The following is a 144,179-nucleotide window of genomic DNA, read 5'->3' on the forward strand; positions in this document are numbered from 1 at the left end:
TTCATTTTCAACTATCTATTTGTTTCTCGTTAAAATACTGAGTAAGATATTGAAAAGGGGAGAAGTTCTGTTTTTATTGCATATATCGACTTTTCAGCCGGATTAGAACGGGTTTACGTGTATATCTTCCATCGGTAATATAAACCGAAAATCAGGAACATTTTAGTTAATTTTAATGAAAACACATTGATTTTTATCATTTGTATTGGAAGCAACATCTTCATACGTCTTTTCTAGCGTCTAAAAAATACGAAACGTCGCTCTATGACTCGAAGTTAAAATCCTCAAATTTGGTATAATAATGACTTTTTTCCCGTTTTTCATATAGTTTGATATTACGTAAATATATTAATTTTACCAATATTTCGATACTATTTCATGTAGTATCACGATATGTGATTTGGCCTTCAAATCTCAGATTTTCGCATAATATTACATTTTAAGCAAGTTTTCTTGCATTTTGTTTCGTACTAAAAATCATCGAATTCAGCAATATTTTGACGTTTATCATCCTTTTGTCCTTTATGTGATATAATCAAAATGTCATCGAATTAGGCAATATTTTGCTGTTTTTCCACGGTTTGGTGAATTTTCAGTTTATTGCTATTAATTCATTAAATATACGATAAAAATGATGCAAACACATAATTGATTAGACATTAATCTTAAACACCTCATTTTCAATCAACTATTTGTTTCTCGTTAAAATACTGAGTAAGATATTGGAAAGGGGAGAAGTTCTGTTTGTATTGCAGATATCGACGTTTCAGCCGGATTAGAGCGGTTTTACGTGCACATCTTTCATCGGTTATGTAAACGGAAAATCAGGAACATTTTAGTTAATTCTAATGAAAACACATTGATTTTTATCATTTGTATTTGAAACAACATTGTCATATGTCTTTTCTTGGATCTAAATAATACGAAACCTCGCTCTATGATTTTAAGTTAAAATCCTCAAATATGGTAATATAATGACTTTTTTCACGTTATTCATGTAGTGTGATTTTACGTATATATATTCGTTTTTACCAATATTTCGATACTACTTCATGTTTTCCCACGATATGTGATTTAGCTTTCAAATCTCAGAATTTCGCAAATTTTGCATCTCTAAGCAAGTTTTCTTGCATTTTGTTTTGTACTAAAAATCATCGAATTTAGCAATATTTTGACCTTTATCATCCCCTTTTTCTTTATGTGATTTAAACAAAATATCATCGAATTAGGCCGTTTTTCCACGTTTTTGTGAATTTTTCAGTTTATTGTTATTAATTCATTAAATATACGATATAAATTACGCAAACACATAATTGATCAGATAATAACCTTAAATACTTCATTTTCAATCATCTATTTGTTTCTCGTTAAAATACTGAGTTAGATGTTGAAAAGAGGAGAAGTTCTGTTTTTATTGCATATATCGACGTTTCAGCCGGATTAGAACGGGTTTACGTGTACATCTTCCATCGGTAATATAAACCGAAAATCAGGAACATTTTAGTTAATTTTAATGAAAACACATTGATTTTTATCATTTGTATTGGAAGCAACATCTTTATACGTTTTTTCTAGGGTCTAAAAAATACGAAAGGTCGCTCTATGATTCGAAGTTAAAATCCTCAAATTTGGTATAATAATGACTTTTTACACGTTTTTCATGTAGATTGATATTTCGTAAATATAATCATTTTTACCAATATTTCGATACTATTTCATGTAGTATCACGATATGTGCTTTGGCCTCCAAATCTCAGATTTTCGTATAATATTGCATTTTAAGCAAGTTTTCTTGCATTTTGTTTCGTACTAAAAACCATCGAATTTAGCAATATTTTGACGTTTATCATCCCCTTTTCCTTTATGTGATATAATCAAAATATCATCGAATTAGGCAATATTTTGCTGTTTTTCCACGTTTTTGTTAATTTTCAGTTTATTGCTATTAATTCATTAAATATACGATAAAAATGATGCAAACACATAATTGATTAGACATTAATCTTAAACACCTCATTTTCAGTCAACTATTTGTTTCTCGTTAAAATACTGAGTAAGATATTGGAAAGGGGAGAAGTTCTGTTTTTATTGCAGATATCGACGTTTCAGCCGGATTAGAGCGGTTTTACGTGTACATCTTCCATCGGTTACGTAAACGGAAAATCAGGAACATTTTAGTAAATTCTAATGAAAACACATTGATTTTTATCATTTGTATTTGAAACAACATTGTCATATGTCTTTTCATGGATCTAAATAATACGAAACCTCGCTCTACGATTTTAAGTTAAAATCCTCAAATATGGTGACTTTTTTCACGTTATTCATGTAGTGTGATTTTACATATATATATTCGTTTTTACCAATATTTCGATACTACTTCATGTTTTCCCACGATATGTGATTTAGCCTTCAAATCTCAGAATTTCGCAAAATTTGCATCTCTAAGCAAGTGTTCTTGCATTTTGTTTTGTACTAAAAATCATCGAATTTAGCAATATTTTGACCTTTATCATCCCCTTTTCCTTTATGTGATTTAAACAAAATATCATCGAATTAGGCCGTTTTTCCACGTATTTGTGAATTTTCAGTTTATTGTTATTAATTCATTAAATATACGATAAAAATTATGCAAACACATAATTGATCAGAAAATAACCTTAAATACTTCATTTTCAATCATCTATTTGTTTCTCGTTAAAATACTGAGTAAGATATTGAAAAGAGGAGAAGTTCTGTTTTTATCGCATATATCGACGTTTCAGCCGGATTAGAACGGTTTTACGTGTACATCTTCCATCGGTAATATAAACCGAAAATCAGGATCATTTTAGTTAATTTTAATGAAAACACATTGATTTTTATCATTTGTATTGGAAGCAACATCTTTATACGTTTTTTCTATCATCTAAAAAATACGAAACGTCGCTCTATGATTCGAAGTTAAAATCCTCAAATTTGGTATAATAATGACTTTTTTCACGTTTTTCATGTAGTTTGATATTACGTAAATATATTCATTTTTACCAATATTTCGATACTATTTCATGTAGTATCACGATATGTGCTTTGGCCTCCATATCTCAGATTTTCGTATAATATTGCATTTTAAGCAAGTTTTCTTGCATTTTGTTTCGTACTAAAAATCATCGAATTCAGCAACATTTTGACGTTTATCATCCCCTTTTCCTTTATGTGATATAAACAAAATATCAACGAATTAGGCAATATTTTGCTGTTTTTCCACGTTTTTGTGAATTTTCAGTTTATTGCTATTAATTCATTATATATACGATAAAAATGATGCGAACACATAATTGATTAGACATTAACCTTAAACACTTCATTTTCAATCAACTATTTGTTTCTCGTTAAAATACTGAGTAAGATATTGGAAAGGGGAGAAGTTCTGTTTTTATTGCATATATCGACGTTTCAGCCGGATTAGAGCGGTGTTACGTGCACATCTTCCATCGGTAATATAAACGGAAAATCAGGAACATTTTAGTTAATTCTAATGAAAACACATTGATTATTATCATTTGTATTTGAAACAAGATTGTCATATGTCTTTTCTTGGATCTAAATAATACGAAACCTCGCTCTATGATTTGAAGTTAAAATCCTCAAATATGGTAATATAGTGACTTTTTTCACGTTATTCATGTAGTGTGATTTTACGTATATATATTCGTTTTTCCAATATTTCGATACTACTTCATGTTTTCCCACGATATGTGATTTAGTCTTCAAATCTCAGAATTTCAAAAAATTTGCATCTCTAAGCAAGTCTTCTTGCATTTTGTTTTGTACTAAAAATCATCGAATTTAGCAATATTTTGACGTTTATCATCCCCTTTTCCTTTATGTGATATAAACAAAATAACATCGAATTCGGCAATATTTTCCTGTTTTTCCACGTTTTTGTGAATTTTCCGTTTATTGCTATTAATTCATTAAATATACGATAAAAATGATGCAAACACATAATTGATTATACATTAACCTTAAACACTTCATTTTCAATCAACTATTTGTTTCTCGTTAAAATACTGAGTATTATTGGAAAGTAAATATTGGAAAGGGGAGAAGTTCTGTTTTTATTGCATATATCGACGTTTCAGCCGGATTAGAGCGGTTTTACGTGAACATCTTCCATCGGTAATATAAACCGAAAATCAGGAACATTTTTGTTAATTTTAATGAAAACACATTGATTTTTATCATTTGTATTGGAAGAAACATCTTTATACGTCTTTTCTAGGGTCTAAAAAATACGAAACGTCGCTCTTTGATTCGTAGTTAAAATCCTCAAATTTGGTATAATAATGACTTTTTTCACGTTTTTCATGTAGTTTGATATTAAGTAAATATATTCATTTTTACCAATATTTCGATACTATTTCATGTAGTATCACGATATGTGCTTTGGCCTCCAAATCTCAGATTTTCGTATAATATTGCATTTTAAGCAAGATTTCTTGCATTTCGTTTCGTACTAAAAATCATCGAATTCAGCATTATTTTGACGTTTATCATCCCCTTTTCCTTTATGTGATATAAACAAAATATCATCGAATTAGGCAATATTTTGCTGTTTTTCCACGTTTTTGTGAATTTTAAGTTTATTGCTATTAATTCATTAAATATACGATAAAAATGATGCAAACACATAATTGATTAGACATTAATCTTAAACACCTCATTTTCAATCAACTATTTGTTTCTCGTTATAATGCTGATTAAGATATTGGCAAGGGGAGAAGTTCTGTTTTTATTGCAGATATCGACGTTTCAGCCGGATTAGAGCGGTTTTACGTGTACATCTTCCATCGGTTATGTAAACGGAAAATCAGGAACATTTTAGTTAATTCTAATGAAAACACATTGATTTTTATCATTTGTATTTGAAACAACATTGTCATATGTCTTTTCTTGGATCTAAATAATACGAAACCTCTCTCTATGATTTTAAGTTAAAATCCTCAAATATGGTAATATAGTGACTTTTTTCACGTTATTCATGTAGTGTGATTTTACGTATATATATTCGTTTTTACAAATATTTCGATACTACTTCATGTTTTCCCACGATGTTATTTAGCCTTCAAATCTCAGAATTTCGTAAAATTTGCATCTCTAAGCAAGTTTTCTTGCATTTTGTTTTGTACTAAAAATCATCGAATTTAGCAATATTTTGACCTTTTCCTTTATGTGATTTAAATAAAATATCATCGAATTAGGCCGTTTTTCCACGTTTTTGTGAATTTTCAGTTTATTGTTATTATTTCATTATATATACGATAAAAATTATGCAAACACATAATTGATCAGAAAATAACCTTAAATACTTCATTTTCAACTATCTATTTGTTTCTCGTTAAAATACTGAGTAAGATATTGAAAAGGGGAGAAGTTCTGTTTTTATTGCATATATCGACTTTTCAGCCGGATTAGAACGGGTTTACGTGTACATCTTCCATCGGTAATATAAACCGAAAATCAGGATCATTTTAGTTAATTTTAATGAAAACACATTGATTTTTATCATTTGTATTGGAAGCAACATCTTTATACGTTTTTTCTATCATCTAAAAAATACGAAACGTCGCTCTATGATTCGAAGTTAAAATCCTCAAATTTGGTATAATAATGACTTTTTTCACGTTTTTCATGTAGTTTGATATTACGTAAATATATTCATTTTTACCAATATTTCGATACTATTTCATGTAGTATCACGATATGTGCTTTGGCCTCCATATCTCAGATTTTCGTATAATATTGCATTTTAAGCAAGTTTTCTTGCATTTTGTTTCGTACTAAAAATCATCGAATTCAGCAACATTTTGACGTTTATCATCCCCTTTTCCTTTATGTGATATAAACAAAATATCATCGAATTAGGCAATATTTTGCTGTTTTTCCACGTTTTTGTGAATTTTCAGTTTATTGCTATTAATTCATTATATATACGATAAAAATGATGCGAACACATAATTGATTAGACATTAACCTTAAACACTTCATTTTCAATCAACTATTTGTTTCTCGTTAAAATACTGAGTAAGATATTGGAAAGGGGAGAAGTTCTGTTTTTATTGCATATATCGACGTTTCAGCCGGATTAGAGCGGTGTTACGTGCACATCTTCCATCGGTAATATAAACGGAAAATCAGGAACATTTTAGTTAATTCTAATGAAAACACATTGATTATTATCATTTGTATTTGAAACAAGATTGTCATATGTCTTTTCTTGGATCTAAATAATACGAAACCTCGCTCTATGATTTGAAGTTAAAATCCTCAAATATGGTAATATAGTGACTTTTTTCACGTTATTCATGTAGTGTGATTTTACGTATATATATTCGTTTTTCCAATATTTCGATACTACTTCATGTTTTCCCACGATATGTGATTTAGTCTTCAAATCTCAGAATTTCAAAAAATTTGCATCTCTAAGCAAGTCTTCTTGCATTTTGTTTTGTACTAAAAATCATCGAATTTAGCAATATTTTGACGTTTATCATCCCCTTTTCCTTTATGTGATATAAACAAAATAACATCGAATTCGGCAATATTTTCCTGTTTTTCCACGTTTTTGTGAATTTTCCGTTTATTGCTATTAATTCATTAAATATACGATAAAAATGATGCAAACACATAATTGATTATACATTAACCTTAAACACTTCATTTTCAATCAACTATTTGTTTCTCGTTAAAATACTGAGTATTATTGGAAAGTAAATATTGGAAAGGGGAGAAGTTCTGTTTTTATTGCATATATCGACGTTTCAGCCGGATTAGAGCGGTTTTACGTGTACATCTTCCATCGGTAATATAAACCGAAAATCAGGAACATTTTTGTTAATTTTAATGAAAACACATTGATTTTTATCATTTGTATTGGAAGAAACATCTTTATACGTCTTTTCTAGGGTCTAAAAAATACGAAACGTCGCTCTTTGATTCGTAGTTAAAATCCTCAAATTTGGTATAATAATGACTTTTTTCACGTTTTTCATGTAGTTTGATATTAAGTAAATATATTCATTTTTACCAATATTTCGATACTATTTCATGTAGTATCACGATATGTGCTTTGGCCTCCAAATCTCAGATTTTCGTATAATATTGCATTTTAAGCAAGATTTCTTGCATTTCGTTTCGTACTAAAAATCATCGAATTCAGCATTATTTTGACGTTTATCATCCCCTTTTCCTTTATGTGATATAAACAAAATATCATCGAATTAGGCAATATTTTGCTGTTTTTCCACGTTTTTGTGAATTTTAAGTTTATTGCTATTAATTCATTAAATATACGATAAAAATGATGCAAACACATAATTGATTAGACATTAATCTTAAACACCTCATTTTCAATCAACTATTTGTTTCTCGTTATAATGCTGATTAAGATATTGGCAAGGGGAGAAGTTCTGTTTTTATTGCAGATATCGACGTTTCAGCCGGATTAGAGCGGTTTTACGTGTACATCTTCCATCGGTTATGTAAACGGAAAATCAGGAACATTTTAGTTAATTCTAATGAAAACACATTGATTTTTATCATTTGTATTTGAAACAACATTGTCATATGTCTTTTCTTGGATCTAAATAATACGAAACCTCTCTCTATGATTTTAAGTTAAAATCCTCAAATATGGTAATATAGTGACTTTTTTCACGTTATTCATGTAGTGTGATTTTACGTATATATATTCGTTTTTACAAATATTTCGATACTACTTCATGTTTTCCCACGATGTTATTTAGCCTTCAAATCTCAGAATTTCGTAAAATTTGCATCTCTAAGCAAGTTTTCTTGCATTTTGTTTTGTACTAAAAATCATCGAATTTAGCAATATTTTGACCTTTTCCTTTATGTGATTTAAATAAAATATCATCGAATTAGGCCGTTTTTCCACGTTTTTGTGAATTTTCAGTTTATTGTTATTATTTCATTATATATACGATAAAAATTATGCAAACACATAATTGATCAGAAAATAACCTTAAATACTTCATTTTCAACTATCTATTTGTTTCTCGTTAAAATACTGAGTAAGATATTGAAAAGGGGAGAAGTTCTGTTTTTATTGCATATATCGACTTTTCAGCCGGATTAGAACGGGTTTACGTGTACATCTTCCATCGGTAATATAAACCGAAAATCAGGAACATTTTAGTTAATTTTAATGAAAACACATTGATTTTAATCATTTGTATTGGAAGCAACATCTTCATACGTCTTTTCTAGCGTCTAAAAAATACGAAACGTCGCTCTATGACTCGAAGTTAAAATCCTCAAATTTGGTATAATAATGACTTTTTTCCCGTTTTTCATATAGTTTGATATTACGTAAATATATTCATTTTACCAATATTTCGATACTATTTCATGTAGTATCACGATATGTGATTTGGCCTTCAAATCTCAGATTTTCGCATAATATTACATTTTAAGCAAGTTTTCTTGCATTTTGTTTCGTACTAAAAATCATCGAATTCAGCAATATTTTGACGTTTATCATCCTTTTTTCCTTTATGTGATATAATCAAAATGTCATCGAATTAGGCAATATTTTGCTGTTTTTCCACGGTTTGGTGAATTTTCAGTTTATTGCTATTAATTCATTAAATATACGATAAAAATGATGCAAACACATAATTGATTAGACATTAATCTTAAACACCTCATTTTCAATCAACTATTTGTTTCTCGTTAAAATACTGAGTAAGATATTGGAAAGGGGAGAAGTTCTGTTTGTATTGCAGATATCGACGTTTCAGCCGGATTAGAGCGGTTTTACGTGCACATCTTTCATCGGTTATGTAAACGGAAAATCAGGAACATTTTAGTTAATTCTAATGAAAACACATTGATTTTTATCATTTGTATTTGAAACAACATTGTCATATGTCTTTTCTTGGATCTAAATAATACCAAACCTCGCTCTATGATTTTAAGTTAAAATCCTCAAATATGGTAATATAATGACTTTTTTCACGTTATTCATGTAGTGTGATTTTACGTATATATATTCGTTTTTACCAATATTTCGATACTACTTCATGTTTTCCCACGATATGTGATTTAGCTTTCAAATCTCATAATTTCGCAAATTTTGCATCTCTAAGCAAGTTTTCTTGCATTTTGTTTTGTACTAAAAATCATCGAATTTAGCAATATTTTGACCTTTATCATCCCCTTTTCCTTTATGTGATTTAAACAAAATATCATCGAATTAGGCCGTTTTTCCACGTTTTTGTGAATTTTCAGTTTATTGTTATTAATTCATTAAATATACGATATAAATTACGCAAACACATAATTGATCAGATAATAACCTTAAATACTTCATTTTCAATCATCTATTTGTTTCTCGTTAAAATACTGAGTTAGATATTGAAAAGAGGAGAAGTTCTGTTTTTATTGCATATATCGTCGTTTCAGCCGGATTAGAACGGGTTTACGTGTACATCTTCCATCGGTAATATAAACTGAAAATCAGGAACATTTTAGTTAATTTTAATGAAAACACATTGATTTTTATCATTTGTATTGGAAGCAACATCTTCATACGTCTTTTCTAGGGTCTAAAAAATACGAAACGTCGCTCTATGATTCGAAGTTAAAATCCTCAAATTTGGTATAATAATGACTTTTTTCACGTTTTTCATGTAGTTTGATATTACGTAAATATATTCATTTTTACCAATATTTCAATACTATTTCATGTAGTATCACGATATGTGCTTTGGCCTCCAAATCTCAGATTTTCGTATAATATTGCATTTTAAGCAAGTTTTCTTGCATTTTGTTTCGTACTAAAAATCATCGAATTCAGCAATATTTTGACGTTTATCATCCCCTTTTCCTTTATGTGATATAAACAAAATATCATCGAATTAGGCAATATTTTGCCGTTTTTCCACGTTTTTGTGAATTTTCCCAACTTCGAGTCATAGAGCGACGTTTCGTATTTTTTAGACGCTACAAAAGACGTATGAAGATGTTGCTTCCAATACAAATGATAAAAACCAATGTGTTTTCATTAAAATTAACTAAAATGTTCCTGTTTTTCGGTTTATATTACCGATGGAAGATGTACACGTAAACCCGTTCTAATCCGGCTGAAACGTCGATATATGCAATAAAAACTGAACTTCTCCCCTTTTCAATATCTTACTCAGTATTTTAACGAGAAACAAATAGATAATTGAAAATGAAGTATTTAAGGTTATTTTCTGATCAATTATGTGTTTGCATAATTTTTATCGTATATTTAATGAAATAATAACAATAAACTGAAAATTCACAAAAACGTGGAAAAACGGCCTAATTCGATGATATTTTGTTTCAATCACATAAAGGAAAAGGTCAAAATATTGCTAAATTCGATGATTTTTAGTACTAAACAAAATGCAAGAAAACTTGCTTAGAGATGCAAAATTTGCGATATTCTGAGATTTTAAAATTAACTAAAATGTTCCTGATTTTCGGTTTATATTACCGATGGAAGATGTACACGTAAACCCGTTCTAATCCGGCTGAAACGTCGATATATGCAATAAAAACAGAACTTCTCCCCTTTTCAATATCTTACTCAGTATTTTAACGAGAAACAAATAGTTGATTGAAAATTAAGTATTTAAGGTTATTTTCCGTTCAATTATGTGTTTGCATAATTTTTATCGTATATTTAATGAAATATTAACAATAAACTGAAATTTCACATAAACGTGGAAAAACGGCCTAATTCGATTATATTTTGTTTAAATCATAAAAGAAAAAGGGGATGATAAAGGTCAAAATATTGCTAAATTCGATGATTTTTAGTACAAAACAAAATGCAAGAAAACTTGCTTAGAGATGCAAAATTTGCGAAATTCTGAGATTTGAAGACTAAATCACATATCGTGGGAAAACATGAAGTAGTATCGAAATATTGGTAAAAACGAATATATATACGTAAAATCACACTACATGAATAACGTGAAAAAAGTCACTATATTACCATATTTGAGGATTTTAACTTAAAATCATAGAGCGAGGTTTCGTATTATTTAGACCCAAGAAAATGACATATGACAATGTTGTTTCAAATACAAATGATAAAAATCAATGTGTTTTCCTTAGAATTAACTAAAATGTTCCTGATTTTCCGTTTACATAACCGATGGAAGATGTACACGTAAAACCGCTCTAATCCGGCTGAAACGTCGATATCTGCAATAAAAACAGAACTTCTCCCCTTTCTAATATTTTACTCAGTATTTAACGAGAAACAAATAGTTGATTGAAAATGAGGTGTTTAAGATTAATGTCTAATCAATTATGTGTTTGCATCATTTTGATCGTATATTTAATGAATTAATAGTAATAAACTGAAAATTCACAAAAACGTGGAAAAACATTAAAATATTGCCTAATTCGATGATATTTTGTTTATATCACATAAAGGAAAAGGGGATGATAAACGTCAAAATATTGCTGAATTCGATGATTTTTAGTACGAAACAAAATGCAAGAAAACTTGCTTAAAATGCAATATTATGCGAAAATCTGAGATTTGAAGGCCAAATCACATATCGTGATACTACATGAAATAGTATTGAAATATTGGTAAAATGAATATATTTACGTATTATCAAACTATATGAAAAACGGGAAAAAAACCATTATTATACCAAATTTGAGGATTTTAACTTCGAATCATAGAGCGACGTTTCGTATTTTTTAGACCCTAAAAAAGACGTATGACGATGTTGCTTCCAATACAAATGATAAAAATCAATGTGTTTTCATTAAAATTAACTAAAATGTTCCTGATTTTCGGTTTATATTACCGATGGAAGATGTACACGTAAACCCGTTCTTATCCGGCTGAAACGTCGATATATGCAATAAAAACAGAACTTCTCCCCTTTTCAATATCTTACTCAGTATTTTAATGAGAAACAAAGAGATGATTGAAAATGAAGTATTTAAGGTTATTTTCTGATCAATTATGTGTTTGCATAATTTTTTTCGTATATTTAATGAAATAATAACAATAAACTGAAAATTCACAAAAACGTGGAAAAACGCCCTAATTCGATGATATTTTGTTTAAATAACATAAAGGAAAAGGGGATGATAAAGGTCAAAATATTGCTAAATTCGATGATTTTTAGTACAAATCAAAATGCAAGAAAACTTGCTTAGAGATGCAAAATTTGCGAAATTCTGAGATATGAAGGCTAAATCACATATCGTGGGAAAACATGAAGTAGTATCGAAATATTGGTAAAAACGAATATATATACGTAAAATCACACTACATGAATAACGTGAAAAAAGTCACTATATTACCATATTTGAGGATTTTAACTTAAAATCATAGAGCGAAGTTTCGTATTATTTAGATCCAAGAAAAGACATATGACAATGTTGTTTCAAATACAAATGATAAAAATCAATGTGTTTTCATTAGAATTAACTAAAATGTTCCTGATTTTCCGTTTACATAACAGATGGAAGATGTACACGTAAAACCGCTCTAATCCGGCTGAAACATCGATATCTGCAATAAAAACAGAACTTCTCCCCTTTCCAATATCTTACTCAGTATTTTAACGAGAAACAAATAGTTGATTGAAAATGAGGTGTTTAAGATTAATGTCTAATCAATTATGTGTTTGCATCATTTTTATCGTATATTTAATGAATTAATAGCAATAAACTGAAAATTCACAAAAACGTGGAAAAACAGCAAAATATTGCCTAATTCGATGATATTTTGTATATATCACATATAGGAAAAGGGGATGATAAACGTCAAAATATTGCTCAATTCGATGATTTTTAGTACGAAACAAAATGCAAGAAAACTTGCTTAAAATGCAATATTACACGAAAATCTGAGATTTGGAGGCACTTGCACATATCGTGATACTACATGAAATAGTATCGAAATATTGGTAAAAATGAATATATTTACGTAATATCAAACTACATGAAAAACGTGAAAAAGTCATTATTATACCAAATTTGAGGATTTTAACTTCGAATCATAGAGCGACGTTTCGTATTTTTTAGATGATAGAAAAAACGTATAAAGAAGTTGCTTCCAATACAAATGATAAAAATCAATGTGTTTTCATTAAAATTAACTAAAATGTTCCTGATTTTCGGTTTATATTACCGATGGAAGATGTACACGTAAAACCGTTCTAATCCGGCTGAAACGTCGATATATGCAATAAAAACAGAACTTCTCCTCATTTCTATATCTTACTCAGTATTTTAACGAGAAACAAATAGATGATTGAAAATGAAGTATTTAAGGTTATTTTCTGATCACTTATGTGTTTGCATAATTTTTATCGTATATTTAATGAATTAATAACAATAAACTGAAAATTCACAAAAACGTTGAAAAACAGCCTAATTCGATGATATTTTGTTTAAATCACATAAAGGAAAAGGGGATGATAAAGGTCAAAATATTGCTAAATTTGATGATTTTTAGTACAAAACAAAATGCAAGAAGACTTGCTTAGAGATGCAAATTTTGCGAAATTCTGAGATTTGAAGACTAAATCACATATCGTGGGAAAACATGAAGTAGTATCGAAATATTGGAAAAACGAATATATATATGTAAAATTACACTACATGAATAACGTGAAAAAAGTCACTATATTACCATATATGAGGATTTTAACTTCAAATCATAGAGCGAGGTTTCGTATTATTTAGATCCAAGAAAAGACATATGACAATCTTGTTTCAAATACAAATGATAAAAATCAATGTGTTTTCATTAGAATTAAATAAAATGTTCCTGATTTTCCGTTTATATTACCGATGGAAGATGTGCACGTAAAACCGCTCCAATCCGGCTGAAACGTCGATATATGCAATAAAAACAGAACTTCTCCCCTTTCCAATATCTTACTCAGTATTTTAACGTGAAACAAATAGTTGATTGAAAATGAAGTGTTTAAGGTTAATGTCTAATCAATTATGTGTTTGCATCATTTTTATCGTATATATAATGAATTAATAGCAATAAACTGAAAATTCACAAAAACGTGGAAAAACAGCAAAATATTGCCTAATTCGATGATATTTTGTTTATATCACATAAAGGAAAAGGGGATGATAAACGTCAAAATATTGCTAAATTCGATTATTTTTAGTACGAAACAAAATGCAAGAAAACTTGCTTAAAATGCAATATTATACGAAAATCTGAGATTTGGAGGCCAAAGCACATATCGTGATACTACATGAAATAGTATCGAAATATTGGTAAAAATGGATATATTTACGTAATATCAAACTACATGAAAAACGTGAAAAAAGTCATTATTATACCAAGTTTGAGGATTTTAACTTCGAATCATAGAGCGACGTTTCGTATTTTTTAGATGCTAGAAAAAACGTATAAAGATGTTGCTTCCAATACAAATGATAAAAATCAATGTGTTTTCATTAAAATTAACTAAAATGTTCCTAATTTTCGGTTTATATTACCGATGGAAGATGTACATGTAAATCCGTTCTAATCCGGCTGAAACGTCGATATATGCAATAAAAACAGAACTTCTCCCCTTTTCAATATCTTACTCAGTATTTTAACGAGAAACAAATAGATGATTGAAAATGAAGTATTTAAGGTTATTTTCTGATCAATTATGTGTTTGCATAATTTTTATCGTATATTTAATGAATTAATAACAATAAACTGAAAATTCACAAAAACGTGGAAAAACGGCCTAATTCGATGATATTTTGTTTAAATCACATAAAAGAAAAGGGGATGATAAAGGTCAAAATATTGCTAAATACGATGATTTTTAGTACAAAACGAAATGCAAGAAAACTTGCTTAGAGATGCAAAATTTGCGAAATTCTGAGATTTGAAGGCTAAATCACATATCGTGGGAAAACATGAAGTAGTATCGAAATATTGGTAAAAACGAATATATGAATATATATACGTAAAATCACACTACATGAATAACGTGAAAATAGTCACTATATTACCATATTTGAGGATTTTAACTTCAAATCATAGAGCGAGGTTTCGTATTATTTAGATCCAAGAAAAGACATATGACAATGTTGTTTCAAATACAAATGATAAAAATCAATGTGTTTTCATTAGAATTAACTAAAATGTTCCTGATTTTCCGTTTACATAACCGATGGAAGATGTACACGTAAAACCGCTCTAATCCGGCTGAAACGTCCATATCTGCAATAAAAACAGAACTTCTCCCCTTTCCAATATCTTACTCAGTATTTTAACGAGAAACAAATAGTTGATTGAAAATGAGGTGTTTAAGATTAATGTCTAATCAATTATGTGTTTGCATCATTTTTATCGTATATTTAATGAATTAATAGCAATAAACTGAAAATTCACAAAAACGTGGAAAAACAGGAAAATATTGCCTAATTCGATGATATTTTGTATATATCACATAAAGGAAAAGGGGATGATAAACGTCAAAATATATCTCAATTCGATGATTTTTAGTACGAAAAAAATGCAAGAAAACTTGCTTAAAATGCAATATTACACGAAAATCTGAGATTTGGAGGCACTTGCACATATCGTGATACTACATGAAATAGTATGGAAATATTGGTAAAAATGAATATATTTACGTAATATCAAACTACATGAAAAACGTGAAAAAAGTCATTATTATACCAAATTTGAGGATTTTAACTTCGAATTATAGAGCGACGTTTCGTATTTTTTAGATGATAGAAAAAACGTATAAAGATGTTGCTTCCAATACAAATGATAAAAATCAATGTGTTTTCATTAAAATTAACTAAAATGTTCCTGATTTTCGGTTTATATTACCGATGGAAGACGTACACGTAAAACCGTTCTAATCCGGCTGAAACGTCGATATATGCAATAAAAACAGAACTTCTCCTCTTTTCTATATCTTACTCAGTATTTTAACGAGAAACAAATAGATGATTGAAAATGAAGTATTTAAGGTTATTTTCTGATCACTTATGTGTTTGCATAATTTTTATCGTATATTTAATGAATTAATAACAATAAACTGAAAATTCACAAAAACGTTGAAAAACAGCCTAATTCGATGATATTTTGTTTAAATCACATAAAGGAAAAGGGGATGATAAAGGTCAAAATATTGCTAAATTCGATGATTTTTAGTACAAAACAAAATGCAAGAAGACTTGCTTAGAGATGCAAATTTTGCGAAATTCTGAGATTTGAAGACTAAATCACATATCGTGGGAAAACATGAAGTAGTATCGAAATATTGGAAAAACGAATATATATACGTAAAATCACACTACATGAATAACGTGAAAAAAGTCACTATATTACCATATTTGAGGATTTTAACTTCAAATCATAGAGCGAGGTTTCGTATTATTTAGATTAAATAAAAGACATATGACAATCTTGTTTCAAATACAAATGATAAAAATCAATGTGTTTTCATTAGAATTAACTAAAATGTTCCTGATTTTCCGTTTATATTACCGATGGAAGATGTGCACGTAAAACCGCTCCAATCCGGCTGAAACGTCGATATATGCAATAAAAACAGAACTTCTCCCCTTTACAATATCTTACTCAGTATTTTAACGTGAAAGAAATACTTGATTGAAAATGAAGTGTTTAATTTTAATGTCTAATCAATTATGTGTTTGCATCATTTTTATCGTATATATAATGAATTAATAGCAATAAACTGAAAATTCACAAAAACGTGGAAAAACAGCAAAATATTGCCTAATTCGATGATATTTTGTTTATATCACTTAAAGGAAAAGGGGATGATAAACGTCAAAATATTGCTGAATTCGATTATTTTTAGTACGAAACAAAATGCAAGAAAACTTGCTTAAAATGCAATATTATACGAAAATCTGAGATTTGGAGGCCAAAGCACATATCGTGATACTACATGAAATAGTATCGAAATATTGATAAAAATGAATATATTTACGTAATATCAAACTACATGAAAAACGTGAAAAAAGTCATTATTATACCAAATTTGAGGACTTAACTTCGAATCATAGAGCGACGTTTCGTATTTTTTAGATGATAGAAAAAACGTATAAAGATGTTGCTTCCAATACAAATGATAAAAATCAATGTGTTTTCATTAAAATTAACTAAAATGTTCCTGATTTTCGGTTTATATTACCGATGGAAGACGTACACGTAAAACCGTTCTAATCCGGCTGAAACGTCGATATATGCAATAAAAACAGAACTTCTCCTCTTTTCTATATCTTACTCAGTATTTTAACGAGAAACAAATAGATGATTGAAAATGAAGTATTTAAGGTTATTTTCTGATCACTTATGTGTTTGCATAATTTTTATCGTATATTTAATGAATTAATAACAATAAACTGAAAATTCACAAAAACGTTGAAAAACAGCCAAATTCGATGATATTTTGTTTAAATCAAATAAAGGAAAAGGGGATGATAAAGATCAAAATATTGCTAAATTCGATGATTTTTAGTACAAAACAAAATACAAGAAGACTTGCTTAGAGATGCAAATTTTGCGAAATTCTGAGATTTGAAGACTAAATCACATATCGTGGGAAAACATGAAGTAGTATCGAAATATTGGAAAAACGAATATATATACGTAAAATCACACTACATGAATAACGTGAAAAAAGTCACTATATTACCATATTTGAGGATTTTAACTTCAAATCATAGAGCGAGGTTTCGTATTATTTAGATCCAAGAAAAGACATATGACAATCTTGTTTCAAATACAAATGATAAAAATCAATGTGTTTTCATTAGAATTAACTAAAATGTTCCTGATTTTCCGTTTATATTACCGATGGAAGATGTGCACGTAAAACCGCTCCAATCCGGCTGAAACGTCGATATATGCAATAAAAACAGAACTTCTCCCCTTTCCAATATCTTACTCAGTATTTTAACGTGAAACAAATAGTTGATTGAAAATGAAGTGTTTAAGGTTAATGTCTAATCAATTATGCGTTTGCATCATTTTTATCGTATATTTAATGAATTAATAGCAATAAACTGAAAATTCACAAAAACGTGGAAAAACAGCAAAATATTGCCTAATTCGATGATATTTTGATTATATCACATAAAGGAAAAGGGGATGATAAACGTCAAAATATTGCTGAATTCGATTATTTTTAGTACGAAACAAAATGCAAGAAAACTTGCTTAAAATGCAATATTATACGAAAATCTGAGATTTGGAGGCCAATGCACATATCGTGATACTACATGAAATAGTATCGAAATATTGGTAAAAATGAATATATTTACGTAATATCAAACTACATGAAAAACGTGAAAAAAGTCATTATTATACCAAGTTTGAGGATTTTAACTTCGAATCATAGAGCGACGTTTCGTATTTTTTAGATGCTAGAAAAAACGTATAAAGATGTTGCTTCCAATACAAATGATAAAAATCAATGTGTTTTCATTAAAATTAACTAAAATGTTCCTGATTTTCGGTTTATATTACCGATGGAAGATGTACACGTAAATCCGTTCTAATCCGGCTGAAACGTCGATATATGCAATAAAAACAGAACTTCACCCCTTTTCAATATCTTACTCAGTATTTTAACGAAAAATAAATAGTTGATTGAAAATGAAGTATTTAAGGTTATTTTCTGATCAATTATGTGTTTGCATAATTTTTATCGTATATTTAATGAAATAATAACAATAAACTGAAATTTCACAAAAACGTGGAAAAACGGCCTAATTCGATGATATTTTGTTTAAATCACATAAAGGAAAAGGGGATGATAAAGGTCAAAATATTGCTAAATTCGATGATTTTTAGTACAAAACAAAATGCAAGAAAACTTGCTTAGAGATGCAAAATTTGCGAAATTCTGAGATATGAAGGCTAAATCACATCGTGGGAAAACATGAAGTAGTATCGAAATATTGGTAAAAACGAATATATATACGTAAAATCACACTACATGAATAACGTGAAAAAAGTCACTATATTACCATATTTGAGGATTTTAACTACAAATCATAGAGCGAGGTTTCGTATTATTTAGATCCAAGAAAAGACATATGACAATGTTGTTTCAAATACAAATGATAAAAATCAATGTGTTTTCATTAGAATTAACTAAAATGTTCCTGATTTTCCGTTTAAGTAACCGATTTAAGATGTATACGTAAAACCGCTCTAATCCGGCTGAAACGTCGATATCTGCAAAAAAACAGAACTTCTCCCCTTTCCAATATCTTACTCAGTATTTTAACGAGAAACAAATAGTTGATTGAAAATGAAGTATTTAAGGTTAATTTCTGATCAATTATGTGTTTGCATAATTTTTATCGTATATTTAATGAATTAATAACAATAAACTGAAAATTCACAAAAACGTTGAAAAACGGCCTAATTCGATGATATTTTGTTTAAATGACAAAAAGGAAAAGAGGATGATAAAGGTCAAAATATTGCTAAATTCGATGATTTTTAGTACAAAACAAAATGCAAGAAGGCTTGTTTAGAAATGCAAATTTTTTGAAATTCTGAGATTTGAAGACTAAATCACATATCGTGGGAAAACATGAAGTAGTATCGAAATATTGGAAAAACGAATATATATACGTAAAATCACACTACATGAATAACGTGAAAAAAGTCACTATATTTCCATATTTGATTATTTTAACTTCAAATCATAGAGCGAGGTTTCGTATTATTTAGATCCAAGAAAAGACATATGACAATCTTGTTTCAAATACAAATGATAAAAATCAATGTGTTTTCATTAAAATTAACTAAAATGTTCCTGATTTTCCGTTTATATTACCGATGGAAGATGTGCACGTAAATCCGTTCTAATCCGGCTGAAACGTCGATATATGCAATAAAAACAGAACTTCTCCCCTTTTCAATATCTTACTCAGTATTTTAACGAGAAACAAATAGATGATTGAAAATGAAGTATTTAAGGTTATTTTCTGATCAATTATGTGTTTGCATAATTTTTATCGTATATTTAATGAATTATTAACAATAAACTGAAAATTCACAAAAATCTGGAAAAACGGCCTTATTCGATGATATTTTGTTTAAATCACATAAAGGAAAAGGGGATGATAAAGGTCAAAATATTGCTAAATTCGATGATTTTTAGTACAAAACAAAATGCAAGAAAACTTGCTTAGAGATGCAAAATTTGCGAAATTCTGAGATTTGAAGGCTAAATCACATATCGTGGGAAAACATGAAGTAGTATCGAAATATTGGTAAAAACGAATATATATACGTAAAATCACACTACATGAATAACGTGAAAAAAGTCACTATATTACCATATTTGAGGATTTTAACTTCAAATCATAGAGCGAGGTTTCGTATTATTTAGATCCAAGAAAAGACATATGACAATCTTGTTTCAAATACAAATGATAAAAATCAATGTGTTTTCATTAGAATTAACTAAAATGTTCCTGATTTTCCGTTTATATTACCGATGGAAGATGTACATGTAAAACCGCTCTAATCCGGCTGAAACGTCGATATATACAATAAAAACAGAACTTTTCCCCTTTCCAATAACTTACTCAGTATTTTAACGAGAAACAAATAGTTGATTGAAAATGAAGTGTTTAAGGTTAATATCTAATCAATTATGTGTTTGCATCATTCTTATCGTATATTTAAGGAATAAATAGCAATAACCTGAAAATTCACAAAAACGCGGAAAAATAGCAAAATATTGCCTAATTCGATGATATTTTGTTTATATCACATAAAGGAAAAGGGGATGATAAACGTCAAAATATTGCTGAATTCGATGATTTTTAGTACGAAACAAAATGCAAGAAAACTTACTTAAAATGCAATATTATACGAAAATCTGAGATTTGGAGGCCAAAGCACATATCTTGATACTTAATGAAATAGGATCGAAATATTGGTAAAAATTAATATATTTACGTAATATCAAACTACATGAAAAACGTGAAAAAAGTCATTAATATACCAAATTTGAGGATTTTAACTTCGAATCATAGAGCGACGTTTCGTATCTTTTAGATGATAGAAAAAACGTATAAAGATGTTGCTTCCAATACAAATGATAAAATCAATGTGTTTTCATTAAAATTAACTAAAATGTTCCTGATTTTCGGTTTATATTACCGATGGAAGATGTACACGTAAAACCGTTCTAATCCGGCTGAAACGTCGATGTATGCAATAAAAACAGAACTTCTCCTCTTTTCAGTATCTTACTCAGTATTTTAACGAGAAACATATAGATGATTGAAAATGAAGTATTTAAGGTTATTTTCTGATAATTATGTGTTTGCATAATTGTTATCGTATATTTAATGAACTAATAACAATAAACTGAAAATTCACAAAAACGTGGAAAAACGGCCTAATTCGATGATATTTTGTTTAAATCACATAAAGGAAAAGGGGATGATAAAGGTCAAAATATTGCTAAATTCGATGATTTTTAGTACAAAACAAACTGCATGAAAACTTGCTTAGAGATGCAAATTTCGCGAAATTCTGAGATTTGAAGGCTAAATCACATATCGTGGGAAAACATGAAGTAGTATCGAAATATTGGTAAAAACGAATATATATACGTAAAATCACACTACATGAATAACGTGAAAAAAGTCACTATATTACCATATTTGAGTTTTTTAAATTAAAATCATAGAGCGAGGTTTCGTATTATTTAGATATAAGAAAAGACATATGACAATGTTGTTTCAAATACAAATGATAAAAATCAATGTGTTTTCCTTAGAATTAACTAAAATGTTCCTGATTTTTCGTTTACATAACCGATGGAAGATGTACACGTAAAATCGCTCTAATCCGGCTGAAACGTCGATATCTGGAATAAAAACAGAACTTCTCCCCTTTCCAATATCTTACTCAGTATTTTAACGAGAAACAAATAGTTGATTGAAAATGAGGTGTTTAAGATTAATGTCTAATCAATTATGTGTTTGCATCATTTTTATCGTATATTTAATGAAATTATAGCAATAAACTGAAAATTCACAAAAACGTGGAAAAGCAGCAAAATATTGCCTAATTCGATGATATTTTGTTTATATCACATAAAGGAAAAGGGGATGATAAACGTCAAAATGTTGCTGAATTTGATGATTTTTAGTACGAAACAAAATGCAAGAAAACTTGCTTAAAATGCAATATTATACGAAAATCTGAGATTTGGAGGCCACAGCACATGTCGTGATACTACATGAAATGGTATCGAAATATCGGTAAAAATGAATATATTTACGTAATATCAAACTACATGAAAAACGTGAAAAAAGTCATTATTATACCAAATTTGAGGATTTTAACTTCGAATCATAGAGCGACGTTTCGTATTTTTTAGACCCTAGAAAAAACGTATAAAGATGTTGCTTCCAATACAAATGATAAAAATCAATGTGTTTTCATTAAAATTAACTAAAATGTTCCTGATTTTCGGTTTATATTACCGATGGAAGATGTACACGTAAATCCGTTCTAATCCGGCTGAAACGTCGATATATGCAATAAAAACAGAACTTCTCCCCTTTTCAATATCTTACTCAGTATTTTAACGAAAAATAAATAGTTGATTGAAAATGAAGTATTTAAGGTTATTTTCTGATCAATTATGTGTTTGCATAATTTTTATCGTATATTTAATGAAATAATAACAATATACTGAAATTTCACAAAAACGTGGAAAAACGGCCTAATTCGATGATATTTTGTTTAAATCACATAAAGGAAAAGGGGATGATAAAGGTCAAAATATTGCTAAATTCGATGATTTTTAGTACAAAACAAAATGCAAGAAAACTTGCTTAGAGATGCAAAATTTGCGAAATTCTGAGATATGAAGGCTAAATCACATCGTGGGAAAACATGAAGTAGTATCGAAATATTGGTAAAAACGAATATATATACGTAAAATCACACTACATGAATAACGTGAAAAAAGTCACTATATTACCATATTTGAGGATTTTAACTACAAATCATAGAGCGAGGTTTCGTATTATTTAGATCCAAGAAAAGACATATGACAATGTTGTTTCAAATACAAATGATAAAAATCAATGTGTTTTCATTAGAATTAACTAAAATGTTCCTGATTTTCCGTTTAAGTAACCGATTGAAGATGTATACGTAAAACCGCTCTAATCCGGCTGAAACGTCGATATCTGCAAAAAAACAGAACTTCTCCCCTTTCCAATATCTTACTCAGTATTTTAACGAGAAACAAATAGTTGATTGAAAGTGAAGTGTTTAAGGTTAATGTCTAATCAATTATGTGTTTTCATCATTTTTATCGTATATATAATGAATTAATAGCAATAAACTGAAAATTCACAAACACTTTTAAAAACAGCAAAATATTGCCTAATTCGATAATATTTTGTTTATATCACATAAAGGAAAAGGGAACGATAATTGTCAAAATATTGCTGAATTCGATGATTTTTAGTACGAAACAAAATGCAAGAAAACTTGCTTAAAATGCAATATTATGCGAAAATCTGAGATTTGGAGGCCAAAGCACATTTCGTGATACTACATGAAATAGTATCGAAATATTGGTGAAAAGTGAATATATTTACGTAATATCAAACTACATGAAAAACGTGAAAAAGTCATTATTATACCAAATTTGAGGATTTTAACTTCGAATCATAGAGCGACGTTTCGTATTTTTTAGACCCTAGAAAAAACGTATAAAGATGTTGCTTCCAATACGAATGATAAAAATCAATGTGTTTTCATTAAAATTAACTAAAATGTTTCTGATTTTCGGTTTATATTACCGATGGAAGATGTACACGTAAAACCGTTCTAATCCGGCTGAAACGTCGATATAGGCAATAAAACAGAACTTCTCCCCTTTTCAATATCTTACTCAGTATTTTAACAAGAAACAAATAGATGATTGAAAATGAAGTATTTAAGGTTATTTTCTGATCAATTATGTGTTTGCATAATTTTTATCGTATATTTAATGAAATAATAACAATAAACTGAAAATTCACAAAAACGTGGAAAAACGGCCTAATTCGATGATATTTTGTTTAAATCATATAAAGGAAAAGGAGATGATAAAGGTCAAAATATTGCTAAACTCGATGATTTTTAGTACAAAATAAAATGCAAGAAAACTTGCTTAGAGGTTCAAAATTTGCGAAATTCTGAGATTTGAAGGCTAAATCACATATCGTGGGAAAACATGAAGTAGTATCGAAATATTGGTAAAAACGAATATATATATACGTAAAATCACACTACATGAATAACGTGAAAAAAGTCACTATATTACCATATTTGAGGATTTTAACTTCAAATCATAGAGCGAGGTTTCGTATTATTTAGATCCAAGAAAAGACATATGACAATGTTGTTTCAAATACAAATGATAAAAATCAATGTGTTTTCATTAGAATTAACTAAAATGTTCCTGATTTTCCGTTTATATTACCGATGGAAGACGTACACAGAAAACCGCTCTAATCCGGCTGAAACGTCGATATATGCAATAAAAACAGAACTACTCCTCTTTTCAATATCTTACTCAGTATTTTGACGAGAAACAAATAGTTGATTGAAAGTGAAGTGTTTAAGGTTAATGTCTAATCAATTATGTGTTTTCATCATTTTTATCGTATATATAATGAATTAATAGCAATAAACTGAAAATTCACACTTTTAAAAACAGCAAAATATTGCCTAATTCGATAATATTTTGTTTATATCACATAAAGGAAAAGGGAATGATAATTGTCAAAATATTGCTGAATTCGATGATTTTTAGTACGAAACAAAATGAAGAAAACTTGCTTAAAATGCAATATTATGCGAAAATCTGAGATTTGGAGACCAAAGCACATTTCGTGATACTACATGAAATAGTATCGAAATATTGGTGAAAAATGAATATATTTACGTTATATCAAACTACATGAAAAACGTGAAAAAAGTCATTATTATACCAAATTTCAGGATTTTAACTTCGAATCATAGAGCGACGTTTCGTATTTTTTAGACCCTAGAAAAAACGTATAAAGATGTTGCTTCCAATACGAATGATAAAAATCAATGTTTTTTCATTAAAAATAACTAAAATGTTCCTGATTTTCGGTTTATATTACCGATGGAAGATGTACACGTAAAACCGTTCTAATCCGGCTGAAACGTCGATATATGCAATAAAAACAGAACTTCTCCCCTTTTCAATATCTTACTCAGTATTTTAACGAGAAACAAATAGATGATTGAAAATGAAGTAGTTAAGGTTATTTTCTGATCAATTATGTGTTTGCATAATTTTTATCGTATATTTAATTAAATAATAACAATAAACTGAAAATTCACAAAAACGTGGAAAAACGGCCTAATTCGATGATATTTTGTTTAAATCTTATAAAGGAAAAGGGGATGATAAAGGTCAAAATATTGCTAAATTCGATGTTTTTTAGTACAAAATAAAATGCAAGAAAACTTGCTTAGAGGTGCAAAATTTGCGAAATTCTGAGATTTGAAGGCTAAATCACATATCGTGGGAAAATATGAAGTAGTATCGAAATATTGGTAAAAACGAATATATATACGTAAAATCACACTACATGAATAACGTGAAAAAAGTCACTATATTACCATATTTGAGGATTTTAACTTCAAATCATAGAGCGAGGTTTCGTATTATTTAGATCCAAGAAAAGACTGTTGTTTCAAATAAAAACGATAAAAATCAATGTGTTTTCATTAGAATTAACTAAAATGTTCCTGATTTTCCGTTTATATTACCGATGGAAGATGTACACGTAAAACCGTTCTAATCCGGCTGAAATGTCGATATATGCAATAAAAACAGAACTTCTCCCCTTTTCAATATCTTACTCAGTATTTTAACGAGAAACAAATAGATGATTCAAAATGAAGTATTTAAGGTTATTTTCTGATCAATTATGTGTTTGCATATATTTTATCGTATATTTAATGAAATAATAACAATAAACTGAAAATTCACAAAAACGTGGAAAAACGGCCTAATTCGATGATATTTTGTTTAAATCATATAAAGGAAAAGGGGATGATAAAGGTTAAAATATTGCTAAATTCGATGATTTTTAGTACAAAACAAAATGCAAGAAAACTTGCTTAGAGATGCAAAATTGGCGAAATTCTGAGATTTGAAAGCTAAATCACATATCGTGGGAAAACATGAAGTAGTATCGAAATATTGGTAAAAACGAATATATATAAACGTAAAATCACACTACATGAATAACGTGAAAAAAGTCACTATATTACCATATTTGAGGATTTTAACTTCAAATCATAGAGCGAGGTTTCGTATTATTTAGATCAAAGAAAAGACATATGACAATGTTGTTTCAAATACAAATGATAAAAATCAATGTGTTTTCATTAGAATTAACTAAAATGTTCCTGATTTACCGTTTATATTACCGATGGAAGACGTACACGTAAAACCGCTCTAATCCGGCTGAAACGTCGATATATGCAATAAAAACAGAACTTCTCCTCTTTTGAATATCTTACTCAATATTTTGACGAGAAACAAATAATTGATTGAAAGTGAAGTGTTTAAGGTTAATGTCTAATCAATTATGTGTTTTCATCATTTTTATCGTATATATAATGAATTAATAGCAATAAACTGAAAATTCACAAACACGTGGAAAAACAGCAAAATATTGCCTAATTCGATGATATTTTGTTTATATCACATAAAGGAAAAGGGAACGATAATTGTCAAAATATTGCTGAATTCGATGATTTTTAGTACGAAACAAAATGCAAGAAAACTTGCTTAAAATGCAATATTATGCGAAAATCTGAGATTTGGAGGCCAAAGCACATTTCGTGATACTACATGAAATAGTATCGAAATATTGGTGAAAAATGAATATATTTACGTAATATCAAACTACATGAAAAACGTGAAAAAGTCATTATTATACCAAATTTGAGGATTTTAACTTCGAATCATAGAGCGACGTTTCGTATTTTTTAGACCCTAGAAAAAACGTATAAAGATGTTGCTTCCAATACGAATGATAAAAATCAATGTGTTTTCATTAAAATTAACTAAAATGTTTCTGATTTTCGGTTTATATTACCGATGGAAGATGTACACGTAAAACCGTTCTAATCCGGCTGGAACGTCGATATAGGCAATAAAACAGAACTTCTCCCCTTTTCAATATCTTACTCAGTATTTTAACAAGAAACAAATAGATGATTGAAAATGAAGTATTTAAGGTTATTTTCTGATCAATTATGTGTTTGCATAATTTTTATCGTATATTTAATGAAATAATAACAATAAACTGAAAATTCACAAAAACGTGGAAAAACGGCCTAATTCGATGATATTTTGTTTAAATCATATAAAGGAAAAGGAGATGATAAAGGTCAAAATATTGCTAAATTCGATGATTTTTAGTACAAAATAAAATGCAAGAAAACTTGCTTAGAGGTGCAAAATTTGCGAAATTCTGAGATTTGAAGGCTAAATCACATATCGTGGGAAAACATGAAGTAGTATCGAAATATTGGTAAAAACGAATATATATACGTAAAATCACACTACATGAATAACGTGAAAAAAGTCACTATATTACCATATTTGAGGATTTTAACTTCAAATCATAGAGCGAGGTTTCGTATTATTTAGATCCAAGAAAAGACATATGACAATGTTGTTTCAAATACAAATGATAAAAATCAATGTGTTTTCATTAGAATTAACTAAAATGTTCCTGATTTTCCGTTTATATTACCGATGGAAGACGTACACAGAAAACCGCTCTAATCCGGCTGAAACGTCGATATATGCAATAAAAACAGAACTACTCCTCTTTTCAATATCTTACTCAGTATTTTGACGAGAAACAAATAGTTGATTGAAAGTGAAGTGTTTAAGGTTAATGTCTAATCAATTATGTGTTTTCATCATTTTTATCGTATATATAATGAATTAATAGCAATAAACTGAAAATTCACACTTTTAAAAACAGCAAAATATTGCCTAATTCGATAATATTTTGTTTATATCACATAAAGGAAAAGGGAATGATAATTGTCAAAATATTGCTGAATTCGATGATTTTTAGTACGAAACAAAATGAAGAAAACTTGCTTAAAATGCAATATTATGCGAAAATCTGAGATTTGGAGACCAAAGCACATTTCGTGACACTACATGAAATAGTATCGAAATATTGGTGAAAAATGAATATATTTACGTTATATCAAACTACATGAAAAACGTGAAAAAAGTCATTATTATACCAAATTTGAGGATTTTAACTTCGAATCATAGAGCGACGTTTCGTATTTTTTAGACCCTAGAAAAAACGTATAAAGATGTTGCTTCCAATACGAATGATAAAAATCAATGTTTTTTCATTAAAAATAACTAAAATGTTCCTGATTTTCGGTTTATATTACCGATGGAAGATGTACACGTAAAACCGTTCTAATCCGGCTGAAACGTCGATATATGCAATAAAAACAGAACTTCTCCCCTTTTCAATATCTTACTCAGTATTTTAACGAGAAACAAATAGATGATTGAAAATGAAGTAGTTAAGGTTATTTTCTGATCAATTATGTGTTTGCATAATTTTTATCGTATATTTAATTAAATAATAACAATAAACTGAAAATTCACAAAAACGTGGAAAAACGGCCTAATTCGATGATATTTTGTTTAAATCTTATAAAGGAAAAGGGGATGATAAAGGTCAAAATATTGCTAAATTCGATGTTTTTTAGTACAAAATAAAATGCAAGAAAACTTGCTTAGAGGTGCAAAATTTGCGAAATTCTGAGATTTGAAGGCTAAATCACATATCGTGGGAAAATATGAAGTAGTATCGAAATATTGGTAAAAACGAATATATATACGTAAAATCACACTACATGAATAACGTGAAAAAAGTCACTATATTACCATATTTGAGGATTTTAACTTCAAATCATAGAGCGAGGTTTCGTATTATTTAGATCCAAGAAAAGACTGTTGTTTCAAATAAAAACGATAAAAATCAATGTGTTTTCATTAGAATTAACTAAAATGTTCCTGATTTTCCGTTTATATTACCGATGGAAGATGTACACGTAAAACCGTTCTAATCCGGCTGAAATGTCGATATATGCAATAAAAACAGAACTTCTCCCCTTTTCAATATCTTACTCAGTATTTTAACGAGAAACAAATAGATGATTCAAAATGAAGTATTTAAGGTTATTTTCTGATCAATTATGTGTTTGCATATATTTTATCGTATATTTAATGAAATAATAACAATAAACTGAAAATTCACAAAAACGTGGAAAAACGGCCTAATTCGATGATATTTTGTTTAAATCATATAAAGGAAAAGGGGATGATAAAGGTTAAAATATTGCTAAATTCGATGATTTTTAGTACAAAACAAAATGCAAGAAAACTTGCTTAGAGATGCAAAATTGGCGAAATTCTGAGATTTGAAAGCTAAATCACATATCGTGGGAAAACATGAAGTAGTATCGAAATATTGGTAAAAACGAATATATATAAACGTAAAATCACACTACATGAATAACGTGAAAAAAGTCACTATATTACCATATTTGAGGATTTTAACTTCAAATCATAGAGCGAGGTTTCGTATTATTTAGATCAAAGAAAAGACATATGACAATGTTGTTTCAAATACAAATGATAAAAATCAATGTGTTTTCATTAGAATTAACTAAAATGTTCCTGATTTACCGTTTATATTACCGATGGAAGACGTACACGTAAAACCGCTCTAATCCGGCTGAAACGTCGATATATGCAATAAAAACAGAACTTCTCCTCTTTTGAATATCTTACTCAATATTTTGACGAGAAACAAATAATTGATTGAAAGTGAAGTGTTTAAGGTTAATGTCTAATCAATTATGTGTTTTCATCATTTTTATCGTATATATAATGAATTAATAGCAATAAACTGAAAATTCACAAACACGTGGAAAAACAGCAAAATATTGCCTAATTCGATGATATTTTGTTTATATCACATAAAGGAAAAGGGAACGATAATTGTCAAAATATTGCTGAATTCGATGATTTTTAGTACGAAACAAAATGCAAGAAAACTTGCTTAAAATGCAATATTATGCGAAAATCTGAGATTTGGAGGCCAAAGCACATTTCGTGATACTACATGAAATAGTATCGAAATATTGGTGAAAAATGAATATATTTACGTAATATCAAACTACATGAAAAACGTGAAAAAGTCATTATTATACCAAATTTGAGGATTTTAACTTCGAATCATAGAGCGACGTTTCGTATTTTTTAGACCCTAGAAAAAACGTATAAAGATGTTGCTTCCAATACGAATGATAAAAATCAATGTGTTTTCATTAAAATTAACTAAAATGTTTCTGATTTTCGGTTTATATTACCGATGGAAGATGTACACGTAAAACCGTTCTAATCCGGCTGGAACGTCGATATAGGCAATAAAACAGAACTTCTCCCCTTTTCAATATCTTACTCAGTATTTTAACAAGAAACAAATAGATGATTGAAAATGAAGTATTTAAGGTTATTTTCTGATCAATTATGTGTTTGCATAATTTTTATCGTATATTTAATGAAATAATAACAATAAACTGAAAATTCACAAAAACGTGGAAAAACGGCCTAATTCGATGATATTTTGTTTAAATCATATAAAGGAAAAGGAGATGATAAAGGTCAAAATATTGCTAAATTCGATGATTTTTAGTACAAAATAAAATGCAAGAAAACTTGCTTAGAGGTGCAAAATTTGCGAAATTCTGAGATTTGAAGGCTAAATCACATATCGTGGGAAAACATGAAGTAGTATCGAAATATTGGTAAAAACGAATATATATACGTAAAATCACACTACATGAATAACGTGAAAAAAGTCACTATATTACCATATTTGAGGATTTTAACTTCAAATCATAGAGCGAGGTTTCGTATTATTTAGATCCAAGAAAAGACATATGACAATGTTGTTTCAAATACAAATGATAAAAATCAATGTGTTTTCATTAGAATTAACTAAAATGTTCCTGATTTTCCGTTTATATTACCGATGGAAGACGTACACAGAAAACCGCTCTAATCCGGCTGAAACGTCGATATATGCAATAAAAACAGAACTACTCCTCTTTTCAATATCTTACTCAGTATTTTGACGAGAAACAAATAGTTGATTGAAAGTGAAGTGTTTAAGGTTAATGTCTAATCAATTATGTGTTTTCATCATTTTTATCGTATATATAATGAATTAATAGCAATAAACTGAAAATTCACACTTTTAAAAACAGCAAAATATTGCCTAATTCGATAATATTTTGTTTATATCACATAAAGGAAAAGGGAATGATAATTGTCAAAATCTTGCTGAATTCGATGATTTTTAGTACGAAACAAAATGAAGAAAACTTGCTTAAAATGCAATATTATGCGAAAATCTGAGATTTGGAGACCAAAGCACATTTCGTGATACTACATGAAATAGTATCGAAATATTGGTGAAAAATGAATATATTTACGTTATATCAAACTACATGAAAAACGTGAAAAAAGTCATTATTATACCAAATTTGAGGATTTTAACTTCGAATCATAGAGCGACGTTTCGTATTTTTTAGACCCTAGAAAAAACGTATAAAGATGTTGCTTCCAATACGAATGATAAAAATCAATGTTTTTTCATTAAAAATAACTAAAATGTTCCTGATTTTCGGTTTATATTACCGATGGAAGATGTACACGTAAAACCGTTCTAATCCGGCTGAAACGTCGATATATGCAATAAAAACAGAACTTCTCCCCTTTTCAATATCTTACTCAGTATTTTAACGAGAAACAAATAGATGATTGAAAATGAAGTAGTTAAGGTTATTTTCTGATCAATTATGTGTTTGCATAATTTTTATCGTATATTTAATTAAATAATAACAATAAACTGAAAATTCACAAAAACGTGGAAAAACGGCCTAATTCGATGATATTTTGTTTAAATCTTATAAAGGAAAAGGGGATGATAAAGGTCAAAATATTGCTAAATTCGATGTTTTTTAGTACAAAATAAAATGCAAGAAAACTTGCTTAGAGGTGCAAAATTTGCGAAATTCTGAGATTTGAAGGCTAAATCACATATCGTGGGAAAACATGAAGTAGTATCGAAATATTGGTAAAAACGAATATATATACGTAAAATCACACTACATGAATAACGTGAAAAAAGTCACTATATTACCATATTTGAGGATTTTAACTTCAAATCATAGAGCGAGGTTTCGTATTATTTAGATCCAAGAAAAGACTGTTGTTTCAAATAAAAACGATAAAAATCAATGTGTTTTCATTAGAATTAACTAAAATGTTCCTGATTTTCCGTTTATATTACCGATGGAAGATATACACGTAAAACCGCTCTAATCCGGCTGAAACGTCGATATATGCAATAAAAATAGAACTTCTCCCCTTTCCAATATCTTACTCGGTATTTTAACGAGAAACAAATAGATGATTGAAAATGAAGTATTTAAGGTTAATTTCTAGCCAATTATGTGTTTGCATCATTTTTAGGCTCTTGAGAGTGATGCAGAGGCTCAAGAGAGGGAAGCAGAGGCTTAGGAGAGTGATACAAAGGCTCAAGTGAGGGATTCAGAGGCTCATGAGAGGGATGCAGGAGTTCAAGAGAAGGATGCAGAGACACAACAGAACTTCTCCCCTTTCCAATATCTTACTCAGTATTTTAACGAGAAACAAATATTTGATTGAAAATGAAGTGTTTGAGGTTAATGTCTAATCAATTATGTGTTTGCATCATTTATATCGTATATTTAATGAATTAATATCAATAAACTGAAAATTCACAAAAACGTGGAAAAACAGCAAAATATTGCCTAATTCGATGATATTTTGTTAATATCACATAAAGGAAAAGGGGATGATAAACGTCAAAATATTGCTGAATTCGATGATTTTTAGTACGAAACAAAATGCAAGAAAACTTGCTTAAAATGCAATATTAGACGAAAATCTGAGATTTGGAGGCCAAAGCACATATCGTGATACTACATGAAATAGTATCGAAATATTGGTAAAAATGAATATATTTACGTAATATCAAACTACATGAAAAACGTGAAAAAAATCATTATTATACCAAATTTGAGGATTTTAACTTCCAATCATAGAGCGACGTTTCGTATTTTTAAGACCCTAGAAAAGACGTATGAAGATGTTGCTTCCAATACAATTGATAAAAATCTCTTTGTGTTCAATAAAATAAATAATTCAATAAAATGTGTTTTCATTAAATTTAACTAAAATGTTCCTGATTTTCGGTTTATATTACCGATGGAAGATGTACACGTAAAACCGTTCTAATCCGGCTGAAACGTCGATATATGCAATAAAAACAGAACTTCTCCCCTTTTCAATATCTTACTAAGTATTTTAACGAGAAACAAATAGATGATTGAAAATGAAGTATTTAAGTATTTTCTGATCAATTATGTGATTGCATAATTTTTATCGTATATTTAATGAATTAATAACAATAAACTGAAAATTCACAAAAACGTGGAAAAACGGCCTAATTCGATGATATTTTGTTTAAATCACATAAAGGAAAAGGGGATGATAAAGGTCAAAATATTGCTAAATTCGATGATTTTTAGTACAAAATAAAATGCAAGAAAACTTGCTTAGAGGTGCAAAATTTGCGAAATTCTGAGACATGAAGGCTAAATCACATATCGTGGGAAAACATGAAGAAGTATCGAAATATTGGTAAAAAGGAATATATATACGTAAAATCACACTACATGAATAACGTGAAAAAAATCACTATATTACCATATTTGAGGATTTTAACTTCAAATCATAGAGCGAGGTTTCGAATTGTTTAGATCCAAGAAAAGACTGTTGTTTCAAATAAAAATGATAAAAATCAATGTGTTTTCATTAGAATTAACTAAAATGTTCCTGATTTTCCGTTTATATTACCGATGGAAGATGTACACGTAAAACCGTTCTAATCCGGCTGAAACGTCGATATATGCAATAAAAACAGAACTTCTCCCCTTTTCAATATCTTACTCAGTATTTTAACGAGAAACAAATAGATGATTCAAAATGAAGTATTTAAGGTTATTTTCTGATCAATTATGTGTTTGCATATATTTTATCGTATATTTTTTGAAATAATAACAATAAACTGAAAATTCACAAAAACGTGGAAAAACGGCCTAATTCGATGATATTTTGTTTAAATCATATAAAGGAAAAGGGGATGATAAAGGTCAAAATATTGCTAAATTCGATGATTTTTAGTACAAAATAAAATGCAAGAAAACTTGCTTAGAGGTGCAAAATTTGCGAAATTCTGAGATTTGACGGCTAAATCACATATCGTGGGAAAACATGAAGTAGTATCGAAATATTGGTAAAAACGAATATATATACGTAAAATCACACTACATGAATAACGTGAAAAAAGTCACTATATTACCATATTTGAGGATTTTAACTTCAAATCATAGAGCGAGGTTTCGTATTATTTAGATCCAAGAAAAGACTGTTGTTTCAAATAAAAACGATATAAATCAATGTGTTTTCATTAGAATTAACTAAAATGTTCCTGATTTTCCGTTTATATTACCGATGGAAGATGTACACGTAAAACCGCTCTAATCCGGCTGAAACGTCGATATATGCAATAAAAATAGAACTTCTCCCCTTTCCAATATCTTACTCGGTATTTTAACGAGAAACAAATAGATGATTGAAAATGAAGTATTTAAGGTTAATTTCCAGCCAATTATGTGTTTGCATCATTTTTAGGCTCTTGAGAGTGATGCAGAGGCTCAAGAGAGGGAAGCAGAGGCTTAGGAGAGTGATACATAGGCTCAAGTGAGGGATTCAGAGGCTCATGAGAGGGATGCAGGAGTTCAAGAGAAGGATGCAGAGACACAACAGAACTTCTCCCCTTTCCAATATCTTACTCAGTATTTTAACGAGAAACAAATATTTGATTGAAAATGAAGTGTTTGAGGTTAATGTCTAATCAATTATGTGTTTGCATCATTTTTATCGTATATTTAATGAATTAATATCAATAAACTGAAAATTCACCAAAACGTGGAAAAACAGCAAAATATTGCCTAATTCGATGATATTTTGTTAATATCACATAAAGGAAAAGGGGATGATAAACGTCAAAATATTGCTGAATTCGATGATTTTTAGTACGAAACAAAATGCAAGAAAACTTGCTTAAAATGCAATATTAGACGAAAATCTGAGATTTGGAGGCCAAAGCACATATCGTGATACTACATGAAATAGTATCGAAATATTGGTAAAAATGAATATATTTACGTAATATCAAACTACATGAAAAACGTGAAAAAAAATCATTATTATACCAAATTTGAGGATTTTAACTTCCAATCATAGAGCGACGTTTCGTATTTTTAAGACCCTAGAAAAGACGTATGAAGATGTTGCTTCCAATACAATTGATAAAAATCTGTTTGTGTTCAATAAAATAAATAATTCAATAAAATGTGTTTTCATTAAATTTAACTAAAATGTTCCTGATTTTCGGTTTATATTACCGATGGAAGATGTACACGTAAAACCGTTCTAATCCGGCTGAAACGTCGATATATGCAATAAAAACAGAACTTCTCCCCTTTTCAATATCTTACTAAGTATTTTAACGAGAAACAAATAGATGATTGAAAATGAAGTATTTAAGTATTTTCTGATCAATTATGTGATTGCATAATTTTTATCGTATATTTAATGAATTAATAACAATAAACTGAAAATTCACAAAAACGTGGAAAAACGGCCTAATTCGATGATATTTTGTTTAAATCACATAAAGGAAAAGGGGATGATAAAGGTCAAAATATTGCTAAATTCGATGATTTTTAGTACAAAATAAAATGCAGGAAAACTTGCTTAGAGGTGCAAAATTTGCGAAATTCTGAGACATGAAGGCTAAATCACATATCGTGGGAAAACATGAAGAAGTATCGAAATATTGGTAAAAACGAATATATATACGTAAAATCACACTACATGAATAACGTGAAAAAAATCACTATATTACTATATTTGAGGATTTTAACTTCAAATCATAGAGCGAGGTTTCGAATTGTTTAGATCCAAGAAAAGACTGTTGTTTCAAATAAAAATGATAAAAATCAATGTGTTTTCATTAGAATTAACTAAAATGTTCCTGATTTTCCGTTTATATTACCGATGGAAGATGTACACGTAAAACCGTTCTAATCCGGCTGAAACGTCGATATATGCAATAAAAACAGAACTTCTCCCCTTTTCAATATCTTACTCAGTATTTTAACGAGAAACAAATAGATGATTCAAAATGAAGCATTTAAGGTTATTTTCTGATCAATTATGTGTTTGCATATATTTTATCGTATATTTAATGAAATAATAACAATAAACTGAAAATTCACAAAAACGTGGAAAAACGGCCAAATTCGATGATATTTTGTTTAAATCATATAAAGGAAAAGGGGATGATAAAGGTTAAAATATTGCTAAATTCGATGATTTTTAGTACAAAACAAAATGCAAGAAAACTTGCTTAGAGATGCAAAATTGGCGAAATTATGAGATTTGAAAGATTAGTCACATATCGTGGGAAAACATGAAGTAGTATCGAAATATTGGTAAAAAACGAATATATATATATACGTAAAATCACACTACATGAATAACGTGAAAAAAGTCACTATATTACCATATTTGAGGATTTTAACTTCAAATCATAGAGCGAGGTTTCGTATTATTTAGATCCAAGAAAAGACATATGGCAATGTTGTTTCAAATACAAATGATAAAAATCAATGTGTTTTCATTAGAATTAACTAAAATGTTCCTGATTTTCCGTTTATATTACCGATGGAAGACGTACACGTAAAACCGCTCTAATCCGGCTGAAACGTCGATATATGCAATAAAAACAGAACTTCTCCTCTTTTGAATATCTTACTCAGTATTTTGACGAGAAACAAATAGTTGATTGAAAGTGAAGTGTTTCAGGTTAATGTCTAATCAATTATGTGTTTTCATCATTTTTATCGTATATATAATGAATTAATAGCAATAAACTGAAAATTCACAAACACGTGGAAAAACAGCAAAATGTTGCCTAATTCGATGATATTTTGTTTATATCACATAAAGGAAAAGGGAACGATAATTGTCAAAATATTGCTGAATTCGATGATTTTTAGTACGAAACAAAATGAAGAAAACTTGCTTAAAATGCAATATTATGCGAAAATCTGAGATTTGGAGACCAAAGCACATTTCGTGATACTACATGAAATAGTATCGAAATATTGGTGAAAAATGAATATATTTACGTAATATCAAACTACATGAAAAACGTGAAAAAAGTCATTATTATACCAAATTTGAGGATTTTAACTTCGAATCATAGAGCGACGTTTCGTATTTTTTAGACCCTAGAAAAAACGTATAAAGATGTTGCTTCCAATACGAATGATAAAAATCAATGTGTTTTCATTAAAAATAACTAAAATGTTCCTGATTTTCGGTTTATATTACCGATGGAAGATGTACACGTAAAACCGTTCTAATCCGGCTGAAACGTCGATATATGCAATAAAAACAGAACTTCTCCCCTTTTCAATATCTTACTCAGTATTTTAACGAGAAACAAATAGATGATTGAAAATGAAGTATTTAAGGTTATTTTCTGATCAATTATGTGTTTGCATAATTTTTATCGTATATTTAATGAAATAATAACAATAAACTGAAAATTCACAAAAACGTGGAAAAACGGCCTAATTCGATGATATTTTGTTTAAATCATATAAAGGAAAAGGGGATGATAAAGGTCAAAATATTGCTAAATTCGATGATTTTTAGTACAAAATAAAATGCAAGAAAACTTTCTTAGAGGTGCAAAATTTGCGAAATTCTGAGATTTGAAGGCTAAATCACATATCGTGGGAAAACATGAAGTAGTATCGAAATATTGGTAAAAACGAATATATATACGTAAAATCACACTACATGAATAACGTGAAAAAAGTCACTATATTACCATATTTGAGGATTTTAACTTTAAATCATAGAGCGAGGTTTCGTATTATTTAGATCCAAGAAAAGACTGTTGTTTCAAATAAAAACGATATAAATCAATGTGTTTTCATTAGAATGACCTAAAATGTTCCTGATTTTCCGTTTATATTACCGATGGAAGATGTACACGTAAAACCACTCTAATCCGGCTGAAACGTCGATATATGCAATAAAAATAGAACTTCTCCCCTTTCCAATATCTTACTCGGTATTTTAACGAGAAACAAATAGATGATTGAAAATGAAGTATTTAAGGTTAATTTCTAGCCAATTATGTGTTTGCATCATTTTTAGGCTCTTGAGAGTGATGCAGAGGCTCAAGAGAGGGAAGCAGAGGCTTAGGAGAGTGATACAAAGGTTCAAGTGAGGGATTCAGAGGCTCATGAGAGGGATGCAGGAGTTCAAGAGAAGGATGCAGAGACACAACAGAACTTCTCCCCTTTCCAATATCTTACTCAGTATTTTAACGAGAAACAAATATTTGATTGAAAATGAAGTGTTTGAGGTTAATGTCTAATCAATTATGTGTTTGCATCATTTTTATCGTATATTTAATGAATTAATATCAATAAACTGAAAATTCACAAAAACGTGGAAAACAGCAAAATATTGCCTAATTCGATGATATTTTGTTAATATCACATAAAGGAAAAGGGGATGATAAACGTCAAAATATTGTTGAATTCGATGATTTTTAGTACGAAACAAAATGCAAGAAAACTTGCTTAAAATGCAATATTATACGAAAATCTGAGATTTGGAGGCCAAAGCACATATCGTGATACTACATGAAATAGTATCGAAATATTGGTAAAAATGAATATATTTACGTAATATCAAACTACATGAAAAACGTGAAAAAAATCATTATTATACCAAATTTGAGGATTTTAACTTCCAATTATAGAGCGACGTTTCGTATTTTTAAGACCCTAGAAAAGACGTATGAAGATGTTGCTTCCAATACAATTGATAAAAATCTGTTTGTGTTCAATAAAATAAATAATTCAATAAAATGTGTTTTCATTAAATTTAACTAAAATGTTCCTGATTTTCGGTTTATATTACCGATGGAAGATGTACACGTAAAACCGTTCTAATCCGGCTGAAACGTCGATATATGCAATAAAAACAGAACTTCTCCCCTTTTCAATATCTTACTCAGTATTTTAACGAGAAACAAATAGATGATTGAAAATGAAGTATTTAAGTATTTTCTGATCAATTATGTGATTGCATAATTTTTATCGTATATTTAATGAATTAATAACAATAAACTGAAAATTCACAAAAACGTGGAAAAACAGCCTAATTCGATGATATTTTGTTTAAATCACATAAAGGAAAAGGGGATGATAAAAGTCAAAATATTGCTAAATTCGATGATTTTTAGTACAAAATAAAATGCAAGAAAACTTGCTTAGAGGTGCAAAATTTGCGAAATTCTGAGATTTGAAGGCTAAATCACATATCGTGGGAAAACATGAAGAAGTATCGAAATATTGGTAAAAACGAATATATATACGTAAAATCACACTACATGAATAACGTGAAAAAAATCACTATATTACTATATTTGAGGATTTTAACTTCAAATCATAGAGCGAGGTTTCGAATTGTTTAGATCCAAGAAAAGACTGTTGTTTCAAATAAAAATGATAAAAATCAATGTGTTTTCATTAGAATTAACTAAAATGTTCCTGATTTTCCGTTTATATTACCGATGGAAGATGTACACGTAAAACCGTTCTAATCCGGCTGAAACGTCGATATATGCAATAAAAACAGAACTTCTCCCCTTTTCAATATCTTACTCAGTATTTTAACGAGAAACAAATAGATGATTCAAAATGAAGCATTTAAGGTTATTTTCTGATCAATTATGTGTTTGCATATATTTTATCGTATATTTAATGAAATAATAACAATAAACTGAAAATTCACAAAAACGTGGAAAAACGGCCAAATTCGATGATATTTTGTTTAAATCATATAAAGGAAAAGGGGATGATAAAGGTTAAAATATTGCTAAATTCGATGATTTTTAGTACAAAACAAAATGCAAGAAAACTTGCTTAGAGATGCAAAATTGGCGAAATTATGAGATTTGAAAGATTAGTCACATATCGTGGGAAAACATGAAGTAGTATCGAAATATTGGTAAAAAACGAATATATATATATACGTAAAATCACACTACATGAATAACGTGAAAAAAGTCACTATATTACCATATTTGAGGATTTTAACTTCAAATCATAGAGCGAGGTTTCGTATTATTTAGATCCAAGAAAAGACATATGGCAATGTTGTTTCAAATACAAATGATAAAAATCAATGTGTTTTCATTAGAATTAACTAAAATGTTCCTGATTTTCCGTTTATATTACCGATGGAAGACGTACACGTAAAACCGCTCTAATCCGGCTGAAACGTCGATATATGCAATAAAAACAGAACTTCTCCTCTTTTGAATATCTTACTCAGTATTTTGACGAGAAACAAATAGTTGATTGAAAGTGAAGTGTTTCAGGTTAATGTCTAATCAATTATGTGTTTTCATCATTTTTATCGTATATATAATGAATTAATAGCAATAAACTGAAAATTCACAAACACGTGGAAAAACAGCAAAATGTTGCCTAATTCGATGATATTTTGTTTATATCACATAAAGGAAAAGGGAACGATAATTGTCAAAATATTGCTGAATTCGATGATTTTTAGTACGAAACAAAATGAAGAAAACTTGCTTAAAATGCAATATTATGCGAAAATCTGAGATTTGGAGACCAAAGCACATTTCGTGATACTACATGAAATAGTATCGAAATATTGGTGAAAAATGAATATATTTACGTAATATCAAACTACATGAAAAACGTGAAAAAAGTCATTATTATACCAAATTTGAGGATTTTAACTTCGAATCATAGAGCGACGTTTCGTATTTTTTAGACCCTAGAAAAAACGTATAAAGATGTTGCTTCCAATACGAATGATAAAAATCAATGTGTTTTCATTAAAAATAACTAAAATGTTCCTGATTTTCGGTTTATATTACCGATGGAAGATGTACACGTAAAACCGTTCTAATCCGGCTGAAACGTCGATATATGCAATAAAAACAGAACTTCTCCCCTTTTCAATATCTTACTCAGTATTTTAACGAGAAACAAATAGATGATTGAAAATGAAGTATTTAAGGTTATTTTCTGATCAATTATGTGTTTGCATAATTTTTATCGTATATTTAATGAAATAATAACAATAAACTGAAAATTCACAAAAACGTGGAAAAACGGCCTAATTCGATGATATTTTGTTTAAATCATATAAAGGAAAAGGGGATGATAAAGGTCAAAATATTGCTAAATTCGATGATTTTTAGTACAAAATAAAATGCAAGAAAACTTTCTTAGAGGTGCAAAATTTGCGAAATTCTGAGATTTGAAGGCTAAATCACATATCGTGGGAAAACATGAAGTAGTATCGAAATATTGGTAAAAACGAATATATATACGTAAAATCACACTACATGAATAACGTGAAAAAAGTCACTATATTACCATATTTGAGGATTTTAACTTTAAATCATAGAGCGAGGTTTCGTATTATTTAGATCCAAGAAAAGACTGTTGTTTCAAATAAAAACGATATAAATCAATGTGTTTTCATTAGAATGACCTAAAATGTTCCTGATTTTCCGTTTATATTACCGATGGAAGATGTACACGTAAAACCACTCTAATCCGGCTGAAACGTCGATATATGCAATAAAAATAGAACTTCTCCCCTTTCCAATATCTTACTCGGTATTTTAACGAGAAACAAATAGATGATTGAAAATGAAGTATTTAAGGTTAATTTCTAGCCAATTATGTGTTTGCATCATTTTTAGGCTCTTGAGAGTGATGCAGAGGCTCAAGAGAGGGAAGCAGAGGCTTAGGAGAGTGATACAAAGGTTCAAGTGAGGGATTCAGAGGCTCATGAGAGGGATGCAGGAGTTCAAGAGAAGGATGCAGAGACACAACAGAACTTCTCCCCTTTCCAATATCTTACTCAGTATTTTAACGAGAAACAAATATTTGATTGAAAATGAAGTGTTTGAGGTTAATGTCTAATCAATTATGTGTTTGCATCATTTTTATCGTATATTTAATGAATTAATATCAATAAACTGAAAATTCACAAAAACGTGGAAAACAGCAAAATATTGCCTAATTCGATGATATTTTGTTAATATCACATAAAGGAAAAGGGGATGATAAACGTCAAAATATTGTTGAATTCGATGATTTTTAGTACGAAACAAAATGCAAGAAAACTTGCTTAAAATGCAATATTATACGAAAATCTGAGATTTGGAGGCCAAAGCACATATCGTGATACTACATGAAATAGTATCGAAATATTGGTAAAAATGAATATATTTACGTAATATCAAACTACATGAAAAACGTGAAAAAAATCATTATTATACCAAATTTGAGGATTTTAACTTCCAATTATAGAGCGACGTTTCGTATTTTTAAGACCCTAGAAAAGACGTATGAAGATGTTGCTTCCAATACAATTGATAAAAATCTGTTTGTGTTCAATAAAATAAATAATTCAATAAAATGTGTTTTCATTAAATTTAACTAAAATGTTCCTGATTTTCGGTTTATATTACCGATGGAAGATGTACACGTAAAACCGTTCTAATCCGGCTGAAACGTCGATATATGCAATAAAAACAGAACTTCTCCCCTTTTCAATATCTTACTCAGTATTTTAACGAGAAACAAATAGATGATTGAAAATGAAGTATTTAAGTATTTTCTGATCAATTATGTGATTGCATAATTTTTATCGTATATTTAATGAATTAATAACAATAAACTGAAAATTCACAAAAACGTGGAAAAACAGCCTAATTCGATGATATTTTGTTTAAATCACATAAAGGAAAAGGGGATGATAAAAGTCAAAATATTGCTAAATTCGATGATTTTTAGTACAAAATAAAATGCAAGAAAACTTGCTTAGAGGTGCAAAATTTGCGAAATTCTGAGATTTGAAGGCTAAATCACATATCGTGGGAAAACATGAAGAAGTATCGAAATATTGGTAAAAACGAATATATATACGTAAAATCACACTACATGAATAACGTGAAAAAAATCACTATATTACCATATTTGAGGATTTTAACTTCAAATCATAGAGCGAGGTTTCGAATTGTTTAGATCCAAGAAAGGACTGTTGTTTCAAATAAAAATGATAAAAATCAATGTGTTTTCATTTGAGTTAACTAAAATGTTCCTGATTTTCCGTTTATATTACCGATGGAAGATGTACACGTAAAACCGTTCTAATCCGGCTGAAACGTCGATATATGCAATAAAAACAGAACTTCTCCCCTTTTCAATATCTTACTCAGTATTTTAACGAGAAATAAATAGATGATTCAAAATGAAGTATTTAAGGTTATTTTCTGATCAATTATGTGTTTGCATATATTTTATCGTATATTTAATGAAATAATAACAATATACTGAAAATTCACAAAAACGTGGAAAAACGGCCTAATTCGATGATATTTTGTTTAAATCATATAAAGGAAAAGGGGATGATAAAGGTTAAAATATTGCTAAATTCGATGATTTTTAGTACAAAACAAAATGCAAGAAAACTTGCTTAGAGATGCAAAATTGGCGAAATTCTGAGATATGAAAGCTAAATCACATATCGTGGGAAAACATGAAGTAGTATCGAAATATTGGTAAAAACGAATATATATATAAGTAAAATCACACTACATGAATAACGTGAAAAAAGTCACTATATTACCATATTTGAGGATTTTAACTTCAAATCATAGAGCGAGGTTTCGTATTATTTAGATCCAAGAAAAGACATATGACAATGTTGTTTCAAATACAAATGATAAAAATCAATGTGTTTTCATTAGAATTAACTAAAATGTTCCTGATTTTCCGTTTATATTACCGATGGAAGACGTACACAGAAAACCGCTCTAATCCGGCTGAAACGTCGATATATGCAATAAAAACAGAACTTCTCCTCTTTTCAATATCTTACTCAGTATTTTGACGAGAAACAAATAGTTGATTGAAAGTGAAGTGTTTAAGGGTAATGTCTAAACAATTATGTGTTTTCATCATTTTTATCGTATATATAATGAATTAATAGCAATAAACTGAAAATTAACAAACACGTGGAAAAACAGCCTAATTCGATGATATTTTGTTTAAATCACATAAAGGAAAAGGGGATGATAAAAGTCAAAATATTGCTAAATTCGATGATTTTTAGTACAAAATAAAATGCAAGAAAACTTGCTTAGATGTGCAAAATTTGCGAAATTCTGAGATTTGAAGGCTAAATCACATATCGTGGGAAAACATGAAGTAGTATCGAAATATTGGTAAAAACGAATATATATACGTAAAATCACACTACATGAATAACGTGAAAAAAGTCACTATATTACCATATTTGAGGATTTTAACTTCAAATCATAGAGCGAGGTTTCGTATTATTTAGATCCAAGAAAAGACTATTGTTTCAAATAAAAACGATAAAAATCAATGTGTTTTCATTAGAATTAACTAAAATGTTCCTGATTTTCCGTTTATATTACCGATGGAAGATGTACACGTAAAACCGCTCTAATCTGGCTGAAACGTCGATATATGCAATAAAAATAGAACTTCTCCCCTTTCCAATATCTTACTCAGTATTTTAACGAGAAACAAATAGATGAATGAAAATGAAGTATTTAAGGTTAATTTCTACCCAATTATGTGTTTGCATCGTTTTTATCGTATATTTAATGAATTAATAACAATAAACTGAAAATTCACAAACACGTGGAAAAACAGCAAAATATTGCCTAATTCTATGATATTTTGTTTATATCACATAAAGGAAAAGGGGATGATAATTGTCAAAATATTGCTGAGTTCGATGACTTTTAGTACGAAACAAAATGCAAGAAAACTTGCTTAAAATGCAATATTATGCGAAAATCTTAGATTTGGAGGCCAAAGCACATTTCGTGATACTACATGAAATAGTATCGAAATATTGGTAAAAATGAATATATTTACGTAATATCAAACTACATGAAAAACGTGAGAAAAGTCATTATTATACCAAATTTGAGGATTTTAACTTCGAATCATAGAGCGACGTTTCGTATTTTTTAGACCCTAGAAAAAACGTATAAAGATGTTGCTTCCAATACGAATGATAAAAATCAATGTGTTTTCATTAAAATTAACTAAAATGTTTCTGATTTTCGGTTTATATTACCGATGGAAGATGTACACGTAAAACCGTTCTAATCCGGCTGAAACGTCGATATATGCAATAAAAACAGAACTTCTCCCATTTTCAATATCTTACTCAGTATTTTAACGAGAAACAAATAGATGATTGAAAATGAAGTATTTAAGGTTATTTTCTGATCAATTATGTGTTTGCATAATTATTATCGTATATTTAATGAAATAATAACAATAAACTGAAAATTAACAAAAACGTGGAAAAACGGCCTAATTCGATGATATTTTGTTTAAATCATATAAAGGAAAAGGGGATGATAAAGGTCAAAATATTGCTAAATTCGATGATTTTTAGTACAAAATAAAATGCAAGAAAACTTGCTTAGAGGTGCAAAATTTGCGAAATTCTGAGATTTGAAGGCTAAATCACATATCGTGGGAAAACATGAAGTAGTTTCGAAATATTGGTAAAAACGAATATATATACGTAAAATCACACTACATGAATAACGTGAAAAAAGTCACTATATTACCATATTTGAGGATTTTAACGTCAAATCATAGAGCGAGGTTTCGTATTATTTTGATCCAAGAAAAGACTGTTGTTTCAAATAAAAACGATAAAAATCAATGTGTTTTCATTAGAATTAACTAAAATGTTCCTGATTTTCCGTTTATATTACCGATGGAAGATGTACACGTAAAACCGCTCTAATCCGGCTGAAACGTCGATATATGCAATAAAAATAGAACTTCTCCCCTTTCCAATATCTTACTCGGTATTTTAACGAGAAACAAATAGATGATTGAAAATGAAGTATTTAAGGTTAATTTCTAGCCAATTATGTGTTTGCATCATTTTTAGGCTCTTGAGAGTGATGCAGAGGCTCAAGAGAGGGAAGCAGAGGCTTAGGAGAGTGATACAAAGGCTCAAGTGAGGGATTCAGAGGCTCATGAGAGGGATGCAGGAGTTCAAGAGAAGGATGCAGAGACACAACAGGACTTCTCCCCTTTCCGATATCATACTCAGTATTTTAACGAGAAACAAATATTTGATTGAAAATGAAGTGTTTGAGGTTAATGTCTAATCAATTATGTGTTTGCATCATTTTTATCGTATATTTAATGAATTAATATCAATAAACTGAAAATTCACAAAAACGTGGAAAAACAGCAAAATATTGCCTAATTCGATGATATTTTGTTAATATCACATAAAGGAAAAGGGGATGATAAACGTCAAAATATTGCTGAATTCGATGATTTTTAGTACGAAACAAAATGCAAGAAAACTTGCTTAAAATGCAATATTATACGAAAATCTGAGATTTGGAGGCCAAAGCACATATCGTGATACTACATGAAATAGTATCGAAATATTGGTAAAAATGAATATATTTATGTAATATCAAACTACATGAAAAACGTGAAAAAAATCATTATTATACCAAATTTGAGGATTTATCTTCCAATCATAGAGCGACGTTTCGTATTTTTAAGACCCTAGAAAAGACGTATGAAGATGTTGCTTCCAATACAATTGATAAAAATCTGTTTGTGTTCAATAAAATAAATAATTCAATAAAATGTGTTTTCATTAAATTTAACTAAAATGTTCCTGATTTTCGGTTTATAATACCGATGGAAGATGTACACGTAAAACCGTTCTAATCCGGCTGAAACGTCGATATATGCAATAAAAACAGAACTTCTCCCCTTTTCAATATCTTACTCAGTATTTTAACGAGAAACAAATAGATGATTGAAAATGAAGTATTTAAGTATTTTCTGATCAATTATGTGATTGCATAATTTTTATCGTATATTTAATGAATTAATAACAATAAACTGAAAATTCACAAAAACGAGGAAAAACGGCCTAATTCGATGATATTTTGTTTAAATCATATAAAGGAAAAGGGGATGATAAAGGTCAAAATATTGCTAAATTCGATGATTTTTAGTACAAAACAAAATGCAAGAAAACTTGCTTAGAGATGCAAAATTGGCGAAATTCTGAGATTTGAAAGCTAAATCACATATCGTGGGAAAACATGAAGTAGTATCGAAATATTGGTAAAAACGAATATATATATAAGTAAAATCACACTACATGAATAACGTGAAAAAAGTCACTATATTACCATATTTGAGGATTTTAACTTCAAATCATAGAGCGAGGTTTCGTATTATTTAGATCCAAGAAAAGACATATGACAATGTTGTTTCAAATACAAATGATAAAAATCAATGTGTTTTCATTAGAATTAACTAAAATGTTCCTGATTTTCCGTTTATATTACCGATGGAAGACGTACACAGAAAACCGCTCTAATCCGGCTGAAACGTCGATATATGCAATAAAAACAGAACTTCTCCTCTTTTCAATATCTTACTCAGTATTTGGACGAGAAACAAATAGTTGATTGAAAGTGAAGTGTTTAAGGTTAATGTCTAATCAATTATGTGTTTTCATCATTTTTATCGTATATATAATCAATTAATAGCAATAAACTGAAAATTCACAAACACGTGAAAAAACAGCAAAATATTGCCTAATTCGATGATATTTTGTTTATATCACATAAAGGAAAAGGGAATGATAATTGTCAAAATATTGCTGAATTCGATGATTTTTAGTACGAAACAAAATGCAAGAAAACTTGCTTAAAATGCAATATTATGCGAAAATCTGAGATTTGGAGACCAAAGCACATTTCGTGATACTACATGAAATAGTATCGAAATATTGGTGAAAAATGAATATATTTACGTAATATCAAACTACATGAAAAACGTGAAAAAAGTCAATATTATGCCAAATTTGAGGATTTTAACTTCGAATCATAGAGCGACGTTTCGTATTTTTTAGACCCTAGAAAAAACGTATAAAGATGTTGCTTCCAATACGAATGATAAAAATCAATGTGTTTTCATTAAAATTAACTAAAATGTTTCTGATTTTCGGTTTATATTACCGATGGAAGATGTACACGTAAAACCGTTCTAATCCGGCTGAAACGTCGATATATGCAATAAAAACAGAACTTCTCTTCTTTTCAATATCTTACTCAGTATTTTAACGAGAAACAAATAGATGATTCAAAATGCAGTATTTAAGGTTATTTTCAGAACAATTATGTGTTTGCATATATTTTATCGTATATATAATGAATTAATAACAATAAACTGAAAATTCACAAAAACGTGGAAAAACGGCCTAATTCGATGATATTTTGTTTAAATCACATAAAAGAAAAGGGGATGATAAAGGTCAAAATATTGCTAACTTCGATGATTTTTAGTACAAAATAAAATGCAAGAAAACTTGCTTAGAGGTGCAAAATTTGCGAAATTCTGAGATTTGAAGGCTAAATCACATATCGTGGGAAAACATGAAGTAGTATCGAAATATTGGTAAAAACGAATATATATACGTAAAATCACACTACATGAATAACGTGAAAAAAGTCACTATATTACCATATTTGAGGATTTTAACTTCAAATCATAGAGCGAGGTTTCGTATTATTTAGATCCAAGAAAAGACATATGACAATGTTGTTTCAAATACAAATGATAAAAATCAATGTGTTTTCATTAGAATTAACTAAAATGTTCCTGATTTTCCGTTTATATTACCGATGGAAGACGTACACAGAAAACCGCTCTAATCCGGCTGAAACGTCGATATATGCAATAAAAACAGAACTTCTCCTCTTTTCAATATCTTACTCAGTATTTTGACGAGAAACAAATAGTTGATTGAAAGTGAAGTGTTTAAGGTTAATGTCTAATCAATTATGTGTTTTCATCATTTTTATCGTATATATAATCAATTAATAGCAATAAACTGAAAATTCACAAACACGTGAAGAAACAGCAAAATATTGCCTAATTCGATGATATTTTGTTTATATCACATAAAGGAAAAGGGAATGATAATTGTCAAAATATTGCTGAATTCGATGATTTTAAGTACGAAACAAAATGCAAGAAAACTTGCTTAAAATGCAATATTATGCGAAAATCTGAGATTTGGAGACCAAAGCACATTTCGTGATACTACATGAAATAGTATCGAAATATTGGTGAAAAATGAATATATTTACGTAATATCAAACTACATGAAAAACGTGAAAAAAGTCAATATTATGCCAAATTTGAGGATTTTAACTTCGAATCATAGAGCGACGTTTCGTATTTTTTAGACCCTAGAAAAAACGTATAAAGATGTTGCTTCCAATACGAATGATAAAAATCAATGTGTTTTCAATAAAATTAACTAAAATGTTTCTGATTTTCGGTTTATATTACCGATGGAAGATGTACACGTAAAACCGTTCTAATCCGGCTGAAACGTCGATATATGCAATAAAAACAGAACTTCTCTTCTTTTCAATATCTTACTCAGTATTTTAACGAGAAACAAATAGATGATTCAAAATGCAGTATTTAAGGTTATTTTCAGAACAATTATGTGTTTGCATATATTTTATCGTATATATAATGAATTAATAACAATAAACTGAAAATTCACAAAAACGTGGAAAAACGGCCTAATTCGATGATATTTTGTTTAAATCACATAAAAGAAAAGGGGATGATAAAGGTCAAAATATTGCTAACTTCGATGATTTTTAGTACAAAATAAAATGCAAGAAAACTTGCTTAGAGGTGCAAAATTTGCGAAATTCTGAGATTTGAAGGCTAAATCACATATCGTGGGAAAACATGAAGTAGTATCGAAATATTGGTAAAAACGAATATATATACGTAAAATCACACTACATGAATAACGTGAAAAAAGTCACTATATTACCATATTTGAGGATTTTAACTTCAAATCATAGAGCGAGGTTTCGTATTATTTAGATCCAAGAAAAGACATATGACAATGTTGTTTCAAATACAAATGATAAAAATCAATGTGTTTTCATTAGAATTAACTAAAATGTTCCTGATTTTCCGTTTATATTACCGATGGAAGACGTACACAGAAAACCGCTCTAATCCGGCTGAAACGTCGATATATGCAATAAAAACAGAACTTCTCCTCTTTTCAATATCTTACTCAGTATTTTGACGAGAAACAAATAGTTGATTGAAAGTGAAGTGTTTAAGGTTAATGTCTAATCAATTATGTGTTTTCATCATTTTTATCGTATATATAATGAATTAATAGCAATAAACTGAAAATTCACAAACACTTTTAAAAACAGCAAAATATTGCCTAATTCGATGATATTTTGTTTATATCACATAAAGGAAAAGGGAATGATAATTGTCAAAATATTGCTGAATTCGATGATTTTTAGTACGAAACAAAATGCAAGAAAACTTGCTTAAAATGCAATATCATGCGAAAATCTAAGATTTGGAGACCAAAGCACATTTCGTGATACTACATGAAATAGTATCGAAATATTGGTGAAAAATGAATATATTTACGTAATATCAAACTACATGAAAAACGTGAAAAAAGTCATTATTATACCAAATTTGAGGATTTTAACTTCGAATCATAGAGCGACGTTTCGTATTTTTTAGACCCTAGAAAAAACGTATAAAGATGTTGCTTCCAATACGAATGATAAAAATCAATGTGTTTTCATTAAAAATAACTAAAATGTTCCTGATTTTCGGTTTATATTACCGATGGAAGATATACACGTAAAACCGTTCTAATCCGGCTGAAACGTCGATATATGCAATAAAAACAGAACTTCTCCCCTTTTTAATATCTTACTCAGTATTTTAACGAGAAACAAATAGATGATTGAAAATGAAGTATTTAAGGTTATTTTCTGATCAATTATGTGTTTGCATAATTATTATCGTATATTTAATGAAATAATAACAATAAACTGAAAATTAACAAAAACGTGGAAAAACGGCCTAATTCGATGATATTTTGTTTAAATCATATAAAGGAAAAGGGGATGATAAAGGTCAAAATATTGCTAAATTCGATGATTTTTAGTAAAAAAAATAAAATGCAAGAAAACTTGCTTAGAGGTGCAAAATTTGCGAAATTCTGAGATTTGAAGGCTAAATCACATATCGTGGGAAAACATGAAGTAGTATCGAAATATTGGTAAAAACGAATATATATACGTAAAATCACACTACATGAATAACGTGAAAAAAGTCACTATATTACCATATTTGAGGATTTTAACTTCAAATCATAGAGCGAGGTTTCATATTATTTAGATCCAAGAAAAGACTGTTGTTTCAAATAAAAACGATACAAATCAATGTGTTTTCATTAGAATTAACTAAAATGTTCCTGATTTTCCATATTCATGTAGTGTGATAAAAAATACGAAACGTCGCTCTATGATTCGAAGTTAAAATCCTCAAATTTGGTATTTTAATGACTCTTTTCCCGTTTTTCATATAGTTTGATCATACGTAAATATATTCATTTTACCAATATTTCAATACTATTTCATATAGTATCACGATATGTGATTTGGCCTTCAAGTCTCAGATTTTCGCATAATATTGCATTTTAAGCAAGTTTTCTTGCATTTTGTTTCGTACTAAAAATCATCGAATTCAGCAATATTTTGACGTTTATCATCCCCTTTTCCTTTATGTGATATAAACAAAATATCATCGAATAAGGCAATATTTTAATGTTTTTCCACGTTTTTGTGAATTTTCAGTTTATTGCTATTAATTCATTAAATATACGATAAAATGATGCAAACACATAATTGATTAGACATTAATCTTAAACACCTCATTTTCAATCAACTATTTGTTTCTCGTTAAATACTGAGTAAAATATTGGAAAGGGGAGAAGTTCTGTTTTTATTGCAGATATCGACGTTTCAGCCGGATTAGAGCGGTTTTACGTGTACATCTTCCATCGGTTATGTAAATGGAAAATCAGGAACATTTTAGTTAATTCTAATGAAAACACATTGATTTTTATCATTTGTATTTGAAACAACATTGTCATATGTCTTTTCTTGGATTTAAATAATACGAAACCTCGCTCTATGATTTTAAGTTAAAATCCTCAAATATGGTAATATAGGTACTTTTTCACGTTATTCATGTAGTGTGATTTTACGTATATATATTCGTTTTTACCAATATTTAGATACAACTTCATGTTTTCCCACGATATGTGATTTAGCCTTCAAATCTCATAATTTCGCAAATTTTGCATCTCTAAGCAAGTTTTCTTGCATTTTGTTTTGTGCTAAAAATCATCGAATTTAGCAATATTTTGACCTTTATCATCCCCTTTTCCTTTTATGATTTAAACAAAATATCATCGAATTAGGCCGTTTTTCCACGTTTATGTGAAATTTCAGTTTATTGTTATTATTTCATTAAATATACGATAAAAATTATGCAAACACATAATTGAACAGAAAATAACCTTAAATACTTAATTTTCAATCAACTATTTGTTTCTCGTTAAAATACTGAGTAAGATATTGAAAAGGGGAGAAGTTCTGTTTTTATTGCATATATCGACGTTTCAGCCGGATTAGAACGGGTTTACGTGTACATCTTCTATCGGTAATATAAACCGAAAATCAGGAACATTTTAGTTAATTTTAATGAAAACACATTGATTTTTATCATTTGTATTGCAAGCAACATCTTCATACGTCTTTTCTAGGGTCTAAAAAATACGAAACGTCGCTCTATGATTCGAAGTTAAAATCCTCAAATTTGGTATAATAATGACTTTTTTCACGTTTTTCATGTAGTTTGATATTACGTAAATATATTCATTTTTACCAATATTTCGATAGTATTTCATGTAGTATCACGATATGTGCTTTGGCCTCCAAATCTCAGATTTTCGTATAATATTGCATTTTAAGCAAGTTTTCTTGCATTTTGTTTCGTACTAAAATCATCGAATTCAGCAATATTTTGACGTTTATCATCCCCTTTTCCTTTATGTGATATAAACAAAATATCATCGAATTAGGCAATATTTTGCCGTTTTTCAACGTTTTTGTGAATTTTCAGTTTATTGCTATTAATTCATTAAATATACGACAAAAATGATGCAAACACATAATTCATTAGACATAAATCTTAAACACCTCATTTTCAATCAACTATTTGTTTCTCGTTAAAATACTGAGTAAGATATTGGAAAGGGGAGAAGTTCTGTTTTTATTGCAGATATCGACGTTTCAGCCGGATTAGAGTGGTTTTACGTATAAATCTTCCATCGGTTACGTAAACGGAAAATCAGGAACATTTTAGTTAATTCTAATGAAAACACATTGATTTTTATCATTTGTATTTGAAACAACATTGTCATATGTCTTTTCTTGGATCTAAATAATACGAAACCTCGCTCTATGATTTTGAGTTAAAATCCTCAAATATGGTAATATAGGGACTTTTATTACGTTATTCATGTAGTGTGATTTTACGTATATATATTCGTTTTTACCAATATTTCGATACTACTTCGTGTTTTCCCACGATATGTGATTTAGCCTTCAAATCTCAGAATTTCGCAAATTATGCATCTCTAACCAAGTTTTCTTGCATTTTGTATTGTACTAAAAATCATCGAATTTAGCAATATTTTGACCTTTATCATCCCCTCTTACTTTTATGATTTAAACAAAATATCATCGAATTAGGCCGTTTTTCCACGTTTATGTGAAATTTCAGTTTATTGTTATTATTTCATTATATATACGATAAAAATTATGCAAACACATAATTGAACAGAAAATAACCTTAAATACTAAATTTTCAATCAACTATTTGTTTCTCGTTAAAATACTGAGTAAGATATTGAAAAGGGGAGAAGGTCTGTTTTTATTGCATATATCGACGTTTCAGCCGGATTAGAACGGGTTTACGTGTACATCTTCCATCGGTAATATAAACCGAAAATCAGGAACATTTTAGTTAATTTTAATGAAAACACATTGATTTTTATCATTTGTATTGCAAGCAACATCTTCATACGTCTTTTCTAGGGTCTAAAAAATACGAAACGTCGCTCTATGATTCGAAGTTAAAATCCTCAAATTTGGTATAATAATGACTTTTTTCACGTTTTTCATGTAGTTTGATATTACGTAAATATATTCATTTTTACCAATATTTCGATACTATTTCATGTAGTATCACGATATATGCTTTGGCCTCCAAATCTCAGATTTTCGTATAATATTGCATTTTAAGCAAGTTTTCTTGCATTTTGTTTCGTACTAAAACTCATCGAATTCAGCAATATTTTGACGTTTATCATCCCCTTTTCCTTTATGTGATATAAACAAAATATCATCGAAATAGGCAATATTTTGCCGTTTTTCCACGTTTTTGTGAATTTTCAGTTTATTGCTATTAATTCATTAAATATACGATAAAAATGATGCAAACACATAATTGATTAGACATAAATCTTAAACACCTCATTTTCAATCAACTATTTGTTTCTCGTTAAAATACTGAGTAAGATATTTGAAAGGGGAGAAGTTCTGTTTTTATTGCAGATATCGACGTTTCAGCCGGATTAGAGTGGTTTTACGTATACATCTTCCATCGGTTACGTAAACGGAAAATCAGGAACATTTTAGTTAACTCTAATGAAAACACATTGATTTTTATCATTTGTATTTGAAACAACATTGTCATATGTCTTTTCTTGGATCTAAATAATACGAAACCTCGCTCTATGATTTTAAGTTAAAATCCTCAAATATGGTAATATAGTGACTTTTTTCACGTTATTCATGTAGTGTGATTTTACGTATATATATTCGTTTTTACCAATATTTCGATACTACTTCACGTTTTCCCACGATGTTATTTAGCCTTCAAATCTCAGAATTTCGCAAAATTTGCATCTCTAAGCAAGTTTTCTTGCATTTTGTTTTGTACTAAAAATCATCGAATTTAGCAATATTTTGACCTTTTCCTTTATGTGATTTAAATAAAATATCATCGAATTAGGCCGTTTTTCCAGGTTTTTGTGAATTTTCAGTTTATTGTTATTATTTCATTAAATATACGATACAAATTATGCAAACACATAATTGATCAGAAAATAACCTTAAATACTTCATTTTCAATCATCTATTTGTTACTCGTTAAAATACTGAGTAAGATATTGAAAAGAGGAGAAGTTCTGTTTTTATTGCATATATCGACGTTTCAGCCGGATTAGAACGGGTTTACGTGTACATCTTCCATCGGTAATATAAACCGAAAATCAGGAACATTTTAGTTAATTTTAATGAAAACACATTGATTTTTATCATTTGTATTGGAAGCAACATCTTCATACGTCTTTTCTAGGGTCTAAAAAATACGAAACGTCGCTCTATGATTCGAAGTTAAAATCCTCAAATTTGGTATAATAATGACTTTTTTCCCGTTTTTCATATATTTTGATAATACGTAAATATATTCATTTTACCAATATTTCGATACTATTTCATGTAGTATCACGATATGTGATTTAGCCTTCAAATCTCAGATTTTCGCATAATATTGCATTTTAAGCAAGTTTTCTTGCATTTTGTTTCGTACTAAAAATCATCGAATTCAGCAATATTTTGACGTTTATCATCCCCTTTTCCTTTATGTGATATAAACAAAATATCATCGAATAGGCAATATTTTAATGTTTTTCCACGTTTTTGTGAATTTTCAGTTTATTGCTATTAATTCATTAAATATACGATAAAAATGATGCAAACACATAATTGATTAGACATTAATCTTAAACACCTCATTTTCAATCATCTATTTGTTTCTCGTTAAAATGCTGATTAAGATATTGGAAAGGGGAGAAGTTCTGTTTTTATTGCAGATATCGACGTCTCAGCCGGATTAGAGCGGTTTTACGTGTGCATCTTCCATCGGTTATGTAAACGGAAAATCAGGAACATTTTAGTTAATTCTAATGAAAACACATTGATTTTTATCATTTGTATTTGAAACAACATTGTCATATGTCTTTTCTTGGATCTAAATAATACGAAACCTCGCTCTATGATTTTAAGTTAAAATCCTCAAATATGGTAATATAGTGACTTTTTTCACGTTATTCATGTAGTGTGATTTTACGTATATATATTCGTTTTTACCAATATTTCGATACTACTTCATGTTTTCCCACGATATGTGATTTAGCCTTCAAATCTCAGAATTTCGCAAATTTTGCATCTCTAAGCAAGTTTTCTTGCATTTTGTTTTGTACTAAAAATCATCGAATTTAGCAATATTTTGACCTTTATCATCCCCTTTTCCTTTTATGATTTAAACAAAATATCATCGAATTAGGCCATTTTTCCACGTTTATGTGAAATTTCAGTTTATTGTTATTATTACATTAAATATACGATAAAAATTATGCAAACACATAATTGAACTGTAAATAACCTTAAATACTTAATTTTCAATCAACTATTTGTTTCTCGTTAAAATACTGAGTAAGATATTGAAAAGGGGAGAAGTTCTGTTTTTATTGCATATATCGACGTTTCAGCCGAATTAGAACGGGTTTACGTGTACATCTTCTATCGGTGATATAAACCGAAAATCAGGAACATTTTAGTTAATTTTAATGAAAACACATTGATTTTTATCATTTGTATTGCAAGCAACATCTTCATACGTCTTTTCTAGGGTCTAAAAAATACGAAACGTCGCTCTATGATTCGAAGTTAAAATCCTCAAATTTGGTATAATAATGACTTTTTTCACGTTTTTCATGTAGTTTGATATTACGTAAATATATTCATTTTTACCAATATTTCGATACTATTTCATGTAGTATCACGATATATGCTTTGGCCTCCAAATCTCAGATTTTCGTATAATATTGCATTTTAAGCAAGTTTTCTTGCATTTTGTTTCGTACTAAAAATCATCGAATTCAGCAATATTTTGACGTTTATCATCCCCTTTTCCTTTATGTGATATAAACAAAATATCATCGAAATAGGCAATATTTTGCCGTTTTTCCACGTTTTTGTGAATTTTCATTTTATTGCTATTAATTCATTAAATATACGATAAAAATGATGCAAACACATAATTGATTAGACATAAATCTTAAACACCTCATTGTCAATCAACTATTTGTTTCTCGTTAAAATACTGAGTAAGATATTGGAAAGGGGAGAAGTTCTGTTTTTATTGCAGATATCGACGTTTCAGCCGGATTAGAGTGGTTTTACGTACAAATCTTCCATCGGTTACGTAAACGGAAAATCAGGAACATTTTAGTTAATTCTAATGAAAACACATTGATTTTTATCATTTGTATTTGAAACAACATTGTCATATGTCTTTTCTTGGATCTAAATAATACGAAACCTCGCTCTATGATTTTGAGTTAAAATCCTCAAATATGGTAATATAGGGACTTTTTTCACGTTATTCATGTAGTGTGATTTTACGTATATATATTCGTTTTTACCAATATTTCGATACTACTTCATGTTTTCCCACGATATGTGATTTAGCCTTCAAATCTCAGAATTTCGCAAATTATGCATCTCTAACAAAGTTTTCTTGCATTTTGTATTGTACTAAAACTCATCGAATTCAGCAATATTTTGACGTTTATCATCCCCTTTTCCTTTATGTGATATAAACAAAATATCATCGAAATAGGCAATATTTTAATGTTTTTCCACGTTTTTGTGAATTTTCAGTTTATTGATATTAATTCATTAAATATACGATAAAAATGATGCAAACACATAATTGATTAGACATTAACCTTAAACACTTCATTTTCAATCAACTATTTGCTTCTCGTTAAAATACTGAGTAAGATATTGGAAAGGGGAGAAGTTCTGTTTTTATTGCATATGTCGACGTTTCAGCAGGATTAGAGCGGTTTTATGTGTACATCTTCCTTCGGTAATATAAACGGAAAATCAGAAACATTTTAGTTAATTCTAATGAAAACACATTGATTTTTATCATTTGTATTTGAAACAATATTGTCATATGTCTTTTCTTGGATCTAAATAATACGAAACCTCGCTCTATGATTTTAAGTTAAAATCCTCAAATATGGTAATATAGTGACTTTTTTCACGTTATTCATGTAGTGTGATTTTACGTATATATATTCGTTTTTACCAATATTTCGATACTACTTCATGTTTTCCCACGATGTTATTTAGCCTTCAAATCTCAGAATTTCGCAAAATTTGCATCTCTAAGCAAGTTTTCTTGCATTTTGTTTTGTACTAAAAATCATCGAATTTAGCAATATTTTGACCTTTTCCTTTATGTGATTTAAATAAAATATCATCGAATTAGGCCGTTTTTCCAGGTTTTTGTGAATTTTCAGTTTATTGTTATTATTTCATTAAATATACGATACAAATTATGCAAACACATAATTGATCAGAAAATAACCTTAAATACTTCATTTTCAATCATCTATTTGTTACTCGTTAAAATACTGAGTAAGATATTCAAAAGAGGAGAAGTTCTGTTTTTATTGCATATATCGACGTTTCAGCCGGATTAGAACGGGTTTACGTGTACATCTTCCATCGGTAATATAAACCGAAAATCAGGAACATTTTAGTTAATTTTAATGAAAACACATTGATTTTTATCATTTGTATTGGAAGCAACATCTTCATACTTCTTTTCTAGGGTCTAAAAAATACGAAACGTCGCTCTATGATTCGAAGTTAAAATCCTCAAATTTGGTATAATAATGACTTTTTTCCCGTTTTTCATATAGTTTGATAATACGTAAATATATTCATTTTACCAATATTTCGATACTATTTCATGTAGTATCACGATATGTGATTTGGCCTTCAAATCTCAGATTTTCGCATAATATTGCATTTTAAGCAAGTTTTCTTGCATTTTGTTTCGTACTAAAAATCATCGAATTCAGCAATATTTTGACGTTTATCATCCCCTTTTCCTTTATGTGATATAAACAAAATATCATCGAAATAGGCAATATTTTAATGTTTTTCCACGTTTTTGTGAATTTTCAGTTTATTGCTATTAATTCATTAAATATACGATAAAAATGATGCAAACACATAATTGATTAGACATTAATCTTAAACACCTCATTTTCAATCATCTATTTGTTTCTCGTTAAAATGCTGATTAAGATATTGGAAAGGGGAGAAGTTCTGTTTTTATTGCAGATATCGACGTCTCAGCCGGATTAGAGCGGTTTTACGTGTGCATCTTCCATCGGTTATGTAAACGGAAAATCAGGAACATGATTAATTCTAATGAAAACACATTGATTTTTATCATTTGTATTTGAAACAACATTGTCATATGTCTTTTCTTGGATCTAAATAATACGAAACCTCGCTCTATGATTTTAAGTTAAAATCCTCAAATATGGTAATATAGTGACTTTTTTCACGTTATTCATGTAGTGTGATTTTACGTATATATATTCGTTTTTACCAATATTTCGATACTACTTCATGTTTTCCCACGATATGTGATTTAGCCTTCAAATCTCAGAATTTCGCAAATTATGCATCTCTAACAAAGTTTTCTTGCATTTTGTATTGTACTAAAAATCATCGAATTTAGCAATATTTTGACCTTTATCATCCCCTCTTACTTTTATGATTTAAACAAAATATCATCGAATTAGGCCGTTTTTCCACGTTTATGTGAAATTTCAGTTTATTGTTATTATTACATTAAATATACGATAAAAATTATGCAAACACATAATTGAACTGAAAATAACCTTAAATACTTAATTTTCAATCAACTATTTGTTTCTCGTTAAAATACTGAGTAAGATATTGAAAAGGGGAGAAGTTCTGTTTTTATTGCATATATCGACGTTTCAGCCGGATTAGAACGGGTTTACGTGTACATCTTCCATCGGTAATATAAACCGAAAATCAGGAACATTTTAGTTAATTTTAATGAAAACACATTGATTTTTATCATTTGTATTGCAAGCAACATCTTCATACGTCTTTTCTAGGGTGTAAAAAATACGAAACGTCGCTCTATGATTCGAAGTTAAAATCCTCAAATTTGGTATAATAATGACTTTTTTCACGTTTTTCATGTAGTTTGATATTACGTAAATATATTCATTTTTACCAATATTTCGATACTATTTCATGTAGTATCACGATATATGCTTTGGCCTCCAAATCTCAGATTTTCGTATTATATTGCATTTTAAGCAAGTTTTCTTGCATTTTGTTTCGTACTAAAAATCATCGAATTCAGCAATATTTTGACGTTTATCATCCCCTTTTCCTTTATGTGATATAAACAAAATATCATCGAAATAGGCAATATTTTGCCGTTTTTCCACGTTTTTGTGAATTTTCAGTTTATTGCTATTAATTCATTAAATATACGATAAAAATGATGCAAACACATAATTGATTAGACATAAATCTTAAACACCTCATTTTCAATCAACTATTTGTTTCTCGTTAAAATACTGAGTAAGATATTGGAAAGGGGAGAAGTTCTGTTTTTATTGCAGATATCGACGTTTCAGCCGGATTAGAGTGGTTTTACGTATACATCTTCCATCGGTTACGTAAACGGAAAATCAGGAACATTTTAGTTAACTCTAATGAAAACACATTGATTTTTATCATTTGTATTTGAAACAACATTGTCATATGTCTTTTCTTGGATCTAAATAATACGAAACCTCGCTCTATGATTTTAAGTTAAAATCCTCAAATATGGTAATATAGTGACTTTTTTCACGTTATTCATGTAGTGTGATTTTACGTATATATATTCGTTTTTACCAACATTTCGATACTACTTCATGTTTTCCCACGATGTTATTTAGCCTTCAAATCTCAGAATTTCGCAAAATTTGCATCTCTAAGCAAGTTTTCTTGCATTTTGTTTTGTACTAAAAATCTTCGAATTTAGCAATATTTTGACCTTTTCCTTTATGTGATTTAAATAAAATATCATCGAATTAGGCCGTTTTTCCAGGTTTTTGTGAATTTTCAGTTTATTGTTATTATTTCATTAAATATACGATACAAATTATGCAAACACATAATTGATCAGAAAATAACCTTAAATACTTCATTTTCAATCATCTATTTGTTACTCGTTAAAATACTGAGTAAGATATTGAAAAGAGGAGAAGTTCTGTTTTTATTGCATATATCGACGTTTCAGCCGGATTAGAACGGGTTTACGTGTACATCTTCCATCGGTAATATAAACCGAAAATCAGGAACATTTTGGTTAATTTTAATGAAAACACATTGATTTTTATCATTTGTATTGGAAGCAACATCTTCATACGTCTTTTCTAGGGTCTAAAAAATACGAAACGTCGCTCTATGATTCGAAGTTAAAATCCTCAAATTTGGTATAATAATGACTTTTTTCCCGTTTTTCATATAGTTTGATAATACGTAAATATATTCATTTTACCAATATTTCGATACTATTTCATGTAGTATCACGATATGTGATTTGGCCTTCAAATCTCAGATTTTCGCATAATATTGCATTTTAAACAAGTTTTCTTGCATTTTGTTTCGTACTAAAAATCATCGAATTCAGCAATATTTTGACGTTTATCATCCCCTTTTCCTTTATGTGATATAAACAAAATATCATCGAAATAGGCAATATTTTAATGTTTTTCCACGTTTTTGTGAATTTTCAGTTTATTGCTATTAATTCATTAAATATACGATAAAAATGATGCAAACACATAATTGATTAGACATTAATCTTAAACACCTCATTTTCAATCATCTATTTGTTTCTCGTTAAAATACTGAGTAAGATATTGGAAAGGGGAGAAGTTCTGTTTTTATTGCAGATATCGACGTTTCAGCCGGATTAGAGTGGTTTTACGTATATATCTTCCATCGGTTACGTAAACGGAAAATCAGGAACATTTTAATTAATTCTAATGAAAACACATTGATTTTTATCATTTGTATTTGAAACAACATTGTCATATTTCTTTTCTTGGATCTAAATAATACGAAACCTCGCTCTATGATTTTAAGTTAAAATCCTCAAATATGGTAATATAGGGACTTTTTTCACGTTATTCATGTAGTGTGATTTTACGTATATATATTCGTTTTTACCAATATTTCGATACTACTTCATGTTTTCCCACGATATGTGATTTAGCCTTCAAATCTCATAATTTCGCAAATTTTGCATCTCTAAGCAAGTTTTCTTGCATTTTGTTTTGTACTAAAAATCATCGAATTTAGCAATATTTTGACCTTTATCATCCCCTTTTCCTTTTATGATTTAAGCAAAATATCATCGAATTAGGCCGTTTTTCCACGTTTATGTGAAATTTCAGTTTATTGTTATTATTTCATTAAATATACGATAAAAATTATGCAAACACATAATTGAACTGAAAATAACCTTAAATACTTAATTTTCAATCAACTATTTGTTTCTCGGTAAAATACTGAGTAAGATATTGAAAAGGGGAGAAGTTCTGTTTTTATTGCATATATCGACGTTTCAGCCGGATTAGAACGGGTTTACGTGTACATCTTCCATCGGTAATATAAACCGAAAATCAGGAACATTTTAGTTAATTTTAATGAAAACACATTGATTTTTATCATTTGTATTGCAAGCAACATCTTCATACATCTTTTCTAGGGTCTAAAAAATACGAAACGTCGCTCTATGATTCGAAGTTAAAATCCTCAAATTTGGTATAATAATGACTTTTTTCACGTTTTTCATGTAGTTTGATATTACGTAAATATATTCATTTTTACCAATATTTCGATACTATTTCATGTAGTATCACGATATATGCTTTGGCCTCCAAATCTCAGATTTTCGTATAATATTGCACTTTAAGCAAGTTTTCTTGCATTTTGTTTCGTACTAAAAATCATCGAATTCAGCAATATTTTGACGTTTATCATCCCCTTTTCCTTTATGTGATATAAACAAAATATCATCGAATTAGGCAATATTTTGCCGTTTTCCACGTTTTTGTGAATTTTCAGTTTATTGCTATTAATTCATTAAATATACGATAAAAATGATGCAAACACATAATTGATTAGACATAAATCTTAAACACCTCATTTTCAATCAACTATTTGTTTCTCATTAAAATACTGAGTAAGATATTGGAAAGGGGAGAAGTTCTGTTTTTATTGCAGATATCGACGTTTCAGCCGGATTAGAGTGGTTTTACGTATACATCTTCCATCGGTTACGTAAACGGAAAATCAGGAACATTTTAGTTAATTCTAATGAAAACACATTGATTTTTATCATTTGTATTTGAAACAACATTGTCATATGTCTTTTCTTGGATCTAAATAATACGAAACCTCGCTCTATGATTTTAAGTTAAAATCCTCAAATATGGTTATATAGGGACTTTTTTCACGTTATTCATGTAGTGTGATTTTACGTATATATATTCGTTTTTACCAATATTTCGATACTACTTCATGTTTTCCCACGATATGTGATTTAGCCTTCAAATCTCAGAATTTCGCAAATTTTGCATCTCTAAGCAAGTTTTCTTGCATTTTGTTTTGTACTAAAAATCATCGAATTTAGCAATATTTTGACCTTTATCATCCCCTTTTCCTTTTATGATTTAAACAAAATATCATCGAATTAGGCCGTTTTTCCACGTTTATGTGAAATTTCAGTTTATTGTTATTATTTCATTAAATATACGATAAAAATTATGCAAACACATAATTGAACAGAAAATAACCTTAAATACTTAATTTTCAATCAACTATTTGTTTCTAGGTAAAATACTGAGTAAGATATTGAAAAGGGGAGAAGTTCTGTTTTTATTGCATATATCGACGTTTCAGCCGGATTAGAACGGGTTTACGTGTACATCTTCCATCGGTAATATAAACTGAAAATCAGGAACATTTTAGTTAATTTTAATGAAAACACATTGATTTTTATCATTTGTATTGCAAGCAACATCTTCATACGTCTTTTCTAGGGTCTAAAAAATACGAAACGTCGCTCTATGATTCGAAGTTAAAATCCTCAAATTTGGAATAATAATGACTTTTTTCACGTTTTTCATGTAGTTTGATATTACGTAAATATATTCATTTTTACCAATATTTCGATACTATTTCATGTAGTATCACGATATGTGCTTTGGCCTCCAAATCTCAGATTTTCGTATAATATTGCACTTTAAGCAAGTTTTCTTGCATTTTGTTTCGTACTAAAAATCATCGAATTCAGCAATATTTTGACGTTTATCATCCCCTTTTCCTTTATGTGATATAAACAAAATATCATCGAATTAGGCAATATTTTGCCGTTTTCCACGTTTTTGTGAATTTTCAGTTTATTGCTATTAATTCATTAAATATACGATAAAAATGATGCAAACACATAATTGATTAGACATAAATCTTAAACACCTCATTTTCAATCAACTATTTGTTTCTCATTAAAATACTGAGTAAGATATTGGAAAGGGGAGAAGTTCTGTTTTTATTGCATATATCGACGTTTCAGCCGGATTAGAGTGGTTTTACGTATACATCTTCCATCGGTTACGTAAACAGGAAAATCAGGAACATTTTAGTTAATTCTAATGAAAACACATTGATTTTTATCATTTGTATTTGAAACAACATTGTCATATGTCTTTTCTTGGATCTAAATAATACGAAACCTCGCTCTATGATTTTAAGTTAAAATCCTCAAATATGGTAATATAGTGACTTTTTTCACGTTATTCATGTAGTGTGATTTTACGTATATATATTCGTTTTTACCAATATTTCGATACTACTTCATGTTTTCCCACGATGTTATTTAGCCTTCAAATCTCAGAATTTCGCAAAATTTGCATCTCTAAGTAAGTTTTCTTGCATTTTGTTTTGTACTAAAAATTATCGAATTTAGCAATATTTTGAACTTTTCCTTTATGTGATTTAAATAAAATATCATCGAATTAGGCCGTTTTTCCAGGTTTTTGTGAATTTTCAGTTTATTGTTATTATTTCATTAAATATACGATACAAATTGTGCAAACACATAATTGATCAGAAAATAACCTTAAATACTTCATTTTCAATCATCTATTTGTTTCTCGTTAAAATACTGAGTAAGATATTGAAAAGAGGAGAAGTTCTGTTTTTATTGCATATATCGACGTTTCAGCCGGATTAGAACGGGTTTACGTGTACATCTTCCATCGGTAATATAAACCGAAAATCAGGAACATTTTAGTTAATTTTAATGAAAACACATTGATTTTTATCATTTGTATTGGAAGCAACATCTTCATACGTCTTTTCTAGGGTCTAAAAAATACGAAACGTCGCTCTATGATTCGAAGTTAAAATCCATAAATTTGGTAAAATAATGACTTTTTTCCCGTTTTTCATATAGTTTGATAATACGTAAATATATTCATTTTACCAATATTTCGATACTATTTCATGTAGTATCACGATATGTGATTTGGCCTTCAAATCTCAGATTTTCGCATAATATTGCATTTTAAGCAAGTTTTCTTGCATTTTGTTTCGTACTAAAAATCATCGAATTCAGCAATATTTTGACGTTTATCATCCCCTTTTCCTTTATGTGATATAAACAAAATATCATCGAAATAGGCAATATTTTAATGTTTTTCCACGTTTTTGTGAATTTTCAGTTTATTGCTATTAATTCATTAAATATACGATAAAAATGATGCAAACACATAATTGATTAGACATTAATCTTAAACACCTCATTTTCAATCAACTATTTGTTTCTCGTTAAAATGCTGATTAAGATATTGGAAAGGGGAGAAGTTCTGTTTTTATTGCAGATATCGACGTCTCAGCCGGATTAGAGCGATTTTACGTGTGCATCTTCCATCGGTTATGTAAACGGAAGATCAGGAACATTTTAGTTAATTCTAATGAAAACACATTGATTTTTATCATTTGTACTTGAAACAACATTGTCATATGTCTTTTCTTGGATCTAAAAACTACGAAACCTCGCTCTATGATTTTAAGTTAAAATCCTCAAATATGGTAATATAGTGACTTTTTTCACGTTATTCATGTAGTGTGATTTTACGTATATATAATCGTTTTTACCAATATTTCGATACTACTTCATGTTTTCCCACGATATGTGATTTAGCCTTCAAATCTCATAATTTCGCAAATTTTGCATCTCTAAGCAAGTTTTCTTGCATTTTGTTTTGTACTAAAAATCATCGAATTTAGCAATATTTTGACCTTTATCATCCCCTTTTCCTTTTATGATTTAAACAAAATATCATCGAATTAGGCCGTTTTTCCACGTTTATGTGAAATTTCAGTTTATTGTTATTATTTCATTAAATATACGATAAAAATTATGCAAACACATAATTGAACAGAAAATAACCTTAAATACTTAATTTTCAATCAACTATTTGTTTCTCGTTAAAATACTGAGTAAGATATTGAAAAGGGGAGAAGTTCTGTTTTTATTGCATATATCGACGTTTCAGCCGGATTAGAACGGGTTTACGTGTACATCTTCTATCGGTAATATAAACCGAAAATCAGGAACATTTTAGTTAATTTTAATGAAAACACATTGATTTTTATCATTTGTATTGCAAGCAACATCTTCATACGTCTTTTCTAGGGTCTAAAAAATACGAAACGTCGCTCTATGATTCGAAGTTAAAATCCTCAAATTTGGTATAATAATGACTTTTTTCACGTTTTTCATGTAGTTTGATATTACGTAAATATATTCATTTTTACCAATATTTCGATTCTATTTCATGTAGTATCACGATATGTGCTTTGGCCTCCAAATCTCAGATTTTCGTATAATATTGCATTTTAAGCAAGTTTTCTTGCATTTTGTTTCGTACTAAAATCATCGAATTCAGCAATATTTTGACGTTTATCATCCCCTTTTCCTTTATGTGATATAAACAAAATATCATCGAATTAGGCAATATTTTGCCGTTTTTCCACGTTTTTGTGAATTTTCAGTTTATTGCTATTAATTCATTAAATATACGACAAAAATGATGCAAACACATAATTCATTAGACATAAATCTTAAACACCTCATTTTCAATCAACTATTTGTTTCTCGTTAAAATACTGAGTAAGATATTGGAAAGGGGAGAAGTTCTGTTTTTATTGCAGATATCGACGTTTCAGCCGGATTAGAGTGGTTTTACGTATAAATCTTCCATCGGTTACGTAAACGGAAAATCAGGAACATTTTAGTTAATTCTAATGAAACACATTGATTTTTATCATTTGTATTTGAAACAACATTGTCATATGTCTTTTCTTGGATCTAAATAATACGAAACCTCGCTCTATGATTTTGAGTTAAAATCCTCAAATATGGTAATATAGGGACTTTTTTCACGTTATTCATGTAGTGTGATTTTACGTATATATATATTCGTTTTTACCAATATTTCGATACTACTTCATGTTTTCCCACGATATGTGATTTAGCCTTCAAATCTCAGAATTTCGTAAATTATGCATCTCTAACCAAGTTTTCTTGCATTTTGTATTGTACTAAAAATCATCGAATTTAGCAATATTTTGACCTTTATCATCCCCTCTTACTTTTATGATTTAAACAAAATATCATCGAATTAGGCCGTTTTTCCACGTTTATGTGAAATTTCAGTTTATTGTTATTATTTCATTATATATACGAAAAAAATTATGCAAACACATAATTGAACAGAAAATAACCTTAAATACTTAATTTTCAATCAACTATTTGTTTCTCGTTAAAATACTGAGTAAGATATTGAAAAGGGGAGAAGTTCTGTTTTTATTGCATATATCGACGTTTCAGCCGGATTAGAACGGGTTTACGTGTACATCTTCCATCGGTAATATAAACCGAAAATCAGGAACATTTTAGTTAATTTTAATGAAAACACATTGATTTTTATCATTTGTATTGCAAGCAACATCTTCATACGTCTTTTCTAGGGTCTAAAAAATACGAAACGTCGCTCTATGATTCGAAGTTAAAATCCTCAAATTTGGTATAATAATGACTTTTTTCACGTTTTTCATGTAGTTTGATATTACGTAAATATATTCATTTTTACCAATATTTCGATACTATTTCATGTAGTATCACGATATATGCTTTGGCCTCCAAATCTCAGATTTTCGTATAATATTGCATTTTAAGCAAGTTTTCTTGCATTTTGTTTCGTACTAAAAATCATCGAATTCAGCAATATTTTGACGTTTATCATCCCCTTTTCCTTTATGTGATATAAACAAAATATCATCGAAATAGGCAATATTTTGCCGTTTTTCCACGTTTTTGTGAATTTTCAGTTTATTGCTATTAATTCATTAAATATACGATAAAAATGATGCAAACACATAATTGATTAGACATAAATCTTAAACACCTCATTTTCAATCAACTTTTTGTTTCTCGTTAAAATACTGAGTAAGATATTGGAAAGGGGAGAAGTTCTGTTTTTATTGCAGATATCGACGTTTCAGCCGGATTAGAGTGGTTTTACGTATACATCTTCCATCGGTTACGTAAACGGAAAATCAGGAACATTTTAGTTAACTCTAATGAAAACACATTGATTTTTATCATTTGTATTTGAAACAACATTGTCATATGTCTTTTCTTGGATCTAAATAATACGAAACCTCGCTCTATGATTTTAAGTTAAAATCCTCAAATATGGTAATATAGTGACTTTTTTCACGTTATTCATGTAGTGTGATTTTACGTATATATATTCGTTTTTACCAATATTTCGATACTACTTCATGTTTTCCCACGATGTTATTTAGCCTTCAAATCTCAGAATTTCGCAAAATTTGCATCTCAAAGCAAGTTTTCTTGCATTTTGTTTTGTACTAAAAATCATCGAATTTAGCAATATTTTGACCTTTTCCTTTATGTGATTTAAATAAAATATCATCGAATTAGGCCGTTTTTCCAGGTTTTTGTGAATTTTCAGTTTATTGTTATTATTTCATTAAATATACGATACAAATTATGCAAACACATAATTGATCAGAAAATAACCTTAAATACTTCATTTTCAATCATCTATTTGTTACTCGTTAAAATACTGAGTAAGATATTGAAAAGAGGAGAAGTTCTGTTTTTATTGCATATATCGACGTTTCAGCCGGATTAGAACGGGTTTACGTGTACATCTTCCATCAGTAATATAAACCGAAAATCAGGAACATTTTAGTTAATTTTAATGAAAACACATTGATTTTTATCATTTGTATTGGAAGCAACATCTTCATACGTCTTTTCTAGGGTCTAAAAAATACGAAACGTCGCTCTATGATTCGAAGTTAAAATCCTCAAATTTGGTATAATAATGACTTTTTTCCCGTTTTTCATATAGTTTGATAATACGTAAATATATTCATTTTACCAATATTTCGATACTATTTCATGTAGTATCACGATATGTGATTTGGCCTTCAAATCTCAGATTTTCGCATAATATTGCATTTTAAGCAAGTTTTCTTGCATTTTGTTTCGTACTAAAAATCATCGAATTCAGCAATATTTTGACGTTTATCATCCCCTTTTCCTTTATGTGATATAAACAAAATATCATCGAAATAGGCAATATTTTAATGTTTTTCCACGTTTTTGTGAATTTTCAGTTTATTGCTATTAATTCATTAAATATACGATAAAAATGATGCAAACACATAATTGATTAGACATTAATCTTAAACACCTCATTTTCAATCATCTATTTGTTTCTCGTTAAAATGCTGATTAAGATATTGGAAAGGGGAGAAGTTCTGTTTTTATTGCAGATATCGACGTCTCAGCCGGATTAGAGCGGTTTTACGTGTGCATCTTCCATCGGTTATGTAAACGGAAAATCAGGAACATTTTAGTTAATTCTAATGAAAACACATTGATTTTTATCATTTGTATTTGAAACAACATTGTCATATGTCTTTTCTTGGATCTAAATAATACGAAACCTCGCTCTATGATTTTAAGTTAAAATCCTCAAATATGGTAATATAGTGACTTTTTTCACGTTATTCATGTAGTGTGATTTTACGTATATATATTCGTTTTTACCAATATTTCGATACTACTTCATGTTTTCCCACGATATGTAATTTAGCCTTCAAATCTCAGAATTTCGCAAATTTTGCATCTCTAAGCAAGTTTTCTTGCATTTTGTTTTGTACTAAAAATCATCGAATTTAGCAATATTTTGACCTTTATCATCCCCTTTTCCTTTTATGATTTAAACAAAATATCATCGAATTAGGCCATTTTTCCACGTTTATGTGAAATTTCAGTTTATTGTTATTATTACATTAAATATACGATAAAAATTATGCAAACACATAATTGAACTGAAAATAACCTTAAATACTTAATTTTCAATCAACTATTTGTTTCTCGTTAAAATACTGAGTAAGATATTGAAAAGGGGAGAAGTTCTGTTTTTATTGCATATATCGACGTTTCAGCCGGATTAGAACGGGTTTACGTGTACATCTTCCATCGGTAATATAAACCGAAAATCAGGAACATTTTAGTTAATTTTAATGAAAACACATTGATTTTTATCATTTGTATTGCAAGCAACATCTTCATGCGTCTTTTCTAGCGTCTAAAAAATACGAAACGTCGCTCTATGATTCGAAGTTAAAATCCTCAAATTTGGTATAATAAGGACTTTTTTCACGTTTTTCATGCAGTTTGATATTACGTATATATATTCATTTTTACCAATATTTCGATACTATTTCATGTAGTATCACGATATGTGCTTTGGCCTCCAAATCTCAGATTTTCGTATAATATTGCATTTTAAGCAAGTTTTCTTGCATTTTGTTTCGTACTAAAAATCATCGAATTCATGCGTCTTTTCTAGGGTCTAAAAAATACGAAACGTCGCTCTATGATTCGAAGTTAAAATCCTCAAATTTGGTATATAATGACTTTTTTCACGTTTTTCATGCAGTTTGATATTACGTAAATATATTCATTTTTACCAATATTTCGATACTATTTCATGTAGTATCACGATATGTGCTTTGGCCTCCAAATCTCAGATTTTCGTATAATATTGCATTTTAAGCAAGTTTTCTTGCATTTTGTTTCGTACTAAAAATCATCGAATTCAGCAATATTTTGACGTTTATCATCCCCTTTTCCTTTATGTGATATCAACAAAATATCATCGAATTAGGCAATATTTTGCCGTTTTTCCACGTTTTTGTGAATTTTCAGTTTATTGCTATTAATTCATTAAATATACGATAAAAATGATGCAAACACATAATTGATTAGACATTAATCTTAAACACCTCATTTTCAATCATCTATTTGTTTCTCGTTAAAATGCTGATTAAGATATTGGAAAGGGGAGAAGTTCTGTTTTTATTGCAGATATCGACGTCTCAGCCGGATTAGAACGGGTTTACGTGTACATCTTCCATCGGTAATATAAACCGAAAATCAGGAACATTTTAGTTAATTTTAATGAAAACACATTGATTTTTATCATTTGTATTGCAAGCAACATCTTCATGCGTCTTTTCTAGCGTCTAAAAAATACGAAACGTCGCTCTATGATTCGAAGTTAAAATCCTCAAATTTGGTATAATAAGGACTTTTTTCACGTTTTTCATGCAGTTTGATATTACGTATATATATTCATTTTTACCAATATTTCGATACTATTTCATGTAGTATCACGATATGTGCTTTGGCCTCCAAATCTCAGATTTTCGTATAATATTGCATTTTAAGCAAGATTTCTTGCATTTTGTTTCGTACTAAAAATCATCGAATTCATGCGTCTTTTCTAGGGTCTAAAAAATACGAAACGTCGCTCTATGATTCGAAGTTAATATCCTCAAATTTGGTATATAATGACTTTTTTCACGTTTTTCATGCAGTTTGATATTACGTAAATATATTCATTTTTACCAATATTTCGATACTATTTCATGTAGTATCACGATATGTGCTTTGGCCTCCAAATCTCAGATTTTCGTATAATATTGCATTTTAAGCAAGTTTTCTTGCATTTTGTTTCGTACTAAAAATCATCGAATTCAGCAATATTTTGACGTTTATCATCCCCTTTTCCTTTATGTGATATCAACAAAATATCATCGAATTAGGCAATATTTTGCCGTTTTTCCACGTTTTTGTGAATTTTCAGTTTATTGCTATTAATTCATTAAATATACGATAAAAATGATGCAAACACATAATTGATTAGACATTAATCTTAAACACCTCATTTTCAATCATCTATTTGTTTCTCGTTAAAATGCTGATTAAGATATTGGAAAGGGGAGAAGTTCTGTTTTTATTGCAGATATCGACGTCTCAGCCGGATTAGAGCGGTTTTACGTGTGCATCTTCCATCGGTTATGTAAACGGAAAATCAGGAACATTTTAGTTAATTCTAATGAAAACACATTGATTTTTATCATTTGTATTTGAAACAACATTGTCATATGTCTTTTCTTGGATCAAAATAATACGAAACCTCGCTCTATGATTTTAAGTTAAAATCCTCATATATGGTAATATAGTGACTTTTTTCACGTTATTCATGTAGTGTGATTTTACTTATATATATTCGTTTTTACCAATATTTCGATACTACTTCATGTTTTCCCACGATGTTATTTAGCCTTCAAATCTCAGAATTTCGCAAAATTTGCATCTCTAAGTAAGTTTTCTTGCATTTTGTTTTGTACTAAAAATTATCGAATTTAGCAATATTTTGACCTTTTCCTTTATGTGATTTAAATAAAATATCATCGAATTAGGCCGTTTTTCCAGGTTTTTGTGAATTTTCAGTTTATTGTTATTATTTCATTAAATATACGATACAAATTATGCACACACATAATTGATCAGAAAATAACCTTAAATACTTCATTTTCAATCATCTATTTGTTTCTCGTTATAATACTGAGTAAGATATTGAAAAGAGGAGAAGTTCTGTTTTTATTGCATATATCGACGTTTCAGCCGGATTAGAACGGGTTTACGTGTACATCTTCCATCGGTAATATAAACCGAAAATCAGGAACATTTTAGTTAATTTTAATGAAAACACATTGATTTTTATCATTTGTATTGGAAGCAACATCTTCATACGTCTTTTCTAGGGTCTAAAAAATACGAAACGTCGCTCTATGATTCGAAGTTAAAATCCACAAATTTGGTAAAATAATGACTTTTTTCCCGTTTTTCATATAGTTTGATAATACGTAAATATATTCATTTTACCAATATTTCGATACTATTTCATGTAGTATCACGATATGTGATTTGGCCTTCAAATCTCAGATTTTCGCATAATATTGCATTTTAAGCAAGTTTTCTTGCATTTTGTTTCGTACTAAAAATCATCGAATTCAGCAATATTTTGACGTTTATCATCCCCTTTTCCTTTATGTGATATAAACAAAATATCATCGAAATAGGCAATATTTTAATGTTTTTCCACGTTTTTGTGAATTTTCAGTTTATTGCTATTAATTCATTAAATATACGATAAAAATGATGCAAACACATAATTGATTAGACATTAATCTTAAACACCTCATTTTCAATCATCTATTTGTTTCTCGTTAAAATGCTGATTAAGATATTGGAAAGGGGAGAAGTTCTGTTTTTATTGCAGATATCGACGTCTCAGCCGGATTAGAGCGGTTTTACGTGTGCATCTTCCATCGGTTATGTAAACGGAAAATCAGGAACATTTTAGTTAATTCAAATGAAAACACATTGATTTTTATCATTTGTATTTGAAACAACATTGTCATATGTCTTTTCTTGGATCTAAATAATACGAAACCTCGCTCTATGATTTTAAGTTAAAATCCTCAAATATGGTAATATAGTGATTTTTTTCACGTTATTCATGTAGTGTGATTTTACGTATATATATTCGTTTTTACCAATATTTCGATACTACTTCATGTTTTCCCACGATATGTGATTTAGCCTTCAAATCTCAGAATTTCGCAAATTTTGCATCTCTAAGCAAGTTTTCTTGCATTTTGTTTTGTACTAAAAATCATCGAATTTAGCAATATTTTGACCTTTATCATCCCCTTTTCCTTTAATGATTTAAACAAAATATCATCGAATTAGGCCATTTTTCCACGTTTATGTGAAATTTCAGTTTATTGTTATTATTACATTAAATATACGATAAAAATTATGCAAACACATAAATGAACTGAAAATAACCTTAAATACTTAATTTTCAATCAACTATTTGTTTCTCGTTAAAATACTGAGTAAGATATTGAAAAGGGGAGAAGTTCTGTTTTTATTGCATATATCGACGTTTCAGCCGGATTAGAACGGGTTTACGTGTACATCTTCCATCGGTAATATAAACCGAAAATCAGGAACATTTTAGTTAATTTTAATGAAAACACATTGATTTTTATCATTTGTATTGGAAGCAACATCTTCATACGTCTTTTCTAGGGTCTAAAAAATACGAAACGTCGCTCTATGATTCGAAGTTAAAATCCTCAAATTTGGTATAATAATGACTTTTTTCCCGTTTTTCATATAGTTTGATAATACGTAAATATATTCATTTTACCAATATTTCGATACTATTTCATGTAGTATCACGATATGTGATTTGGCCTTCAAATCTCAGATTTTCGCATAGTATTGCATTTTAAGCAAGTTTTCTTGCATTTTGTTTCGTACTAAAAATCATCGAATTCAGCAATATTTTGACGTTTATCATCCCCTTTTCCTTTATGTGATATAAACAAAATATCATCGAAATAGGCAATATTTTAATGTTTTTCCACGTTTTTGTGAATTTTCAGTTTATTGCTATTAATTCATTAAATATACGATAAAAATGATGCAAACACATAATTGATTAGACATTAATCTTAAACACCTCATTTTCAATCAACTATTTGTTTCTCGTTAAAATGCTGATTAAGATATTGGAAAGGGGAGAAGTTCTGTTTTTATTGCAGATATCGACGTTTCAGCCGGATTAGAGCGGATTTACGTGTACATCTTCCATCGGTTATGTAAACGGAAAATCAGGAACATTTTAGTTAATTCTAATGAAAACACATTGATTTTTATCATTTGTATTTGAAACAACATTGTCATATGTCTTTTCTTGGATCTAAATAATACGAAACCTCGCTCTATGATTTTAAGTTAAAATCCTCAAATATGGTAATATAGTGACTTTTTTCACGTTATTCATGTAGTGTGATTTTACGTATATATATTCGTTTTTACCAATATTTCGATACTACTTCATGTTTTCCCACGATATGTGATTTAGCCTTCAAATCTCAGAATTTCACAAATTTTGCATCTCTAAGCAAGTTTTCTTGCATTTTGTTTTGTACTAAAAATCATCGAATTTAGCAATATTTTGACCTTTATCATCCCCTTTTCCTTTTATGATTTAAACAAAATATCATCGAATTAGGCCGTTTTTCCACGTTTAAGTGAAATTTCAGTTTATTGTTATTATTTCATTAAATATACGATAAAAATTATGCAAACACACAATTGAACAGAAAATAACCTTAAATACTTAATTTTCAATCAACTATTTGTTTCTCGTTAAAATACTGAGTAAGATATTGAAAAGGGGAGAAGTTCTGTTTTTATTGCATATATCGACGTTTCAGCCGGATTAGAACGGGTTTACGTGTACATCTTCCATCGGTAATATAAACCGAAAATCAGGAACATTTTAGTTAATTTTAATGAAAACACATTGATTTTTATCATTTGTATTGCAAGCAACATCTTCATACGTCTTTTCTAGGGTCTAAAAAATACGAAACGTCGCTCTATGATTCGAAGTTAAAATCCTCAAATTTGGTATAATAATGACTTTTTTCACGTTTTTCATGTAGTTTGATATTACGTAAATATATTCATTTTTACCAATATTTCGATACTATTTCATGTAGTATCACGATATGTGCTTTGGCCTCCAAATCTCAGATTTTCGTATAATATTGCATTTTAAGCAAGTTTTCTTGCATTTTGTTTCGTACTAAAAATCATCGAATTCAGCAATATTTTGACGTTTATCATCCCCTTTTCCTTTATGTGATATAAACAAAATATCATCGAATTAGGCAATATTTTGCCGTTTTTCCACGTTTTTGTGAATTTTCAGTTTATTGCTATTAATTCATCAAATATACGATAAAAATGATGCAAACACATAATTGATTAGACATAAATTTTAAACACCTCATTTTCAATCAACTATTTGTTTCTCGTTAAAATACTGAGTAAGATATTGGAAAGGGGAGAAGTTCTGTTTTTATTGCAGATATCGACGTTTCAGCCGGATTAGAGTGGTTTTACGTATATATCTTCCATCGGTTACGTAAACGGAAAATCAGGAACATTTTAATTAATTCTAATGAAAACACATTGATTTTTATCATTTGTATTTGAAACAACATTGTCATATTTCTTTTCTTGGATCTAAATAATACGAAAGTTCGCTCTATGATTTTAAGTTAAAATCCTCAAATATGGTAATATAGGGACTTTTTTCACGTTATTCATGTAGTGTGATTTTACGTATATATATTCGTTTTTACCAATATTTCGATACTACTTCATGTTTTCCCACGATATGTGATTTAGCCTTCAAATCTCAGAATTTCGCAAATTTTGCATCTTAGCAAGTTTTCTTGCATTTTGTTTTGTACTAAAAATCATCGAATTTAGCAATATTTTGACCTTTATCATCCCCTTTTCCTTTTATGATTTAAGCAAAATATCATCGAATTAGGCCGTTTTTCCACGTTTATGTGAAATTTCAGTTTATTGTTATTATTTCATTAAATATACGATAAAAATTATGCAAACACATAATTGAACTGAAAATAACCTTAAATACTTAATTTTCAATCAACTATTTGTTTCTCGGTAAAATACTGAGTAAGATATTGAAAAGGGGAGAAGTTCTGTTTTTATTGCATATATCGACGTTTCAGCCGGATTAGAACGGGTTTACGTGTACATCTTCCATCGGTAATATAAACCGAAAATCAGGAACATTTTAGTTAATTTTAATGAAAACACATTGATTTTTATCATTTGTATTGCAAGCAACATCTTCATACGTCTTTTCTAGGGTCTAAAAAATACGAAACGTCGCTCTATGATTCGAAGTTAAAATCCTCAAATTTGGTATAATAATGACTTTTTTCACGTTTTTCATGTAGTTTGATATTACGTAAATATATTCATTTTTACCAATATTTCGATACTATTTCATGTAGTATCACGATATGTGCTTTGGCCTCCAAATCTCAGATTTTCGTATAATATTGCACTTTAAGCAAGTTTTCTTGCATTTTGTTTCGTACTAAAAATCATCGAATTCAGCAATATTTTGACGTTTATCATCCCCTTTTCCTTTATGTGATATAAACAAAATATCATCGAATTAGGCAATATTTTGCCGTTTTCCACGTTTTTGTGAATTTTCAGTTTATTGCTATTAATTCATTAAATATACGATAAAAATGATGCAAACACATAATTGATTAGACATAAATCTTAAACACCTCATTTTCAATCAACTATTTGTTTCTCATTAAAATACTGAGTAAGATATTGGAAAGGGGAAAAGTTCTGTTTTTATTGCAGATATCGACGTTTCAGCCGGATTAGAGTGGTTTTACGTATACATCTTCCATCGGTTACGTAAACGGAAAATCAGGAACATTTTAGTTAATTCTAATGAAAACACATTGATTTTTATCATTTGTATTTGAAACAACATTGTCATATGTCTTTTCTTGGATCTGAATAATACGAAACGTCGCTCTATGATTTTAAGTTAAAATCCTCAAATATGGTAATAAAGGGACTTTTTTCACGTTATTCATGTAGTGTGATTTTACGTATATATATTCGTTTTTACCAATATTTCGATACTACTTCATGTTTTCCCACGATATGTGATTTAGCCTTCAAATCTCAGAATTTCGCAAATTTTGCATCTCTAAGCAAGTTTTCTTGCATTTTGTTTTGTACTAAAAATCATCGAATTTAGCAATATTTTGACCTTTATCATCCCCTTTTCCTTTTATGATTTAAACAAAATATCATCGAATTAGGCCGTTTTTCCACGTTTATGTGAAATTTCAGTTTATTGTTATTATTTCATTAAATATACGATAAAAATTATGCAAACACATAATTGAACAGAAAATAACCTTAAATACTTAATTTTCAATCAACTATTTGTTTCTCGGTAAAATACTGAGTAAGATATTGAAAAGGGGAGAAGTTCTGTTTTTATTGCATATATCGACGTTTCAGCCGGATTAGAACGGGTTTACGTGTACATCTTCCATCGGTAATATAAACCGAAAATCAGGAACATTTTAGTTAATTTTAATGAAAACACATTGATTTTTATCATTTGTATTGCAAGCAACATCTTCATACGTCTTTTCTAGGGTCTAAAAAATACGAAACGTCGCTCTATGATTCGAAGTTAAAATCCTCAAATTTGGTATAATAATGACTTTTTTCACGTTTTTCATGTAGTTTGATATTACGTAAATATATTCATTTTTACCAATATTTCGATACTATTTCATGTAGTATCACGATATGTGCTTTGGCCTCCAAATCTCAGATTTTCGTATAATATTGCACTTTAAGCAAGTTTTCTTGCATTTTGTTTCGTACTAAAAATCATCGAATTCAGCAATATTTTGACGTTTATCATCCCCTTTTCCTTTATGTGATATAAACAAAATATCATCGAATTAGGCAATATTTTGCCGTTTTCCACGTTTTTGTGAATTTTCAGTTTATTGCTATTAATTCATTAAATATACGATAAAAATGATGCAAACACATAATTGATTAGACATAAATCTTAAACACCTCATTTTCAATCAACTATTTGTTTCTCATTAAAATACTGAGTAAGATATTGGAAAGGGGAGAAGTTCTGTTTTTATTTCATATATCGACGTTTCAGCCGGATTAGAGTGGTTTTACGTATACATCTTCCATCGGTTACGTAAACAGGAAAATCAGGAACATTTTAGTTAATTCTAATGAAAACACATTGATTTTTATCATTTGTATTTGAAACAACATTGTCATATGTCTTTTCTTGGATCTAAATAATACGAAACCTCGCTCTATGATTTTAAGTTAAAATCCTCAAATATGGTAATATAGTGACTTTTTTCACGTTATTCATGTAGTGTGATTTTACGTATATATATTCGTTTTTACCAATATTTCGATACTACTTCATGTTTTCCCACGATGTTATTTAGCCTTCAAATCTCAGAATTTCGCAAAATTTGCATCTCTAAGTAAGTTTTCTTGCATTTTGTTTTGTACTAAAAATGATCGAATTTAGCAATATTTTGAACTTTTCCTTTATGTGATTTAAATAAAATATCATCGAATTAGGCCATTTTTCCACGTTTATGTGAAATTTCAGTTTATTGTTATTATTACATTAAATATACGATAAAAATTATGCAAACACATAATTGAACTGAAAATAACCTTAAATACTTAATTTTCAATCAACTATTTGTTTCTCGTTAAAATACTGAGTAAGATATTGAAAAGGGGAGAAGTTCTGTTTTTATTGCATATATCGACGTTTCAGCCGGATTAGAACGGGTTTACGTGTACATCTTCCATCGGTAATATAAACCGAAAATCAGGAACATTTTAGTTAATTTTAATGAAAACACATTGATTTTTATCATTTGTATTGGAAGCAACATCTTCATACGTCTTTTCTAGGGTCTAAAAAATACGAAACGTCGCTCTATGATTCGAAGTTAAAATCCTCAAATTTGGTATAATAATGACTTTTTTCCCGTTTTTCATATAGTTTGATAATACGTAAATATATTCATTTTACCAATATTTCGATACTATTTCATGTAGTATCACGATATGTGATTTGGCCTTCAAATCTCAGATTTTCGCATAGTATTGCATTTTAAGCAAGTTTTCTTGCATTTTGTTTCGTACTAAAAATCATCGAATTCAGCAATATTTTGACGTTTATCATCCCCTTTTCCTTTATGTGATATAAACAAAATATCATCGAAATAGGCAATATTTTAATGTTTTTCCACGTTTTTGTGAATTTTCAGTTTATTGCTATTAATTCATTAAATATACGATAAAAATGATGCAAACACATAATTGATTAGACATTAATCTTAAACACCTCATTTTCAATCAACTATTTGTTTCTCGTTAAAATGCTGATTAAGATATTGGAAAGGGGAGAAGTTCTGTTTTTATTGCAGATATCGACGTTTCAGCCGGATTAGAGCGGATTTACGTGTACATCTTCCATCGGTTATGTAAACGGAAAATCAGGAACATTTTAGTTAATTCTAATGAAAACACATTGATTTTTATCATTTGTATTTGAAACAACATTGTCATATGTCTTTTCTTGGATCTAAATAATACGAAACCTCGCTCTATGATTTTAAGTTAAAATCCTCAAATATGGTAATATAGTGACTTTTTTCACGTTATTCATGTAGTGTGATTTTACGTATATATATTCGTTTTTACCAATATTTCGATACTACTTCATGTTTTCCCACGATATGTGATTTAGCCTTCAAATCTCAGAATTTCACAAATTTTGCATCTCTAAGCAAGTTTTCTTGCATTTTGTTTTGTACTAAAAATCATCGAATTTAGCAATATTTTGACCTTTATCATCCCCTTTTCCTTTTATGATTTAAACAAAATATCATCGAATTAGGCCGTTTTTCCACGTTTAAGTGAAATTTCAGTTTATTGTTATTATTTCATTAAATATACGATAAAAATTATGCAAACACATAATTGAACAGAAAATAACCTTAAATACTTAATTTTCAATCAACTATTTGTTTCTCGTTAAAATACTGAGTAAGATATTGAAAAGGGGAGAAGTTCTGTTTTTATTGCATATATCGACGTTTCAGCCGGATTAGAACGGGTTTACGTGTACATCTTCCATCGGTAATATAAACCGAAAATCAGGAACATTTTAGTTAATTTTAATGAAAACACATTGATTTTTATCATTTGTATTGCAAGCAACATCTTCATACGTCTTTTCTAGGGTCTAAAAAATACGAAACGTCGCTCTATGATTCGAAGTTAAAATCCTCAAATTTGGTATAATAATGACTTTTTTCACGTTTTTCATGTAGTTTGATATTACGTAAATATATTCATTTTTACCAATATTTCGATACTATTTCATGTAGTATCACGATATGTGCTTTGGCCTCCAAATCTCAGATTTTCGTATAATATTGCATTTTAAGCAAGTTTTCTTGCATTTTGTTTCGTACTAAAAATCATCGAATTCAGCAATATTTTGACGTTTATCATCCCCTTTTCCTTTATGTGATATAAACAAAATATCATCGAATTAGGCAATATTTTGCCGTTTTTCCACGTTTTTGTGAATTTTCAGTTTATTGCTATTAATTCATCAAATATACGATAAAAATGATGCAAACACATAATTGATTAGACATAAATTTTAAACACCTCATTTTCAATCAACTATTTGTTTCTCGTTAAAATACTGAGTAAGATATTGGAAAGGGGAGAAGTTCTGTTTTTATTGCAGATATCGACGTTTCAGCCGGATTAGAGTGGTTTTACGTATATATCTTCCATCGGTTACGTAAACGGAAAATCAGGAACATTTTAATTAATTCTAATGAAAACACATTGATTTTTATCATTTGTATTTGAAACAACATTGTCATATTTCTTTTCTTGGATCTAAATAATACGAAAGCTCGCTCTATGATTTTAAGTTAAAATCCTCAAATATGGTAATATAGGGACTTTTTTCACGTTATTCATGTAGTGTGATTTTACGTATATATATTCGTTTTTACCAATATTTCGATACTACTTCATGTTTTCCCACGATATGTGATTTAGCCTTCAAATCTCAGAATTTCGCAAATTTTGCATCTCTAAGCAAGTTTTCTTGCATTTTGTTTTGTACTAAAAATCATCGAATTTAGCAATATTTTGACCTTTATCATCCCCTTTTCCTTTTATGATTTAAACAAAATATCATCGAATTAGGCCGTTTTTCCACGTTTATGTGAAATTTCAGTTTATTGTTATTATTTCATTAAATATACGATAAAAATTATGCAAACACATAATTGAACAGAAAATAACCTTAAATACTTAATTTTCAATCAACTATTTGTTTCTCGGTAAAATACTGAGTAAGATATTGAAAAGGGGAGAAGTTCTGTTTTTATTGCATATATCGACGTTTCAGCCGGATTAGAACGGGTTTACGTGTACATCTTCCATCGGTAATATAAACCGAAAATCAGGAACATTTTAGTTAATTTTAATGAAAACACATTGATTTTTATCATTTGTATTGCAAGCAACATCTTCATACGTCTTTTCTAGGGTCTAAAAAATACGAAACGTCGCTCTATGATTCGAAGTTAAAATCCTCAAATTTGGTATAATAATGACTTTTTTCACGTTTTTCATGTAGTTTGATATTACGTAAATATATTCATTTTTACCAATATTTCGATACTATTTCATGTAGTATCACGATATGTGCTTTGGCCTCCAAATCTCAGATTTTCGTATAATATTGCACTTTAAGCAAGTTTTCTTGCATTTTGTTTCGTACTAAAAATCATCGAATTCAGCAATATTTTGACGTTTATCATCCCCTTTTCCTTTATGTGATATAAACAAAATATCATCGAATTAGGCAATATTTTGCCGTTTTCCACGTTTTTGTGAATTTTCAGTTTATTGCTATTAATTCATTAAATATACGATAAAAATGATGCAAACACATAATTGATTAGACATAAATCTTAAACACCTCATTTTCAATCAACTATTTGTTTCTCATTAAAATACTGAGTAAGATATTGGAAAGGGGAGAAGTTCTGTTTTTATTGCATATATCGACGTTTCAGCCGGATTAGAGTGGTTTTACGTATACATCTTCCATCGGTTACGTAAACAGGAAAATCAGGAACATTTTAGTTAATTCTAATGAAAACACATTGATTTTTATCATTTGTATTTGAAACAACATTGTCATATGTCTTTTCTTGGATCTAAATAATACGAAACCTCGCTCTATGATTTTAAGTTAAAATCCTCAAATATGGTAATATAGTGACTTTTTTCACGTTATTCATGTAGTGTGATTTTACGTATATATATTCGTTTTTACCAATATTTCGATACTACTTCATGTTTTCCCACGATGTTATTTAGCCTTCAAATCTCAGAATTTCGCAAAATTTGCATCTCTAAGTAAGTTTTCTTGCATTTTGTTTTGTACTAAAAATGATCGAATTTAGCAATATTTTGAACTTTTCCTTTATGTGATTTAAATAAAATATCATCGAATTAGGCCATTTTTCCACGTTTATGTGAAATTTCAGTTTATTGTTATTATTACATTAAATATACGATAAAAATTATGCAAACACATAATTGAACTGAAAATAACCTTAAATACTTAATTTTCAATCAACTATTTGTTTCTCGTTAAAATACTGAGTAAGATATTGAAAAGGGGAGAAGTTCTGTTTTTATTGCATATATCGACGTTTCAGCCGGATTAGAACGGGTTTACGTGTACATCTTCCATCGGTAATATAAACCGAAAATCAGGAACATTTTAGTTAATTTTAATGAAAACACATTGATTTTTATCATTTGTATTGGAAGCAACATCTTCATACGTCTTTTCTAGGGTCTAAAAAATACGAAACGTCGCTCTATGATTCGAAGTTAAAATCCTCAAATTTGGTATAATAATGACTTTTTTCCCGTTTTTCATATAGTTTGATAATACGTAAATATATTCATTTTACCAATATTTCGATACTATTTCATGTAGTATCACGATATGTGATTTGGCCTTCAAATCTCAGATTTTCGCATAGTATTGCATTTTAAGCAAGTTTTCTTGCATTTTGTTTCGTACTAAAAATCATCGAATTCAGCAATATTTTGACGTTTATCATCCCCTTTTCCTTTATGTGATATAAACAAAATATCATCGAAATAGGCAATATTTTAATGTTTTTCCACGTTTTTGTGAATTTTCAGTTTATTGCTATTAATTCATTAAATATACGATAAAAATGATGCAAACACATAATTGATTAGACATTAATCTTAAACACCTCATTTTCAATCAACTATTTGTTTCTCGTTAAAATGCTGATTAAGATATTGGAAAGGGGAGAAGTTCTGTTTTTATTGCAGATATCGACGTTTCAGCCGGATTAGAGCGGATTTACGTGTACATCTTCCATCGGTTATGTAAACGGAAAATCAGGAACATTTTAGTTAATTCTAATGAAAACACATTGATTTTTATCATTTGTATTTGAAACAACATTGTCATATGTCTTTTCTTGGATCTAAATAATACGAAACCTCGCTCTATGATTTTAAGTTAAAATCCTCAAATATGGTAATATAGTGACTTTTTTCACGTTATTCATGTAGTGTGATTTTACGTATATATATTCGTTTTTACCAATATTTCGATACTACTTCATGTTTTCCCACGATATGTGATTTAGCCTTCAAATCTCAGAATTTCACAAATTTTGCATCTCTAAGCAAGTTTTCTTGCATTTTGTTTTGTACTAAAAATCATCGAATTTAGCAATATTTTGACCTTTATCATCCCCTTTTCCTTTTATGATTTAAACAAAATATCATCGAATTAGGCCGTTTTTCCACGTTTAAGTGAAATTTCAGTTTATTGTTATTATTTCATTAAATATACGATAAAAATTATGCAAACACATAATTGAACAGAAAATAACCTTAAATACTTAATTTTCAATCAACTATTTGTTTCTCGTTAAAATACTGAGTAAGATATTGAAAAGGGGAGAAGTTCTGTTTTTATTGCATATATCGACGTTTCAGCCGGATTAGAACGGGTTTACGTGTACATCTTCCATCGGTAATATAAACCGAAAATCAGGAACATTTTAGTTAATTTTAATGAAAACACATTGATTTTTATCATTTGTATTGCAAGCAACATCTTCATACGTCTTTTCTAGGGTCTAAAAAATACGAAACGTCGCTCTATGATTCGAAGTTAAAATCCTCAAATTTGGTATAATAATGACTTTTTTCACGTTTTTCATGTAGTTTGATATTACGTAAATATATTCATTTTTACCAATATTTCGATACTATTTCATGTAGTATCACGATATGTGCTTTGGCCTCCAAATCTCAGATTTTCGTATAATATTGCATTTTAAGCAAGTTTTCTTGCATTTTGTTTCGTACTAAAAATCATCGAATTCAGCAATATTTTGACGTTTATCATCCCCTTTTCCTTTATGTGATATAAACAAAATATCATCGAATTAGGCAATATTTTGCCGTTTTTCCACGTTTTTGTGAATTTTCAGTTTATTGCTATTAATTCATCAAATATACGATAAAAATGATGCAAACACATAATTGATTAGACATAAATTTTAAACACCTCATTTTCAATCAACTATTTGTTTCTCGTTAAAATACTGAGTAAGATATTGGAAAGGGGAGAAGTTCTGTTTTTATTGCAGATATCGACGTTTCAGCCGGATTAGAGTGGTTTTACGTATATATCTTCCATCGGTTACGTAAACGGAAAATCAGGAACATTTTAATTAATTCTAATGAAAACACATTGATTTTTATCATTTGTATTTGAAACAACATTGTCATATTTCTTTTCTTGGATCTAAATAATACGAAAGCTCGCTCTATGATTTTAAGTTAAAATCCTCAAATATGGTAATATAGGGACTTTTTTCACGTTATTCATGTAGTGTGATTTTACGTATATATATTCGTTTTTACCAATATTTCGATACTACTTCATGTTTTCCCACGATATGTGATTTAGCCTTCAAATCTCAGAATTTCGCAAATTTTGCATCTCTAAGCAAGTTTTCTTGCATTTTGTTTTGTACTAAAAATCATCGAATTTAGCAATATTTTGACCTTTATCATCCCCTTTTCCTTTTATGATTTAAACAAAATATCATCGAATTAGGCCGTTTTTCCACGTTTATGTGAAATTTCAGTTTATTGTTATTATTTCATTAAATATACGATAAAAATTATGCAAACACATAATTGAACAGAAAATAACCTTAAATACTTAATTTTCAATCAACTATTTGTTTCTCGGTAAAATACTGAGTAAGATATTGAAAAGGGGAGAAGTTCTGTTTTTATTGCATATATCGACGTTTCAGCCGGATTAGAACGGGTTTACGTGTACATCTTCCATCGGTAATATAAACCGAAAATCAGGAACATTTTAGTTAATTTTAATGAAAACACATTGATTTTTATCATTTGTATTGCAAGCAACATCTTCATACGTCTTTTCTAGGGTCTAAAAAATACGAAACGTCGCTCTATGATTCGAAGTTAAAATCCTCAAATTTGGTATAATAATGACTTTTTTCACGTTTTTCATGTAGTTTGATATTACGTAAATATATTCATTTTTACCAATATTTCGATACTATTTCTTGTAGTATCACGATATGTGCTTTGGCCTCCAAATCTCAGATTTTCGTATAATATTGCACTTTAAGCAAGTTTTCTTGCATTTTGTTTCGTACTAAAAATCATCGAATTCAGCAATATTTTGACGTTTATCATCCCCTTTTCCTTTATGTGATATAAACAAAATATCATCGAATTAGGCAATATTTTGCCGTTTTCCACGTTTTTGTGAATTTTCAGTTTATTGCTATTAATTCATTAAATATACGATAAAAATGATGCAAACACATAATTGATTAGACATAAATCTTAAACACCTCATTTTCAATCAACTATTTGTTTCTCATTAAAATACTGAGTAAGATATTGGAAAGGGGAGAAGTTCTGTTTTTATTGCATATATCGACGTTTCAGCCGGATTAGAGTGGTTTTACGTATACATCTTCCATCGGTTACGTAAACAGGAAAATCAGGAACATTTTAGTTAATTCTAATGAAAACACATTGATTTTTATCATTTGTATTTGAAACAACATTGTCATATGTCTTTTCTTGGATCTAAATAATACGAAACCTCGCTCTATGATTTTAAGTTAAAATCCTCAAATATGGTAATATAGTGACTTTTTTCACGTTATTCATGTAGTGTGATTTTACGTATATATATTCGTTTTTACCAATATTTCGATACTACTTCATGTTTTCCCACGATGTTATTTAGCCTTCAAATCTCAGAATTTCGCAAAATTTGCATCTCTAAGTAAGTTTTCTTGCATTTTGTTTTGTACTAAAAATGATCGAATTTAGCAATATTTTGAACTTTTCCTTTATGTGATTTAAATAAAATATCATCGAATTAGGCCATTTTTCCACGTTTATGTGAAATTTCAGTTTATTGTTATTATTACATTAAATATACGATAAAAATTATGCAAACACATAATTGAACTGAAAATAACCTTAAATACTTAATTTTCAATCAACTATTTGTTTCTCGTTAAAATACTGAGTAAGATATTGAAAAGGGGAGAAGTTCTGTTTTTATTGCATATATCGACGTTTCAGCCGGATTAGAACGGGTTTACGTGTACATCTTCCATCGGTAATATAAACCGAAAATCAGGAACATTTTAGTTAATTTTAATGAAAACACATTGATTTTTATCATTTGTATTGGAAGCAACATCTTCATACGTCTTTTCTAGGGTCTAAAAAATACGAAACGTCGCTCTATGATTCGAAGTTAAAATCCTCAAATTTGGTATAATAATGACTTTTTTCCCGTTTTTCATATAGTTTGATAATACGTAAATATATTCATTTTACCAATATTTCGATACTATTTCATGTAGTATCACGATATGTGATTTGGCCTTCAAATCTCAGATTTTCGCATAGTATTGCATTTTAAGCAAGTTTTCTTGCATTTTGTTTCGTACTAAAAATCATCGAATTCAGCAATATTTTGACGTTTATCATCCCCTTTTCCTTTATGTGATATAAACAAAATATCATCGAAATAGGCAATATTTTAATGTTTTTCCACGTTTTTGTGAATTTTCAGTTTATTGCTATTAATTCATTAAATATACGATAAAAATGATGCAAACACATAATTGATTAGACATTAATCTTAAACACCTCATTTTCAATCAACTATTTGTTTCTCGTTAAAATGCTGATTAAGATATTGGAAAGGGGAGAAGTTCTGTTTTTATTGCAGATATCGACGTTTCAGCCGGATTAGAGCGGATTTACGTGTACATCTTCCATCGGTTATGTAAACGGAAAATCAGGAACATTTTAGTTAATTCTAATGAAAACACATTGATTTTTATCATTTGTATTTGAAACAACATTGTCATATGTCTTTTCTTGGATCTAAATAATACGAAACCTCGCTCTATGATTTTAAGTTAAAATCCTCAAATATGGTAATATAGTGACTTTTTTCACGTTATTCATGTAGTGTGATTTTACGTATATATATTCGTTTTTACCAATATTTCGATACTACTTCATGTTTTCCCACGATATGTGATTTAGCCTTCAAATCTCAGAATTTCACAAATTTTGCATCTCTAAGCAAGTTTTCTTGCATTTTGTTTTGTACTAAAAATCATCGAATTTAGCAATATTTTGACCTTTATCATCCCCTTTTCCTTTTATGATTTAAACAAAATATCATCGAATTAGGCCGTTTTTCCACGTTTAAGTGAAATTTCAGTTTATTGTTATTATTTCATTAAATATACGATAAAAATTATGCAAACACATAATTGAACAGAAAATAACCTTAAATACTTAATTTTCAATCAACTATTTGTTTCTCGTTAAAATACTGAGTAAGATATTGAAAAGGGGAGAAGTTCTGTTTTTATTGCATATATCGACGTTTCAGCCGGATTAGAACGGGTTTACGTGTACATCTTCCATCGGTAATATAAACCGAAAATCAGGAACATTTTAGTTAATTTTAATGAAAACACATTGATTTTTATCATTTGTATTGCAAGCAACATCTTCATACGTCTTTTCTAGGGTCTAAAAAATACGAAACGTCGCTCTATGATTCGAAGTTAAAATCCTCAAATTTGGTATAATAATGACTTTTTTCACGTTTTTCATGTAGTTTGATATTACGTAAATATATTCATTTTTACCAATATTTCGATACTATTTCATGTAGTATCACGATATGTGCTTTGGCCTCCAAATCTCAGATTTTCGTATAATATTGCATTTTAAGCAAGTTTTCTTGCATTTTGTTTCGTACTAAAAATCATCGAATTCAGCAATATTTTGACGTTTATCATCCCCTTTTCCTTTATGTGATATAAACAAAATATCATCGAATTAGGCAATATTTTGCCGTTTTTCCACGTTTTTGTGAATTTTCAGTTTATTGCTATTAATTCATCAAATATACGATAAAAATGATGCAAACACATAATTGATTAGACATAAATTTTAAACACCTCATTTTCAATCAACTATTTGTTTCTCGTTAAAATACTGAGTAAGATATTGGAAAGGGGAGAAGTTCTGTTTTTATTGCAGATATCGACGTTTCAGCCGGATTAGAGTGGTTTTACGTATATATCTTCCATCGGTTACGTAAACGGAAAATCAGGAACATTTTAATTAATTCTAATGAAAACACATTGATTTTTATCATTTGTATTTGAAACAACATTGTCATATTTCTTTTCTTGGATCTAAATAATACGAAAGCTCGCTCTATGATTTTAAGTTAAAATCCTCAAATATGGTAATATAGGGACTTTTTTCACGTTATTCATGTAGTGTGATTTTACGTATATATATTCGTTTTTACCAATATTTCGATACTACTTCATGTTTTCCCACGATATGTGATTTAGCCTTCAAATCTCAGAATTTCGCAAATTTTGCATCTCTAAGCAAGTTTTCTTGCATTTTGTTTTGTACTAAAAATCATCGAATTTAGCAATATTTTGACCTTTATCATCCCCTTTTCCTTTTATGATTTAAGCAAAATATCATCGAATTAGGCCGTTTTTCCACGTTTATGTGAAATTTCAGTTTATTGTTATTATTTCATTAAATATACGATAAAAATTATGCAAACACATAATTGAACTGAAAATAACCTTAAATACTTAATTTTCAATCAACTATTTGTTTCTCGGTAAAATACTGAGTAAGATATTGAAAAGGGGAGAAGTTCTGTTTTTATTGCATATATCGACGTTTCAGCCGGATTAGAACGGGTTTACGTGTACATCTTCCATCGGTAATATAAACCGAAAATCAGGAACATTTTAGTTAATTCTAATGAAAACACATTGATTTTTATCATTTGTATTGCAAGCAACATCTTCATACGTCTTTTCTAGGGTCTAAAAAATACGAAACGTCGCTCTATGATTCGAAGTTAAAATCCTCAAATTTGGTATAATAATGACTTTTTTCACGTTTTTCATGTAGTTTGATATTACGTAAATATATTCATTTTTACCAATATTTCGATACTATTTCATGTAGTATCACGATATGTGCTCTGGCCTCCAAATCTCAGATTTTCGTATAATATTGCACTTTAAGCAAGTTTTCTTGCATTTTGTTTCGTACTAAAAATCATCGAATTCAGCAATATTTTGACGTTTATCATCCCCTTTTCCTTTATGTGATATAAACAAAATATCATCGAATTAGGCAATATTTTGCCGTTTTCCACGTTTTTGTGAATTTTCAGTTTATTGCTATTAATTCATTAAATATACGATAAAAATGATGCAAACACATAATTGATTAGACATAAATCTTAAACACCTCATTTTCAATCAACTATTTGTTTCTCATTAAAATACTGAGTAAGATATTGGAAAGGGGAGAAGTTCTGTTTTTATTGCAGATATCGACGTTTCAGCCGGATTAGAGTGGTTTTACGTATACATCTTCCATCGGTTACGTAAACGGAAAATCAGGAACATTTTAGTTAATTCTAATGAAAACACATTGATTTTTATCATTTGTATTTGAAACAACATTGTCATATGTCTTTTCTTGGATCTAAATAATACGAAACCTCGCTCTATGATTTTAAGTTAAAATCCTCAAATATGGTAATATAGTGACTTTTTTCACGTTATTCATGTAGTGTGATTTTACGTATATATATTCGTTTTTACCAATATTTCGATACTACTTCATGTTTTCCCACGATGTTATTTAGCCTTCAAATCTCAGAATTTCGCAAAATTTGCATCTCTAAGTAAGTTTTCTTGCATTTTGTTTTGTACTAAAAATTATCGAATTTAGCAATATTTTGAACTTTTCCTTTATGTGATTTAAATAAAATATCATCGAATTAGGCCGTTTTTCCAGGTTTTTGTGATTTTTCAGTTTATTGTTATTATTTCATTAAATATACGATACAAATTATGCAAACACATAATTGATCAGAAAATAACCTGAAATACTTCATTTTCAATCATCTATTTGTTTCTCGTTAAAATACTGAGTAAGATATTGAAAAGAGGAGAAGTTCTGTTTTTATTGCATATATCGACGTTTCAGCCGGATTAGAACGGGTTTACGTGTACATCTTCCATCGGTAATATAAACCGAAAATCAGGAACATTTTAGTTAATTTTAATGAAAACACATTGATTTTTATCATTTGTATTGGAAGCAACATCTTCATACGTCTTTTCTAGGGTCTAAAAAATACGAAACGTCGCTCTATGATTCGAAGTTAAAATCCATAAATTTGGTAAAATAATGACTTTTTTCCCGTTTTTCATATAGTTTGATAATACGTAAATATATTCATTTTACCAATATTTCGATACTATTTCATGTAGTATCACGATATGTGATTTGGCCTTCAAATCTCAGATTTTCGCATAATATTGCATTTTAAGCAAGTTTTCTTGCATTTTGTTTCGTACTAAAAATCATCGAATTCAGCAATATTTTGACGTTTATCATCCCCTTTTCCTTTATGTGATATAAACAAAATATCATCGAAATAGGCAATATTTTAATGTTTTTCCACGTTTTTGTGAATTTTCAGTTTATTGCTATTAATTCATTAAATATACGATAAAAATGATGCAAACACATAATTGATTAGACATTAATCTTAAACACCTCATTTTCAATCAACTATTTGTTTCTCGTTAAAATGCTGATTAAGATATTGGAAAGGGGAGAAGTTCTGTTTTTATTGCAGATATCGACGTCTCAGCCGGATTAGAGCGGTTTTACTTGTGCATCTTCCATCGGTTATGTAAACGGAAGATCAGGAACATTTTAGTTAATTCTAATGAAAACACATTGATTTTTATCATTTGTATTTGAAACAACATTGTCATATTTCTTTTCTTGGATCTAAATAATACGAAAGCTCGCTCTATGATTTTAAGTTAAAATCCTCAAATATGGTAATATAGTGACTTTTTTCACGTCATTCATGTAGTGTGATTTTACGTATATATATTCGTTTTTACCAATATTTCGATACTACTTCATGTTTTCCCACGATATGTGATTTAGCCTTCAAATCTCATAATTTCGCAAATTTTGCATCTCTAAGCAAGTTTTCTTGCATTTTGTTTCGTACTAAAAATCATCGAATTTAGCAATATTTTGACCTTTATCATCCCCTTTTCCTTTTATGATTTAAACAAAATATCATCGAATTAGGCCGTTTTTCCACGTTTATGTGAAATTTCAGTTTATTGTTATTATTTCATTAAATATACGATAAAAATTATGCAAACACATAATTGAACAGAAAATAACCTTAAATACTTAATTTTCAATCAACTATTTGTTTCTCGTTAAAATACTGAGTAAGATATTGAAAAGGGGAGAAGTTCTGTTTTTATTGCATATATCGACGTTTCAGCCGGATTAGAACGGGTTTACGTGTACATCTTCTATCGGTAATATAAACCGAAAATCAGGAACATTTTAGTTAATTTTAATGAAAACACATTGATTTTTATCATTTGTATTGCAAGCAACATCTTCATACGTCTTTTCTAGGGTCTAAAAAATACGAAACGTCGCTCTATGATTCGAAGTTAAAATCCTCAAATTTGGTATAATAATGACTTTTTTCACGTTTTTCATGTAGTTTGATATTATGTAAATATATTCATTTTTACCAATATTTCGATACTATTTCATGTAGTATCACGATATGTGCTTTGGCCTCCAAATCTCAGATTTTCGTATAATATTGCATTTTAAGCAAGTTTTCTTGCATTTTGTTTCGTACTAAAATCATCGAATTCAGCAATATTTTGACGTTTATCATCCCCTTTTCCTTTATGTGATATAAACAAAATATCATCGAATTAGGCAATATTTTGCCGTTTTTCCACGTTTTTGTGAATTTTCAGTTTATTGCTATTAATTCATTAAATATACGACAAAAATGATGCAAACACATAATTCATTAGACATAAATCTTAAACACCTCATTTTCAATCAACTATTTGTTTCTCGTTAAAATACTGAGTAAGATATTGGAAAGGGGAGAAGTTCTGTTTTTATTGCAGATATCGACGTTTCAGCCGGATTAGAGTGGTTTTACGTATAAATCTTCCATCGGTTACGTAAACGGAAAATCAGGAACATTTTAGTTAATTCTAATGAAAACACATTGATTTTTATCATTTGTATTTGAAACAACATTGTCATATGTCTTTTCTTGGATCTAAATAATACGAAACCTCGCTCTATGATTTTAAGTTAAAATCCTCAAATATGGTAATATAGTGACTTTTTTCACGTTATTCATGTAGTGTGATTTTACGTATATATATTCGTTTTTACCAATATTTCGATACTACTTCATGTTTTCCCACGATGTTATTTAGCCTTCAAATCTCAGAATTTCGCAAAATTCGCATCTCTAAGCAAGTTTTCTTGCATTTTGTTTTGTACTAAAATTCATCGAATTTAGCAATATTTTGACCTTTTCCTTTATGTGATTTAAATAAAATATCATCGAATTAGGCCGTTTTTCCAGGTTTTGGTGAATTTTCAGTTTATTGTTATTATTTCATTAAATATACGATACAAATTATGCAAACACATAATTGATCAGAAAATAACCTTAAATACTTCATTTTCAATCATCTATTTGTTTCTCGTTAAAATGCTGAGTAAGATATTGAAAAGAGGAGAAGTTCTGTTTTTATTGCATATATCCACGTTTCAGCCGGATTAGAACGGGTTTACGTGTACATCTTCCATCGGTAATATAAACCGAAAATCAGGAACATTTTAGTTAATTTTAATGAAAACACATTGATTTTTATCATTTGTATTGGAAGCAACATCTTCATACGTCTTTTCTAGGGTCTAAAAAATACGAAACGTCGCTCTATGATTCGAAGTTAAAATCCTCAAATTTGGTATAATAATGACTTTTTTCCCGTTTTTCATATAGTTTGATAATAAGTAAATATATTCATTTTACCAATATTTCGATACTATTTCATGTAGTATCACGATATGTGATTTGGCCTTCAAATCTCAGATTTTCGCTTAATATTGCATTTTAAGCAAGTTTTCTTGCATTTTGTTTCGTACTAAAAATCATCGAATTCAGCAATATTTTGACGTTTATCATCCCCTTTTCCTTTATGTGATATAAACAAAATATCATCGAAATAGGCAATATTTTAATGTTTTTCCACGTTTTTGTGAATTTTCAGTTTATTGCTATTAATTCATTAAATATATGATAAAAATGATGCAAACACATAATTGATTAGACATTAATCTTAAACACCTCATTTTCAATCATCTATTTGTTTCTCGTTAAAATGCTGATTAAGATATTGGAAAGGGGAGAAGTTCTGTTTTTATTGCAGATATCGACGTCTCAGCCGGATTAGAGCGGTTTTACGTGTGCATCTTCCATCGGTTATGTAAACGGAAAATCAGGAACATTTTAGTTAATTCTAATGAAAACACATTGATTTTTATCATTTGTATTTGAAACAACATTGTCATATGTCTTTTCTTGGATCTAAATAATACGAAACCTCGCTCTATGATTTTAAGTTTAAATCCTCATATATGGTAATATAGGGACTTTTTTCACGTTATTCATGTAGTGTGATTTTACGTATATATATTCGTTTTTACCAATATTTCGATACTACTTCATGTTTTCCCACGATGTTATTTAGCCTTCAAATCTCAGAATTTCGCAAAATTTGCATCTCTAAGTAAGTTTTCTTGCATTTTGTTTTGTACTAAAAATTATCGAATTTAGCAATATTTTGACCTTTTCCTTTATGTGATTTAAATAAAATATCATCGAATTAGGCCGTTTTTCCAGGTTTTTGTGAATTTTCAGTTTATTGTTATTATTTCATTAAATATACGATACAAATTATGCAAACACATAATTGATCAGAAAATAACCTTAAATACTTCATTTTCAATCATCTATTTGTTTCTCGTTAAAATACTGAGTAAGATATTGAAAAGAGGAGAAGTTCTGTTTTTATTGCATATATCGACGTTTCAGCCGGATTAGAACGGGTTTACGTGTACATCTTCCATCGGTAATATAAACCGAAAATCAGGAACATTTTAGTTAATTTTAATGAAAACACATTGATTTTTATCATTTGTATTGGAAGCAACATCTTCATACGTCTTTTCTAGGGTCTAAAAAATACGAAACGTCGCTCTATGATTCGAAGTTAAAATCCACAAATTTGGTAAAATAATGACTTTTTTCCCGTTTTTCATATAGCTTGATAATACGTAAATATATTCATTTTACCAATATTTCGATACTATTTCATGTAGTATCACGATATGTGATTTGGCCTTCAAATCTCAGATTTTCGCATAATATTGCATTTTAAGCAAGTTTTCTTGCATTTTGTTTCGTACTAAAAATCATCGAATTCAGCAATATTTTGACGTTTATCATCCCCTTTTCCTTTATGTGATATAAACAAAATATCATCGAAATAGGCAATATTTTAATGTTTTTCCACGTTTTTGTGAATTTTCAGTTTATTGCTATTAATTCATTAAATATACGATAAAAATGATGCAAACACATAATTGATTAGACATTAATCTTAAACACCTCATTTTCAATCATCTATTTGTTTCTCGTTAAAATGCTGATTAAGATATTGGAAAGGGGAGAAGTTCTGTTTTTATTGCAGATATCGACGTCTCAGCCGGATTAGAGCGGTTTTACGTGTGCATCTTCCATCGGTTATGTAAACGGAAAATCAGGAACATTTTAGTTAATTCTAATGAAAACACATTGATTTTTATCATTTGTATTTGAAACAACATTGTCATATGTCTTTTCTTGGATCTAAATAATACGAAACCTCGCTCTATGATTTTAAGTTAAAATCCTCATATATGGTAATATAGTGACTTTTTTCACGTTATTCATGTAGTGTGATTTTACTTATATATATTCGTTTTTACCAATATTTCGATACTACTTCATGTTTTCCCACGATGTTATTTAGCCTTCAAATCTCAGAATTTCGCAAAATTTGCATCTCTAAGTAAGTTTTCTTGCATTTTGTTTTGTACTAAAAATTATCGAATTTAGCAATATTTTGACCTTTTCCTTTATGTGATTTAAATAAAATATCATCGAATTAGGCCGTTTTTCCAGGTTTTTGTGAATTTTCAGTTTATTGTTATTATTTCATTAAATATACGATACAAATTATGCAAACACATAATTGATCAGAAAATAACCTTAAATACTTCATTTTCAATCATCTATTTGTTTCTCGTTATAATACTGAGTAAGATATTGAAAAGAGGAGAAGTTCTGTTTTTATTGCATATATCGACGTTTCAGCCGGATTAGAACGGGTTTACGTGTACATCTTCCATCGGTAATATAAACCGAAAATCAGGAACATTTTAGTTAATTTTAATGAAAACACATTGATTTTTATCATTTGTATTGGAAGCAACATCTTCATACGTCTTTTCTAGGGTCTAAAAAATACGAAACGTCGCTCTATGATTCGAAGTTAAAATCCACAAATTTGGTAAAATAATGACTTTTTTCCCGTTTTTCATATAGTTTGATAATACGTAAATATATTCATTTTACCAATATTTCGATACTATTTCATGTAGTATCACGATATGTGATTTGGCCTTCAAATCTCAGATTTTCGCATAATATTGCATTTTAAGCAAGTTTTCTTGCATTTTGTTTCGTACTAAAAATCATCGAATTCAGCAATATTTTGACGTTTATCATCCCCTTTTCCTTTATGTGATATAAACAAAATATCATCGAAATAGGCAATATTTTAATGTTTTTCCACGTTTTTGTGAATTTTCAGTTTATTGCTATTAATTCATTAAATATACGATAAAAATGATGCAAACACATAATTGATTAGACATTAATCTTAAACACCTCATTTTCAATCATCTATTTGTTTCTCGTTAAAATGCTGATTAAGATATTGGAAAGGGGAGAAGTTCTGTTTTTATTGCAGATATCGACGTCTCAGCCGGATTAGAGCGGTTTTACGTGTGCATCTTCCATCGGTTATGTAAACGGAAAATCAGGAACATTTTAGTTAATTCAAATGAAAACACATTGATTTTTATCATTTGTATGTGAAACAACATTGTCATATGTCTTTTCTTGGATCTAAATAATACGAAACCTCGCTCTATGATTTTAAGTTAAAATCTTCAAATATGGTAATATAGTGACTTTTTTCACGTTATTCATGTAGTGTGATTTTACGTATATATATTCGTTTTTACCAATATTTCGATACTACTTCATGTTTTCCCACGATATGTGATTTAGCCTTCAAATCTCAGAATTTCGCAAATTTTGCATCTCTAAGCAAGTTTTCTTGCATTTTGTTTTGTACTAAAAATCATCGAATTTAGCAATATTTTGACCTTTATCATCCCCTTTTCCTTTTATGATTTAAACAAAATATCATCGAATTAGGCCATTTTTCCACGTTTATGTGAAATTTCAGTTTATTGTTATTATTACATTAAATATACGATAAAAATTATGCAAACACATAATTGAACTGAAAATAACCTTAAATACTTAATTTTCAATCAACTATTTGTTTCTCGTTAAAATACTGAGTAAGATATTGAAAAGGGGAGAAGTTCTGTTTTTATTGCATATATCGACGTTTCAGCCGGATTAGAACGGGTTTACGTGTACATCTTCCATCGGTAATATAAACCGAAAATCAGGAACATTTTAGTTAATTTTAATGAAAACACATTGATTTTTATCATTTGTATTGCAAGCAACATCTTCATGCGTCTTTTCTAGCGTCTAAAAAATACGAAACGTCGCTCTATGATTCGAAGTTAAAATCCTCAAATTTGGTATAATAAGGACTTTTTTCACGTTTTTCATGCAGTTTGATATTACGTAAATATATTCATTTTTACCAATATTTCGATACTATTTCATGTAGTATCACGATATGTGCTTTGGCCTCCAAATCTCAGATTTTCGTATAATATTGCATTTTAAGCAAGTTTTCTTGCATTTTGTTTCGTACTAAAAATCATCGAATTCATGCGTCTTTTCTAGGGTCTAAAAAATACGAAACGTCGCTCTATGATTCGAAGTTAAAATCCTCAAATTTGGTATAATAATGACTTTTTTCACGTTTTTCATGCAGTTTGATATTACGTAAATATATTCATTTTTACCAATATTTCGATACTATTTCATGTAGTATCACGATATGTGCTTTGGCCTCCAAATCTCAGATTTTCGTATAATATTGCATTTTAAGCAAGTTTTCTTGCATTTTGTTTCGTACTAAAAATCATCGAATTCAGCAATATTTTGACGTTTATCACCCCCTTTTCCTTTACGTGATATAAACAAAATATCATCGAATTAGGCAATATTTTGCCGTTTTTCCACGTTTTTGTGAATTTTCAGTTTATTGCTATTAATTCATTAAATATACGATAAAAATGATGCAAACACATAATTGATTAGACATAAATTTTAAACACCTCATTTTCAATCAACTATTTGTTTCTCGTTAAAATACTGAGTAAGATATTGGAAAGGGGAGAAGTTCTGTTTTTATTGCAGATATCGACGTTTCAGCCGGATTAGAGTGGTTTTACGTATACATCTTCAATCGGTTACGTAAACGGAAAATCAGGAACATTTTAGTTAATTCTAATGAAAACACATTGATTTTATCATTTGTATTTCAAACAACATTGTCATATGTCTTTTCTTGGATCTAAACAATACGAAACCTCGCTCTATGATTTTAAGTTAAAATCCTCAAATATGGTAATATAGTGACTTTTTTCACGTTATTCATGTAGTGTGATTTTACGTATATATATTCGTTTTTACCAATATTTCGATACTACTTCATGTTTTCCCACGATGTTATTTAGCCTTCAAATCTCAGAATTTCGCAAAATTCGCATCTCTAAGCAAGTTTTCTTGCATTTTGTTTTGTACTAAAATTCATCGAATTTAGCAATATTTTGACCTTTTCCTTTATGTGATTTAAATAAAATATCATCGAATTAGGCCGTTTTTCCACGTTTTGGTGAATTTTCAGTTTATTGTTATTATTTCATTAAATATACGATACAAATTATGCAAACACATAATTGATCAGAAAATATCCTTAAATACTTCATTTTCAATCATCTATTTGTTTCTCGTTAAAATGCTGAGTAAGATATTGAAAAGAGGAGAAGTTCTGTTTTTATTGCATATATCCACGTTTCAGCCGGATTAGAACGGGTTTACGTGTACATCTTCCATCGGTAATATAAACCGAAAATCAGGAACATTTTAGTTAATTTTAATGAAAACACATTGATTTTTATCATTTGTATTGGAAGCAACATCTTCATACGTCTTTTCTAGGGTCTAAAAAATACGAAACGTCGCTCTATGATTCGAAGTTAAAATCCTCAAATTTGGTATAATAATGACTTTTTTCCCGTTTTTCATATAGTTTGATAATACGTAAATATATTCATTTTACCAATATTTCGATACTATTTCATGTAGTATCACGATATGTGATTTGGCCTTCAAATCTCAGATTTTCGCATAATATTGCATTTTAAGCAAGTTTTCTTGCATTTTGTTTCGTACTAAAAATCATCGAATTCAGCAATATTTTGACGTTTATCATCCCCTTTTCCTTTATGTGATATAAACAAAATATCATCGAAATAGGCAATATTTTAATGTTTTTCCACGTTTTTGTGAATTTTCAGTTTATTGCTATTAATTCATTAAATATACGATAAAAATGATGCAAACACATAATTGATTAGACATTAATCTTAAACACCTCATTTTCAATCAACTATTTGTTTCTCGTTAAAATGCTGATTAAGATATTGGAAAGGGGAGAAGTTCTGTTTTTATTGCAGATATCGAATTTTCAGCCGGATTAGAGCGGTTTTACGTGTACATCTTCCATCGGTTATGTAAACGGAAAATCAGGAACATTTTAGTTAATTCTAATGAAAACACATTGATTTTTATCATTTGTATTTGAAACAACATTGTCATATGTCTTTTCTTGGATCTAAATAATACGAAACCTCGCTCTATGATTTTAAGTTAAAATCCTCATATATGGTAATATAGTGACTTTTTTCACGTTATTCATGTAGTGTGATTTTACTTATATATATTCGTTTTTACCAATATTTCGATACTACTTCATGTTTTCCCACGATGTTATTTAGCCTTCAAATCTCAGAATTTCGCAAAATTTGCATCTCTAAGTAAGTTTTCTTGCATTTTGTTTTGTACTAAAAATTATCGAATTTAGCAATATTTTGACCTTTTCCTTTATGTGATTTAAATAAAATATCATCGAATTAGGCCGTTTTTCCAGGTTTTTGTGAATTTTCAGTTTATTGTTATTATTTCATTAAATATACGATACAAATTATGCAAACACATAATTGATCAGAAAATAACCTTAAATACTTCATTTTCAATCATCTATTTGTTTCTCGTTATAATACTGAGTAAGATATTGAAAAGAGGAGAAGTTCTGTTTTTATTGCATATATCGACGTTTCAGCCGGATTAGAACGGGTTTACGTGTACATCTTCCATCGGTAATATAAACCGAAATCAGGAACATTTTAGTTAATTTTAATGAAAACACATTGATTTTTATCATTTGTATTGGAAGCAACATCTTCATACGTCTTTTCTAGGGTCTAAAAAATACGAAACGTCGCTCTATGATTCGAAGTTAAAATCCACAAATTTGGTATAATAATGACTTTTTTCCCGTTTTTCATATAGTTTGATAATACGTAAATATATTCATTTTACCAATATTTCGATACTATTTCATGTAGTATCACGATATGTGATTTGGCCTTCAAATCTCAGATTTTCGCATAATATTGCATTTTAAGCAAGTTTTCTTGCATTTTGTTTCGTACTAAAAATCATCGAATTCAGCAATATTTTGACGTTTATCATCCCCTTTTCCTTTATGTGATATAAACAAAATATCATCGAAATAGGCAATATTTTAATGTTTTTCCACGTTTTTGTGAATTTTCAGTTTATTGCTATTAATTCATTAAATATACGATAAAAATGATGCAAACACATAATTGATTAGACATTAATCTTAAACACCTCATTTTCAATCAACTATTTGTTTCTCGTTAAAATGCTGATTAAGATATTGGAAAGGGGAGAAGTTCTGTTTTTATTGCAGATATCGAATTTTCAGCCGGATTAGAGCGGTTTTACGTGTACATCTTCCATCGGTTATGTAAACGGAAAATCAGGAACATTTTAGTTAATTCTAATGAAAACACATTGATTTTTATCATTTGTATTTGAAACAACATTGTCATATGTCTTTTCTTGGATCTAAATAATACGAAACCTCGCTCTATGATTTTAAGTTAAAATCCTCATATATGGTAATATAGTGACTTTTTTCACGTTATTCATGTAGTGTGATTTTACTTATATATATTCGTTTTTACCAATATTTCGATACTACTTCATGTTTTCCCACGATGTTATTTAGCCTTCAAATCTCAGAATTTCGCAAAATTTGCATCTCTAAGTAAGTTTTCTTGCATTTTGTTTTGTACTAAAAATTATCGAATTTAGCAATATTTTGACCTTTTCCTTTATGTGATTTAAATAAAATATCATCGAATTAGGCCGTTTTTCCAGGTTTTTGTGAATTTTCAGTTTATTGTTATTATTTCATTAAATATACGATACAAATTATGCAAACACATAATTGATCAGAAAATAACCTTAAATACTTCATTTTCAATCATCTATTTGTTTCTCGTTATAATACTGAGTAAGATATTGAAAAGAGGAGAAGTTCTGTTTTTATTGCATATATCGACGTTTCAGCCGGATTAGAACGGGTTTACGTGTACATCTTCCATCGGTAATATAAACCGAAATCAGGAACATTTTAGTTAATTTTAATGAAAACACATTGATTTTTATCATTTGTATTGGAAGCAACATCTTCATACGTCTTTTCTAGGGTCTAAAAAATACGAAACGTCGCTCTATGATTCGAAGTTAAAATCCACAAATTTGGTAAAATAATGACTTTTTTCCCGTTTTTCATATAGTTTGATAATACGTAAATATATTCATTTTACCAATATTTCGATACTATTTCATGTAGTATCACGATATGTGATTTGGCCTTCAAATCTCAGATTTTCGCATAATATTGCATTTTAAGCAAGTTTTCTTGCATTTTGTTTCGTACTAAAAATCATCGAATTCAGGAATATTTTGACGTTTATCATCCCCTTTTCCTTTATGTGATATAAACAAAATATCATCGAAATAGGCAATATTTTAATGTTTTTCCACGTTTTTGTGAATTTTCAGTTTATTGCTATTAATTCATTAAATATACGATAAAAATGATGCAAACACATAATTGATTAGACATTAATCTTAAACACCTCATTTTCAATCATCTATTTGTTTCTCGTTAAAATGCTGATTAAGATATTGGAAAGGGGAGAAGTTCTGTTTTTATTGCAGATATCGACGTCTCAGCCGGATTAGAGCGGTTTTACGTGTGCATCTTCCATCGGTTATGTAAACGGAAAATCAGGAACATTTTAGTTAATTCAAATGAAAACACATTGATTTTTATCATTTGTATTTGAAACAACATTGTCATATGTCTTTTCTTGGATCTAAATAATACGAAACCTCGCTCTATGATTTTAAGTTAAAATCCTCAAATATGGTAATATAGTGACTTTTTTCACGTTATTCATGTAGTGTGATTTTACGTATATATATTCGTTTTTACCAATATTTCGATACTACTTCATGTTTTCCCACGATATGTGATTTAGCCTTCAAATCTCAGAATTTCGCAAATTTTGCATCTCTAAGCAAGTTTTCTTGCATTTTGTTTTGTACTAAAAATCATCGAATTTAGCAATATTTTGACCTTTATCATCCCCTTTTCCTTTTATGATTTAAACAAAATATCATCGAATTAGGCCATTTTTCCACGTTTATGTGAAATTTCAGTTTATTGTTATTATTACATTAAATATACGATAAAAATTATGCAAACACATAATTGAACTGAAAATAACCTTAAATACTTAATTTTCAATCAACTATTTGTTTCTCGTTAAAATACTGAGTAAGATATTGAAAAGGGGAGAAGTTCTGTTTTTATTGCATATATCGACGTTTCAGCCGGATTAGAACGGGTTTACGTGTACATCTTCCATCGGTAATATAAACCGAAAATCAGGAACATTTTAGTTAATTTTAATGAAAACACATTGATTTTTATCATTTGTATTGCAAGCAACATCTTCATGCGTCTTTTCTAGCGTCTAAAAAATACGAAACGTCGCTCTATGATTCGAAGTTAAAATCCTCAAATTTGGTATAATAAGGACTTTTTTCACGTTTTTCATGCAGTTTGATATTACGTAAATATATTCATTTTTACCAATATTTCGATACTATTTCATGTAGTATCACGATATGTGCTTTGGCCTCCAAATCTCAGATTTTCGTATAATATTGCATTTTAAGCAAGTTTTCTTGCATTTTGTTTCGTACTAAAAATCATCGAATTCATGCGTCTTTTCTAGGGTCTAAAAAATACGAAACGTCGCTCTATGATTCGAAGTTAAAATCCTCAAATTTGGTATAATAATGACTTTTTTCACGTTTTTCATGCAGTTTGATATTACGTAAATATATTCATTTTTACCAATATTTCGATACTATTTCATGTAGTATCACGATATGTGCTTTGGCCTCCAAATCTCAGATTTTCGTATAATATTGCATTTTAAGCAAGTTTTCTTGCATTTTGTTTCGTACTAAAAATCATCGAATTCAGCAATATTTTGACGTTTATCACCCCCTTTTCCTTTATGTGATATAAACAAAATATCATCGAATTAGGCAATATTTTGCCGTTTTTCCACGTTTTTGTGAATTTTCAGTTTATTGCTATTAATTCATTAAATATACGATAAAAATGATGCAAACACATAATTGATTAGACATAAATTTTAAACACCTCATTTTCAATCAACTATTTGTTTCTCGTTAAAATACTGAGTAAGATATTGGAAAGGGGAGAAGTTCTGTTTTTATTGCAGATATCGACGTTTCAGCCGGATTAGAGTGGTTTTACGTATACATCTTCCATCGGTTACGTAAACGGAAAATCAGGAACATTTTAGTTAATTCTAATGAAAACACATTGATTTTATCATTTGTATTTGAAACAACATTGTCATATGTCTTTTCTTGGATCTAAATAATACGAAACCTCGCTCTATGATTTTAAGTTAAAATCCTCAAATATGGTAATATAGTCACTTTTTTCACGTTATTCATGTAGTGTGATTTTACGTATATATATTCGTTTTTACCAATATTTCGATACTACTTCATGTTTTCCCACGATGTTATTTAGCCTTCAAATCTCAGAATTTCGCAAAATTCGCATCTCTAAGCAAGTTTTCTTGCATTTTGTTTTGTACTAAAATTCATCGAATTTAGCAATATTTTGACCTTTTCCTTTATGTGATTTAAATAAAATATCATCGAATTAGGCCGTTTTTCCACGTTTTGGTGAATTTTCAGTTTATTGTTATTATTTCATTAAATATACGATACAAATTATGCAAACACATAATTGATCAGAAAATATCCTTAAATACTTCATTTTCAATCATCTATTTGTTTCTCGTTAAAATGCTGAGTAAGATATTGAAAAGAGGAGAAGTTCTGTTTTTATTGCATATATCCACGTTTCAGCCGGATTAGAACGGGTTTACGTGTACATCTTCCATCGGTAATATAAACCGAAAATCAGGAACATTTTAGTTAATTTTAATGAAAACACATTGATTTTTATCATTTGTATTGGAAGCAACATCTTCATACGTCTTTTCTAGGGTCTAAAAAATACGAAACGTCGCTCTATGATTCGAAGTTAAAATCCTCAAATTTGGTATAATAATGACTTTTTTCCCGTTTTTCATATAGTTTGATAATACGTAAATATATTCATTTTACCAATATTTCGATACTATTTCATGTAGTATCACGATATGTGATTTGGCCTTCAAATCTCAGATTTTCGCATAATATTGCATTTTAAGCAAGTTTTCTTGCATTTTGTTTCGTACTAAAAATCATCGAATTCAGCAATATTTTGACGTTTATCATCCCCTTTTCCTTTATGTGATATAAACAAAATATCATCGAAATAGGCAATATTTTAATGTTTTTCCACGTTTTTGTGAATTTTCAGTTTATTGCTATTAATTCATTAAATATACGATAAAAATGATGCAAACACATAATTGATTAGACATTAATCTTAAACACCTCATTTTCAATCAACTATTTGTTTCTCGTTAAAATGCTGATTAAGATATTGGAAAGGGGAGAAGTTCTGTTTTTATTGCAGATATCGAATTTTCAGCCGGATTAGAGCGGTTTTACGTGTACATCTTCCATCGGTTATGTAAACGGAAAATCAGGAACATTTTAGTTAATTCTAATGAAAACACATTGATTTTTATCATTTGTATTTGAAACAACATTGTCATATGTCTTTTCTTGGATCTAAATAATACGAAACCTCGCTCTATGATTTTAAGTTAAAATCCTCATATATGGTAATATAGTGACTTTTTTCACGTTATTCATGTAGTGTGATTTTACTTATATATATTCGTTTTTACCAATATTTCGATACTACTTCATGTTTTCCCACGATGTTATTTAGCCTTCAAATCTCAGAATTTCGCAAAATTTGCATCTCTAAGTAAGTTTTCTTGCATTTTGTTTTGTACTAAAAATTATCGAATTTAGCAATATTTTGACCTTTTCCTTTATGTGATTTAAATAAAATATCATCGAATTAGGCCGTTTTTCCAGGTTTTTGTGAATTTTCAGTTTATTGTTATTATTTCATTAAATATACGATACAAATTATGCAAACACATAATTGATCAGAAAATAACCTTAAATACTTCATTTTCAATCATCTATTTGTTTCTCGTTATAATACTGAGTAAGATATTTAAAAGAGGAGAAGTTCTGTTTTTATTGCATATATCGATGTTTCAGCCGGATTAGAACGGGTTTACGTGTACATCTTCCATCGGTAATATAAACCGAAAATCAGGAACATTTTAGTTAATTTTAATGAAAACACATTGATTTTTATCATTTGTATTGGAAGCAACATCTTCATACGTCTTTTCTAGGGTCTAAAAAATACGAAACGTCGCTCTATGATTCGAAGTTAAAATCCACAAATTTGGTAAAATAATGACTTTTTTCCCGTTTTTCATATAGTTTGATAATACGTAAATATATTCATTTTACCAATATTTCGATACTATTTCATGTAGTATCACGATATGTGATTTGGCCTTCAAATCTCAGATTTTCGCATAATATTGCATTTTAAGCAAGTTTTCTTGCATTTTGTTTCGTACTAAAAATCATCGAATTCAGCAATATTTTGACGTTTATCATCCCCTTTTCCTTTATGTGATATAAACAAAATATCATCGAAATAGGCAATATTTTAATGTTTTTCCACGTTTTTGTGAATTTTCAGTTTATTGCTATTAATTCATTAAATATACGATAAAAATGATGCAAACACATAATTGATTAGACATTAATCTTAAACACCTCATTTTCAATCATCTATTTGTTTCTCGTTAAAATGCTGATTAAGATATTGGAAAGGGGAGAAGTTCTGTTTTTATTGCAGATATCGACGTCTCAGCCGGATTAGAGCGGTTTTACGTGTGCATCTTCCATCGGTTATGTAAACGGAAAATCAGGAACATTTTAGTTAATTCAAATGAAAACACATTGATTTTTATCATTTGTATTTGAAACAACATTGTCATATGTCTTTTCTTGGATCTAAATAATACGAAACCTCGCTCTATGATTTTAAGTTAAAATCCTCAAATATGGTAATATAGTGACTTTTTTCACGTTATTCATGTAGTGTGATTTTACGTATATATATTCGTTTTTACCAATATTTCGATACTACTTCATGTTTTCCCACGATATGTGATTTAGCCTTCAAATCTCAGAATTTCGCAAATTTTGCATCTCTAAGCAAGTTTTCTTGCATTTTGTTTTGTACTAAAAATCATCGAATTTAGCAATATTTTGACCTTTATCATCCCCTTTTCCTTTTATGATTTAAACAAAATATCATCGAATTAGGCCATTTTTCCACGTTTATGTGAAATTTCAGTTTATTGTTATTATTACATTAAATATACGATAAAAATTATGCAAACACATAATTGAACTGAAAATAACCTTAAATACTTAATTTTCAATCAACTATTTGTTTCTCGTTAAAATACTGAGTAAGATATTGAAAAGGGGAGAAGTTCTGTTTTTATTGCATATATCGACGTTTCAGCCGGATTAGAACGGGTTTACGTGTACATCTTCCATCGGTAATATAAACCGAAAATCAGGAACATTTTAGTTAATTTTAATGAAAACACATTGATTTTTATCATTTGTATTGCAAGCAACATCTTCATGCGTCTTTTCTAGCGTCTAAAAAATACGAAACGTCGCTCTATGATTCGAAGTTAAAATCCTCAAATTTGGTATAATAAGGACTTTTTTCACGTTTTTCATGCAGTTTGATATTACGTAAATATATTCATTTTTACCAATATTTCGATACTATTTCATGTAGTATCACGATATGTGCTTTGGCCTCCAAATCTCAGATTTTCGTATAATATTGCATTTTAAGCAAGTTTTCTTGCATTTTGTTTCGTACTAAAAATCATCGAATTCATGCGTCTTTTCTAGGGTCTAAAAAATACGAAACGTCGCTCTATGATTCGAAGTTAAAATCCTCAAATTTGGTATAATAATGACTTTTTTCACGTTTTTCATGCAGTTTGATATTACGTAAATATATTCATTTTTACCAATATTTCGATACTATTTCATGTAGTATCACGATATGTGCTTTGGCCTCCAAATCTCAGATTTTCGTATAATATTGCATTTTAAGCAAGTTTTCTTGCATTTTGTTTCGTACTAAAAATCATCGAATTCAGCAATATTTTGACGTTTATCACCCCCTTTTCCTTTATGTGATATAAACAAAATATCATCGAATTAGGCAATATTTTGCCGTTTTTCCACGTTTTTGTGAATTTTCAGTTTATTGCTATTAATTCATTAAATATACGATAAAAATGATGCAAACACATAATTGATTAGACATTAATCTTAAACACCTCATTTTCAATCAACTATTTGTTTCTCGTTAAAATACTGAGTAAGATATTGGAAAGGGGAGAAGTTCTGTTTTTATTGCAGATATCGACGTTTCAGCCGGATTAGAGTGGTTTTACGTATACATCTTCCATCGGTTACGTAAACGGAAAATCAGGAACATTTTAGTTAATTCTAATGAAAACACATTGATTTCATCATTTGTATTTGAAACAACATTGTCATATGTCTTTTCTTGGATCTAAATAATACGAAACCTCGCTCTATGATTTTAAGTTAAAATCCTCAAATATGGTAATATAGTGACTTTTTTCACGTTATTCATGTAGTGTGATTTTACGTATATATATTCGTTTTTACCAATATTTCGATACTACTTCATGTTTTCCCACGATGTTATTTAGCCTTCAAATCTCAGAATTTCGCAAAATTCGCATCTCTAAGCAAGTTTTCTTGCATTTTGTTTTGTACTAAAATTCATCGAATTTAGCAATATTTTGACCTTTTCCTTTATGTGATTTAAATAAAATATCATCGAATTAGGCCGTTTTTCCACGTTTTGGTGAATTTTCAGTTTATTGTTATTATTTCATTAAATATACGATACAAATTATGCAAACACATAATTGATCAGAAAATATCCTTAAATACTTCATTTTCAATCATCTATTTGTTTCTCGTTAAAATGCTGAGTAAGATATTGAAAAGAGGAGAAGTTCTGTTTTTATTGCATATATCCACGTTTCAGCCGGATTAGAACGGGTTTACGTGTACATCTTCCATCGGTAATATAAACCGAAAATCAGGAACATTTTAGTTAATTTTAATGAAAACACATTGATTTTTATCATTTGTATTGGAAGCAACATCTTCATACGTCTTTTCTAGGGTCTAAAAAATACGAAACGTCGCTCTATGATTCGAAGTTAAAATCCTCAAATTTGGTATAATAATGACTTTTTTCCCGTTTTTCATATAGTTTGATAATACGTAAATATATTCATTTTACCAATATTTCGATACTATTTCATGTAGTATCACGATATGTGATTTGGCCTTCAAATCTCAGATTTTCGCATAATATTGCATTTTAAGCAAGTTTTCTTGCATTTTGTTTCGTACTAAAAATCATCGAATTCAGCAATATTTTGACGTTTATCATCCCCTTTTCCTTTATGTGATATAAACAAAATATCATCGAAATAGGCAATATTTTAAGGTTTTTCCACGTTTTTGTGAATTTTCAGTTTATTGCTATTAATTCATTAAATATACGATAAAAATGATGCAAACACATAATTGATTAGACATTAATCTTAAACACCTCATTTTCAATCAACTATTTGTTTCTCGTTAAAATGCTGATTAAGATATTGGAAAGGGGAGAAGTTCTGTTTTTATTGCAGATATCGAATTTTCAGCCGGATTAGAGCGGTTTTACGTGTACATCTTCCATCGGTTATGTAAACGGAAAATCAGGAACATTTTAGTTAATTCTAATGAAAACACATTGATTTTTATCATTTGTATTTGAAACAACATTGTCATATGTCTTTTCTTGGATCTAAATAATACGAAACCTCGCTCTATGATTTTAAGTTAAAATCCTCATATATGGTAATATAGTGACTTTTTTCACGTTATTCATGTAGTGTGATTTTACGTATATATATTCGTTTTTACCAATATTTCGATACTACTTCATGTTTTTCCACGATATGTTATTTAGCCTTCAAATCTCAGAATTTCGCAAAATTTGCATCTCTAAGTAAGTTTTCTTGCATTTTGTTTTGTACTAAAAATTATCGAATTTAGCAATATTTTGACCTTTTCCTTTATGTGATTTAAATAAAATATCATCGAATTAGGCCGTTTTTCCAGGTTTTTGTGAATTTTCAGTTTATTGTTATTATTTCATTAAATATACGATACAAATTATGCAAACACATAATTGATCAGAAAATAACCTTAAATACTTCATTTTCAATCATCTATTTGTTTCTCGTTAAAATACTGAGTAAGATATTGAAAAGAGGAGAAGTTCTGTTTTTATTGCATATATCGACGTTTCAGCCGGATTAGAACGGGTTTATGTGTACATCTTCCATCGGTAATATAAACCGAAAATCAGGAACATTTTAGTTAATTTTAATGAAAACACATTGATTTTTATCATTTGTATTGGAAGCAACATCTTCATACGTCTTTTCTAGGGTCTAAAAAATACGAAACGTCGCTCTATGATTCGAAGTTAAAATCCACAAATTTGGTAAAATAATGACTTTTTTCCCGTTTTTCATATAGTTTGATAATACGTAAATATATTCATTTTACCAATATTTCGATACTATTTCATGTAGTATCACGATATGTGATTTGGCCTTCAAATCTCAGATTTTCGCATAATATTGCATTTTAAGCAAGTTTTCTTGCATTTTGTTTCGTACTAAAAATCATCGAATTCAGCAATATTTTGACGTTTATCATCCCCTTTTCCTTTATGTGATATAAACAAAATATCATCGAAATAGGCAATATTTTAATGTTTTTCCACGTTTTTGTGAATTTTCAGTTTATTGCTATTAATTCATTAAATATACGATTAAAATGATGCAAACACATAATTGATTAGACATTAATCTTAAACACCTCATTTTCAATCAACTATTTGTTTCTCGTTAAAATGCTGATGCAGATAAAATGCTCTCTTGATCCTCTGCATCACTCTCCTGGTCCTCTGCATCACTCTCCTGAGCCTCTGCATCATTCTCTTGGGCCTCTGCATCACTCTCTTAAGCCTCTACATCATTCTCTTGAGCCTCTGCATCTCTCTCTTCAGCCTCTGCATCACTCTCTTTAGCCCCTGCATCCCTCTCTTAATCCTCTCATCACTCTCTTAAGCCTCTGCATCACTCTCGTAAGTCTCTGAATCACTCTCTTGAGCCTCTGCATCCCTCTATTGAGCCTCTGCATCACTCTCTTGAGCCTCTGCATCCCTCTCTTGAGCCTCTGCATCATTCTCCTAGGCCTCTGCATCACTCTCTTGAGCCTCTGCATCACTCTCTTGAGCCTCTACATCCCACTCTTGAGCCTCTGCATCACTCTCTTGAGCCTCGTCATCCCTCTCTTAAGCCTCTGCATCACTCTCTTGAGCCTCTGCATAACTTTTTTAGCCTCTGCATCTCTCTCTTAAGCCTCTGCATCACTCTTTTCGGCCTCTGCATCACTCTCTTAAGCCTCTGCTTCCCTCTCTTGATCCTTTGCATCACTCTCTTGAGCCTCTGCATCACTCTCTTGAGCCTCTACATCACTCTCGTGAGCTTCTGCATCACTCTCTTAAGCCTCTGCATCACTCTCTTCCGCCTCTGCATCACTCTCCTAAGCCTCTGCATCCCTCTCTTGATCCTCTGCATCACTCTCGTAAGCCTCTGCATCACTCTCTTGAGCCCTACATCCCTCTCATGAGCCTCTGAATCCCTCTCTTGAGCCTCTGCATCACTCCCTTGAGCCTCTGCATCACTTTCTTCATCCTCTGCATCCCTCTCATGAGCATCTGCATCACTCTCTTGGGCCCCTGCATCCCTCTCTTCAACCTCTGCATCACTCTCTTGAGCCTCTGCATCACCTTATTTAGTCTCTGCATCACTCTCTCGAGCCTCTGCATCACTCTCTTGATCCTCTGCATCACTCTCTTGTGCCTCTGCATCACTCTCTTGAGCCTCTGCATCACTCTATAGAGCATCTGCATCATTCTCGTCAAAATCTGCATCAATTTCGTAAGCCTCTGCTTCCCTCTCTTGATCCTCCGCATCACTCTCTTGATCCTCTGCATTACTCTCTTAAGCCCATACATCATTCTCTTGACCCTCTGCATCACTCTCGTAAGCCTCTGCATCACTCTCTTGAGCCTCTGCATAACTCTCTTGAGCCTCTGCAACACTCTCTTCAGCCTCTGCATCCCTCTCTTGAACCTCTGTATCCCGCTCTTAACCCTCTGCATCACTCTCTTCAGCATCTGCATCACTCTCTTAAGCCTCTGCATCCCCTTTATTAAGTCTCTGCATCACTCTCTTAAGCCTCTGCATCACTCTATTGAGCTTCTGCATCACTCTCTTGAGAGTCTACATCCCTCTCTTGAGCCGCTGCATCACTCTCGTAAGCCTCTGCATCACTCTATTGAGTCTCTGCATAACGCTCTTGAGTCTCTGCATCACTCTTTGAGCCTCTGCATCTCTCGTGAGCCTCTGAATACCTCTCTTGAGCCTCTGCATCACTCTCTTGAGCCTCTGCATCACTCTCTTCATCCTCTGCATCCCTCGCATGAGCATCTGCATCACTCTCTTGGGCCCCTGCATCCCTCTCTCGAGCCTCTGCATCACTCTCTTGAGCCTCTGCATCACTCTCTTGTGCCTCGGCATCACTCTCTTAAGCCTCTGCATGACTCTGTAGCGCCTCTGCATCATTCTCTTTAACCTTTGCATCACTCTCGTAAGCCTCTGCTTCCCTCTCTTGATCCTCTGCATCACTCTCTTGAGCCTCTGCATTATTCTCTTAAGCCCATACATCATTCTCTTGAGCCTCTGCATCACTCTCTTGATCCTCTGCATCACTCTCCTGGTCCTCTGCATCACTCTCCTGAGCCTCTGCATCATTCTCTTGGGCCTCTGCATCACTCTCTTAAGCCTCTACATCATTCTCTTGAGCCTCTGCATCTCTCTCTTCAGCCTCTGCATCACTCTCTTTAGCCCCTGCATCCCTCTCTTAATCCTCTCATCACTCTCTTAAGCCTCTGCATCACTCTCGTAAGTCTCTGAATCACTCTCTTGAGCCTCTGCATCCCTCTATTGAGCCTCTGCAACACTCTCTTGAGCCTCTGCATCCCTCTCTTGAGCCTCTGCATCATTCTCCTAGGCCTCTGCATCTCTCTCTTGAGCCTCTGCATCACTCTCTTGAGCCTCTGCATCACTCTCTTGAGCCTCTGCATCACTCTCTTGAGCCTCTGCATCACTCTCTTAAGCCTCTGCATCTCTCTCTTCAGCCTCTGCATTACTCTCTTAAGCCTCTGCATCCCTCTCTATAGCCTCAGCATCCCTCTCTTGAGCCTCTGCAGCACTCTCTTGAGCCTCTGCATCATTCTCTTGAGCCTCTGCATCCCTCTCTTAAGCCTCTGCATCCCTCTCTTGAGCCTCTGCATTCTTCTCTTGGGCCTCTGCATCACTCTCTTGAGCCTCTGCATCACTCTCTTGACCCTCTGCATCATTCTCCTAGGCCTCTGCATCATTCTCTTCAGCCTCTGCATCACTATCTTGAGCCTCTAAATCCCTCTCTTGAGCCTCTGCATCACTCTCTTGAGCCTCTGCATCACTCTCTTGAGCCTCTGCATCACTCTCGTGAGCCACTGCATCACTCTCTTGACCCTCTGCATCATTCTCCTAGGCCTCTGCATCATTCTCTTCAGCCTCTGCATCACTATCTTGAGCCTCTAAATCCCTCTCTTGAGCCTCTGCATCACTCTCTTGAGCCTCTGCATCACTCTCTTGAGCCTCTGCATCACTCTTTTGAGCCTTTGCATCACTCTCTTGAGCCTCTGCATCCCTCTCCTAAGCCTCTGCATCACTCTCTTGAGTCTCTGCATCAGTCTCTTGAGCCTCTGCATCACTCTCTTGAGCCTCTGCATCACTCTCTTGAGCCTCTGCATCACTCTCGTGAGCCTCTGCATCACTCTCTTAAGCCTCTGCATCTCTCTCTTCAGCCTCTGCATTACTCTCTTAAGCCTCTGCATCCCTCTCTATAGCCTCAGCATCCCTCTCTTGAGCCTCAGCAGCACTCTCTTGAGCCTCTGCATCATTCTCTTAATTGAGCCTCTGCATTCCTCTCTTAAGCCTCTGCATCCCTCTCTTGAGCCTCTGCATTCTTCTCTTGGGCCTCTGCATCACTCTCAAGAGCCTCTGCATCCCTCTCTTGAGCCTCTGCATCCCTCTCTTGAACCTCTGTATCCCGCTCTTAACCCTCTGCATCACTCTCTTCAGCATGTGCATCACTCTCTTAAGCCTCTGCATCCCCTTTATTAAGTCTCTGCATCACTCTCTTAAGCCTCTGCATCACTCTATTGAGCTTCTGCATCACTCTCTTGAGAGTCTACATCCCTCTCTTGAGCCGCTGCATCACTCTCGTAAGCCTCTGCATCACTCTATTGAGTCTCTGCATAACGCTCTTGAGTCTCTGCATCGCTCTTTGAGCCTCTGCATCTCTCGTGAGCCTCTGAATCCCTCTCTTGAGCCTCTGCATCACTCTCTTGAGCCTCTGCATCACTCTCTTCATCCTCTGCATCCCTCTCATGAGCATCTGCATCACTCTTTTGGGCCCCTGCATCCCTCTCTCGAGCCTCTGCATCCCTCTCTTGTGCCACTGCAGCCCTCACTTGAGCCTCTGCATCCCTCTCTTGAGCCTCTGCATCCCTCTCTTGAGTCTCAGCATCCCTCTCTTGAGCCTCTGTATTCCTCTCTTAAGCCTCTGCATCATTCTCTTAAGCCTCTGCATCACTCTCGTAAGTCTCTGAATCACTCTCATGAGCACCTGCATCCCTCTCCTGAACCTCTGCATCACTCTCTTGAGCCTTTGCATCACTTTCTTAGGAATATGCATCCCTCTCTTGAGCCTCTGCATCCCCCTCTTGAACTCCTGCATCCCTCTCATGAGCCTCTGCATCCCTCTCTTGAGCCCTTGCATCACCCTATTAAGACTCTGCATCCCTCTCTTGAGCCCCTGCATCCCTCTCTTAAGCCTCTGCATCACTCTCTTAAGCCTCTGCATCACTCTCGTAAGCCTCTGAATCACTCTCATGAGCCTCTGCATCACTCTCGTCAGCCTCTGCATCACTCTCTTGAGCCTCTGCATACCTCTCTTGATCCTATGCACAATTCTCCTTGGCCTCTGCATCACTCTCGTGAGCCTCTGCATCACTCTCTTGAGCCTCTACATCCCTCTCTTGAGCCTCTACATCCCTCTCTCGAGCCTCTGTATCACTCTCTTGAGCCTCGTCATCCCTCTCTTAAGCCTCTGCATCACTCTTTTGAGCCTCTGTATCACTCTCTTGAGCCTCGTCATCCCTCTCTTAAGCCTCTGCATCACTCTCTTGATCCTCTGCATCACTCTCTTGTGCCTCGGCATCACTCTCTTAAGCCTCTGCATAACTCTGTAGCGCCTCTGCATCATTCTCTATAACCTTTGCATCACTCTCGTAAGCCTCTGCTTCCCTCTCTTGATCCTCTGCATCACTCTCTTGAGCCTCTGCATTATTCTCTTAAGCCCATACATCATTCTCTTGAGCCTCTGTATCACTCTCTTGATCCTCTGCATCACTTTCCTGATCCTCTGCATCACTCTCTTGAGCCTCTGCATCATTCTCTAGAGCCTCTGCATCACTCTCATAAGCCTCTACATCATTCTCTTGAGCCTCTGCATCACTCTCTTGAACCTTTGCATCACTCTCTTAAGCCTCTGCATCTCTCTCTTCAGCCTCTGCATCACTCTCTTTAGCCCCTGCATCCCTCTCTTAATCCTCTCATCACTCTCTTAAGCCTCTGCATCACTCTCGTAAGCCTCTGAATCACTCTCTTGAACCTCTGCATCCCTCTATTGAGCCTCTGCATCACTCTCTTCAGCCTCTGCATCCCTCTCTTGAGCCTCTGCATCATTCTCCTAGGCCTCTGCATCCCTCTCTTGAGCCTCTGCCTCACTCTCTTGAGCCTCTACATCCCTCTCTTGAGCCTTTGCATCACTCTCTTGAGCCTCGTCATCCCTCTCTTAAGCCTCTGCATCACTCTCTTGAGCCTCTCCATCACTCTCTTGAACCTCTTCATCCCTCTCTTGAGCCTCTGCATCACTCTCTTGAGCCTCTGCATCACTCAATTGAGCCTCTGCATCCCTCTCTATAGCCTCAGCATCCCTCTCTTGAGCCTCTGCAGCACTCTCTTGAGCCTCTGCATCATTCTGTTGAGCCTCTGCATTCCTCTCTTAAGCCTCTGCATCCCTCTCTTGAGCCTCTGCATTCTTCTCTTGGGCCTCTGCATCACTCTCAAGAGCCTCTGCATCCCTCTCTTGAGCCTCTGCATCCCTCTCTTGAACCTCTGTATCCCGCTCTTAACCCTCTGCATCACTCTCTTCAGCATCTGCATCACTCTCTTAAGCCTCTGCATCCCCTTTATTAAGTCTCTGCATCACTCTCTTAAGCCTCTGCATCACTCTATTGAGCTTCTGCATCACTCTCTTGAGAGTCTACATCATTCTCTTGAGCCTCTGCATCACTCTCTTGAACCTCTGCATCACTCTATTGAGTCTCTGCATAACGCTCTTGAGTCTCTGCATCACTCTTTGAGCCTCTGCATCTCTCGTGAGCCTCTGAATCCCTCTCTTGAGCCTCTGCATCACTCTCTTGAGCCTCTGCATCACTCTCTTCATCCTCTGCATCCCTCTCATTAGCATCTGCATCACTCTTTTGGGCCCCTGCATCCCTCTCTCGAGCCTCTGCATCCCTCTCTTGTGCCACTGCAGCCCTCACTTGAGCCTCTGCATCTCTCTCTTGAGCCTCTGCATCACTCTCTTGAGTCTCAGCATCCCTCTCTTGAGCCTCTGTATTCCTCTCTTAAGCCTCTGCATCATTCTCTTAAGCCTCTGCATCACTCTCGTAAGTCTCTGAATCACTCTCATGAGCACCTGCATCCCTCTCCTGAACCTCTGCATCACTCTCTTGAGCCTTTGCATCACTTTCTTAGGAATATGCATCCCTCTCTTGAGCCTCTGCATCCCCCTCTTGAACTCCTGCATCCCTCTCATGAGCCTCTGCATCCCTCTCTTGAGCCCTTGCATCACCCTATTAAGACTCTGCATCCCTCTCTTGAGCCCCTGCATCCCTCTCTTAAGCCTCTGCATCACTCTCTTAAGCCTCTGCATCACTCTCGTAAGCCTCTGAATCACTCTCATGAGCCTCTGCATCACTCTCGTCAGCCTCTGCATCACTCTCTTGAGCCTCTGCATACCTCTCTTGAGCCTATGCACAATTCTCCTTGGCCTCTGCATCACTCTCGTGAGCCTCTGCATCACTCTCTTGAGCCTCTACATCCCTCTCTTGAGCCTCTGTATCACTCTCTTGAGCCTCGTTATCCCTCTCTTAAGCCTCTGCATCACTCTTTTGAGCCTCTGTATCACTCTCTTGAGCCTCGTCATCCCTCTCTTAAGCCTCTGCATCACTCTCTTGATCCTCTGCATCACTCTCTTGTGCCTCGGCATCACTCTCTTAAGCCTCTGCATAACTCTGTAGCGCCTCTGCATCATTCTCTATAACCTTTGCATCACTCTCGTAAGCCTCTGCTTCCCTCTCTTGATCCTCTGCATCACTCTCTTGAGCCTCTGCATTATTCTCTTAAGCCCATACATCATTCTCTTGAGCCTCTGTATCACTCTCTTGATCCTCTGCATCACTTTCCTGATCCTCTGCATCACTCTCTTGAGCCTCTGCATCATTCTCTAGAGCCTCTGCATCACTCTCATAAGCCTCTACATCATTCTCTTGAGCCTCTGCATCACTCTCCTGAACCTTTGCATCACTCTCTTAAGCCTCTGCATCTCTCTCTTCAGCCTCTGCATCACTCTCTTTAGCCCCTGCATCCCTCTCTTAATCCTCTCATCACTCTCTTAAGCCTCTGCATCACTCTCGTAAGCCTCTGAATCACTCTCTTGAACCTCTGCATCCCTCTATTGAGCCTCTGCATCACTCTCTTCAGCCTCTGCATCCCTCTCTTGAGCCTCTGCATCATTCTCCTAGGCCTCTGCATCCCTCTCTTGAGCCTCTGCCTCACTCTCTTGAGCCTCTACATCCCTCTCTTGAGCCTTTGCATCACTCTCTTGAGCCTCGTCATCCCTCTCTTAAGCCTCTGCATCACTCTCTTGAGCCTCTCCATCACTCTCTTGAACCTCTTCATCCCTCTCTTGAGCCTCTGCATCACTCTCTTGAGCCTCTGCATCACTCAATTGAGCCTCTGCATCCCTCTCTATAGCCTCAGCATCCCTCTCTTGAGCCTCTGCAGCACTCTCTTGAGCCTCTGCATCATTCTGTTGAGCCTCTGCATTCCTCTCTTAAGCCTCTGCATCCCTCTCTTGAGCCTCTGCATTCTTCTCTTGGGCCTCTGCATCACTCTCAAGAGCCTCTGCATCCCTCTCTTGAGCCTCTGCATCCCTCTCTTGAACCTCTGTATCCCGCTCTTAACCCTCTGCATCACTCTCTTCAGCATCTGCATCACTCTCTTAAGCCTCTGCATCCCCTTTATTAAGTCTCTGCATCACTCTCTTAAGCCTCTGCATCACTCTATTGAGCTTCTGCATCACTCTCTTGAGAGTCTACATCATTCTCTTGAGCCTCTGCATCACTCTCTTGAACCTCTGCATCACTCTATTGAGTCTCTGCATAACGCTCTTGAGTCTCTGCATCACTCTTTGAGCCTCTGCATCTCTCGTGAGCCTCTGAATCCCTCTCTTGAGCCTCTGCATCACTCTCTTGAGCCTCTGCATCACTCTCTTCATCCTCTGCATCCCTCTCATTAGCATCTGCATCACTCTTTTGGGCCCCTGCATCCCTCTCTCGAGCCTCTGCATCCCTCTCTTGTGCCACTGCAGCCCTCACTTGAGCCTCTGCATCTCTCTCTTGAGCCTCTGCATCACTCTCTTGAGTCTCAGCATCCCTCTCTTGAGCCTCTGTATTCCTCTCTTAAGCCTCTGCATCATTCTCTTAAGCCTCTGCATCACTCTCGTAAGTCTCTGAATCACTCTCATGAGCACCTGCATCCCTCTCCTGAACCTCTGCATCACTCTCTTGAGCCTTTGCATCACTTTCTTAGGAATATGCATCCCTCTCTTGAGCCTCTGCATCCCCCTCTTGAACTCCTGCATCCCTCTCATGAGCCTCTGCATCCCTCTCTTGAGCCCTTGCATCACCCTATTAAGACTCTGCATCCCTCTCTTGAGCCCCTGCATCCCTCTCTTAAGCCTCTGCATCACTCTCTTAAGCCTCTGCATCACTCTCGTAAGCCTCTGAATCACTCTCATTAGCCTCTGCATCACTCTCGTCAGCCTCTGCATCACTCTCTTGAGCCTCTGCATACCTCTCTTGAGCCTATGCACAATTCTCCTTGGCCTCTGCATCACTCTCGTGAGCCTCTGCATCACTCTCTTGAGCCTCTACATCCCTCTCTTGAGCCTCTGTATCACTCTCTTGAGCCTCGTTATCCCTCTCTTAAGCCTCTGCATCACTCTTTTGAGCCTCTGTATCACTCTCTTGAGCCTCGTCATCCCTCTCTTAAGCCTCTGCATCACTCTCTTGGGCCTCTGCATCACTCTCTAGAGCCTCTGAATCACCCTTTTTAGTCTCTGCATCACTCTCTCGAGCCTCTGCATCACTCTCTTGATCCTCTGCATCACTCTCTTGTGCCTCGGCATCACTCTCTTAAGCCTCTGCATAACTCTGTAGCGCCTCTGCATCATTCTCTATAACCTTTGCATCACTCTCGTAAGCCTCTGCTTCCCTCTCTTGATCCTCTGCATCACTCTCTTGAGCCTCTGCATTATTCTCTTAAGCCCATACATCATTCTCTTGAGCCTCTGTATCACTCTCTTGATCCTCTGCATCACTTTCCTGATCCTCTGCATCACTCTCTTGAGCCTCTGCATCATTCTCTAGAGCCTCTGCATCACTCTCATAAGCCTCTACATCATTCTCTTGAGCCTCTGCATCACTCTCTTGAACCTTTGCATCACTCTCTTAAGCCTCTGCATCTCTCTCTTCAGCCTCTGCATCACTCTCTTTAGCCCCTGCATCCCTCTCTTAATCCTCTCATCACTCTCTTAAGCCTCTGCATCACTCTCGTAAGCCTCTGAATCACTCTCTTGAGCCTCTGCATCGCTCTATTGAGCCTCTGCATCACTCTCTTCAGCCTCTGCATCCCTCTCTTGACCCTCTGCATCATTCTCCTAGGCCTCTGCATCATTCTCTTCAGCCTCTGCATCACTATCTTGAGCCTCTAAATCCCTCTCTTGAGCCTCTGCATCACTCTCTTGAGCCTCTGCATCACTCTCTTGAGCCTCTGCATCATTCTCTTGAGCCTCTGCATCACTCTCTTGACCCTCTGCATCATTCTCCTAGGCCTCTGCATCATTCTCTTCAGCCTCTGCATCACTATCTTGAGCCTCTAAATCCCTCTCTTGAGCCTCTGCATCACTCTCTTGAGCCTCTGCATCACTCTCTTCAGCCTCTGCATCACTCTCTTGAGCCTTTGCATCACTCTCTTGAGCCTCTGCATCCCTCTCCTAAGCCTCTGCATCACTCTCTTGAGTCTCTGCATCAGTCTCTTGAGCCTCTGCATCACTCTCTTGAGCCTCTGCATCACTCTCTTGAGCCTCTGCATCACTCTCTTGAGCCTCTGCATCACTCTCTTAAGCCTCTGCATCTCTCTCTTCAGCCTCTGCATTACTCTCTTAAGCCTCTGCATCCCTCTCTATAGCCTCAGCATCCCTCTCTTGAGCCTCAGCAGCACTCTCTTGAGCCTCTGCATCATTCTCTTAATTGAGCCTCTGCATTCCTCTCTTAAGCCTCTGCATCCCTCTCTTGAGCCTCTGCATTCTTCTCTTGGGCCTCTGCATCACTCTCAAGAGCCTCTGCATCCCTCTCTTGAGCCTCTGCATCCCTCTCTTGAACCTCTGTATCCCGCTCTTAACCCTCTGCATCACTCTCTTCAGCATGTGCATCACTCTCTTAAGCCTCTGCATCCCCTTTATTAAGTCTCTGCATCACTCTCTTAAGCCTCTGCATCACTCTATTGAGCTTCTGCATCACTCTCTTGAGAGTCTACATCCCTCTCTTGAGCCGCTGCATCACTCTCGTAAGCCTCTGCATCACTCTATTGAGTCTGCATAACGCTCTTGAGTCTCTGCATCGCTCTTTGAGCCTCTGCATCTCTCGTGAGCCTCTGATTCCCTCTCTTGAGCCTCTGCATCACTCTCTTGAGCCTCTGCATCACTCTCTTCATCCTCTGCATCCCTCTCATGAGCATCTGCATCACTCTTTTGGGCCCCTGCATCCCTCTCTCGAGCCTCTGCATCCCTCTCTTGTGCCACTGCAGCCCTCACTTGAGCCTCTGCATCCCTCTCTTGAGCCTCTGCATCCCTCTCTTGAGTCTCAGCATCCCTCTCTTGAGCCTCTGTATTCCTCTCTTAAGCCTCTGCATCATTCTCTTAAGCCTCTGCATCACTCTCGTAAGTCTCTGAATCACTCTCATGAGCACCTGCATCCCTCTCCTGAACCTCTGCATCACTCTCTTGAGCCTTTGCATCACTTTCTTAGGAATATGCATCCCTCTCTTGAGCCTCTGCATCCCCCTCTTGAACTCCTGCATCCCTCTCATGAGCCTCTGCATCCCTCTCTTGAGCCCTTGCATCACCCTATTAAGACTCTGCATCCCTCTCTTGAGTCCCTGCATCCCTCTCTTAAGCCTCTGCATCACTCTCTTAAGCCTCTGCATCACTCTCGTAAGCCTCTGAATCACTCTCATGAGCCTCTGCATCACTCTCGTCAGCCTCTGCATCACTCTCTTGAGCCTCTGCATACCTCTCTTGATCCTATGCACAATTCTCCTTGGCCTCTGCATCACTCTCGTGAGCCTCTGCATCACTCTCTTGAGCCTCTACATCCCTCTCTTGAGCCTCTACATCCCTCTCTTGAGCCTCTGTATCACTCTCTTGAGCCTCGTCATCCCTCTCTTAAGCCTCTGCATCACTCTTTTGAGCCTCTGTATCACTCTCTTGAGCCTCGTCATCCCTCTCTTAAGCCTCTGCATCACTCTCTTGAGCCTCTGCATCACTCTCTTGAGCCTCTGAATCACCCTTTTTAGTCTCTGCATCACTCTCTCGAGCCTCTGCATCACTCTCTTGATCCTCTGCATCACTCTCTTGTGCCTCGGCATCACTCTCTTAAGCCTCTGCATAACTCTGTAGCGCCTCTGCATCATTCTCTATAACCTTTGCATCACTCTCGTAAGCCTCTGCTTCCCTCTCTTGATCCTCTGCATCACTCTCTTGAGCCTCTGCATTATTCTCTTAAGCCCATACATCATTCTCTTGAGCCTCTGTATCACTCTCTTGATCCTCTGCATCACTTTCCTGATCCTCTGCATCACTCTCTTGAGCCTCTGCATCATTCTCTAGAGCCTCTGCATCACTCTCATAAGCCTCTACATCATTCTCTTGAGCCTCTGCATCACTCTCTTGAACCTTTGCATCACTCTCTTAAGCCTCTGCATCTCTCTCTTCAGCCTCTGCATCACTCTCTTTAGCCCCTGTATCCCTCTCTTAATCCTCTCATCACTCTCTTAAGCCTCTGCATCACTCTCGTAAGCCTCTGAATCACTCTCTTGAACCTCTGCATCCCTCTATTGAGCCTCTGCATCACTCTCTTCAGCCTCTGCATCCCTCTCTTGAGCCTCTGCATCATTCTCCTAGGCCTCTGCATCCCTCTCTTGAGCCTCTGCCTCACTCTCTTGAGCCTCTACATCCCTCTCTTGAGCCTTTGCATCACTCTCTTGAGCCTCGTCATCCCTCTCTTAAGCCTCTGCATCACTCTCTTGAGCCTCTCCATCACTCTCTTGAACCTCTTCATCCCTCTCTTGAGCCTCTGCATCACTCTCTTGAGCCTCTGCATCACTCAATTGAGCCTCTGCATCACTCTCTTGATCCTCTGCATCACTCTCTTGAGCCTCTGTATCCATCTCTTAAGCCTCTGCATCACTCTCTTGAGCCTCTGCATCAGTCTCTTGAGCCTCTGCATCACTCTCTTGAGCCTCTGCATCACTCTCTTGAGCCTCTGCATCACTCTCTTGAGCCTCTGCATCACTCTCTTAAGCCTCTGCATCTCTCTCTTCAGCCTCTGCATTACTCTCTTAAGCCTCTGCATCCCTCTCTATAGCCTCAGCATCCCTCTCTTGAGCCTCTGCAGCACTCTCTTGAGCCTCTGCATCATTCTCTTGAGCCTCTGCATTCCTCTCTTAAGCCTCTGCATCCCTCTCTTGAGCCTCTGCATTCTTCTCTTGGGCCTCTGCATCACTCTCAAGAGCCTCTGCATCCCTCTCTTGAGCCTCTGCATCCCTCTCTTGAACCTCTGTATCCCGCTCTTAACCCTCTGCATCACTCTCTTCAGCATCTGCATCACTCTCTTAAGCCTCTGCATCCCCTTTATTAAGTCTCTGCATCACTCTGTTAAGCCTCTGCATCACTCTATTGAGCTTCTGCATCACTCTCTTGAGAGTCTACATCCCTCTCTTGAGCCGCTGCATCACTCTCGTAAGCCTCTGCATCACTCTATTGAGTCTCTGCATAACGCTCTTGAGTCTCTGCATCACTCTTTGAGCCTCTGCATCTCTCGTGAGCCTCTGAATCCCTCTCTTGAGCCTCTGCATCACTCTCTTGAGCCTCTGCATCACTCTCTTCATCCTCTGCATCCCTCTCATGAGCATCTGCATCACTCTTTTGGGCCCCTGCATCCCTCTCTCGAGCCTCTGCATCCCTCTCTTGTGCCACTGCAGCCCTCACTTGAGCCTCTGCATCTCTCTCTTGAGCCTCTGCATCCCTCTCTTGAGTCTCAGCATCCCTCTCTTGAGCCTCTGTATTCCTCTCTTAAGCCTCTGCATCATTCTCTTAAGCCTCTGCATCACTCTCGTAAGTCTCTGAATCACTCTCATGAGCACCTGCATCCCTCTCCTGAACCTCTGCATCACTCTCTTGAGCCTTTGCATCACTTTCTTAGGAATATGCATCCCTCTCTTGAGCCTCTGCATCCCCCTCTTGAACTCCTGCATCCCTCTCATGAGCCTCTGCATCCCTCACTTGAGCCCTTGCATCACCCTATTAAGACTCTGCATCCCTCTCTTGAGCCCCTGCATCCCTCTCTTAAGCCTCTGCATCACTCTCTTAAGCCTCTGCATCACTCTCGTAAGCCTCTGAATCACTCTCATGAGCCTCTGCATCACTCTCGTCAGCCTCTGCATCACTCTCTTGAGCCTCTGCATACCTCTCTTGAGCCTATGCACAATTCTCCTTGGCCTCTGCATCACTCTCGTGAGCCTCTGCATCACTCTCTTGAGCCTCTACATCCCTCTCTTGAGCCTCTGTATCACTCTCTTGAGCCTCGTCATCCCTCTCTTAAGCCTCTGCATCACTCTTTTGAGCCTCTGTATCACTCTCTTGAGCCTCGTCATCCCTCTCTTAAGCCTTTGCATCACTCTCTTGAGCCTCTGCATCACTCTCTTGAGCCTCTGAATCACCCTTTTTAGTCTCTGCATCACTCTCTCGAGCCTCTGCATCACTCTCTTGATCCTCTGCATCACTCTCTTGTGCCTCGGCATCACTCTCTTAAGCCTCTGCATAACTCTGTAGCGCCTCTGCATCATTCTCTATAACCTTTGCATCACTCTCGTAAGCCTCTGCTTCCCTCTCTTGATCCTCTGCATCACTCTCTTGAGCCTCTGCATTATTCTCTTAAGCCCATACATCATTCTCTTGAGCCTCTGTATCACTCTCTTGATCCTCTGCATCACTTTCCTGATCCTCTGCATCACTCTCTTGAGCCTCTGCATCATTCTCTAGAGCCTCTGCATCACTCTCATAAGCCTCTACATCATTCTCTTGAGCCTCTGCATCACTCTCTTGAACCTTTGCATCACTCTCTTAAGCCTCTGCATCTCTCTCTTCAGCCTCTGCATCACTCTCTTTAGCCCCTGCATCCCTCTCTTAATCCTCTCATCACTCTCTTAAGCCTCTGCATCACTCTCGTAAGCCTCTGAATCACTCTCTTGAGCCTCTGCATCCCTCTATTGAGCCTCTGCATCACTCTCTTCAGCCTCTGCATCCCTCTCTTGAGCCTCTGCATCATTCTCCTAGGGCCTCTGCATCCCTCTCTTGAGCCTCTGCATCACTCTCTTGAGCCTCTACATCCCTCTCTTGAGCCTTTGCATCACTCTCTTGAGCCTCGTCATCCCTCTCTTAAGCCTCTGCATCACTCTCTTGAGCCTCTCCATCACTCTCTTGAACCTCTTCATCCCTCTCTTGAGCCTCTGCATCACTCTCTTGAGCCTCTGCATCACTCAATTGAGCCTCTGCATCACTCTCTTGATCCTCTGCATCACTCTCTTGAGCCTCTGTATCCATCTCTTAAGCCTCTGCATCACTCTCTTGAGCCTCTGCATCATTCTCTTGAGCCTCTGCATCACTCTCTTAAGCCTCTGCATCCCACTCTGTAGCCTCAGCATCCCTCTCTTGAGCCTCTGCAGCACTCTCTTGTGCCTCTGCATCACTCTCTTGAGCCTCTGCATCACTCTCTAGAGCCTCTGCATCATTCTCTTCAAAATCTGCATCACTTTCGTAAGCCTCTGCTTCCCTCTCTTGATCCTCTGCATTACTCTCTTAAGCCCATACATCATTCTCTTGACCCTCTGCATCACTCTCGTAAGCCTCTGCATCACTCTCTTGAGCCTCTGCCTAACTCTCTTGAGCCTCTGCAACACTCTCTTCAGCCTCTGCATCACTCTCTTAAGCCTCTGAATCCCTCTCGTGAGCCTCTGAATCCCTCCTTTGAGCCTCTGCATCACTCTCTCGAGCCTCTGCATCACTCTCTTGATCGTCTGCATCATTGTTTTGCGCCTCTGCATCACTCTCTTAATCCTCTGCATCACTCTCATGAACCTCTGCATCCCTCTCTTGAAATCCTGCAGCCCTCTCATGAGTCTCTGCATCCCTCTCTTGAGCCTTTGCATCACTCTCTTAAGACTCTGCATCCCTCTCATGAGCCTCTGCATCACTCTCAAGAGCCTATGCATCCCTCTCTTGTGCCACTGCAGCCCTCACTTGAGCCTCTACATCCCTCTCTTGAGCCTCTGCATCCCTCTCTTGAGTCTCTGCATCCCTCTCTTGAGCCTCTGTATTCCTCTCTTAAGCCTCTGCATCATTCTCTTAAGCCTCTGCATCACTCTCGTAAGTCTCTGAATCACTCTCATGAGCACCTGCATCCCTCTCTTGAACCTCTGCATCCCCCTCTTGAACTCCTGCATCCCTCTCATGAGCCTCTGCATCCCTCTCTTGAGCCCTTGCATCACCCTATTAAGACTCTGCATCCCTCTCTTGAGCCCCTGCATCCCTCTCTTAAGCCTCTGCATCACTCTCTTAAGCCTCTGCATCACTCTCGTAAGCCTCTGAATCACTCTCATGAGCCTCTGAATACCTCTATTGAGCCTCTGCATCACTCTCGTCAGCCTCTGCATCACTCTCTTGAGCCTCTGCATACCTCTCTTGAGCCTATGCACAATTCTCCTTGGCCTCTGCATCACTCTCGTGAGCCTCTGCATCACTCTCTTCAGCCTCTACATCCCTCTCTTGAGCCTCTGTATCACTCTCTTGAGCCTCGTCATCCCTCTCTTAAGCCTCTGCATCACTCTCTTGAGCCTCTGTATCACTCTCTTGAGCCTCGTCATTCCTCTCTTAAGCCTCTGCATCACTCTCTTGAGCCTCTGCATCACTCTCTTGAGCCTCTGAATCACCCTTTTTAGTCTCTGCATCACTCTCTCGAGCCTCTGCATCACTCTCTTGATCCTCTGCATCATTCTCTTGTGCCTCGGCATCACTCTCTTAAGCCTCTGCATAACTCTGTAGCGCCTCTGCATCATTCTCTATAACCTTTGCATCACTCTCGTAAGCCTCTGCTTCCCTCTCTTGATCCTCTGCATCACTCGCTTGAGCCTCTGCATTATTCTCTTAAGCCCATACATCATTCTCTTGAGCCTCTGTATCACTCTCTTGATCCTCTGCATCACTTTCCTGATCCTCTGCATCACTCTCTTGAGCCTCTGCATCATTCTCTAGAGCCTCTGCATCACTCTCATAAGCCCCTACATCATTCTCTTGAGCCTCTGCATCACTCTCTTGAACCTTTGCATCACTCTCTTAAGCCTCTGCATCTCTCTCTTCAGCCTCTGCATCACTCTCTTCATCCTCTGCATCCCTCTCATGAGCATCTGCATCACTCTTTTGGGCCCCTGCATCCCTCTCTCGAGCCTCTGCATCCCTCTCTTGTGCCACTGCAGCCCTCACTTGAGCCTCTGCATCTCTCTCTTGAGCCTCTGCATCCCTCTCTTGAGTCTCAGCATCCCTCTCTTGAGCCTCTGTATTCCTCTCTTAAGCCTCTGCATCATTCTCTTAAGCCTCTGCATCACTCTCGTAAGTCTCTGAATCACTCTCATGAGCACCTGCATCCCTCTCCTGAACCTCTGCATCACTCTCTTGAGCCTTTGCATCACTTTCTTAGGAATATGCATCCCTCTCTTGAGCCTCTGCATCCCCCTCTTGAACTCCTGCATCCCTCTCATGAGCCTCTGCATCCCTCACTTGAGCCCTTGCATCACCCTATTAAGACTCTGCATCCCTCTCTTGAGCCCCTGCATCCCTCTCTTAAGCCTCTGCATCACTCTCTTAAGCCTCTGCATCACTCTCGTAAGCCTCTGAATCACTCTCATGAGCCTCTGCATCACTCTCGTCAGCCTCTGCATCACTCTCTTGAGCCTCTGCATACCTCTCTTGAGCCTATGCACAATTCTCCTTGGCCTCTGCATCACTCTCGTGAGCCTCTGCATCACTCTCTTGAGCCTCTACATCCCTCTCTTGAGCCTCTGTATCACTCTCTTGAGCCTCGTCATCCCTCTCTTAAGCCTCTGCATCACTCTTTTGAGCCTCTGTATCACTCTCTTGAGCCTCGTCATCCCTCTCTTAAGCCTCTGCATCACTCTCTTGAGCCTCTGCATCACTCTCTTGAGCCTCTGAATCACCCTTTTTAGTCTCTGCATCACTCTCTCGAGCCTCTGCATCACTCTCTTGATCCTCTGCATCACTCTCTTGTGCCTCGGCATCACTCTCTTAAGCCTCTGCATAACTCTGTAGCGCCTCTGCATCATTCTCTATAACCTTTGCATCACTCTCGTAAGCCTCTGCTTCCCTCTCTTGATCCTCTGCATCACTCTCTTGAGCCTCTGCATTATTCTCTTAAGCCCATACATCATTCTCTTGAGCCTCTGTATCACTCTCTTGATCCTCTGCATCACTTTCCTGATCCTCTGCATCACTCTCTTGAGCCTCTGCATCATTCTCTAGAGCCTCTGCATCACTCTCATAAGCCTCTACATCATTCTCTTGAGCCTCTGCATCACTCTCTTGAACCTTTGCATCACTCTCTTAAGCCTCTGCATCTCTCTCTTCAGCCTCTGCATCACTCTCTTTAGCCCCTGCATCCCTCTCTTAATCCTCTCATCACTCTCTTAAGCCTCTGCATCACTCTCGTAAGCCTCTGAATCACTCTCTTGAGCCTCTGCATCCCTCTATTGAGCCTCTGCATCACTCTCTTCAGCCTCTGCATCCCTCTCTTGAGCCTCTGCATCATTCTCCTAGGGCCTCTGCATCCCTCTCTTGAGCCTCTGCATCACTCTCTTGAGCCTCTACATCCCTCTCTTGAGCCTTTGCATCACTCTCTTGAGCCTCGTCATCCCTCTCTTAAGCCTCTGCATCACTCTCTTGAGCCTCTCCATCACTCTCTTGAACCTCTTCATCCCTCTCTTGAGCCTCTGCATCACTCTCTTGAGCCTCTGCATCACTCAATTGAGCCTCTGCATCACTCTCTTGATCCTCTGCATCACTCTCTTGAGCCTCTGTATCCATCTCTTAAGCCTCTGCATCACTCTCTTGAGCCTCTGCATCATTCTCTTGAGCCTCTGCATCACTCTCTTAAGCCTCTGCATCCCACTCTGTAGCCTCAGCATCCCTCTCTTGAGCCTCTGCAGCACTCTCTTGTGCCTCTGCATCACTCTCTTGAGCCTCTGCATCACTCTCTAGAGCCTCTGCATCATTCTCTTCAAAATCTGCATCACTTTCGTAAGCCTCTGCTTCCCTCTCTTGATCCTCTGCATTACTCTCTTAAGCCCATACATCATTCTCTTGACCCTCTGCATCACTCTCGTAAGCCTCTGCATCACTCTCTTGAGCCTCTGCATAACTCTCTTGAGCCTCTGCAACAATCTCTTCAGCCTCTGCATCACTCTCTTAAGCCTCTGAATCCCTCTCGTGAGCCTCTGAATCCCTCCTTTGAGCCTCTGCATCACTCTCTCGAGCCTCTGCATCACTCTCTTGATCGTCTGCATCATTGTTTTGCGCCTCTGCATCACTCTCTTAATCCTCTGCATCACTCTCATGAACCTCTGCATCCCTCTCTTGAAATCCTGCAGCCCTCTCATGAGTCTCTGCATCCCTCTCTTGAGCCTTTGCATCACTCTCTTAAGACTCTGCATCCCTCTCATGAGCCTCTGCATCACTCTCAAGAGCCTATGCATCCCTCTCTTGTGCCACTGCAGCCCTCACTTGAGCCTCTACATCCCTCTCTTGAGCCTCTGCATCCCTCTCTTGAGTCTCTGCATCCCTCTCTTGAGCCTCTGTATTCCTCTCTTAAGCCTCTGCATCATTCTCTTAAGCCTCTGCATCACTCTCGTAAGTCTCTGAATCACTCTCATGAGCACCTGCATCCCTCTCTTGAACCTCTGCATCCCCCTTTTGAACTCCTGCATCCCTCTCATGAGCCTCTGCATCCCTCTCTTGAGCCCTTGCATCACCCTATTAAGACTCTGCATCCCTCTCTTGAGCCCCTGCATCCCTCTCTTAAGCCTCTGCATCACTCTCTTAAGCCTCTGCATCACTCTCGTAAGCCTCTGAATCACTCTCATGAGCCTCTGAATACCTCTATTGAGCCTCTGCATCACTCTCGTCAGCCTCTGCATCACTCTCTTGAGCCTCTGCATACCTCTCTTGAGCCTATGCACAATTCTCCTTGGCCTCTGCATCACTCTCGTGAGCCTCTGCATCACTCTCTTCAGCCTCTACATCCCTCTCTTGAGCCTCTGTATCACTCTCTTGAGCCTCGTCATCCCTCTCTTAAGCCTCTGCATCACTCTCTTGAGCCTCTGTATCACTCTCTTGAGCCTCGTCATTCCTCTCTTAAGCCTCTGCATCACTCTCTTGAGCCTCTGCATCACTCTCTTGAGCCTCTGAATCACCCTTTTTAGTCTCTGCATCACTCTCTCGAGCCTCTGCATCACTCTCTTGATCCTCTGCATCATTCTCTTGTGCCTCGGCATCACTCTCTTAAGCCTCTGCATAACTCTGTAGCGCCTCTGCATCATTCTCTATAACCTTTGCATCACTCTCGTAAGCCTCTGCTTCCCTCTCTTGATCCTCTGCATCACTCGCTTGAGCCTCTGCATTATTCTCTTAAGCCCATACATCATTCTCTTGAGCCTCTGTATCACTCTCTTGATCCTCTGCATCACTTTCCTGATCCTCTGCATCACTCTCTTGAGCCTCTGCATCATTCTCTAGAGCCTCTGCATCACTCTCATAAGCCCCTACATCATTCTCTTGAGCCTCTGCATCACTCTCTTGAACCTTTGCATCACTCTCTTAAGCCTCTGCATCTCTCTCTTCAGCCTCTGCATCACTCTCTTTAGCCCCTGCATCCCTCTCTTAATCCTCTCATCACTCTCTTAAGCCTCTGCATCACTCTCGTAAGCCTCTGAATCACTCTATTTGAGCCTCTGCATCCCTCTATTGAGCCTCTGCATCACTCTCTTCTGCCTCTGCATCCCTCGCTTGAGCCTCTGCATCATTCTCCTAGGCCTCTGCATCCCTCTCTTGAGCCTCTGCATCACTCTCTTGAGCCTCTACATCCCTCTCTTGAGCCTTTGCATCACTCTCTTGAGCCTCGTCATCCCTCTCTTAAGCCTCTGCATCCCTCTCTTGAGCCTCTGCATCACTCTCTTGAGCCTCTACATCCCTCTCATGAGCCTTTGCATCACTCTCTTGAGCCTCGTCATCCCTCTCTTAAGCCTCTGCATCACTCTCTTGAGCCTCTGCATCACTCTCTTGAGCCTCTGCATCATTCTCCTATGCCTCTGCATCACACGTTTGAGCCTCTGCATCACTCTCTTGAACCTCTTCATCCATCTCTTAAGCCTCTGCATCACTCTCTTGAGCCTCTGCATCATTCTCTTGAGGCTCTGCATCACTTTCTTGAGCCTCTGCATCTTTCTCTTGATCCAGAGCATCACTCTCGTAAGCCTCTGCATCACTCTCTTGAGCCTCTGCATAACTTTTTTTAGCCTCTGCCAACTCTCTTGAGCCTCTGCATCTCTCTCTTAAGCCTCTGCATCACTCTCTTCGGCCTCTGCATCACTCTCTTAAGCATCTGCATCACTGTCTTCGGCCTCTGCATCACTCTCTTAAGCCTCTGCTTCCCTCTCTTGATCCTTTGCATCACTCTCTTGAGCCTCTGCATCACTCTCTTGAGCCTCTACATCACTCTCTTGAGCTTCTGCATCACTCTGTTAAGCCTCTGCATCACTCTCTTCCGCCTCTGCATCACTCTCCTAAGGCTCTGCATCCCTCTCTTGATCCTCTGCATCACTCTCTTCAGCATCTGCATCACTCTCTTAAGCCTCTGCATCAGTCTATTGAGCTTCTGCATCACTCTCTTGAAAGTCTACATCCCTCTCTTGAGCCGCTGCATCACTCTCATAAGCCTCTCCATCACTCTATTGAGTCTCTGCATAACGCTCTTGAGTCTCTGCATCACTCTTTGAGCCTCTGCATCTCTCGTGAGCCTCTGAATCCCTCTCTTGAGCCTCTGCATCACTCTCTTGAGCCTCTGCATCACTCTCTTCATCCTCTGCATCCCTCTCATGAGCATCTGCATCACTCTCTTGGGCCCCTGCATCCCTCTCTCGAGCCTCTGCATCACTCTCTTGAGCCTCTGCATCACTCTCTTGAGCCTCTGCATACCTCTATTGAGCCTCTGCATCACTCTCTTCAGCCTCGGCATCACTCTCTTGAGCCTTTGCATACCTCTCTTGAGCCTCTGCATCATTCTCCCAGGCCTCTGCATCACTCTCGTGAGCCTCTGCATCACTCTCTTGAACCTCTACATCCCTCTCTTCAGCCTCTGCATCACTCTCTTGAGCCTCGTCATCCCTCTCTTAAGCCTCTGCATCACTCTCTTGAGCCTCTGCATCACTCTCTTGACCCTCTGCATCATTCTCCTAGGCCTCTGCATCATTGTCTTCAGCCTCTGCATCACTCTCTTGAGCCTCTAAATCCCTCTCTTGAGCCTCTGCATCACTCTCTTGAGCCTCTGCATCACTCTCTTGAGCCTCTGCATCACTCTCTTGAGCCTTTGCATCACTCTCTTGAGCCTCTGCATCCCTCTCCTAAGCCTCTGCATCACTCTCTTGAGTCTCTGCATCAGTCTCTTGAGCCTCTGCATCACTCTCTTGAGCCTCTGCATCACTCTCTTGAGCCTCTGCATCACTCTCTTGAGCCTCTGCATCCCTCTCTTAAGCCTTTGCAACACTCTCTTCAGCCTTTCCATCACTCTCTTAAGCCTCTGCATCCCTCTCTTGATCCTCTGCATTACTCTAGTAAGCCTCTGCATCACCCTCTTGAGCCTCTGCATAACTCTTTTTAGCCTCTGCATCATTGTCTTGAGCCTCTGCATCTCTCTCTTGAGCCTCTGCAACACTCACTTCAGCCTCTGCATCACTCTCTTAAGCCTCTGCATCACTCTCTTCGGCCTCTGCATCACTCTCGTAAGCCTCTGCATCCCTCTCTTGATCCTTTGCATCACTCTCTTGAGCCTCTGCATCACTCTCTTGAGCCTCTACATCACTCTCTTGACCTTCTGCATCACTCTCTTGAGCCTCTGCATCACTCGCCTAATCCTCTGCATCCCTCTCTTGATCCTCTGCATCACTCTCTTGAGCCTCTGCATCATTCTCTTGAGCCTCTGCATCCCTCTCTTAAGCCTCTACATCATTCTCTTGAGCCTCTGCATTACTCTCTTGAGCCTCTGCATCACTCTCTTAAGCCTCTGCATCTCTCTCTTCAGCCTCTGCATCCCTCTCTTGAGCCTCTGCATTCCTCTCTTGGGCCTCTGCATCACTCTCAAGAGCCTCTGCATCCCTCTCTTGAGCCTCTGCATCCCTCTATTGAGCCCCTGCATCCCTCTCTTGAGCCTCTGCATCCCTCTCTTGAACCTCTGTATCCCGCTCTTTACCCTCTGCATCACTCTCTTCAGCATCTGCATCACTCTCTTAAGCCTCTGCATCCCCTTTATTAAGTCTCTGCATCACTCTCTTAAGCCTCTGCATCACTCTATTGAGCTTCTGCATCACTCTCTTGAGAGTCTACATCCCTCTCTTGAGCCGCTGCATCACTCTCGTAAGCCTCTGCATCACTCTATTGAGTCTCTGCATAACGCTCTTGAGTCTCTGCATCACTCTTTGAGCCTCTGCATATCTCGTGAGCCTCTGAATCCCTCTCTTGAGCCTCTGCATCACTCTCTTGATCCTCTGCATCACTCTCTTGAGCGTCTGCATTATTCTCTTAAGCCCATACATCATTCTCTTGAGCCTCTGCATCACTCTCTTGATCCTCTGCATCACTCTCCTGATCCTCTGCATCACTCTCTTGAGCCTCTGCATCATTCTCTTGAGCCTCTGCATCACTCTCTTAAGCCTCTACATCATTCTCTTGAGCCTCTGCATCACTCTCTTGAACCTCTGCATCACTCTCTTAAGCCTCTGCATCTCTCTCTTCTGCCTCTGCATCACTCTCTTTAGCCCCTGCAACCCTCTCTTAATCCTCTCATCACTCTCTTAAGCCTCTGCATCACTCTCGTAAGTCTCTGAATCACTCTCTTGAGCCTCTGCATCCCTCTATTGAGCCTCTGCATCACTCTCTTCAGCCTCTGCATCCCTCTCTTGAGCCTCTGCATCATTCTCCTAGCCCTCTGCATCACTCTCTTGAGCCTCTGCATCACTCTCTTGAGCCTCTACATCCCACTCTTGAGCCTATGCATCACTCTCTTGAGCCTCGTCATCCCTCTCTTAAGCCTCTGCATCACTCTCTTGGGCCTCTGCATCACTCTCTTGAACCTCTGCATCACTCTCTTGAGCCTTTGCATCACTCTCTTGAACCTCATCATCCCTCTCTTGAGCCTCTGCATCACTCTCTTGAGCCTCTGCATCACTCACTTGAGCCTCTGCATCACTCTCTTGATCCTCTGCATCACTCTCTTGAGCCTCTGTATCCATCTCTTAAGCCTCTGCATCACTCTCTTGAGCCTCTGCATCATTCTCTTGAGCCTCTGCATCACTTTCTTGAGCCTCTGCATCATTCTCTTGATCCTCTGCATCACTTTCGTAAGCCTCTGCATCACTCTCTTGAGCCTCTGCATAACTTTTTTTAGCCTCTGCATCACTCTCTTGAGCCTCTGCATCTCTCTCTTAAGCCTCTGCATCACTCTCTTCGGCCTCTGCATCACTCTCTTAAGCCTCTGCATCACTCTCTTCGGCCTCTGCATCACTCTCTTAAGCCTCTGCTTCCTTCTCTTGATCCTTTGCATCACTCTCTTGAGCCTCTGCGTCACTCTCTTGAGCCTCTACATCACTCTCTTGAGCTTCTGCATCACTCTCTTAAGCCTCTGCATCACTCTCTTCCGCCTCTGCATCACTTTCCTAAGCCTCTGCATCCCTCTCTTGATCCTCTGCATCACTCTCGTAAGCCTCTGCATCACTCTCTTGAGCCCTACATCCCTCTCATGAGCCTCTGAATCCCTCTCTTGAGCCTCTGCATCACTCTCTTGAGCCTCTGCATCACTCTCTTCATCCTCTGCATCCCTCTCATGAGCATCTGCATCACTCTCTTGGGCCCCTGCATCCCTCTCTTCAACCTCTGCATCACTCTCTTGAGCCTCTGCATCGCCCTATTTAGTCTCTGCATCACTCTCTCGAGCCTCTGCATCACTCTCTTGATCCTCTGCATCACTCTCTTGTGCCTCTGCATCACTCTCTTGAGCCTCTGCATCACTCTCTAGAGCCTCTGCATCATTCTCTTCAAAATCTGCATCACTTTCGTAAGCCTCTGCTTCCCTCTCTTGATCCTCTGCATTACTCTCTTAAGCCCATACATCATTCTCTTGACCCTCTGCATCACTCTCGTAAGCCTCTGCATCACTCTCTTGAGCCTCTGCATAACTCTCTTGAGTCTCTGCAACACTCTCTTCAGCCTCTGCATCACTCTCTTAAGCCTCTGAATCCCTCTCGTGAGACTCTGAATCTATCCTTTGAACCTCTGCATCACTCTCTCGAGCCTCTGCATCACTCTCTTGATCGTCTGCATCATTGTTTTGCGCCTCTGCATCGCTCTCTTAATCCTCTGCATCTCTCTCATGAACCTCTGCATCCCTCTCTTGAAATCCTGCATCCCTCTCATGAGCCTCTGCATCCCTCTCTTGAGCCTTTTCATCACTCTCTTAAGACTCTGCATCGTTCTCATGAGCCTCTGCATCACTCTCAAGAGCCTATGCATCCCTCTCTTGTGCCACTGCAGCCCTCACTTGAGCCTCTGCATCCCTCTCTTGAGCCTCCGCATCCCTCTCTTGAGTCTCTGCATCCCTCTCTTGAGCCTCTGTATTCCTCTCTTAAGCCTCTGCATCATTCTCTTAAGCCTCTGCATCACTCTCGTAAGTCTCTGAATCACTCTCATGAGCACCTGCATCCCTCTCTTGAACCTCTGCATCACTCTCTTGAGCCTTTGAATCACTTTCTTAGGAATATGCATCCCTCTCTTGAGCCTCTGCATCCCCCTCTTGAACTCCTGCATCCCTCTCATGAGCCTCTGCATCCCTCTCTTGAGCCCTTGCATCACCCTATTAAGACTCTGCATCCCTCTCTTGAGCCCCTGCATCCCTCTCTTAAGCCTCTGCATCACTCTCTTAAGCCTCTGCATCACTCTCGTAAGCCTCTGAATCACTCTCATGAGCCTCTGCATACCTCTATTGAGCCTCTGCATCACTCTCGTCAGCCTCTGCATCACTCTCTTGAGCCTCTGCATACCTCTCTTGAGCCTATGCACAATTCTCCTTGGCCTCTGCATCACTCTCGTGAGCCTCTGCATCACTCTCTTGAGCCTCTACATCCCTCTCTTGAGCCTCTGTATCACTCTCTTGAGCCTCGTCATCCCTCTCTTAAGCCTCTGCATCACTCTCTTGAGCCTCTGTATCACTCTCTTGAGCCTCGTCATCCCTCTCTTAAGCCTCTGCATCACTCTCTTGAGCCTCTGCATCATTCTCTTGAGCCTCTGAATCACCCTTTTTAGTCTCTGCATCACTCTCTCGAGACTCTCTTGATCCTCTGCATCACTCTCTTGTGCCTCGGCATCACTCTCTTAAGCCTCTGCATAACTCTGTAGCGCCTCTGCATCATTCTCTATAACCTTTACATCGCTCTCTTAAGCCTCTGCTTCCCTCTCTTGATCCTTTGCATCACTCTCTTGAGCCTCTGCATCACTCTCTTGAGCCTCTACATCACTCTCTTGAGCTTCTGCATCACTCTGTTAAGCCTCTGCATCACTCTCTTCCGCCTCTGCATCACTCTCCTAAGGCTCTGCATCCCTCTCTTGATCCTCTGCATCACTCTCTTCAGCATCTGCATCACTCTCTTATGCCTCTGCATCCCCTTTATTAAGGCTCTGCATCACTCTCTTAAGCCTCTGCATCACTCTATTGAGCTTCTGCATCACTCTCTTGAGAGTCTACATCCCTCTCTTGAGCCGCTGCATCACTCTCATAAGCCTCTCCATCACTCTATTGAGTCTCTGCATAACGCCCGTGAGTCTCTGCATCACTCTTTGAGCCTCTGCATCTCTCGTGAGCCTCTGAATCCCTCTCTTGAGCCTCTGCATCACTCTCTTGAGCCTCTGCATCACTCTCTTCATCCTCTGCATCCCTCTCATGAGCATCTGCATCACTCTCTTGGGCCCCTGCATCTCTCTCTTAAGCCTCTGCATCACTCTCTTCGGCCTCTGCATCACTCTCTTAAGCCTCTGCATCACTCTCTTCGGCCTCTGCATCACTCTCTTAAGCCTCTGCTTCCTTCTCTTGATCCTTTGCATCACTCTCTTGAGCCTCTGCGTCACTCTCTTGAGCCTCTACATCACTCTCTTGAGCTTCTGCATCACTCTCTTAAGCCTCTGCATCACTCTCTTTTGCCTCTGCATCACTTTCCTAAGCCTCTGCATCCCTCTCTTGATCCTCTGCATCACTCTCGTAAGCCTCTGCATCACTCTCTTGAGCCCTACATCCCTCTCATGAGCCTCTGAATCCCTCTCTTGAGCCTCTGCATCACTCTCTTGAGCCTCTGCATCACTCTCTTCATCCTCTGCATCCCTCTCATGAGCATCTGCATCACTCTCTTGGGCCCCTGCATCCCTCTCTTCAACCTCTGCATCACTCTCTTGAGCCTCTGCATCGCCCTATTTAGTCTCTGCATCACTCTCTCGAGCCTCTGCATCACTCTCTTGATCCTCTGCATCACTCTCTTGTGCCTCTGCATCACTCTCTTGAGCCTCTGCATCACTCTCTAGAGCCTCTGCATCATTCTCTTCAAAATCTGCATCACTTTCGTAAGCCTCTGCTTCCCTCTCTTGATCCTCTGCATTACTCTCTTAAGCCCATACATCATTCTCTTGACCCTCTGCATCACTCTCGTAAGCCTCTGCATCACTCTCTTCAGCCTCTGCATCACTCTCTTAAGCCTCTGAATCCCTCTCGTGAGACTCTGAATCTATCCTTTGAACCTCTGCATCACTCTCTCGAGCCTCTGCATCACTCTCTTGATCGTCTGCATCATTGTTTTGCGCCTCTGCATCGCTCTCTTAATCCTCTGCATCTCTCTCATGAACCTCTGCATCCCTCTCTTGAAATCCTGCATCCCTCTCATGAGCCTCTGCATCCCTCTCTTGAGCCTTTTCATCACTCTCTTCCCAGCAAACAATTTTAGGTTGCCACAACATATCTGGAAAGTATTTGAAAGTATTGGAAACGTTTGTTTTATCGTATCAGATACGATATTGTGTGTGGACTTAAATAGGTTTCCAAAACTTATAACTAAGACATATGTATCTAACACTAATTTGAGATGTTGTGGCAACTTACACTCCTAACATGAGTCATTCATAATCCATTCATACACCAATATGAATCTCTTGTGAAAGGTTTGAGCCTTATCTGAACCCTTTTCACATCTTTGTGTTTAAAGTTAAATTTCTTGAAAATAAAAAATATTTATTTTTAAATATATTTAAATATTTTAAATATTTTAAATAATAAATTTTTTATATTATATTAGTGTTTTCAATTTAAATATTAAAACCAATTTAAGGGTAAAAAAATCAAATAATTTATATTTCTTTTATTATTTACTAACAAATCAGCAAAAATACAAAAACATATGACCTATATAATTATATATATAATATATATATAAATAATTTATATAATATATATATATATATATATATATATATATATATATATATATATATATATATATATATATATATATATATATATATATTAGTGTAATACATAAGAATGTAGTGTAATAGTATATATATTATATATATATATATTATATATATATATATTTATATATAAATAATATATTTATATATAAATAATATATTTATATATAAATAATATATATATATATATAAATAATATATATATATAAATAATATATATATATATATATATAAATAATATATATATATAAATAATATATATATGATAACCATCTTTGTAACCTATATGTAACTCCCTCTTTGTAACAAAGTTCAAATAAAGCAAATATATGTGTACATACAAAAGTAAGTAAGTAATTATCAAAAGAAGGCACCAAACCGGGAAGGCTATGTAGCACCATCAAATACGCAAAATAATCAGAGGGCGCTAAATATCACCAAGGATGCCAATACGAGAACAAAAACGCATAAGGCGAACGATATCAAAAGTATCCGAGTCACCAAGAATTCTATCGAGGGACAGGTGACCGCGAGGGGCGGTCGGAAAGCAAGACACACGCTCGTCCTGGAAGTCAGGACATTCAAGAAGGACATGCACGACCGTAAGAGGGACAATGCAACTAGGACAATAAGGAGCAGGGCGGCGCTCCATCAAGTGACCATGGGTTAAGCGAGTATGGCCAATACGCAACCTCGCTAGAGCTGTTTCCCACCGCCGGTTACGGTGGAAGGAGGACGGCCACGAGGAAACACAACATTTAAGAGTACGTAGCTTGTTACCAGTAACAGACAACCAAGAAGCCTGCCAACGGGTAAGGACTGAGGAATGGATAACCGGGTAAAAGTCGGAATACGGAATGCCTTTACGAGAGATGGGACAAGAGCGGACAGCTTCCTTAGCGGCAGCATCCGCACGCTCATTTAAAGACACGCCAATATGGCTGGGAACCCAACAAAACTCAACCGACTTAAATTTACTGTGAACGAGAAACAGCCAATGCTGGATCTCGACAACTACCGGATGAACTGGATTAAAGCACCCGAGAGCCATGAGGGCACTACGAGAGTCAACAACAACCACAAAGGAAGACTGACAACGAGAAAGCAGGAGACGAAGAGCATAGAGAATAGCATAAAGTTCCGCTGTAAAGATGCTAGTCTCCGGAGGCAAGCGACACATATAAGTGCGATCAGGAAAAACAACAGAGTAGCCAACACCGTCCGCTGACTTAGACCCATCGGTGAAGACAGAAACGGAGCGGGAGTGAGAAGAAAAGTGCTCGAGGAAAAGGCGTTTTAGAACTGTAGGAGGGGTAAAAGCTTTAGTGATACGAGTCAAGGATGTACAAAACCGCGGAAGAGGGACCCTCCACGGGGGCAAAGAAGGAACAACACGAGGAGAAACATCAGAAATACGAACGGAAAGAGAATCCTGCAGGCGAGATAACCGGACAGAAAGAGGGAGGTGGTGAAGAGGAACAGGAACCGCAGGAGGGGTAAAAGTTAAAGCACGACAGAGACGAGAGGAAGGATGTTGCAAGGACCGCGCAAGATAGCGAAGACAGTAGCGATCACGGCGGTCCTGGAGAGACAGGAAGCCAGTGTCAACATACAAGCTAAGGACGGGAGTCGAACGAAAGGCACCAGAACTGAGGCGCAACCCAGCATGGTGCAAAGCATCAAGACGGCGAAGAGTAGAAGGAGAAGCAGACGAGTAAGCAGGGCAACCATAATCGAGCTTAGACAGGACGAGAGAGGAATGTAAAGCAAGGAGAGTGCGCCTATCTGCCCCCCAAGAAGTATGGGACAAGACCCGAAGGAGGGTAAGGGACTTAGAGCACTCAACACGGAGGTAAGAGATATGGGGAGACCAAGACAAACGAGTGTCAAGGAATAACCCCAAAAGCTTCGCGGAATCTTTGTATTCAAGGGGATGACCATAAAGTGACAAAGAGGGACGAAGAACAACCCGTTTCCGCGTAAAAGTCATGGCACAAGTCTTAGAAGTAGAGAACTTGAAGCCATGACCTGTGGCCCAAGACGACACGGCATCAATCGCAAGTTGAAGCCGGCGGTGAAGGAGAGGCGAATCATCACCCTGACAACAAAGGGTAAGATCATCGACATAGAGAGCGGAGAAGACACCAGAAGGAAGAGAGGAAAGAAGACCATTGAGGGCAACCAGAAAAAGAGTAGTGCTCAGAACACTACCCTGGGGCACACCTTCGTATTGCTGAAAAGAGGGAGAGAGAGCGGTACCAAGGCGCACCCGAAAGGAACGACGAGAGAGGAAGCTGCGGAGAAAGAGAGGGAGATGACCACGAAGGCCAAAAGAATGAAGTTGAGATAGGATATGATAACGCCAAGTGGTGTCGTAAGCCTTTTCTAGGTCAAAAAGGACGGCAACAACGGAGGTCTTCGCAGCAAAAGCAGTACGTATATAGACCTCCAAGTTCACCAGGACATCTGTCGTGCTGCGGCACTTGCGGAAACCAAATTGAGAAGGGGAGAGGAGGTGATGGTGTTCCAGGAACCACATCAGACGAACGTTAACCATACGTTCAAAGAGTTTGCAGACACAACTTGTGAGAGCAATAGGGCGAAAGTCCTTAGGGGAAGTACCCAGAGACCCCGGTTTGCGAACAGGGAGGACAACGGCATCGAGCCAGTCCTCAGGGACTGACGACGACTCCCAGATCCGATTATACAGACTCAGTAAATACTGAGACGTGCTCGGAGGGAGATGGCGAAGCATCCCATAATGAATACCATCGGAGCCCGCCGCCGTAGAACCGCAGAGGGCCAGGGCAGAACGAAGTTCAGAGAGAGAGAAGGGATCATTATAGGGAAGCTGAAGATGAGTGCAGAAATCTAAAGGACGAGACTCAAGGACAGGTTTACGAAGAAGGAAAGATTGGGGAAGATGAAGACCAGAGCTAACAGAAGAAAAGTGGGAACCCAGTTCGGAAGCGACCTGCAACGGGTCCGCCACAAGAGTATCATGGAGGTGAAGGACCGGTGAAACATCGGGAACGAACTTACCCGCTATCTTGCGGATACGCTTCCAGATCTGGGCCAGAGGGGTTTCGGACGTAATTGTCGAGACATAAGATGCCCAACATTCACGTTTAGCCGTACGGATGGCCCTACGGGCCACCGCACTCGCTTTCCGAAAGAAAAGAAAAGAATCGGTCGTCTGCCTACGGCGGTGCTTCTTCCAGGCTGCACGCTTACAGCGGACAGCCCGAGCACAGTCCACATTCCACCAGGGAACGCACTTCCGTGGACCCCGAGAGGAAGAGCGAGGAATAGAGCGGAGGGCAGCGTCGAAGACAGTGTCATGAAAAAGGAGGAGAGCGCGAGAGAGGGGCAGAAGGGAGAGGTCAGAGAGAGTAGCACTGAGGGAAAATAGGGTCCAGTCCGCCTTAGCAAACTGCCACCTAGGGAAAGAGAGGGAAGGGCGAAAAGAGAAAAAGGAAACAAGGATGGGGAAATGATCACTTCCATGGAGGTCATCAAGAACCTGCCATGTGAAATCTAAGTAAAGAGAAGAAGAGCAGAGAGAAAGATCAAGACAAGAAAGGGTACGAGTTCGAGAGTCCAAATGAGTGGGCTCACCAGAATTCAGAAGAGACAGGGAAGAAGAGAGGAGAAACGGCTCAAGGAGGCGACCCCGGGTATTCGTCAGAACGACACCCCAAAGAGAATGACGACAATTGAAGTCACCCAGCAGGAGCACAGGCTCCGGCAAGGAGTCTAGGAGGTGTTTCAAATCAGGAAGAGAGAGCGGGACACTCGGGGGGAGATAAATGGAACAAACTGTGTACCATTTCCCCACAAAGATACGAGCAGCAGAACAATGGAGAGGCGAAGGAAAAAGTAAAGGAACAAAGGGAACATCAGCCCGAATCAAGAGAGCAGAAGAATTAGAAGCCCCAGCAATGGCTGGGGGGGGGGAGAGAAAGGAATAGCCACGAAAACGACCAGGACGAGCACCAAGCATCGGCTCCTGGAGACAGACACAAAGGGGCGAAAACCGCGAAACCAGAAGTTGGAGTTCGAGGAAATTGGCGT

Source organism: Procambarus clarkii, chromosome 31 (assembly GCF_040958095.1).
Source record: "Procambarus clarkii isolate CNS0578487 chromosome 31, FALCON_Pclarkii_2.0, whole genome shotgun sequence".
Taxonomy (NCBI): Eukaryota; Metazoa; Arthropoda; class Malacostraca; order Decapoda; family Cambaridae; genus Procambarus; species Procambarus clarkii.